General features: G+C 43.5%; 2 protein-coding genes and 1 pseudogene across 6 annotated transcripts; 2 read left to right on the top strand and 1 right to left on the bottom strand.

The window, feature by feature from the left end:
• The first annotated feature begins 53,277 nt into the window (after positions 1-53,277).
• On the top strand, positions 53,278-62,929 carry GTF3C6 (general transcription factor IIIC subunit 6). The gene is made up of 6 exons (XM_039467536.2): positions 53,278-53,651; positions 53,997-54,077; positions 55,578-55,641; positions 55,733-55,777; positions 57,866-57,979; positions 61,349-62,929. The coding sequence occupies exons 1-6, from the start codon at positions 53,598-53,600 to the stop codon at positions 61,627-61,629; spliced, it is 639 nt and encodes a 212-aa protein (XP_039323470.1). The 5' UTR covers positions 53,278-53,597; the 3' UTR covers positions 61,630-62,929.
• Positions 62,930-63,745: 816 nt separating this feature from the next.
• Positions 63,746-124,961, top strand: RPF2 (ribosome production factor 2 homolog). 5 transcript variants are annotated; one of them, XM_074397602.1, is made up of 12 exons: positions 63,746-67,174; positions 68,095-68,205; positions 69,978-70,110; positions 71,007-71,076; positions 74,037-74,074; positions 77,463-77,502; positions 83,493-83,574; positions 89,025-89,101; positions 96,373-96,472; positions 105,101-105,203; positions 113,770-113,914; positions 114,795-117,796. In XM_074397602.1, exons 3-12 carry the CDS (start codon positions 70,106-70,108, stop codon positions 114,972-114,974), a joined length of 840 nt encoding a protein of 279 aa, XP_074253703.1. In that variant the 5' UTR covers positions 63,746-67,174; positions 68,095-68,205; positions 69,978-70,105; the 3' UTR covers positions 114,975-117,796. The 5 variants fall into 5 exon arrangements, 3 of the variants coding, with proteins under 3 accessions (XP_074253703.1, XP_074253704.1, XP_039323421.1); XR_012517221.1 differs by lacking the exons at positions 68,095-68,205; positions 71,007-71,076 and adding an exon at positions 121,133-124,961 and having other exon boundaries at positions 66,662-67,174; positions 114,795-117,600; XR_012517222.1 differs by lacking the exons at positions 68,095-68,205; positions 71,007-71,076 and adding an exon at positions 118,288-118,695 and having other exon boundaries at positions 66,662-67,174; positions 114,795-117,600.
• Positions 96,605-96,703, bottom strand: LOC120363437 (U6 spliceosomal RNA; annotated as a pseudogene).
• Positions 124,962-126,012: the final 1,051 nt, after the last annotated feature.

The following is a 126,012-nucleotide window of genomic DNA, read 5'->3' as shown; positions in this document are numbered from 1 at the left end:
TGACTTGTATTCTGAGACCTTGCTAATAGTGGTTGGTTGGTTGGTCCTTCCCCTATTCCACTGGTTAGGACTTCCAGTACGTGGTGAGTAGAAGAGGTCACAGTAGACTGTGACTAAGATGAGGTATGTAGTAAAATGTAAGGAGGCACTGTCAGGGCAGTGAAGCAGAGTGGGCATCTGAGTGAGAGTACATCCTTGAACCTGCTCCCTCCCTTGCACTTGTACCTTACTTGCTTGTGCTGTTCCTATATTAAGGCCTTACATCATTGCCCTGTTCCCAATTTTAGAAAGAAAGCATTGAATATTCCATCAAGAGTGTTTGCTAGTTTGATTTTTTGAGACAGGGTCTTGTGCTCTCACACAGGCTCGAGTGCAGTGGTGAAATCATAGAGGTGGGTTTTTTTTCTTTCTTTTTTATTACATCAAAGGGCATTTCAGTGCTAGAGGTGGGTTATATTTAAGAGACAGGATCTTGCTCTGTCACCCAGGCTGGAGTGCAGTAGTACAGTCAGCTCACTGCAGCCTCAACTTCTCCAGTTCAAGTGATCTTATCTAAGCATCCTGAGTAGCTGGGACTACAAGCACACACCATCACACCCGGCTAATTTCTGTATTTTAGTAGAGACAAGATTTCGCCATATTGCCCAGGCTGGTCCCCACCTCCTGGGCTCAAGCAGTCTGCCCACTTCAGCTTCCCAAAGTGCTGGGATCACAGCAGTGAGCCACCTCACCTGGCCTCTACTGGTTTTATGTAGATGTCTAGATCAATGCTGCTTATTAGATTGAGGTAGTCCTCCTCTAGTTTGCTGGGTTCTCATGAATGGAAGATGTCACATCCCTACCCCCACTTTTTCTCATCCATTGAGATGATCATGGTTTGTATGCTTTATTCTATTAGATACTGTTTCTGTCCTCAGAATGAAATGAGTTTAGTAGTGGAAACTGATGACTGAAACAGGTCCTCTAACACTGGGGGCAAAAAGCGAAGTGTATGGAGTAGCCATTATTTTATTCATTTACTTTTTTAATAAACTTGTTTTCACTTAAAAAAAAAATTGTAAAGGCACCTGGGTAGTTCACTGTAACTTTGTGGCCGGGTGTGGTGGCTCATGCTTGTAATCCCAGCACTTTGGGAGCCTGAGGCAGGCGATCACGAGGTGAGAAGTTCGAGACCAGCCTAGCCAACATAGTGGAACCCTGACTCTACTAAAAATACAAAAATTAGCCAGGCATGGTGGTGCATGCCTGTAATTCCAGCTACTCGGGAGGCTGAGGCAGGAGAATCAGTTGAACCTGGGAGGTGGAGGTTGCAGTGAGCCAAGATCGCACTATTGCACTCCAGCCTGGGCAACAGAGCGAGACTCCCATCTCAAAATAAAAGTAACTGCCCAAGGTTAGAGAAGCTAGAAATGATAGAGCCTAAATTAAAGCTCTGGCAGTCTAGAGTTCATTGTTTATTCACTGCTATCTCTCAGCTCAATCGTCCTTTTAATCTACTTAAAACTTAAGAATTCAATTATTTCATCTCCTATTTTATTTGCCATTTAAGAATTTCTCATCCTTGGTAGCATGTTTGGTTCTGGTGACTTCAGCCTCACCTTTAGCATTTTATTTTATTTATTTTTATTATTTCTTGAGACGGAGTCTTGCTCTTTCACTCAGGTTGTAATGCAATAGCGTGATCTTGGCTCACTACAGCTTCCATCTCCCAGGTTCAAACAATCCTCCTGCCTCAGCCTCCTGAGTAGCTGGGATTACAGGCACTCACCACCATGCCTTGCTAAATTTTTGTATTTTTAGTAGAGATGGGTTTCACCATGTTGGCCTGGCTGGTCTTGAACTCCTGATCTCAAGTAATCCACCCACCTCGGCCTCCCAAAGTGCTGGGATTTCAGGCATGAGCCACCATGCTGGCCCCCTTTAGCATTTCATATGTAAGAGATACTGAGATGAAGCCTGCATCCTTTCACAAACAGACTCACCAAAGCTCTGAAAAAAAAAAAAAAAGCCTGCAAACATGTAAGATAGATTCTAGTTAATGTGTTCTTAAGTTCTATGCAATTCTATATAATTGTGTGCTGAGGAGGAGGAGGTGGCCTAGAAGCTTCCTTTTCTGGGTAAAGGGGGGAAGTAGTGTTGATTCTTCAGTGTGTACTGATAGCCATGTGTTACTATGCATTCGTTCTTTTTATCTTCACATCTCCTCTTGCATTTTAAAGCATTTTTATAAAATGTAGTTTCGCTTAATAAAGCATTTTCATAGCAAAAAAAAAAAAAAAAAAAAAAAAAACTACATGGGCTGGGCACGGTGGCTCACACTGTAACCCCAGCACTTTAGGAGGCCAAGGTGTGCAGATCACCTGAGGTCAGGAGTTCAAGACCAGTATGGCCAACATGGCGAAATCCCGTCTCTACAAAAATACAAAAATTAGCCTGCGGTGATGGCACACGTCTGTAGTCCCAGCTACTCAGGAGACTGAGGCAGGAGAATCACTTGAACCTGGGAGTCGCAGGTTGTAGTGAGCCGAGATCACGCCACTGAACTCCAGCCTGGATAACAGAGCAAGACTCTGTCTCAAAACAAAAAAAAAACTAAATGGATTTTCAGTTGAAAATAACTGGATGAGTATGAATTAAATGCTGGTCTTACTGGTAGATGCTGAGAATATAAACAGAAATGAGCTGAAGTCTCTGACCCTTGGAGGAGGTTAGTCTAGTCTCTACTTATAGAGGAATTAGATATGTTAACAATATGAGGGGTTACAGAATGTTGGAAATAGAGGCTCGGTCCTGCAAAAAAAAAAAAAAAAAAAAAAAAAAAAAAAAAAAAATTAGCGCTGAGACAAAGGATCTTTCAGCAACGCAACTTTTACTTCCTGGACTGCAGGAAGGGTACTCCCGGTGGCCATGGTGCCATGAGAGTACAAAGAACAAAGGGACATATACAAATTTATTCCTTATGCATTTGAGGTCGTCCTTACTGCTGTCTGATCTCCATTGGCTGGAGTCAGACCTCACAATCTAAACTAAAACCCAGTTGGTTAACATCTTAAAACTTTTCTAAATGGCTAAAGCAATGGAGAACTGGGACATGCCTGTGAGCAGGTCCAGCACAGATAATCTTGGTTAAAGTACAAGGACATAGAATGTACTATGTGCCAATAAGCACAGCATATCTAACAGCTACATAGGATAGGGCTTAACAAAGTTATTAGCACACTTATGATTTAACAAGAAAGGAAACTTTTAAAAGGAACTTTTCTACTTTCCACAAGAAGCATGTACAGACGAGAGCCTCTGCCCAAGGAGTTTAGAAAAGGTTTACAGAAGGGGTCATCTTTGACATGACTAAAAACAAAATCCACAAGATGACAAATAAGGGTGTGGTGTTCTAAGGGAGATCTTTTTTTCTGAAGAAACCAGTAAATTCCTTGCTCTACTAACTGCATGTAATTGGTATGGGGAGGGAGAGGGAGAGTCAAGATGGGGTAGACGCTATGCTGCCACACCAAGATCGCCCCCAGGACTAAGGTGTTCATTCTCGGACTTAACAGGAATATTGGTTACCAGCAGCTCACAGCCAGGTCCCTCTCTAGAAACTTCTCAGCAAAAGGTTTCTGTATAAGAACACAAATACTTGAATAACTTTCAAGTATTTGAAGTAGTTTGGGGAAAATTTAAGAGACCGAAAAAGGTAGTGCTGGTGCAGCTTACAGTGGGATTGCAGGAAGTTAGTTTGGAAGCCAGGAGGCCTGTTAGACTAGAGAGATAAGAAATCTTAGGGCTGATGTGAGAAAGTGGGAGGGGCGGAAAGGGATGAGACAAAGGATGTAAAGGATAGACCTAAAGAGTTTCCTGACCTCATTCCACTGACAACTCCGGAGAGGGAGGAGGATGGGGATAGAAGGAGCTAGACTGGCTTTGAATATGTTGAGTTTAATGAAGCAAAGTGTGCATAAAGAAACCCACATTTGTTATGCTACAACTGCGGGGTTATGAGCACCTTCAAAAAGAATGCTTAATCTTTTCAACATGTAATTTTTATTTTTTTAAAGATGGGGTTTCACCATGTTGGTCAGGCTGGGCTTGAACTCCTGACCCCAGGTGATCCGCCCACCTTGGTCTCCAAAGTGCTTGGATTACAGGTGTGAGCCACCGCGCCCGGCCTAGTAATTTTTTTTTTTAAGATGGAGTCTCGCTCAGCTGCCCAGGCTGGAGTGCAGTGGCTCGATCTCGGCTCATTGCAACCACCATCTCCCAGGTTTAAGCGATTCTCCCGTTTCAGTCTTCTGAGTAGCTGGGATTATAGGCACCTGCCATCATGCCCAGCTAATTTTTGTATTTGAGTAGAGATGAGGTTTCACCATGTTGGCCAGGCTGGTCTTGAACTCCTGACCACAGGTGCTGCCCGCCTCGGCCTCCCAAAATGCTAGGATTACAGGCTTCAGCCACTGCACCTGGCCTCAACATTAATTTTTAAATAATTTTTAAAATTTCACATTGAGATTGGTTGAATAATTATACATTGAAATATGAAGCTATTAAGACTGCATACAGATCTATATTGGCATCATAATTTTTTAAATAACATTAAGGAGGAAAAGTAAGATAGAAAAATGGCCGGGCATAGTGGCTCACACCTGTATTCCCAGCACTTTGAGAGGCTGAGGTGGTTGGATCACTTGAGGCCAGGAGTTGGAGACCAGTCTGACCAACATAGCAAGACACCCCATCTCTACTGAAATACAAAAAAAAAGTAGCTGCGCATGTGGAGCATGCCTATAATTCCAGTTATTTGGGAGGCTGAGGCACGAGAATCACTTGAACCTGGGAGGCAGAGGTTTGCAGTGAGCTGAGATCTATGCCACTGCGCTCCAGCCTGGGAGACAGAGCGAGACCCCATCTCAACAACAACAACAAAAGACTCTGAATAAAACTAACTTAAAAACAAACATAGAGGCCAGGTACTGTGGCTCACACCTGTAATCCCAGCACTTTGGAGGCCAAGGCGAGTGAATCACCTGAGGTCATGAGTTCCAGACCAGCCTGGCCGACGTGGTGAAACCTTGTCTCAAAACACACACACACACACACACATGAAAAAATATCCATTGCCAATCTGGAAGAAAAAAAATGTATTCCTGTAGATATGAGGCAGGCAAATAGCAAATGATCACTGTAAGCTTATTGCTGAGTTTAAAATGAGGAAACTGAGACCAGCATAAGAAAATTAAATGCCAATTTATTTAACTCCCGGGCAAGGTTCCATGGTCTGGGGGAAGGGGCCAGGGAAGTCGCACCAACTTCCTGGGGCTTGGGGTTTTTATGGCTAGGAGGACCGAGCAACAGCTGGGTGCTCTGATTGACTCCAGGGGAGCGGGATTGAGACGGGGCGGGCCACTATTGGTTGGCGGGTTGTTGGGCGGGTTTTCCAGTGGGAGAGCCGGCCAGGAGCCCTGCATCAGCTGGAGCCTTCCAGGAGAGCCATGCGGCAGAGGTAGGTGCCAAGTGCAGAGCCTGGTGCCGGGTGCAGAGGTGGGTGTATCCAACCTCCCGGCGAAGCAACCGGCCTTACAATCACCTTTGTCATTTTAAATAGTGGTACAATAGATACAGGAAATCAAAAGTATCCGGGTGATGGAATTGTGGGTGTGCTTTTGCTTATCTATTTCTATAATCTATGTGGACTGTTTAGTAGCAAATAGAAATATCTTAACAAAAACACTTTCCCGCTGTTGCTCACCCATTCCACCCTAAGCCACCTACCATAAGTCTAGCCCATGCAGGGACTCTATTTTGTGAAGTAGAAGGTTGCTCCTTCAGGGCAGCCACAGACCAGTGGGGTGACGTGGAAAGTGGAGCTGAGAGTGTGCTGGGTTTCAGCCCTGGCCTGAAAACCGACCTTTAGGCAGTGCAAATTATATCACTGTATGTAGCTGCCCTGATTGCAGGAAAAGAATGGAGACCAAGGTTAAGGTAAGACCAGGTAGGGTCAGAGATAGAGGCCAATGGCATATAGGCAATCAAAAAGACAAGGCTTCCATCCTAGTCAGCATAGCTCGATCCCCATCTCTAATGTGGCAGACCCCTGTAGTACCAGTACTTGGGTGGCTTAGATGGGAGGATCACTTGAGTCCAGGAATTTGAGGCTGTAATTCAGAAGAGCTTCTTAAATGTTTGCTGTTGAAGGACCAATTTTTTGTTTTTTGGGGGTTTTTTGTTTTGAGAGGGAGTCTCACTCTGTCACCCAGGTTGGAGTGCAGTGGCACGATCTTGGCTCTCTGCAACCTCCACCTCCAGGTTCAAGCAATGCTCCTCCCTCAGCCTCCTGAGTAGCTGGGACTACAGGCGCATGCCACCATGCCTGGCTAATTTTTTATATTTTTAGTAGATACGGGGTTTCATTGTGTTAGCCAGGATGGCCTCGATTTCCCGATCTTGTGATTACCTGCCTTGGCCTCCCAAACGCTGGGATTACAGGCATAAGCCACCATGCTCGGCCGAAGGACCAGTTTTTATTTCCAATCTGCCACAGACTGATGCTTTTGTAAATGACAGGAAAAGTCAATTGCTATTCAAATGAATTTTTTTAAAATCAAAAATATCCCATTTAGAAAATTAATATAGTCAAAATTGCCAAATATTTATAAAACTAAACATGTATTTTAATTTCTGTGCTTATTTCATTGCAAACTGATAGGATAGGGCTTAACAAAAGATGGTGAAACCCCATCTCCACTAAAAACACTAAAAAAGCTGGGCTTGGTTGTTCACGTCTGTAATCCCAGCTACTCAGGAGACTGAGACAGGGTAATTTTTAGAAGTACGTATTAGACATAAAATATGTTTAAATGCATGTGAAATAAAGTATAATTCACAGTAGAACAAAGTTTTGGTTTCTTAGGGCTGAAATGTAGATCATCCTGTTTGAAGTCATTACTGTTACTACATAGGAGCAAGACTCCTCAAGAACATAGAAATTAACTGAAGCAGTTGATTCACAATTTGACCTTTCTTACAGTAGACACTTAGATCGATAAATCCCTAATCTAGTAACTAACTATTCTTTGCTCTGGCAAGAAATGTGATAAATTTCTGCTTACCAAAATATCCTATATTGACATTGTGAATTATTTCACAATACTGCATTGTGAAATGGGAATACATATTTGTTATGTGCTGTTTGACATAACGTAAGAAATCCAGAGGCCGGGCACGGTGGCTCAAGCCTGTAATCCCAGCACTTTGGGAGGCCAAGGTGGGTGAATCACGAGGTCAAGAGATCGAGACCGCCGGGCACGGTGGCTCAAGCCTGTAATCCCAGCACTTTGGGAGGCCAAGGTGGGTGAATCACGAGGTCAAGAGATCGAGACCATCCTGGTCAACATGTTGAAACCCCGTCTCTACTAAAAAAATACAAAAATTAGCTGGGCATGGTGGCTCATGCCTGTAATCCCAGCTACTCAGGAGGCTGAGGCAGGAGAATTGCCTGAGCCCAGGAGGCAGAGGTTGCGGTGAGCCGAGATCGCGCTATTGCACTCCAGCCTGGGTAACAAGAGCGAAACTTCGTCTCAAAAAAAAGAAAAGAAAAGAAAAGAAAAAAAGAAATCCTCAAGTGTTATCAGTAAACAAAACGAAGCCTCCATTCCATTCAAAAGAATGAGTAATTCAGTGGACTAGAGACTTCAAAATGTCTTTGTAGAGGTGGAGCCTCTGTGTTGCCTAGGCTGGTATCCAACTCCGGGGCCCCAGCGTCCTCTCGCTTTGGCCTCCCAAAGCTCTGAGGTTACAGGAGCGAGCCACCGCGCCTGGCCTAGACTTCTGTTTTTAAGTATTAGAGGCAGTTTATGAAGATAAGAGTTCCAGCTGTAAAAGGTTTGTGTTAAATTACTTCACAGTTTTTCTTTTTTAAAAAATATTGGTGCACTCTTCACCTGGACTTCATATTTTTTCAAAGTATTCTTGTGAACTATCTTAATTCAGTCAGCTCTGATCCAGTTATCCATCTGAGAATATTTGGGATTGTCTGGTCATATATGGGTAATACAATGTCAAGCCCTGATTTTACAAGCTATCACGTCAAATTCATCTTTTTTTTTTTTTTTTTTTTTGAGACGGAGTTTCGCTCTTGTTACCCAGGCTGGAATGCAATGGCGTGATCTCGGCTCACAGCAACCTCCGCCTCCTGGGTTCAGGCAATTCTCCTGCCTCAGCCTCCTGAGTAGCTGGGATTACAGGCACGCACCACCATGCCCAGCTAATTTTTTTTTGTATTTTTAGTAGAGACGGGGTTTCACCATGTTGACCAGGATGGTCTCGATCTCTTGACCTCGTGATCCACCCGCCTCGGCCTCCCAAAGTGCTGGGATTACAGGCTTGAGCCACTGCACCCGGCCAAATTCATCTTTTTCTGTTTCCATGTAGTTGTCTGATTCGCTTGTCCCCAAGGCACGTGATATTTAGCTCTACTCCAATTTTAGCCCTAAAAAAAAATTAAATATGCTTGTGTTTAGGTGGAATGCAAGATTACAACTACATCAGGGCCCAGTGTTTTGACATTGTATTGAAGCGGCCACACTGTAAATATCCTCGTGAGGAGAAGCTTCCATCCTTTTGGAATAAAAGCCTCATTAATTGAATATGTGAAACAGGTGCACCTAGGTTTGTACAATTTTCTTGTTAATTCCCTGTTCAGCCGGGCGTGGTGGCTCAAGCCTGTAATCCCAGCACTTTGGGAGGCTGAGGCGGGTGGATCACGAGGTTGAGAGATTGAGACCATCCTGGTCAACATGGTGAAACCCTGTCTCTACTAAAAGATACAAAAAATTAGCTGGGCATGGTGGCGCATGCCTATAATCCCAGCTACTCAGGAGGCTGAGGCAGGAGAATTGCCTGAACCCAGGAGGCGGAGGTTGCGGTGAGCCGAGATCGCGCCATTGCACTCCAGCCTGGGTAACAAGAGCGAAACTCCGTCTCAAAAAAAAAAAAAAAAGAAAAAAAGAAAAATACTATGTGTGCTTGTTACTCACCACACAGTACCAAGGACCCTAGAACACTGGACATACCACTTTGCATTTTTTCCAGAACTGGAGTGGTGAACTAGCACCATTACCTTCAACCCCTCCCACTTCTGAACTCTGCCAGATGTCCTGGTGCTAGGAATCTTGCCAGCCTGGTCCTTGTCACAGGTGGACAGACTAAATGTGGCAGAGAATGGTAGCTCTCAAACATGCAGCGGACTCACCGGGTCCCCAGGTGACAGCTGCAGTCTCTAGGCCTGAGGTCATCGTCCACTTTCCCATTCTTAGCCCACTTCACCCATCGTGAAGCCTGGTCAGGATTGCCAGAGACTGGAGTGCGCAGGTGCTGATATTTCTGTGTTTGTTTCCTAAATTAAACAAGAAACCTGCTGTGTGCCCACCTTTCGGGTCCCTCCATCTTTCCAGACAAAGGTTTCGTGAGCCAGGGCCCCTGGGTTTGCTCACAAGGCAGCCCCTCACCTAGTAGGTGGGATCCCATCCCAGCTGCACTGTGACTCAGGGGACTGGGGCAAGTCATTCACCCGCAGAGCCTCGGCTTTCTCCTCTGTAAAGTGGGGGTGATAAGGGCCAGAATGACCTTGAGCAGGTGCAGCTCTCAGCACAGGGCGCCTGGCATCTGTGGGCAGTGCCCTCTGGGCGCCTCCTCCCTTGGTGGTGATGGATCAAGATCTTTCAAGGAACAGTGTTGGGAACATGTACATGAGGAATTCCATTTGCTATGACAATGATTACTCAATGGCTTCCCGAGTCTGAGGAATGTAGGTCCTGCCCACACAAGAGGTGGGTCTCCCGTGTGAGCTCCAAGGGTCCCTCCATCTCTGCCCTGCACATGTGGCCAGGAGATCTGAGCAGGGCTTGTTTTTCAGCAGTCCTCCCACCGTTTACTGGAGGCTTCTCCGATATCCACAACTCCTTCCTGAGCACCTACTGCGTCCCAGGCATGGAGAGGCACCAGAACTCCCCCAGAAATGGGCTGGTTTTAAGTTCTCATTTCCACAGTTTTCATTAGTAGACATATTTTCTTTGTAGAATTAAAATTATTTTTGTATTTTTGTTATTTTAGGAAATTTGAAAATTCAAAAAGCATTCAGCAGAAACCAATCACCCTTCATCCATCTTCCTACAATCAAAACAATTAATTCATGGCAATTTGACATTTCTTCTAGTTTTTTCCACCCTATTATCTACTTTAAAAAAAAATTACATCTGGGGCCAGGCACAGTACTTCATGCCTGCAATCCTAGCACTTTGGGAGGCAGGCAGATCGCTTGAGGCCAGGAATTTGAGACCAGCCCGGCCAACATGGTAAAACCCCATCTTTACTAAAAATACAAAAAGATTAGCTCGGCATGGTGGCACGTGCCTATTGTCCCAGCTACTCACGAGGCTGAGACATGAGAATTGCTTGAAGGGCCTTCTCCATAATGTGCATTATATATAGCTCCCTTTTTTGCTCTAGCTCCACCTACTAGAGCATGATGAATTACACTGTACTAGAATGTAAGCTTTCTGCTTCATTTCTATTTCCCAAGCCTGGAGGTCCAAGATAGCCCTAATAATTCCCACTAACTGTGCTGTGTTCACACCCTCTGTAGTCCCTTCCTACACTGCTAGGCCAGTAGGTTGTTGCAGAAATTAGGGAGTATGATTCCAAAGATAAGTCCTCTAGACCCAGTCAAGCCTTTAAATGATCTGGCCAACATCTCTGTATTTTCCATGCAGTCTTTTTCCCCCATTATCTTTAATTTTTTGTTTCCTGAGAGCCATTATAGGTTTACAGCAAAACTGAGCAGAAGGTACAGAGATTTCCCATACATTGCCTTCCCCATACACGCATAACCTCCTTCATTATCAACATCCCCCACCAGAGTGGCACGTTCGTTGCAGTTGATAAGGGGGAGGTTGCACATTGATGGGTTTGGATGAATGTATAATGTCATATATCCACCATTATAGTATCATGCAGAGTATTTTCACTGCACAAAAATCCACTGTGCTCCATCTATTCGTCTTTCCCTCCTCCTCAGAAATATTTGTAAGACTCCAAAAACACAGGACAGGCATTACAACATTTTAACATAGTTAGATAAAATCTCAGCGGACGGGTGCGGTGGCTCATACCTATAATTCCCACACTTTGGGAGGCTGAGGAAGGCAGATCACTTGAGGCCAGGAGCTGGAGACCAGCCTGGCCAACATGGCAAAACCCTGTCTCTACTAAAAATACAAAAATTAGCCAGACGTGGTGGCACATGTCTGTAATCCCAGCTATTTGGGAAGCTGAGGCAGGAGAATTGCTTGAATCTGGGAAGTGGAGGTTGCAGTGAGCTGAGATCATGCCACTGCACTGTAGCCTGGGTGACAAAGTGAGAGGCCGCCTCAAAAAAAAAAAAAACCTTGGCTGGGCTCGGTGGCTCACACCTGTAATCCAAGCACTTTGAAGGCCAAGGCAGGCGGATCACCTGAGGTCAGGAGTTCAAGACCAGCCTGACTAACATGATGAAACCCCATCTTAAAAAACAAAAACAAACAAACAAAAAAAATCAACAATTGGGACGGGCTTGGATCAATCCATGGTTCTGAGGATTATTAGCTGTGTTTCCTCAGGCAAGTTCTCTTAAACTGACTAAACCTCATCTTCCTTGGCAAACCTCATTATCCTTCTGCAAACAGGATAAAATGAATGAAGGCTAAAATGAAGTAAAATGAAGAGGTACTATTCACTGCACCTGCTTTAAACACTGTGAATATTAAATACAATAATTCAAATATAGTGCTTAACAGAGTCACTGGCAGATTATAAGCACTTTATAAATATTAGTTAATACTGTCATTTCGCCAGGCACGGTAGCTCATGCCTGAAATCCCAGCACTTTGGGAGGCGGAGGTGGGTGGATCACCTGGGTTCAGGAGTTCGAGACCAGCCTGGCCAACATAGTGAAACTCTGTCTCTACCGAAAATACAAAAAATTAGCTGGGTGTGGTGGCAGGTGCCTATAATACCAGCTACTAGGGAGGCTGAGGCAGGAGAATCACTTGAACCTGAGAGGGGGAGGTTGCAGTGAGTGGAGATCATGCCATTGCACTCCAGCCTGGGCAACAAGAATGAAACTCCAACTAAAAACAAACAAACAAACAAAAAACCACTGTAATTTCCTTGTAGATTTACTTGCTTTTATTGATTTTGAGATTGAGTTTAAAAAAAAAAAAGAACCACTAGGACATTCAACATATCTAACTAACATGATGGCTCATTTCTAACAAACATTTTTTTTTAAAGACAGAATAAAAAAATAATAAATAAAGAAGGTCTCACTGTAACTCAGGCTGGAGTGCACTGGCATGGTCATGGTTCACTTCAAGATTGAACTCCAGGGCTCAAGGGATCTTCTCGCCTCACTTTCCTAAAGTGCTGGGGTTCAGAAGTGAGCCCCATCTTGCCCTGTCCTTTGTGGTTTGGTTATTATTATGATTTTTTTTAAGACAGCCTTGCTCTGTTGCCCAGGCTAGAGTGAAGAGGTGCAATCATGGCTCACTGCAACCTCAGCCTCCCAGACTCAATCAGTCCTCCCTACCTCAGCCTCCTGACTAGCTGGGACCACAGGCACGTGCCACCACACCACACCTGGCTAATTTTTATTTTTATTTTTTTGTAGAGACAGAGCCTTGCCATGTTGCCCAGGCTAGTCTCGATCTTCTGGGCTCAAGCAATCCTCCCGCCTTGGCCTCTCAAAGTGCTGAGATTACAGGCATGAGCCACTAAGCCCATCCATTAACATAATTCTCTACCCAACAATAATATCTTTCAAAAATCTAAGGAAGTTAAAGGTTTTTTTCAGACATACGGCATCATTAATAATTAGGGAAATACAAACTAAACCACAATGGGATATCACTACAAACCCATTAGAATGGCTACAATTTAAAAGATGGGAGTGGCCGGGCGCGGTGGCTCAAGCCTGTAATCCCAGCACTTTGGGAGGCTGAGGCGGGTGGATCACGAGGTCAAGAGATCGAGACCATCCTGGTCAACATGGTGAAACCCCGTCTCTACTAAAAGATACAAAAAAATTAGCTGGGCATGGTGGCACGTGCCTGTAATCCCAGCTACTCAGGAGGCTGAGGCAGGAGAATTGCTTGAACCCAGGAGGCGGAGGTTGCGGTGAGCCGGGATTGCGCCATTGCACTCCAGCCTGGGTAACAAGAGTGAAACTCCGTCTCAAAAAAAAAAAAAAAAAAGATGGGAGTGTAGAATCAACTCAAATGTCCATCAACTAATGAGTGGATAAACAAAATACCCATTCAATTAAATATTATTCAGGCTGGGTGCAGTGGCTCATGCCTGTAATCCCAGCACTTTGGGAGGCTAAGGTGGGCAGATCACAAGGTCAGGAGTTTGAGACCAGTCTGACCAACATGGTGAAACTCTGTGTCTACTAAAAATGCAAAATTAGCCAGGTGTGGTGGCACACGCCTGTAATCCCAGCTACTCCGGAGGTTGATGCAGAAACATTGCTTGAACCCAAGAGGTGGAGGTTTCAGTGAGCTGAGATCATGCCATTGCACTCCAGCCTGGAGTTTTTTTTGAAACTCCATCTCAAATAATAATAATAATACAGAGAGCTCTTCTGTACCATTTACCCAGTTTCCCACAATGGTAACATCTTACAAAACTATAACCAGGATATTACCCTTGATACAATCTTTTGTAACATCTTACAAAACATTGCAACCAGGATATTCCCTTGATACAATCTACTGATTGTATACTCTTTTTTTTTTTTTTTTTTTGAGACAGAGTCTTGCTTTGTCACCCAGGCTGGAGTGCAGTGGCATGATCTCGGCTCAGTGCAACCTGTGCCTCCCAGGTTCAAGCCATTATCCTGCCTCAGCCTCCTGAGTAGCTGGGATTACAGGCACCTGCCACCACACTTGGCTAATGTTTTTTTTGTTTTTGTTTTTGTTTTTTCTATTTTCAGTAGAGGCTAGCTTTCACCATGTTAGCCAGGATGGTCTTGAACTCCTCACCTCAAATTATCCACCCACTTCGGCCTCCCAAAGCACTGAGACTACAGGCATGAGCCACCACCACACCTGGCCCTTGGATTTTATACTCCTGAATGTTTTCGTTCTATACAGTTTTATCACATGGATTCATGTATACCGCCCGACTTGGCCGCTCAAGCCTGTAATCCCTACACTTTGGAAGGCCAGGAAGATCAATTTCGGCCAGCGGTTTGAGACCAGCCTGGGCAACAGAGCAAGAATCCATCTCTATTTAAAAAAAAAAAAAAAAGGCAGGAGAAAATTTTTAGAGGTGATGGATATGTTCATTATCTTGATTGTGGTGACAACTGTACACATACAAAATTTATTAACTTGTAAACTTTTCATATGTGTGATTTATTGTGTGTCAATTATACCTCAATAATGCCGTTTTAAAACATTCCTGGCTGGGCACAGTGGCTCGCGCCTGTAATCCCATCACGTTCAGAGGCTGAGATCAGGAGTTTGAGACCAGCCTGGCCAACATGGTGAAACCCCATCTCTACTAAAAATACAAAAGTTAGCCGGGCATGGTGGTGGGTGCCTGTAATTCCAGCTACTTGGGAGGCTGAGACAGGAGAACGCTTGAACCCAGGAGGCAAAGGTTGCAGTGAGCTGAGATCCTGCCACTGCACTCCAGCCTGGGCGACAAGAGCAAGACTCTGTATACACATATATTCCAAAAGTGGCTAGGTGTGATGGTTCACACCTGTAATCCCAGCACTTTGGGATGCTGAAGTGGGAGTATAGCTTGAGCCCAGGAGTTTGAGATCAGCCTGGGCAACACAGGGGGACCCTATCCCTACACAAAAGATTAAAAAGTAGCTGGGTTAGTGGTGGTACATGCCTGTAGCTGGGACTGCTTGGGAGGCTAAGCAGGGAGGATCCATTTAGCCCAGGAGTTCAAAGCTTCATTGAGCCATGGTCATGCCACTGCACTCCAGCTTGGGTGACAGAATGAGACCCTGTCTGAAAAAAAAAAAAAAATCCTGAAAGTTAAAATATCTCCAGAAATACAACTAAATGTTCTAATCATGGTTCAACTAAACTGGCCCTCATTCCACAAAAAAGAATAATAGGTTTCATGATCCAAATTTTGTTTGAAACGGAGGGGATCAATTCCGATTTAAAACACAGTACAAACTGTCATGTCAGGATTAATTATTTCAACAAGAAAGCACAAAAACCCTGCAGCCTATGGGTGGAGATTGGCCACCACCTGAACCTGTTTCAACACAGTGTCTATTGTAAGAAGTGAAACTGCCTTAGGTGTTTTTTGAAAACTTATCTAGAGAATTCTAACAGCTGAGGAGTTTTTCCCACATTAGCCAAATGCCAAAATATTTTAGTTCTCTTATTTCCATAAACACCAAAATTTGATTGGTTTCCTTCCACTGCACATGCACACACATACTTTTTCTTTGAATGTTAATTTTGGTAAAAATTATAACTTAAAGAAAAGCACGCTGATATGTAAAATATTTCAAACTTATGAGATTCTTTCTCCATAAACCTCTATTAATTCCTAGGTTTCTGATTGCTATTTTTTTCCCCTTGAGACAAAAGTCTCATTCTGTTGCCCAAGCTGGAGTGCAATGACGTGATCTTGGTTCACCACAACCTCTGCCTCCCAGGTTCAAGTGATTCTCCTGCCTCAGCCTTCCAGAGTAGCTGGGATTACAGATGCACACCACCAGGCCCAGCTAAATTTTTTTTTTTTTTTTTGAGTCAGAGTTTCGTTCTTGCTGCCCAGGCTGGGGTGCAATGGTGTGATCTCGGCTCACCTCAACCTCTGCCTCCTGGGTTGAAGTAATTCTCCTGCCTCAGCTTCCCAAGTAGCTGGGATTACAGGCATGCACCACCATGCCTGGATAATTTTGTATTTTTAGCAGAGACAAGAGTTTCTCCATGTTGGTCAGGCTGGTCTTGAACTCCCGACCTCAGGTGATCTGCCCACCTCGGCCTCCCAAAGTGCTGAGATTATAGGTGTGAGCCACCATGCCTGGCCTAATTTTTGTATTTTTAGTAGACACCAGATTTCACAATGTTAGTCAGGCTGGTCTCGAACTCCTGACCTTGTAATACGCCCACCTCCACCTCCCAAAGTACTGGGATTATAGGGGTGAGCCACCACACCTGGCTGACTCTGATTGCTATTTTTGAAAATCATTTGCTTTTCTTAAGTAATATTTGTACACAGTATATTCAACAATCGAATTCATGAAAACACAAATGATACAAAAGGGTAGAATAAAAAGTCACTCTCTCTCATATCTCTATTCCCACCCAATTCCCTTCCTCAGGGTGTCCAGTTTGCCGGTTTCTTGTCAAAAAGTCTATGAATATACAGGCGTGTGTGTGTATGTGTGACTATACAGAACACAGTCTTAGTATCTCACTTAAAACAGTTTGGAGGCTGGGCGCGGTGGCTCAAGCCTGTAATCCCAGCACTTTGGGAGGCTGAGGCGGGTGGATCACGAGGTCAAGAGATCGAGACCATCCTGGTCAACATGGTGAAACCCCGTCTCTACTAAAAAATCCAAAAAAATTAGCTGGGCATGGTGGCGTGTGCCTGTAATCCCAGCTACTGAGGAGGCTGAGGCAGGAGAATTGCCTGAACCCAGGAGGCAGAGGTTGCGGTGAGCCGAGATCGTGCCATTGCACTCCAGCCTGGGTAACAAGAGCGAAACTCCGTCTCAAAAAAAAAAAAAAACAGTTTGATATACATATATATATTAGCCATTAAAAAAAAAAAAAAAAAAAAAAAACAACTCACACTTGTAATCTCAGCACCCAGCACTTTGGGAGGCTGAGATGGGTGGATTACCTGAACCCAGGAGTTCAAGACCAGCCTGGACAACCCGATGAAACCCCATCTCTACTAAAACTACAAAAATTAGCAGGTAGTGGCGAGTGCCTGTAGTCTCAGCTACTTGGGAGGCTGAGACATGAGAATCACTTGAACCTGGGAGGTAGAGGTTGCAGCCAGCTGAGATCAGACCAGCCTGGGTGACAGAGTGAGACTGTCTCAAAAAACAAATAATCCATACATTTTTTGCACCATGAAATATTATATTTTTTAAACTCTATTTTTAAAACAGTTAACACATTCGTGTGTTAAAATTCAATGTTTCCTTTGTTCCCTCCCTGTCTAGGAGGAGAAAATCCGTTGGACAAATTCTAAAAGAACTGTAAAATTCAAGTTTTCTCTTCTACGTTCTTGCTTCCATCTGGTTCTCCTAAAAAACCAGCGTTTCCAGTTTGTTGTGTTTTCTATGCATATATACAGCTTGTTTTCCACTAATAACACAATCTTGCTCCATAAATGCAGGGACTCTGTCTATCTGGTTCACTGTTTCTTAACTAAATACAGTACCTAACACAGTTCCTGGCACATAGTAAATGTTCAATAAATCTTTTGGGGGGCTGGGAGCAGTGGCTCAGACCTGTAATCCCAGCAATTTGGGAGGCTGAGGCAGGTAGATTGCTGGAGTCCAGGAGTTGGAGGCCAGCCTGGGGAACATAGTCAGATCCCATCTCTGCAAAAAGTAAAAAAATTATCTATCTGTCTTCCGCACAGAAAAAAAAAAAAAAAATTAGCCAGATTTGGTGCTACGCAACTGTTTTCCCAGCTATCTGGGAGGCTGAGGAGGGAGGATTGCTTGAGTCCAGGAGTTCAAGGCTGCAGTGAGCTATGACTGAGCCAGAGAACTCCAGCCTGGGTGACAGAGCAAGACTCTGTCACTAAATAAATAAATAAATCTTTTTGGAATAAAATAATATATTTATCTTCCTATACGTTACCTCCATTTCCAAATATCTCTAGCAAGTCTACTTCTCTCATGTGAATTTTCTCAGCTTCATCCCTTTCTTGCTTTTTCTGTGATTGCAGTCCCAGTTCAGTCTAATCACTACATGCCTTAGACCGTTACTACGTCCTGATGAATCTCCTGTCTGTCTACCACACACATACATAGCTCTGTGGAAAGAGAAGCCATGTCACATGATGGTTAGAAGAGACACCAGGTTTAGATTCAGACAGCCTGAGTTTGTATTCCAGGTCTGCTATTTAGAAGCAGTGGGACATTGGGAAAACAAGTTACCCAGGATCTGTGCCTCAGTTTCCTTGCCTGTACAACAGAGATGACAGCGTCTTCTTTATGGGGCAGTTGTAAGATTAAATGGGCTAATATGTAAGGCACTTACCTATAAGACATATAAGAAGTGTTCAATAAATATTAATTATGGCAAGAATATTCTTCTTCAAACACTGAATACTAAGTCCTTTTTCATGAACCTTTTATTGCTTCTAGCAGCTCTTCATAGAAACTTTATTTAAATTATTTACACTAAAGTTCCTTATCAATTTAGCTCCTTCTCCTACTTACTCAACCAGTTTTTTTCTTTTTTTTTTTTTTTTTTTTTTTTTTTTTGAGACGGAGTTTCGCTCTTGTTACCCAGGCTGGAGTGCAGTGGCAGGATCTCAGCTCACCGCAACCTCCGCCTCCTGGATTCAAGCAATTCTGCCTCAGCCTCCTGAGGAGCTGGGATTACAGGCACGCGCCACCACGCCCAGCTAATTTTTTGTATTTTTAGTAGAGACGGGGTTTCACCATGTTGACCAGGATGGTCTCGATCTCTTGACCTCGTGATCCACCCGCCTCAGCCTCCCAAAGTGCTGGGATTACAGGCTTGAGCCACCGCGCCCGGCCAGTAAATCACTTATTATTGATCATCAGGATCCTCATCAAATATTTATTTAGCAACTTTGTTATGAAGGCACCATGCTTACAGGATACAAGGGAGACATTACATGCTTCTTCCCTGTGCTCAACTAAAAATCTAATGTGCTGAGGTGGGAGGATTGCTTGAGCCTAGGAGCTCTAGTCCAGCTTGGTCAACATAGGAAGACACTGTCTCAGATAAAATAAATAATAAGTAAATAAATAAAAATCTAATGTGGTGATAGAGAACCCACCCAAAATGCTAAGCCACCTGAACGGTACCATAAATAAGAAAATGACATCAATAAGTGCTGCAACAACCAACTGGTACTTCATAGAGAAGAATGACTCTCATGTGACTCCTGAAGAAAGGATCAAATATTTTCTTATTTTTATTTGCTTTATTTTTGAGACAGAGTCTTGCTCTGTCGCCCAGGTTGGAGGTCAGTGTCGCAATCTTGGCTCACTGCAGACTCTGCCTCCCAGGTTCAAGCAATTCTCCTACCTCAGCCTCCTGAGTAGCTGGGATTACAGGTGCATAATCCACAGCTAATTTTACCACACCCAGCTAATTTTTGTATTTTTAGTAGAGAAGGGGCTTCTCCATGTTGGCCAGGATGATCTTGATCTCTTGACCTTGTGATCTGCCCGCTTCGGCCTCCCAAAGCTCTGAGATTACAGGCATGAGCCACCATGCTCAGCCTGAGGATCAAATATTTAATGAGCATAAGGAAAACCAAATATTTTAGGTGATGGGCACTATATAAATATTATATTCTATTAAAAATTATATTATTTAATGTGAAATGCCATTTAAAAACCAAGTTTCTCAATTATTTACTAGACAAAGAGATCATCAAATGACATTTATTGAGTACTCACTATCTGCAAAGTATTAGGCAAGGTACAATGGGGTATACATATGAAGAGGATGTGATCCCTGCCCTCCTGGAGATTACAATATAGTAAAGAATACGAGGGCCGGCCGCGGTGGCTCACGCCTGTAATCCCAGCACCTTGGGAGGCCGAGGCAGGTGGATCACGAGGTCAAGAGATCGAGACCATCCTGGTCAATATGGTGAAACCCCGTCTCTACTAAAAATACAAAAAATTAGCTGGGCATGGTGGCGCATGCCTGTAATCCCAGCTACTCAGGAGGTTGAGGCAGGAGAAGTGCCTGAACCCAGGAGGTGGAGGTTGCGGTGAGCTGAGATCGCGCCATTGCACTCCAGCCTGGGTAACAAGAGCAAAACTCCGTCTCAAAAAAAAAAAAAAAAAAAAGAATACAAACAAACTCCTGCAATGTGTACTATTTTATGCTTGACGTCAAAGAACACAATAAGAAGACTGGTCCTGCACTCTCATGTTGCTTATCAGATAGTGGGCACTGTTTCATGGAACACAATGTTCATGACAGACAAATAGATCCTGTTAGTTTACTGTAATGCAGATTAAAAAAAATTTCTTCTTCCTAAAGTACATCCAAAGTTATCAGGGGCTGGCCAGGTATGGTGGCTCATCCCTGTAATGCCAGCACTTTGGGAGGCCGAGGCCGGTGGATCATAAGGTCAAGAGATAGAGACCATCTTGGTCAACATGGTGAAACCCTGTGTTTACTAAAAATACAAAAATTAGCTGGGCATGGTGGCGCATGCGTTTAGTTCCAGCTACTTGGGAGACTGAGGCAGAGAATTGCTTGAACCCAGGAGGTGGAGGTTGCAGTGAATCGAGATTGCGCCATTGCACTCCAGCCTGGGTAACAAGAGTGAAACTCTGTCTCAAAAAAAAAAAAAAAAAAAAAAATTAGCTGGGCGTGGTGGTTAGTACCTGTAATCCCAGCCACTCAGAAGGCTGAAGCAGGAGAATCACTTGAACCAGGGAGTTGGAGGTTGCAGTCAGCCAAGATCATGCCACTGCACTCCAGCCTGGTGGGGTAACAAGAGTGAAACTCTGTCTCAAAAAAAACAACAACAAAAAAAAAAATTAGCTGGGTGTGGTGGTTAGTACCTGTAATCCCAGCCACTCAGAAGGCTGAAGCAGGAGAATCACTTGAACCAGGGAGTTGGAGGTTGCAGTCAGCCAAGATCATGCCACTGCACTCCAGCCTGGTGACAGAGCAAGACTCCATCTCAAAAAAAAAAAAAAAAAAAAAAAAAAAATTGGGGGGGAATTTAGTTAATTTTGCAATTCACAACATTGCAAGAGACAGAGGTCGTGCTATGTTGCCCAGGATGGTCTCAGACTCCTGGGTTCCAGCAATCCTCTTACCTCAGACTTCTGGGTAGTTGGTATTACAGGCATGTCCACTGTGCCCATCTAAAGCACTTACTCTTTAGTAAATATCTATTGACCTAAAAGACTATATCAATTATTCTTATAGCTAGATTTTCATCTACCATTGTTCATGTTAGAAGATGCTACAATTTGAAAATGATGCTATCAACAATGATGATTATCTGAGTGGGTGTTGCCAAAAAGACCGATACTTAGATTACTCTATAGTTAATTGGGTGTTGTATATTTTTTCCAGTTAAGGATTAAGGTTAGAAGGGCATTATGTCTGCAACTTACTCTTAAGTCACTCAGAAAAAAAAAAAAAAAAAAAAAAAAAGAAAGACATATATATGTAGAGTTTAATCTGTATAAAATCTATAGATGAGATTTTCTACAATAAGATAGGCTTTATAAAGAAATGTAGAGCCGGGCGCGGTGGCTCAAGCCTGTAATCCCAGCACTTTGGGAGGCCGAGGCGGGTGGATCACGAGGTCAAGAGATTGAGACCATCCTGGTCAACGTGGTGAAACCCCGTCTCTACTAAAAACACAAAAAATTAGCTGGGCATGGTGGCACGTGCCTGTAATCCCAGCTACTCAGGAGGCCGAGGCAGGAGAATTGCCTGAACCCAGGAGGCGGAGGTTGCGGTGAGCCGAGATCGCGCCATTGCACTCCAGCCTGGGTAACAAGAGCGAAACTCCGTCTCAAAAAAAAAAAAAAAAAAAAGAAATGTAGACCATGTTATAATGTGAAGACTATGTAGAAATTGATTGTACTGTTCCTGCAATGTTTCTGTTTTTTTTGTTTGTTTGTTTGTTTTTGTTTTTGTTTTTGTTTTGAGACGGAGTTTTTGCCCTTGTTACCCAGGCTGGAGTGCAATGGCGCGATCTTGGCTCACCGCAACCTCCGCCTCCTGGGTTCAGGCAATTCTCCTGCCTCAGCCTCCTGAGTAGCTGGGATTACAGGCACACGCCACCATGCCCAGCTAGTTTTTTGTGTTTTTAGTAGAGACGGGGTTTCACCATGTTGACCAGGATGGTCTCGAGCTCTCGACCTCGTGATCCACCCGCCTCGGCCTCCCAAAGTGCTGGGATTACAGGCTTGAGCCACCGCGCCCGGCCCCGTCTTTTTTTTTTTTTTTTTTTTAAAGATAGATAATTCATATACCATAAGTCATTTTTTTTTTTTTTTTTTTTTTTTTTTTTTTTTTTTTGAGACGGAGTTTCGCTCTTGTTACCCAGGCTGGAGTGCAATGGCGCGATCTCGGCTCACCGCAACCTCCGCCTCCTGGGTTCAGGCAATTCTCCTGCCTCAGCCTCCTGAGTAGCTGGGATTACAGGCACGCGCCACCATGCCCAACTAATTTTTTGTATTTTTAGTAGAGACGGGGTTTCACCATGTTGACCAGATGGTCTCGATCTCTTGACCTTGTGATCCACCCGCCTTGGCCTCCCAGAGTGCTGGGATTACAGGCTTGAGCCACCGCGCCCGGCCCCGTCTTTTCTTTTTTTTTTTTTAAAAAGATAGAGAATTCATATACCATAAGTCATTATTTTTAAAAAGAATCAAGATTCATTAAAACATCAGCAAAAACTGTTATGATCCTGATGGGCATGGTGTGCCCACCTGCAGTCCTAGGTACACAGGAGGCTGAGGGGCGATCTTTCAGCCCAAGAGTTTGAGGCTAGCCTGGGCAAAATAGTAAGACTTAATCTCAGAGAAAATTAATATGATCCAAAATAATTATGAAAAATATTAGATAAGCAGAGTATGTATGGTAAAAGAAAAAAACAAAAAAAATGTATTCACAGGTGCTTTATTAATTCTATATCTTATGTTTAACAGCAAAGCTTCTATTATACTTTCATTAGATAAAACACTAGAGAATTATACTTTGTGGGCTTTTTGTTTTGACTTTTGAGACAGGGTCTGGATCTGTTACCCAGCCTGGAATGCAGTGATGTGATCTTGGATCACTGCAACCTGTGGTTTCCAGGCACATGCGATCCTCCTATCTCAGCCTTCCGGGTAGCTGAGACCACAGGCATATGCCACCATGCTGGCTAATTTTTTGTATTTTTGGTAAAGATGGGGTTTCACCATTTGCCCAGGTTGGTCTCGAACTCCTGAGCTCAAGAAACCCGCCTGCCTCAGCCTCTCAAAGTGCTGGGATTATAGGCATGAGCCACTGCATCCGACCACTTTGTGTTTTTTATTCACTAGCTAGATTGTCAGAAAAATAAGTAATATCAAAAATAAAATATCAATGGCATTTAAATGTTTGGCCTTAAGGCAAAAATTTCAGTAATTCTCCAGTTTCAGCTTCAACTCTGTGAATTGCAAAATTAACTAAATTCCCCAAGTTTTATTCCTGGCCCTATCACTAACAAGCTCTTTGGACCTTGAATAAGTCCCTCAACCTCTCTGGGATCTAGCCTTTATAAAATGCAAGGAGTCATATTAAGTTGGCTTTAAAAGTCCCTTCAGCACTAACATTCTATTGTAAGTTCTTTTTATAAATAGGGAAATAGAAATTCTAATTTTAACTAACTTTGAAGAAGTCACATGATTAGAGGAAAGACGAATTTTAAAAGCGTGAATTATTAGCTTCAAGTCAGTGAAAAGTTAAAAAAAAGAAAAAAAAAAAGATAAAAGAGTCAATTAATCATATCCAGACTGGATTCAGACACCAACAAGGAGCCCATTGCAGAAAAACTGTCTTCAACTTCCCAGGCACACCTGCTCTCAAGGATCCATCCTCGAGTGATCAGTTGCCAAAGCTCATCTCACTCTATAAGGGGTGGGGATGGAAGTGCTAAACCTTCTAGTTTGGTCTTGGGAATGTTTTCCATCTATAAGAGGCTCACAAACCTCCTGGACACAGGAGTAGGAAGGAAGAAGAGGCCGTGGAGTCAACACAGTCTCCACAGAGACTTGGGACAGGGGGTGACTTGGCCAAAGGGTTGTTGCCACAATAGGCTTTGTGTTTCGTTATCCTTTCATTAACCACTCGAAAACTTTCTGGTGAGTGAGAAAACACGTTAGGCTCATTTGAATCCCTGCCCTTTTTATGTGATCTTAATTATGGAGAAGCTGTACAAAGACTGAGTTCTGATCCTCTGGCTCATCAGCATTTGGTAATCATCTTAGCTTTCTTTGTGTAATTTGACTCCACAATAAGGAAATATCATGGTTTGAAGTGTCCACTGCTCTAAAACAGAAAAGGAGAAAAGAAGAAAGGACAAAATCTATAGGTTGAGTTTTCTACAGTAAGATAAGCTTTATAAAGAAATGTACATTTTTTTTTTTTTCTGAGATGGAATCTTGCTCTGTCCCGGCTCACTGCACAATCTTGGCTCACTGCAACCTCCACCTCCCAGTTCAAATGATTCTCCTGCCTCAGCCTCCAGAGTAGCTGGTATTACAGGCATCTGCCACCATGCCCTGATAATTTTGGTATTTTTTTAGTAGAGACGGGGTTTCACCATATTGGCTAGGGTGGTCTTCAACTCCTGACCTCAAATGATCTGCCTGCCTTAGCCTCCCAAAGTACTGGGATTACAGGTGTGAGCCACCATCCCAGGCCTGAGAAATGTACTATTTTGATGGAAAGTGGTTACTTATAATTTTGATTTGCCGGGCGTGGTGGCTCACGCCTGTAATCCCAGCACTTTGGGAGGAGGAGGCGGGCACATCACGAAGTCAAGAGATCAAGACCATCCTGGCCAACATGGTGAAACTCTGTCTTTACTAAAAACACAAAATTTAGCTGGGTGTGGAGGTGCATGCCTGTAGTCCCAGCTACTCCAGAGGCTGAGGCAGGAGAATTGCTTGAACCCAGAAGGCGGAGGTTGCAGTGAGCCGAGATCTGGCTACTGCACTCCAGCGTGGCCCCTGGTGAGACAGTGAGACTCTGTCTCAAAAAGAAAAAAAAAATTCTGATAATGGCAAATATATACATTGAGCTTACACTGTGTCAGGCTCTGTTCCATGCACCTTACATACATTGACTCACTTAATGTTCACAACAACCTCATGAGGTAATTATGCTGTTTTGCCCATTTTGTAGATGAGAAAACTGAGGCACAGGGAGATTAGGGTGATCAGATCATACATTTAGTAAGTGTAAGTTTTTGGTTAGATGAATCTAAGAAGTCTAGCTCCACTGCCTATGCTCTTAACTGCTGAGCGGCTACCCTCCTGAGCCTTATTTATTAGTCTTACCTTATATTTAGGGCAATGGTGCTCAAACTTTAAAAAGCATCATAATTACTTGAAGCATTTGTTTAAAGTGTATATTTCTGGTCCATATACCAGCCCTCCCTCTGCATTCCAATTCTAGTAGGTCTGTGGTGTAACTGAAGAATTCATATTATTTTAATATTTTATTTTATTTATTTATTTATTTTTAAGAGACGAGGTCTCGCTATGTTGCCCAGGCTAGAGTGCAGTGGCTATTCACAGGGACGATCCCACTACTGATCAGCACAGGAGTTTTGGCCTGCTCCATTTCTGACCTGGGCCATTACACCCCTCCTTAGGCAACCTGGTGGTCCCCCACTTCGTCACCATACTGATGCCGAACTTAGTGCGGATACCTGATTGGCATAGCACACTACAGCCCAGAACTCCTGGACTCAAGTGATCCACAAGCCTCAGCCTCCTGAGTAGCTGGGACTACAAACACGCACCACTGCACCCAGCTATTTTTTATTTTTTCGAGACAGGGTCTCACTTTGTCACCCAGGCTGAAGTGCAGTGGTGTGATATTGGTTCACTGTAGCCTCAACTTCCTGGATCCAAGTGATTCTCCTACCTCAGCCTCACAGGTAGCTGGAACTACAGGTGTGCACCAACACACTTGGCTAAGTTTTGTATTTTTTTGTAGAGACAGAGTTGCATCATGTTGCCCAGCTGGTTTTGAACTCCTGAGCTCAAGCAATCCCACCACCTTGGCCTCTCAAAGTGCTAGTATTATAGGCGTAAGCCACCATGCAGGGCTGGATCTCTCTCTCTCTCTCTCTCTCTCTCTCTCTCTCTCTCTCTGTGTGTGTGTGTGTGTGTGTGTGTGTGTGTGTGTGTATTTTTAATTTAAATTTAAATTTAAAATTTTTTTTGAGATAGAGTCTTGCTCTCCAGTCACCCAGGCTGGAGTGCAGTAGGGCAATCTCGATTCACTGCAACCTCCGCCTCCCAGGTTCAAGCAATCCTGCCTCAGCCTCCTGGGTAGCTGGGATCACAGGCATGCACTACCATGCCTGGCTAGTTTTGGTATTTTTAGGAGATAACGGGGTTTCACCATGTTGGTCAGGCTAGTTTCGGACTCCTGACCGCATGATCCACCCATCTTGGCCTCCAAAAGTGCTTGGATTACAGGCATGAGCCACCGGCCAGCCGGGATCTATATTTTTAACAAGCATTTCAGTGATTGTATTACAGGGTGTCTAGTACCACACTGAGAAATACTGACTTAGGCAAAGAGGGTTCTTTCTTGTAAGAGAAAAAAATTTTTTTTTTTTTTTTTTTTTTTTGAGACGGAGTTTCGCTCTTGTTACCCAGGCTGGAGTGCAATGGCGCGATCTCGGCTCGCCGCAACCTCCGCCTCCCGGGTTCAGGCAATTCTCCTGCCTCAGCCTCCTGAGTAGCTGGGATTACAGGCACGCACCACCATGCCCAGCTATTTTTTTTGTATTTTTAGTAGAGACGGGGTTTCACCATGTTGACCAGGATGGTCTCGATCTCTTGACCTTGTGATCCACCCGCCTCGGCCTCCCAAAGTGCTGGGATTACAGGCTTGAGCCACCGCGCCCGGCCACAAAAATTTTTCTTTGTAAACCCACTATAAACTTAAAATTGCATTAATTGTAAAGTTGGTATGTGTAGACTGAAAAGAACTTTTGGACAAAACTGTTGGCAAAATACAAAATAAAGCAGAGTGCACAGTACCTCATGCCTGTAATCCCAGCAATTTGGGAGGACAAGATGGGTGGACTACTTGAGGTTAGAAGTTCGAGGCCAGCCTGGCACACATGATGAGATCCTGTCCATACTAAAAATATAAAAATTAACCAGGGATGGTGTATGTCTGCAGTCCCAGCTACTCGGGAGGCTGAGGCTCAAAAATCGCTTGAACCCAGGAGGAGGAGGTTGCAATGAGCCAAGATCGCGCCACTGCACTCCAGCCTGGGTGACAGAGGGAGACTCCATGTCAAAAATAAAAAAAAAATAAATAAATAAAGCAGATTGTAATCTGAGCCTGGATACCAGGTTGTTTACATCAGTGAGTTAACTAATGAGACAAAGCATCAGAGGAATATAACAAAGCATGCTGGATTTGGAAGAAGAATCTTCAGCATGAAAATCGCTTAGCACCAGCCCTTCCTCTGAGGCAATAATCAAGATGTACATTGAGTTATAGCAGAAAGTTAGCTTTTAGGGTCAGCAAGATCAGGATTAAAATTTAGACCTTTTGGCTGAGTGCAGTGGCCCATGCTTGTAATCCCAACATTTTGGGAGGGCAAGGCCAGAGGATTGTTCGAGGCCAGGAGTTTAAGACCAGCCTGGGCAACATAGTGGGATCCCTGTATCTATAAAAAATTTTAAAAAATTAGCCAGGCATGGAGGCATGCACCTGTAATCCCAGCTACTTGGGAGGCTGAGACAGGAGGACTGCCTAAACTATCATAAACCAGGAGTTCAAGGCTGAGTAAGCTGTGATCCTGCCACTGTACTCCAGCCTGGGCAACAGAGCAAGGATACTGTCTCAAAAAAAAAAAAAAATTAGACTTTGTCATGTATTGCCTATGTAAAGCCTTGGACAAGACATATTTGTCAGCCTCCATTCCTCCATCTGTGAACTGGGGATGATAATAATCTACCCTCAGGCTTCCTGTAAGAACTGCAGAAAAAAATGAACATCAAGGATTTGACAAACTCCCTGGTTTATGACAGTTACTTAATGGTGGTCATTATTATTAGGTGTCTTACTGGGAAAATAATGAAGTAAACCCACACCCCCCAAGATGAATAGGAAGAGACTGGAAGGCCAAGCAAGGTGACTCACCCTGTAATCCCAGAACTTTGGGATCACTTGCATGTGATCCTCCCACCTCAGCCTCCTGAGTAGCTGGGACTACAAGCAAATGCCACCATGCTTGGTTAATTAAAAAAAAAATTTTTTTTTTGTAGAGATGAGGTCATGGCATGTTGCCCAGGATGAGCTCAGACTCACTTGAGCAATCCTCCCACCTCAGCCTCCCAGTGTCCTAGATCACAGGTGTGAGCCACTGTGTCCAGACTGAAAATTTTTTATTTGTAAAGACTGGAGCAGACACTACTAGCTACCTTCCCTCTATTCATTGTCCCTTTATTTATTTATTTATTTATTTATTTTGTAGAGATGAGGTTAGTTATTTTTTTCTTTCTGAGAGAGCAGCAATATTGCTAACTATAGAACTACATTTTCCAACTTCCTTCACAACCCAGTGTTGGTCAACGGGACTTATATGAAAGTCTACTGGATTCTCTTTTTAAAATTTAATTTCTTTTTCATTCTTTTTTTTTTTTTTTGAGACAGAATCTCACTCTGTCTCCCAGGCTGGAGTGCAGTGTTGCAATCTTGGCTCACTGCAACCTCCGCCCCCCAAGGCTCAAGTGATTTTCCTGCCTCAGCCTCCCAAGTAGCTGGGATTACAGGCATGTGCCACCATGCCTGGCTAGTTTTTGTATTTTTAGTAGAGACAGGGTTTCATTGTGTTGGTGAGGCTGGTCTTGAACTCTTGACCTTAAGTGATCTGCCCATTTTAGCCTCCCAAAGTCCTGGGATTACAGGCGTGAGTTACCATGCCTAGCCTCTAATGGACTTTCTTTTCTTTCTTTCTTTCTTTTTTTTTTTTTTTTGCGATTGAGTCTCACTCTGTCTCCCAGGCTGGAGTACAGTGGTACCATCTCGGCTCACTGCAACCTCTGCCTCCCAGGTTCAAGCAAAAGCAATTTTCCTACTTCAGCCTCCCAAGTAGCGGGGATTACAGGCGCATGCCACCACACCCAGCTAATTTTTCTGTTTTTAGTAGAGATGGGGCTTTGCCACGTTGGCCAGGCTGGTCTTGAACTCCTGACTTCAGGTGATCTGCCCTCCTCAGCCTCCCAAAATGCTGGGATTATAGATGTGAGCCAGCATGCCAGGCCTGGACTTTCTATTTCATTTTCTCCTTACAGCTTTCTTCTACGTGCCTGGCACAGGACATGGGCTGGGGTACAGAGGCCATCTTTTGATCAGAAGAGACAATGAGCAGAACAGAAGACAGAAAACATAAGATACAAGAAGAAGAAACCCTGGTGTCATGATGGAGACACTGCCCCTCGAGACTACATACTCCAATTACCTGTGTGAGAAGATTAAACTCACGTGGTGAAAAAAAAGGAAAAGAGAGACACAATCGCCAAAGACTGAGAAGCAAAAGTCAGCCTGGTGAAGAAAATGGCATTAGCAAAGGTTCAGTGGCAAAAAGAATAATAAGGCAGGATGTAAAGTGTCAACAGATCATCTTGGTTGGAACGAAAAGGGCCATTTGGTGGGTGAAAAGGAAGAATGTGAGGTTTGATAAGATGTCGTGGGTTCTGATACAAGTCAAATTGTCCTAACAAATGAAAACACTGGTAACACCCTAAGTACAACAGTTTTGCTCCTGTACTTTTACTTCCTTTCTTGAAATGTGTTGGTAATAAAACATTAACTCTACAAGACCAAGCTATTTATTATTTTTTTATTTTTATTTTTGAGACAAAGTCTTGCTCTGCCACCCAGGCTGGAGGGCAGTGGTGCAAACACAGCTCACTGTAGCCTGGGCTCAAGTGATCCTCCTGCCTCAGCCTCCCGAATAGTTGAGACTACGAGCATATGTCACCATGTTCAGCTAATTTTTAATTTTTTGTAGAGATGGGGTTTCGCCATGCTGCCCAGGCTGGTCTCAAACTCCTGAGCTCAAGCAATCCACTCCCCTTGGCTTCCCAAAGGGCTGGGACTATAGATGACAGCTTTCACGCCCAGCCCTAGACCAAGCTATTTAAATAAGTTTTTTTTGTTTTTTTTTTTTTTTTTTTTGAGACGGAGTTTCGCCCTTGTGACCCAGGCTGGAGTGCAATGGCTCGATCTCGGCTCACCGCAACCTCCGCCTCCTGGGCTCAGGCAATTCTCCTGCCTCAGCCTCCTGAGTAGCTGGGATTACAGGCACACGCCACCATGCCCAGCTAATTTTTTGCACTTTTAGTAGAGACGGGGTTTCACCATGTTGACCAGGATGGTCTCGATCTCTCGACCTCGTGATCCACCCGCCTCGGCCTCCCAAAGTGCTGGGATTACAGGCTTGAGCCACCGCGCCCGGCTTAAGTTATATTTTTTTAAACAGACTAAAGGGCAATGCCATCAAGATGACAAAGCAAATAAAATGGCATAGGCAATGTCAGGGATGGAAGGGAATTTAGAGAGATCTCTTTTAATTCAACCTCTCTTTTACCAGATAAGAGGTTAAGAATCCTGGCAGTATAGGATCCTGTCTGAAGTTTCGACAATGCCAGACAAGGCTGCTGCCTTGTTTACTAACAGTTGATGGTATCTTTATGTTTACAACTCTACCCGAATTGCACAATTCGGGTCAAGAGATCAAGCCCATCCTGGTCAACATGGTGAAACCCTGTCTCTACTAAAAATACAAAAATTAGCTGGGCATGGTGTCACACGCCTGTAGTCCCAGCTACTCCAGAGGCTACGGCAGGAAAATCATTTGAATCTGGAAGGCAGAGGTTGCAGTGAGCCGAGATGATGCCACCACACTCTAATCTGGGCAACAGAGTGAGGCTCTGTCTCAAAAAAAAAAAAAAAAAAAAAAAAGAAAAAAAAAGAAAAAGTAATTATTTTGCAAGATGAAGTAGTTCTGGAGATTGGTTGCACAATGTGGCTATACTTAACATTAATGAACCATGTACTTAAAGTTGGCTAAGATTGTAAACCTTGGCCGGGTGCGGTGGCTCAAGCCTGTAATCCCAGCACTTTGGGAGGCCGAGGCGGGTGGATCACGAGGTCGAGAGCTCGAGACCATCCTGGTCAACATGGTGAAACCCCGTCTCTACTAAAAATACAAAAAATTAGCTGGGCATGGTGGTGCGTGCCTATAATCCCAGCTACTCAGGAGGCTGAGGCAGGAGAATTGCCTGAGCCCAGGAGGCGGAGGTTGCGGTGAGCCGAGATCGAGCCATTGCACTCCAGCCTGGGTAACAAGAGCAAAACTCCGTCTCAAAAAAAAAAAGATTGTAAACCTTATTTTTAAAAAGAACTAAAAAGTGCCCATAATTTTTTTTTTTTTTTTTTTTTTTTAGACAGGATCTCACTCTGCCACCCAGGCTGGAGTGCAGTGGCACCATCTTGGTGCTGGTCTCAAACTCGTGAGCTCAAGTGATCCTCCTGTCTTAGCCTTCTGAGTACCTGGAAAGAAGTCTATTTTGAGGATACACATGACAAGAAAGATGAGAATATCACAAGAACTTAAGGACAGCAATGTTTTAAATGAAAGTTGCCAGGAAATAAAAGAAAAAAAAATGAAGGACAGTAATGTGGTTAGATTGCAGCTGGGAACTAAAATAAACGTGGAAGTGGACACCAAATTCTACACACACGTACAGACTGGGTTAAGTGTTACTCTCAGCTGTAGCAGTCATGCAGTGCTCCCCAGCCCCGAGGGTGTGTACCACCATTTCTCTCTGTCTCTATGACTATGATATGACTAAGCTTCTGCTTAGTCATAATTCCAGTTTACTCATATCATAGTCTTTCTATAACCACTTAAAACCACTTTCAGCTTCTCTCCCCACATTCCACAGACTGATTCTATCTGTATATTCAACTTCAAATTCCTTTTTTCCTTTCTTTCCTTCTTTTTTTGAGACAGAGTCTTACTCTGTCACCCAGGCTGGAGTGCAGCGGCATGATCACAGCTCACAGAATCCTTGACCTCCCAGGCTTAAGCAATCCTCCCACTTCAGCCGCTTGAGTAGCTGGGACTACAAGTGTGCCACCATGCCTGACTAATCTTTTAATTTTTTTGTAGAGACAGTGTCTCACTATGTTGCCCAGGCTAGTCTTGAACTGGTGGGCTCAAGCAATCCTCCTGCCTCTGCCTCCCAAAGCGCGGGATCACAGGCATGAACCACCATACCCAGCCCAAATTATTGAAAGAAAAAAAAAACCTGGCTGGCCTTGGTGGCTCATGCCTATAATCCCAGCACTTTGAGAGGCTGAAGTGGGCAAATAACTTGAGATCAGGAGTTTGAGATCAGCCTGGCCAACGTGGTGAAACCCCGTCTCTACTAAAAATACAAAAAGGCTAGGCACGGTGGCTCAAGCCAGGCATCCCCCAATTTTTTACACAAGGGGCTAGTTCACTGTCCCTCAGACCGTTGGAGGGCCGCCACATACTGTGCTCCTCTCACTGACCACCAATGAAAGAGGTGCTCCTTCCTGAAGTGTGGCAGGGGGCCGGATAAATGGCCTCAGGGGGCCGCATGCGGCCCGCGGGCCGGGCCGTAGTTTGGGGACGCCTGCAAGCCAAGCCTGTAATCCCAGCACTTTGGGAGGCCGAGGTGGGTGGATCACGAGGTCAAGAGATCGAGACCATCCTGGTCAACATGGTGAAACCCCGTCTCCACTAAAAATACAAAAAATTACCTGGGCATGGTGGCACGTGCCTGTAATCCCAGCTACTCAGGAGGCTGAGGCAGGAGAATTGCCTGAACCCAGGAGGCGGAGGTTGTGGTGAGCCGAGATCACGCCATTGCACTCCAGCCTGGGTAACAAGAGCGAAACTCCGTCTCAGAAAACAAACAACAAACAACAAACAACAACAAAAAAAATCAGCTGAGTGTAGTGGTACGTGCCTGTAATCCCAGTTACCCGGGAGGCTGAGGTAGGAGAATCACTTGAACCTGGAAGGTGATGGTTGCAGTAAACCGAGATCCTGTCATTTCACTCCAGCCTGGATGACAGAGCGAGACTCTGTCCTTCCCCGCCAAAAAAAAAAAGAAAAGAAAAAAGAACAAAATTTGTCTGGCTTAGTTCAGTTTTCAAAAAAAAATTTTTCTTTTCCTGAGACAGAGACTTGCTCTGTTGCCAGGCTGAAGCGCAGTGGTGCAATCTTGGCTCATTGCAACCTCCTACTCCCTGGTTCAAGCAATTCTCCTGCCTCAGCCTCCTGAGTAGCTGGGACTACAGGCATGCACCTCCACACCCAGCTAATTTTTGTATTTTTAGTAGAAATGGGGTTTCACCATGTCAGCCAGGATGGTCTCGATTTCCTGACCTCGTGGTTCTCCCGCCTTGGCCTCCCAAAGTGCTGGGATTACAGGCGTGAGCCATTGCACCCAACCTCAGTTTTCAAAATTCTATATGCATCAGAACCTGGCCAACATGGCAAAACCCGTCTCTACTAAAAATACAAAAACTAGGTGGGCATGGTGGTACGTGTCTGTAGTTCCAGCTACTTGAGAGGCTGAGGTGGGAGAATCACTTGAACACAGGAGGTCAAGGGTGCATGCAGTATGCTGTGATTACACCACTGCACACCAGCCTGGGTGACAGAGCACGACCCTGTGTCAAAAAAAAAAAAAAAAAAAGTGCAACAGAATCATCTGGAGAATGTAAATCATAAGTTGCAGAGACCCTTCCTAGCGTTTCTGATTTAGTCATCTGGGGTACAGCTTGTGAATTTACATTTCTAACTAATCCCATGTAACTCTGACTACACTGATCTGGGGACCACACCTGAGAACCACTGGTCTGGTTAATCATCATTTTATGTGTTTGGACAGAGCAACTGGGGCAAGCTACCTCATGTTGTCAGTACCATATTTCTGAACTGACTCTCAGGCTCATAACTGGAGATTTTCTTCCTCCTCATTTAGGCAGTCACTCAAGTTTTATTGTTTATAACTGGAATGTCTCTGACTTCTCTATCTTCCTCAGTCACTGGCCTCATCCAGGGTCTCATTTCCCCATACCTGGATCACAAAAAAAGCTTCCTGTTCTAAGCTTCCCCAGACACACCGCTTCCAAATTACCTTCCCACTAACAGTCCTCAAAGGCTTATGGTTTCCCTGAAATACATCCATCAGCCACTTTTGGGGATCACGTTAAGTCAAATTGTGGAACACCTCTAAACTTTTGCTTTTGAGTCAATAACATGTATTTATTTTATTTTTATTTTTTGAGACAGAGTCTTGCTCTGTTGCCCAGGCTGGAGTGCAGTGGCACAGGCATGGCTCACTGCAGACTCAGCCTCCCGGGTTCAAGTCATTCCCCTGCCTCAGCCTCTCAAGTAGCTGGAATTACAGGTGCATGCCACCACGCTCAGCTAATTTTCGTATTTTTAGTAGAGATGGGGTTTTGCCACGTAGGACAGCCTGGTCTTGAACTCCTGGCCTCAGGTAATCCTCCTGCCTCAGCCACCCAAAGTGCCGGGATTACAGGCATGAGCCACCATGCCCCGGCCTTAAGTCAATAATATTTAAATGTTTGAATTTGTTTTTCCATGTTGACATTTTTTTTTTCTTTTTTCTCTTTTTTTGGAGACAAGGTCTTGCTCTGTCACCAAGGCTGGAGTGCATGGGTGACATCACAGCTCACTGCAGCCTCGACATCCCAGGCTCTAACGATCCTCCTGCTTCAACCTTCCAAGTATTTGGGACCGCAGGTGTGCGCCATCACATCCAGCTAATTTTAAAATTTTTTGTAGAGATGGAGGGGGAGTTTCACTATGCTGCCCAGGCTGGTTTTGAACTCCTGGGCTCAAGTGATCCTTCCACTTGGCCTCCCAAAGTGCTGTGATTACAGGCATTAGCCACCACACCCAGCCTTATATTTCCTTTCTACCATGACCTTCTACCCTTTCCCTTAAGGAACCCTATCTGAAATTCAAAACCATGTTTTAGGAAAAAGCTTCGACTTTTTTTTTTTTTTAAATATAGGTGACTCTGGAACTGAAACAAACAAACAAAAAATTTTTGGCCAGGTGCAGTGGCTCACACTATAATCCCAGCACTTTGGGAGGCCAAGGCAAGCAGATCACCTGAGGTCAGGAGCTCGAGACAAGTCTGGTCAACATGGTGAAACTGTCTTTACTAAAACTACAAAAATTAGCTGGGCGTGGTGGTGCGCGCTTGTAGTCCCAGCTACTTGGGAGGCTGAGGCAGAAGAATTACTTGAAACCAGGAGGTGGAGGTTGCAGTGAGCAGAGATTGAGCCACTGCACTCCAGCCTGGTGCCTGGCAACAGAGTGAGACCCTGTCTCAAAAAAAGAAAAAGAAAAAGAAAAAGGTTATGCAGATTTTGCAATCTTCTCCATCTATTTTTGCTTTAATATAAAATGTTAATGGGTGCAGTGGCTCATGCCTGTAGTCTCAGTACTTTGGGAGGCTGAGGCGAGTGGATCACTTGAGGTCAGGAGTTCAAGACCAGTCTGGCCAACATGGTGAAACCCCTTCTCTACTAAAAATACAAAAATTAGCTAGGTGTGGTGGTGGGGCCTGTACTTCCAGCTACTTAGGAGGCTGGGGAAGGAGAATCACTTAAACCCAGGAGACAGAGGTTGCAGTGAGCTGAGATTACGCCATTGTACTCCAGCCTGGGCAACAAGAGCAAAACTTTATCTCAAAACAACAAAAACAAAAACAAAAAAACTCCACTCACTGCAACCTCCACCTCCAGAATTCAAGCAATTCTCCTGCTTCCGCCTCCCACGTAGATGGGATTACAGGCATGTGCCACCACACCCAGCAAAGTTTGTAGTTTAGTAGAGATAGGGTTTCACCATGTTGGTCACACTGGTCTCAAACTCCAGACCTCAGCTGATCTGCCTCCCTCGGCCTCCTAAAGTGCTAGGATTACAGGCGTGAGCCATTGTGCCAGCCAAGTGCTTTCTTTTGAATTCAAGGCCTTCAAAGACGGTAATTCTCGTCTGATTTCTAACACTATGTTACTTTCTAGCAAACTGGAATATTTTAATTGGAGTTTTCTCCATATTTAATTGAATCAGATTATTGGCAACTGGTGTTTACTTCTACTATTATCTAGTACAGTGGTTCTCAAAGTGTGTTCCCTAGACCAGAGCATCAGAATCACCTAAGAACTTGTTAGAAAGGCATATTTTCCACAGTGGCTCATGCTTGTAATCCCAGCACTTTGGAAGGCTGAGGCAGGCGGATTGCTTGGGCAACATAGTGAGACCCCTGTCTGGGCAACATAGTGAGACCTGAGCAACATAGTGAGACCCCTGTCTCTATTAAAAATACACACACAAGGCGGGGAGTGGTGGCTCATGCCTGTAATCCCAGCACTTTGGGAGGCCGAGGCGGGCGGATCATGAGGTCAGGAGATTGAGACCATCCTGGCCAACATGGTGAAATCCTGTCTCTACTAAAAAATACAAAAATTAGCTGGGCATGGTGGTGCGCGCTTGTAGTCCCAGCTACTTGGGAGGCTGAGGCAGAAGAATTACTTGAAACCAGGAGGTGGAGGTTGCAGTGAGCAGAGATTGAGCCACTGCACTCCAGCCTGGTGCCTGGCAACAGAGCGAGACTCTGTCTCAAAAAAAAAAAAAAAAAAAAAAAAAAAATACACACACACACAAATAGCCAGGTATCGGCCAGGCATGGTGGCTCACACCTGTAATCCAAGCACTTTGGAGACCAAGGTGTGCGGATCACCTGAGGTCGGGAGTTCAAGACCAGCCTGGTCAACATGGTGAAACCGTCTTAAAAAATAAATAAATAAATAAATAAAAATAAAAAATAGCCAGGTATGGTGATACATGGCTAGTTGGGAGGCTGAGGTGGGAGGATCACTTGAACCCAGGGGATGGAGGTTGCAGTGAGCAGAGATTGCACCACTGTACTATAGCCTGGGTGACAGAGCGAGACCCGGTCTCAAACACAAAACATATTTTCTGTCCTATATCAGACCTGTTGGGACTCCATGAGCCCCACACGGGGTGCTAGAATGTAGGGATCCATGAGCCCCACATTGGGCACCAGAATGTAGGGAGCCAGCCCTACATCACCTGTGGGTACCCCGAGCTCGGTGACGACGAAGGAATGAGAAAAAGAGATTAAGAGAGACAGTGGGACCAGAGGGCCATCACTTATTACTTTGGAGGAAACAGTGAAGGCCCCAAACTCTGATCATCGACACTATTTATTGATTACAATCACTTTGATCTGTAGGGTACAGGTGGAGTGATGGTGGAGTGAATCAGTGAGCCAGAACTGGTGTGTCATTCTAACAACTGATAACAGTGGCAGTTTGGGAGTTTCACCAAATAAGAACCTTTAGCCTATTATCTATGTGCAGCTGATGGAACTTGGGCCTTCCAAGAACCCTACAAACCTGGCTACGTCATAGTGCTATGAAGGGGTTTTATGTCCTTGAGCACAATGTTTCTGGTAACAGAGTTGAGGTCACCCTGCACCAGAACATGAGGCATGGAGAGGCCTTCTTCCTCAGAGGCCTCCTGTGGCCTTCTGAAGTTTGTTGTTCCTTGTTTATATGTTACTCATAAACAGTTTATGTAGGCACTCTGTAAGTCCTTTCTCCTTTGCTGTGTTTCCCAACAAGATCTGCTCAATCAGAAACTCTGGGGATGGGGCTTGACCAGTCTACATTTTAATGAGCCCTCCAGATGATTCTGATGTAGGTAAAATTTGAGAACCACTGGATTAGCGTTTAGTTTTCAATCTAAAACAGAATAAGATAAATTTAAAAGCCCTTATTGCCCTTAAATTGACTATAAACTACTACATAAGTGTAAATTGTTGATTTTTCTTTTCTTTTTTTTTTTTTAAAGATGGGATTTCACCCTGATGGCCAGGCTGGTCTTGAACTCCTGACCTCAGGTGATCCACCCACCTTGGCCTCCCAAAGTGTTAGGATTACAGGCGTGAGCCACCACGCCTGGCCAAAATGTTGCCTTTTTTTCTTTTTTAAAAATTGTTTTTTTGTCTTTATTTATCAGCCCTGCAGAAAAACAAAATGTTGATTTTTTTAAGACCAAATGTTGGATTGGGCAAGATGGCTCACTCTTGTAATCCCAGTGCTTTGGGAGGCTGAGGCAGGAGGATTGCTGGATCACAGGAGCTCAAGACCAGCTTGGGCAGCATAGTGAGACTCCATCTCTATAAAAAATTTTTTAAAAAGTAGCTGGGCATGGTGGCATGAGCCTGTAGTCCCAGCGGAGCCTGTGGCAGGAAGATCGCTTGAGCCCAGGACATCAAGGCTTCAGTGAACTATGATTGTGTCTCTGTAGCAACACCCTGTCTCTGGAAAAAAAAAAAAGAAAACTCAAAAACAAGGCTGAGGCAAGAGAATCACTTGAACCCACGAGGCAAAGTCTGCAGTGGGTCGAGATGGTGCCACTGCACTCCAGCTTGGGCAACAGAGCAAGGCTCTCTCAAAAAACAAAGAAAGAAAGACAATGTATTCTAAAAGAACAGACTAAACAATTTTTAATTCATTTGTCTCCTCCTAGTGGCAGGCTTTTAAATATAGAGCACAACACTGTGCTTTATTTCTCATAAATTATGTTTCTAAAATATTTTTGTGATTCCTGTTTTTATTTGTTTGGTTTTTGTTTTTTCTTTTCTTTTCTTTCTTTCTTTCTTTTTTTTTTTTGAGACGGAGTTTCACTCTTGTTACCCAGGCTGGAGTGTAATGGCGCGATCTCGGCTCACCGCAACCTCCGCCTCCTGGGCTCAGGCAATTCTCCTGTCTCAGCCTGAGTAGCTGGGATTACAGGCACGCGCCACCATTCCCAGGTAATTTTTTGTATTTTTAGTAGAGACAGGGTTTCACTATGTTGACCAGGATGGTTTCGATCTCTTGACCTCGTGATCCACCTGCCTCGGCCTCCCAAAGTACTGGGATTACAGGCTTGAGCCACCACGCCTGGTGCTGGTTTTTGTTTTCTCTTTTGAGACAGAGTCTTGCTTGTTGCCAGGCTGGTGTACAGTGCCGCCATCTTGGCTCATTGCAACCTCTGGCTCCCTAGTTCAGGGGATTCTCCTGCCTCAGCCTCCGGAGTAGCTGAGATTACAGGCCCACACCACCACACCCAGCTAATTTTTGTATTTTTAGTAGAGACAGGGTTTCACCATGTTAGGCTGATCTTGAACTCCTGAACTCAGGTGATCCGCCTGCCTTGGCCTCCCAAAGTGCTGGGATTACAGGTGTGAGCCCGCCCAGCCCCTTACAGGATTTTGACACCACCCAAGCATTTGTCTTTTACACACTCACTGCCACTCCCTTTCTTGTGATACCCCAGGAACCACATAAGATCTCCAGGATACAATAGCCCACTCTGCCACCAAATCTCATTTTTTTTTTTCTCTCTCTTTGATATAGGGGCTCTGTGATCCAGGCTGGAGTTAAGTGGTGCAATCACAGGTCACTGCAGCCTCAACCTCCCGGGCCCAAGTGATCCTCTCAGCTCAGCCTCCCAAGTACCTAGGACTACAGGCATGCACCACCATGCCCAGCTAATCTTTTGTAGAGGCAAGGTTTTGCCATGTTGCCCAGGCTAAACTCCAGGGCTCAAGTGATCTGCCTGCCTCAGCCTTCCAAAGTGTTAGGATTACAGGCATGAACTTCTGCACCCAGCTCCAGATCTCTTTTCAATGAGCACTTTGAGGCCTCAAGCTTACAGGTGAGAACAAATCTTTTTGACTCTTTGGTTTTAGTTTTTAAGACACAGGGTCTCACTCTGTCACCCAGGCTAGAATACCATGGTGGGATCATGGCTTACTGCAGCCTTGAATTTCTAGGCCCAAGCGATCCTCCCACCTCAGCCTCTCTAAATAGCTGGGATTACAGGTGGGCGCCACTTCTCCTGGTTACCTTTGACTTTTCTTTACTTTTTTTTTTTTTTTTTTTTTTTAAAAAGAGTCTTGCTCTGTTGCCCAGGGAGTGCAGTGGCATGATCTTGGCTCACTACAACCTCCATCTTCAAGGTTCAAGCAATTCTCCTGCCTCAGTCTCCAGAGTAGCTGGAATTACAGATGCATGCCACCACACCCAGCTAATTTTTGTATTTCTTTAGTAGAGACGAGGTTTCACCATGTTGGCCAGGATGTTCTGGAACTCCTGACCTTGTGATCCACCTGCCTCAGCCTCCCAAAGTGCTGGGACGGCAGGTGTGACCACCACACCTGGCCACCTTAGACTCTTAAAACCAATATGATTTTTTAAAAACCCAACATGATAAAGGCTGGGCATGGTGGCTCATGCCTGTAATACCAGCACTTTGGGAGGCTGAGGCGGGCAGATCACTTGAGGCCAGGAGTTCAAGACCAGCCTGGCCAACCTCTACTAAAAATACAAAAATTAGCTGGGCATGGTGGTGCATGCTTGTAATCCCAGCCACTTGGGAGGCTGAGGCAGAACAGCTTGAACGCGGGTGGTGGAGGTTGGCAGTGAGCCAAGATTAAGCCGCTGCACTCCAGCCTGGGTGACAGAGTGAGATTCCATCTCAAAACAAACAAACAAAAAACCCAACATGATAAGGTTTAAATTTTTAAAAGGCTTTTAGTGATCCGGCAGGATAATTTAAGGAGACACAAATGTCCTATATTTTCCCCTTTATCCCTTCCAGGCAGGTAGGTAAGCAATTTGTATTCCTTGATCTGGACTATTTAAAGAATAGAATGCTAGGCTAGTGCGGCGGCTCACGCCTGTAATTCCAGCATGTAGGGGAGGCCAAGGTGGGTGGATTATGAGGTCAGGAGTTTTGCCAATATGGTGAAACCCCATCTCTACTAAAAATACAAAAATTAGCCGGGCATGATGGCAGGTGCCTATAATCCCAGCTACTCGGGAGGCTGAGGCAGAAGAATCGCTTGAACCTGGAAATGGAGGTTGCAGTGAGCCGAGATCTCACCATTGTACTCCATCCTGGGTGACAGACAAGACTCAAAACAAAACAAAACAAAGAAAGAATGAAAAGCAGTGGTTCATGCCTGTAATACCAGCACTTTGGGAGGCTGATGCAGGCGGATACTTGAGGTCAGGAGTTCGAGATCAGCCTGGCCAACATGGTGAAACACCGTCTCTACTAAAAATACAAAAATTCGCTGAGCGTGGTGGCTCATGCCTGTAATTCCAAGTACTTGGGAGGCTAAGGGAGGAGAATCACTTGATTCCAGGAGGCAGAGGTTGCAGTGAGTTGAGATTGCGCCACTGCACTCCAGCCTGGGTGACAGAGCAAGACTCTGTCTCAAAGAAAATAAATAAATACAATTAAAAGGCCGGGCACGGTGGCTCACGCCTGTAATCCCAGCACTTTGGGAGGCCAAGGCGGGTGGATCATGAGGTCAAGAGATCGAGATCATTCCAGTCAACATGGTGAAACCCTGTCTCTACTAAAAATACAAAAATTAGCTGGGCATGGTGGTGTATGCCTGTAGTCCCAGCTACTCCGGAGGCTGAGGCAGGAGAATTGCTTGAACCCAGGAGGCGGAGGTTGCGGTGAGCTGAGATTGCACCATTGCACTCCAGCCTGGGTAACAAGAGCGAAACTCCATCTCAAAAATAAAAAAATAATAAAGTAATAACAAAATAAAAGTTGAAGAACTAACCAGGCATGGTGATACATGCCTTTAGCCTCAGCTATCAGGGAATCTGAGGCAGGAGGACTGCTTGAGCTCAGGAGTTCAGTGAACTGTGATCACCCCACAGCGCTACAGCTTGGGCAACAGAGCAAGACCCTGTATCTAAAACAAAAAATAAAAACTGCAGAAGGAAATGGAGATTTCCACAGCGCTACAGCTTGGACAACAGAGCGAGACCCTGTATCTAAAACAAAAAATAAAAACTGCAGAAGGAAATGGAGATTTCCACAGCGCTACAGCTTGGGCAACAGAGCGAGACCCTGTATCTAAAACAAAAAATAAAAACTGCAGAAGGAAATGGAGATTTCCACAGCGCTACAGCTTGGGCAACAGAGCGAGACCCTGTATCTAAAACAAAAAATAAAAACTGCAGAAGGAAATGGAAATTTCCTTAGGCTAGGAAAGAACTGATATGTCTCTTCTCTCCCAGCAGTGCCCTGAAGTAGTGCCAACACCTAACCTAAGAGTCTAACCTCAGAAAGGCCAGACCTGTAAACGTCAGGGTTTCCAAACACAGCAGGGATTCCCACACTTTACTGAAACATAATGTCTGAAATTGAAGGGTTTGTGTGGCTTCAAGAACCATGGGAATCTCACTAGCAACCAATATGGATTAAAGACTGGAGAGGCCTCTTCAAATACTATGCCTGATCTGGTGGCATAAAGGAGAGGAAATTGACTGAGATTAAATTTTCCTGCCAGCTTGATGTGATAGGGGCTCAGAGTCAAGCTTAATTTAAGGAAAGTAAGGAAACATGGTTTTTCTTAAATATCCAAGTTTGTGGTTGCAATTCACACCCCAGGAAATACAGTGAAAAACAAAGACAAAAGAGATGAAGAACATAGCAATGGACACATTTACAGAACCAGGGTTATTGATCCTAATGTCATGAAAGTCTTACCATAGGATGATGTGGCTGAGCCAGTTTTATCAGGTGTGTGGCTCCCTAGCTCTTTAACTCCTCTTCAACTCTCTTAAGGCTGAATGCTAGATCCCATTCTGTTGACTCTAACTAGCCTGATACAGAGGTTGGCATCTCTACCAAGTCAGTTAAGATTCTCCTGCTTTCCCAGAAAAGACAACAGAGTATAGTAAGTCAGGTAAGTTTCCTAATTTTCTAAGTGTCAGTTTTCTGAAGTGTAAAATGGAAGTTAGACTAATGAGGGCTGATATTTAGCTTGTATGCACTGGTAAAAAACATACCAGTTGTTAAATTAGAGACATTTTTCCACATCAGTCAGTAAAAAGAAACCACTGCAAGCCTTTAGCTCACTCCAGGCCTCCCCAAGATCCAAGTTTCCTAGGACCCTACCCCAGCGTGGCTGAGTAGTTGTGCCCTGCTAGTTAATTGTTAAATAATATTCTTGATAATTCATTAAACGCCATTCCTGATAATAATTACCATTTGAGACTGTCATGAGGCTGATTACCTACTTGTCACATTTTGTAGTTTACTTTTAAAGTTAACAGGCTTCCAGATTAACTTGCCTTGGGGAGGTCCTGTGATTCATGGCAACATCCTGTCCCTGAGTCAAGAATCTGTGAGCTCTTCAAATTGTTGACATACTGATTAATGCATAACCTACTGACACTGAAAAGGACACTGACTTCTGATCATAAAGTTTTTGTGTGTGTGTGTGTTTGAGACGGAATTTCGCTCTTGTTACCCAGGCTGGAGTGCAATGGCACGATCTCAGCTCACCGCAACCTCCGCCTCCTGGGTTCAAGCAATTCTCCTGCCTCAGCCTCCTGAGTAGCTGGGACTACAGGTGTGTGTCAGCTAATTTTTGTATTTTTAGTGAAGACGGGGTTTCACCATGTTGACCAGGATGGTCTCGATCTCTTGACCTCGTGATCCACCCACCTCTGCCTCCCAAAGTGCTGGGATTACAGGCGTGAGCCACCGCGCCCAGCTTGATCATAAAGTTTTACTGATTGTCTTGCACATAGACATTTTATCCTGCATGTTGTAATCTGTAGCCAGTGACTGTAACTTCTGTATTACTTGTACTCTCCAACAACTTTGGTATAAAGAGTACTCTTCAGTTTTCTTTCCCTCCCTCTCCTTCTTCCTTCTCCTAAAAAGGCCGTCCTTTGAAAAGCCTGTTCCAGTAACTAACTTGTAACAGCCTTCAGAACACTCCTAACTCTGTAGGTGTGTCTTCCCAGTTTAATCCTCACAATCTGGCTTCCAATAAACGTTTATCAAATTATTTCTGCCTCAGCAGCCTTAGTTTCAGTAGACAAGGCTTAAAGTGGGTTCAGATAAAGAAAGCTAGTAACACTTGACCCTTACTAACTTTTCTTCCTCTCAGACATAGGTCCTTAAGCCATCTTTTTTTTTTTTTAATTGTTTTTTTCTTTTTCTTTTCTTTTCTTTAAGCCATCTTTTTTGAGTCCAGAGCCAAAGTACATTTCTATGCAGCCACTGTGGTTCTAGCCCTGATCTAGTTTTCAAAGAGTTTTCCTTGATCACTCCAAGCTAATTTTCTCTTCTCTGTTCAGTTTAAAACTATTTCTATTCTTCTTTAAAAAAAAAAAAAAAAAAAAAAGTCTGGGCTCAGTGGCTCATGCCTGTTATCCCAGGATTTTGGGAAGCCGGGGCTGGTGGATCACGAGGTCAGGAGTTCAGGACCAGCCTGGCCAACATGGCGAAATCCTGTCTCTACTAAAAATACAAAAATTATCCGGGCGTGGTAGTGCATGCCTATAGTCTCAGCTACTCGGGAGGCTGAGGCCGGAGAATCACTTGAACCCAGAAGGTGGAGGTTATAATGAGCCAAGACCACACCATTGTACTCCAGCCTGGGTGACAGAGTGAGATTCCGTCTCAAAAAAAAAGGCCAAGATACATTCATATACCATAAAAATCACCCTTTAAAAATATACATTTGTGTTTTTTTGGTACATTAACAGAGCTGTGCAACTATTGTCATTAATTTCAGAACATTTTCATCACCCAAAAAGAACTCCAGGTTGCTCTACCTATGGAGTAGCCCTTCTTTATTCCTTTACTTTCTTAATAAACTTGCTTTCACTTTACTCTACGGACTCTCCCCAAATTTTTTCTTGTGTGAGGTCCAAGAACCCTCTCTTAGGGTCTGGATCAGGACCTCCTTCCAGTATTGTGTTCCTGGTGAACCACGAAGGGACTAAACTGAGGAGACCCCCCAACCCAAAGGAGATAGACTGAAGCACCAATTGGCTGACTTTGGAATCAAGAATTCCTTTGAGCTTTACAGCTTTTAAAAATTGAGTAAAGTCTACTCCTGTGAACTAACTTTGGAGCATTTGTTTCTCTCTACCTGTTTTCTCCAGAATTGGAAACTATAATCACCTTTTGTCAGAGTTAAGAGTGGCCCTCGTCATACTGATGCTTTCTGACTCAGCTCCTCTCTACCCTGAATACAAGAGACCCTAACAGGCAGAAATATAATTGTCCCTATTCAGCCTGAAAAAGTTACAGAAAATGGATCTTCATCCTTCTACAACCCTTAGCATTAAGGGTTCCCTTATGAAAGAGAGGGGTGAAATTTGTCAGAGGCATTTGAACTAGAGCAACTCCATCTTGTACAGGGCTGGTAAAATAAGACAGACCTACTGGGCTGCATTCCCAGGAGGTTAGGTATTCTAAGTCACGGGGTGAGATAGGAGGTCATAAAGACCTTGCAGATAAAACAGGGTGAAGTAAAGAAGCCAGCCAAAACCCACCAAAACTAAGATGATGAGGAGGTTGACCTCTGGTCCTCCTCATTGCTCGTTATATGCTAATTATAATGTATTAGCATGCTAAAAGACACTCCCACTGGCACCTTGACAGTTTACAGATCCCATGACAACTTCCAGAAATTACCCTATATGATCTAAATGGAGGAGGAACCCTCAGTTCTGGGAATTGTCCACCCTTTTCCTGGAAAACTCATAAATAATAAGCCATCCCTTGTTTAGCATATAATCAAAAAGTAACTGTAACTATTATCAGTAGAGCAGCCCAGGCTGCTGCTCTGCCTATGGAGTAGCCATTCCTTTATTCATTTACTTTCTTTTTTTTTCTTTTTGTCTTGAGATGGAGTTTCACTCTTGTTACCCAGGCTGGAGTGCAATGGTGTGATCTTGGCTCACCGCAACCTCTGCCTCCTGAGTTCAGGCAATTCTCCTGCCTCAGTCTCCTGAGTAGCTGGGATTACAGGCATGCGCCACCATGCCCAGCTAATTTTTTGTATTAGTAGAGACGGGGTTTCACCATGTTGACCAGGATGGTCTCGATCTTTTGACCTCATGATCCACTCACCTCGGCCTCCCAAAGTGCTGGGATTATAGGCATGAGCCACTGTGCCCGGCCTCATTTACTTTCTTAATAAACTTTCTTTTACTTAAAAAGAAAGAAAGAAAGAAAGAAACTCCATATCCAGTAGCAGTCACTCTTCATTTTGCCATCCTCCCAAGCCCTGGTAACCACTAATCTTCTCTCTCTCTCTCTTTAAAGATACAGATGAGATCTCCCTATGTTGCCCAGGCTGGTGTTAAACTCCTGGCCTCAAGGGACTCTCCTACCTTTGACTCCCAAAGTGCTGGGATTATAGGTGTAAGCTACCAGGCCCAACCAACTATTTCTCTTTACAGGCTTACCTATTCTGGAGAGTTCATGTAAATGGAACCATTCAGTATGTGGTCCTCTGTGTCTGACTTCTTTCACTTAGCACACCGTTGTTTTTTTTTTCTTCTTTTGGTAGGGTCTTACTCTATCAGCCAGGTTGGAGTGAAGTACTAGGCATAATTGCAGCTCCTTCTAGCCTCGAGCTCCTGGGCTCAGATGATCCTCCCACCTCAGCCCCTCAAGAACCTGGTACTACACGCATGCGAATTTTAAAATTTTTCTGTAGCGATAAGGCCTCACTATATGGCCCAAGCTAGTCTCAAACTCCTGGGCTCAAGCAGCCTCCCAAAGTTTTGGGATTACAGGCATGAGCCACTGCACCTGGCTCCTTTTAATCTTTTTAAGAATTCTGTCATTGAGAGTAGATTGTATTAAGAATGGAGTCCCACTGTTATATTGTGGAAATTCCTCCCAATCACCAAAAGGCTTCTTTGTCTCCCTCTTTCAAAGCTAATGCTAATGGGTTGTTGTGCCTAATAAACTCCTGTTGAGTCTGAGAGAGGTTTCAAACTTTTAGCTTATTTTCACAGGGTTCAAGCTCTAGACCATGAAGTCATTACTATGATGTCTTCCTTCCTTCCAAAAGAATGGTTTTCCAGTCTACGTGCCACATTATAATATTAAAATTATTGGCTGGGCGCAGTGGCTCATGCTTGTAATCCCATCACTTTGGGAGGCTGAGGCAGGTGGATCACCTGAGGTCAGGAGTTCAAGACCAGCCTGGTCAACATGGTGAAACCCTGTCTCTACTAAAAATATAAAAATTGGCTGGGCATGGTGGCAGGTGCCTGTAGTCCCAACTACTTAGGAGACTGAGGCAAGAAAATCACTTGAACCCAGGAGGCAGAGGTTGCAGTGAGCAGGGATGGTGCCACTGCACTCCAGCCTGGGTGATAGAGTAAGCCTGTCTCAAAAAAAAAAAAAAAATTATTTCACAGATTTTATATGCACATGTTTTTGTAAACACACAGAATATCTTTGAAAGGATACACAAGAAACTAGTACAAATGGTTGGGGATGGAGTAAAAGGTGTACTTTTTGGCCAGACGCGGTAGCTCATGCCTGTAATCCCAGCACTTTGGGAGGCCGAGGCGGGTGGATCACTTGAGGTCAGGAGTTTGAGGCCAGCCTGGCCAACATGGTGAAACCCTGTCTCTAATAAAAATACAAAAATGAGCTGGGCATGGTATCGTACACCTGTAATCCCAGCTACTCAGGAGGCTGAGGCACGAGAATTGCTTGAACCCAGTGGCAGAGGGGCAGAGGTTGCAGTGGGCCGATATTGTGCCACTGCAATCCAGTCTGGGTGACAGAGCAAGACTCCATCTAAAAAAAAAGAAGGCTCGAGGGATGCGGGAGGTTGTTGCAAAAACATCCGCCCCTTTGCTTCTCTCTTTAAAAAAAAAAAAGTTAAACCAGGTGCGGTGGCTCAAGCCTGTAATCCCAGCACTTTGGGAGGCCGAGGCAGGTGGATCACGAGGTCAAGAGATTGAGACCATCCTGGTCAACATGGTGAAACCCCATCTCTACTAAAAATACAAAACATTAGCTGGGCATGGTGGCGCGTGTCTGCAATCCCAGCTACTCAGGAGGTTGAGGCAGGAGAATTGCCTGAACCCAGGAGGCGGAGGTTGCGGTGAGCCGAGATCGCGCCATTGCACTCCATCCTGGGTAACAAGAGTAAAACTCGGGGCCGGGCACGGTGGCTCAAGCCTGTAATCCCAGCACTTTGGGAGGCTGAGGCGGGTGGATCACGAGGTTGAGAGATCGAGACCATCCTGGTCAACATGGTGAAACCCCGTCTCTACTAAAAATACAAAAAACTAGCTGGGCATGGTGGCACGTGCCTGTAATCCCAGCTACTCAGGAGGCTGAGGCAGGAGAATTGCTTGAATCCAGGAAGTGGAGGTTGCGGTGAGCCGAGATAGTGCCATTGCACTCCAGCCTGGGTAACAAGAGCGAAACTCCGTCTCGAAAAAAAAAAAAAAAAGTAAAACTCTGTCTCAAAAAAAAAAAAAAAGTTAAAAAAAAAAAAGGCTCACTTTTAACTGTGTATTCTTGTGTATTCTTTTGTAACCCATTAAAAGTAAATAAAAAATAATAATTACTTCGTAAATATCGAACAATAATAACCTTTGCTAGAAGTATGAGGCTTGTTTATTTTAAAGGGGCATCTTGAGTTATAACACACTAATCTTCCAAAATGCACGTATTTTTATTCCTCTGTAGCAGGACAAGCTGCAGAACCTCCCCGACACCAGAGTTAAAGAAGGAAGTGGCTTTTATTCGGCCGGGAGAGTATTGGCAGACTTGCGATTAAAGAAATGAGCTCCCTGACAAAGAAAATCCCAGCCCTTTTAAAGGCTGTTAATTCTAGACAGTACATGTGAGAGGGTTGTGATGGATGAAGTAGGCTTGGGGTATCTGACCAGGTGGGGGTTTGAGCAAGATTGAGCAAGAACAATGGAGGGAGTTTCTCCATACTATGCCTTCAGTGTTTAGATCCAGTGTGATTAAGGGTGGTGCCCGGTCTGCTAGCCTTTACTTCTTTCTAAATACAGTTTACAACCTAGCCTAGAATGCAAGATAAACTTGCACTAGGGCGGGATTACTTAAATTTCTTAGCCTCTGTACAACTCTTTTTTTTTTTTTTTTTTGAGACAGAGTCTCACTCTGTCGCACAGGCCGCAGTGCAATGGCATGATCTCAGTTCACTGCAACCTCCACCTCCTGGGTTCAAGCGATTCTCCTGCCTCAGTCTCCTGAGTAGCTGGGATTACAAGCCCTTGCTACCACACCTAGCTAATTTTTGTATTTCTAGTAGATAAGGGGTTTCACCATGTTGGTCAGGCTGGTCTTGAACTCCTAAGCTCGTGATCCACCCGACTCAGCCTCCCAAAGTGCTGGGATTACAGGCATGAGCCACCACGACTGGCTGCCTCTGTACAATTCTAACATGGCCTTTACTTTTAGTTAACTAGTACTTATGTTATGCTTATTTTTTTATTTTTTATTTTTTGAAACGGAGTTTCGCTCTTGTTACCCAGGCTGGAGTGCAATGGCGGGATCTCAGCTCACCGCAACCTCCCCCTCCTGGGCTCAGGCAATTCTCCTGCCTCAGCCTCCTAAGTAGCTGGGATTACAGGCATGCGCCACCACGCCCAGCTAGTTTTTTTGTATTTTTAGTAGAGACGGGGTTTCACCATGTTGACCAGGATGGTCTTGATCTTTCGACCTCGTGATCCACCCGCCTCCGCCTCCCAAAGTGCTGGGATTACAGGCTTGAGCCACCGCGACGGCCTATGTTATGCTTATTATTTAAACTACTCTGTTCATTTTATTTTCCTTCGACATTTAAGCCTTTGCTTCTGCTGTTCCCCCAGCTTGGATTGTCCACTCCTCCTTATCCTACCCATATTTTGGGGGAGCCAAAATCTGACAATTTATGTAATTTTTCAATTTACTAGGCATTTTTAGATATATGATTGAGTTTTTGCTTTCCAAGCAAAAAAGACACGGTAAATATAAATATTTTCTTTCTTTTTCTTTTTTTTTTTTTGATACAGAGTCTTGCTCTGTCTTGGATGGTCCATTCCTCCCTATCCTCCCCATATTTTGGGGAGCCAAAAATCTGACAATTTATGTAATTTTTCAATTTACTAAGCATTTTTAGATATACGATTTTTTGCTTTCCAAGCAAAAAAGACACGATAAATATAATTTTCTTTCTTTCTTTTTCTTTTTTTTTTTTTAGACGGAGTTTCGCTCTCGTTACCCAGGCTGGAGTGCAATGGCGCGATCTCGGCTCACCGTAACCTCCGCCTCCTGGGTTCAGGCAATTCTCCTGAACCTTACGGCACCCAGCCTTCTTTCTTTTTTTTGATATGGAGTGTTGCTCTGTCACCAGGCGCAATCTCGGCTCACTGCAGCCTCCGCCTCCTGGGTTCAAGCAATTCTTCCGCCTCAGCCTACCAAGTAGTTGGGACTACAGGCGTGCGCCACCACGCTCGGCTAATTTTTGTATTTTTAGTGGAGACGGGGTTTCACCATGTTGGCCAGGATGGTTTCGATCTCTTGACCTTGTGATCCACCCGCCTCAGCCTCCCAAAGTACAGGCGTGAGCCACTGCGCCCAGCCTAAGTATAAATATTTTCATCCTCATATAATAAGAAAACTGAGGTTGGAAAAGTTCACAATTATTAAGTTTCAGAGCTAGAATTCAAATATACTTCTCACAGGTCCAGTGTTCTTTCTACTTTTTTAAGCTATGAAATTCTATACATTTAATTAGGTAACTGGACAAAAAAACACAGAAGAGTGTTTACTACAGTGTTATTTACAATATCCACAAATTGTAAATAACCTATGTGTTAAAAAATTGAGGATCAAGTTATGGCACACTCATACAACAACCATTATGTAAAGACAGGCACTGTGGCATGTACCTGTAGTCCCAGTTAGAAAGCAGAGGTAGGAGGCCCCCTTTGAGCCCAGGAGTTTGAGGGTACAGGGAGCTACAATGGCACCACTGCACTCTAGGCTGAGTGACAGAGCCAGACCCTATCACAAAAAAGAAGGGAAAGAAAAGACAGAGAGGAAGAGAGAAAGAGATAAAGAAAGAAAAAGAGAAAGAAAGAGCATTATACTAAAATGAAGAGGGAGACCTAAGCATCTAAGCCCACCTCCCCGCTGACTTCCACATTTCATTTCAATAGGAGAGGTAAAGGCTGGCAGACCGGTGCCACCTTAATCACCCTCCTATAAATCTCAGGCATGGCATGGAGGAATCTTTCAGGAAGGAAATTGTTTTTACTTAAACAGGATAAAATCCCCACCCCATGCCTACTCCATGGACCAAGACCCTTTCACATGTAATTTCTAAAGTTGTAAACCCAAGACCCTTTCACGGGTAATCTCTAGAGCTGTAAACCTTTATAAGTGCAGGGTCTTTCTTTGTTAGATGAGCTTGGCTGTGAGGCATTGAGGCAGCTATGCCACCTTGCTCATGGCTGAATAAATCACCCCTTCCTTCCCAGTTCCGAGTTTTGTTTCTTGCGGCTGTTCCTGCTTTAAAAACATTTATTTTAGGTCAGGCGTAGTGGCTCACACCTGCAATCCCAGCATTTTGGGAGGCCAAGACAGGTGATCACAAGGTCAGGAGTTCAAGACCAGACTGGCCAATATGGTGAAACCCTGTCTCTATACTAAAAAAAAAACCAAACATTTATACATTACTACTAATAATAATGCACTTTTTTTTTTAGATGGAGTCTCGCCGTTGCCTAGGCTGGAGTGCAGTGGTGCGATCTCGGCTCACTGCAACCTCTGCCTCCTGGGTTCAAGTGATTCTCTTGCCTCAGCCTCCCGAGTGGGATTAGAGGTGCGCCCCACCACACCCAACTAATTTTTTGTATTTTTAGTAGAAACAAGGTTTCACCATGTTAGCCAGGCTGGTCTCGAACCCTTGACCTAGTGATCTGCCCACCTTGGCCTCCCAAAGTACTGATTACAGGCGTGAGCCACCGCGCCCAAACTAAATGCACTTTAAATGCTTACCATGTGCTGAATACTGGGTTAAATTTATTTTACATGTATTATCTCATTTTTTTTTTTTTTTTTTTGAGACGGAGTTTTCGCTCTTGTTACCCAGGCTGGAGTGCAATAGCGTGATCTTGGCTCACCGCAACCTCCGCCTCCTGGGTTCAGGCAATTCTCCTGCCTCAGCCTCCTGAGTAGCTGGGATTACAGGCACACGCCACCATGCCCAGCTAATTTTTTGTATTTTTAGTAGAGACGGGGTTTCACCATGTTGACCAGGATGGTCTTGATCTCTTGACCTCGTGATCCACCCGCCTCGGCCTCCCAAAGTGCTGGGATTACAGGCTTGAGCCACCGCGCCCGGCTGTATTATCTCATTTAATCCTCACGATAACCAATCTGCCCAAAGCCTTGCTGTTAATAATGCCGCAGAACCTGACAGGTATTAAAATCCAGAGCTCACGATCTTAACCACTAGATCACGCTATCGTTAAGTACGAAGACCATTTCTTTGATAATCAGAAACATCTGTGGGATACTTTAAGAAAATTCTGTTCAAACTTCTCTTGCCCTGGTCTCTGTATTTCTGTAACAAACTGTACCTCTTACAGCACCTGCCTGAGTTCACTTATACACCTCTAACAGATCCTATGCTCCTGCAGGCCTTAAATGTAAGCCCACTTTCTATTTTTCATAGCTCCTGGTGTAGTGCTTTTTACTCTGCAGGCGCTCATTACTTGTTAAACTGCATGTGCCTTTTACTGGGCCTGGGGGACGTTGACTAGAAGATCAGCGCTCACACAGTATTAAGAATTTCTTGGCCGGGCACGGTGGCTCAAGCCTGTAATCCTAGCACTTTGGGAGGCCGAGGCGGGTGGATCACGAGGTCGAGAGATCGAGACCATCCTAGTCAACATGGTGAAACCCCGTCTCTACTAAAACCACAAAAAATTAGCTGGGCATGGTGGCGCGTGCCTGTAATCCCAGCTACTGAGGAGGCTGAGGCAGGAGAATTGCCTGAACCCAGGAGGCGGAGGTTGCGGTGAGCCGAGATCGCGCTATTGCACTCCAGCCTGGGTAACAAGTGAAACTCCGTCTCAAAAAAAAAAGAATTTCTTTCCAAGAAATGTACTCGAAAACAAAACAAAACAAACAAACAAACAAAACAAACAAAAAGAAAGAAATGTACTCGCGCCCACACAAGGTCTCCCGGTCCATAATCCCCCGAAACCATGGTTTCCTTCCTCCCACCCGGATCCCCGCTGCCCTGCCAGTCCTCCCCACCAGCGGGGCCCGGAGCCCGGCGACTCCCCAGGTCGCAGGTCCGCCCTTGCGTGCCCGAGCGGCTTCCGCGGCCCACGGCAGTCCACTCCCGCCTTCGCTCTCAGGCACCGAGCAAGGAAGCGGCCGCGGCGGCTCTCCGCCGCCCCGGACGCCCGCAGCCACCCGCCCGCCGGAAGCCGACATCTCGGGTCCGGGCAGGAGCGGTCCGCGCGGCGAGGAGCAGAGCGGCCGGAACCCAGAGAGCAGCTCCGCAGAGGAGCTGCTGCCCGTACTCAAGATGGCGATTCCGGGCGGGCGTGGCCAGTGACTGGGAGGCGAAGCGGCGAGGGACCATGGCGGCTGTCGACGAGCGGAGTCTGGAGGACGAAGAAGAGGAGGAAGAGGAGGTAGTAAGGGCTACGCCGAAAGCCGGCAGCGCGGTGGCGGTGATGCCTGTGCCGGCCGTGTGTGGGGAAGGGCGTCGGCGCGCTGCCGGCGGGAGGCAGGCCCCGCCGCGCCTCTGCGGGTTCTTGCTCCTGGGCGCGGGGGACCGGGCAGCGTGGGACCTCAGCCCTGATCGTCAGCCCGTACTTGGGATGGGAAGTACTGGGAAGTTACCTTAGGTAGCGTCGCTTCCTCTTGTTGAAAACACGGTCCGGTTTTCACAAAGGTGGGATTTTTGGCCGCTTTTGCTCATTGCCTCCTCCTGCCCGCTCGCGTGCTACCATGTTAACCCCTCTTTCTTTCACCAGGAGCAGTTGGTTCTGGTGGAATTATCAGGAATCATTGATTCAGACTTTCTCTCAAAATGTGAAAACAAATGTAAGATTTTGGTGAGTTTTCTAGACTTGGGGGATTGTTCCAGAGTTTCTTAAATGTAAAACAAGAATGCATGGTGAAATACCTCTCCACAAGTATTGATATATTTATTTCACCTTACAAAGCAGTGAACTCTAAGAATAAGACGTACACTAAGTATAATTAATTCATATATAATTAAGTATAATGTAGAAGTCCAGGGGGACTATGGGAGCAGATAGGAGAAAATGTCTAACTTTGCTTGCCAGTCTCAATGTGTGGCTGAAGAGAAAGTTAAAGATTTGGAGGAGGTAGCATTTTGGTATGGAACAGTACGTGTATTCCTGTCATCTCAGCACTTTGGGAGGCCGAGGTGGGAGGATCACTTGAGCCAGGAGTTGGAGACCAGCCTGGCCAACATAGGGAGACCCCCTCTCTACAATAATAATAAAAAATTAGCTGGGCATAGTGGCATGTGCCTGTGGTCCCTGCTGCTCAGGATGCTGGGGTGGGAGGACTGCCCAAACCCTCGTGGTCAAGGCTGCAGTGAGCCATGACCATGCCACTGCATTACAGCCTGGGCAACAGAGCAAGACACTGTCTCAAAAAATAGATAGATGATACATAGATTAGATAGATTTTTTGCACTGTTGACAAAACTTCCTCTGTTCTTAGCTTACTCTTGAAGAGGTTATTGACTGAAATAGACCTTGTTACTTTACTATGAATTAAGGAGTCTTCAGGTTGCAGCTGCTGTGATCAGAGCAGTTGTAATTTACCCTGTACTTGGTAGGACAAGATGCTCTAGAGGTTCCCCGGTTTTGGAGATTAGTTTCCTTGGTAGCAAGGTTACAATGTTGAAGCCTTTTTCTTTTTCTTTCTTTTTTTTTTTTGAGACGGAGTTTCGCTCTTGTTACCCAGGCTGGAGTGCAATGGCGCGATCTCGGCTCACCGCAACCTCCACCTCCTGGGTTCAGGCAATTCTCCTGCCTCAGCCTCCTGAGTGGCTGGGATTACAGGCACACGCCACCATGCCCAGCTAATTTTTTTGTATTTTTAGTAGAGACGGGGTTTCACCATGTTGACCAGGATGGTCTCGATCTCTTGACCTCGTGATCCACCTGCCTCGGCCTCCCAAAGTGCTGGGATTACAGGCTTGAGCCACCGCGCCCGGCCAGCCTTTTTCTAATGATGTTTTCTTTTTTTTTTTTTTTTTGAGACGGAGTTTCGCTCTTGTTACCCAGGCTGGAGTGCAATGGCGCGATCTCGGCTCACCGCAACCTCCGCCTCCTGGGTTCAGGCAATTCTCCTGCCTCAGCCTCCTGAGTAGCTGGGATTACAGGCACGTGCCACCATGCCCAGCTAATTTTTTGTATTTTTAGTAGAGACGGGGTTTCACCATGTTGACCAGGATGGTCTCGATCTCTCGACCGCGTGATCCACCCGCCTCAGCCTCCCAAAGTGCTGGGATTACAGGCTTGAGCCACCGCGCCCGGCTTAATGATGTTTTTTAATGATCTTTTATTCTGTTGTAGGGCATTGACACTGAGAGGCCCATTCTGCAAGTGGACAGTTGTGTCTTTGCTGGGGAGTATGAAGGTAGGAGGATGTCAGATTGGTGGAACTCTTGTTATGGGCCTTTCAGAGATGGTAGCTCTTCTCAATAATTTGCCTTCATATTTTTCTGCAGACACTCTTGGGACCTGTGTTATATTTGAAGAAAATGTTGAACATGGTAAGTGATTGCTAGCCCCGTCCTTTTTAATATGAACGATTTCACTCATACTTAAGCACAATAAACACTAAATATCTCATGCATCCATTTTCTAGCTATAGCATGTCCTACCATTTTGCCAAACGTGACTCAGATTATAGTTAAAAAAGACATTCCAGACTGGGTGAGCGAGCTGAATCCTGTAATCCCAGCACTTTGGGAGGCTGAGGCAGGCAGATCACTTGAGGCCAGGAGTTCAAGACCAGCCTGGCCAATGTGGCAAAACCCCATTTCTACTAAAAATACAAAAATTAGGTGGGTATTGTGGTGTGTACCCATAGCCCTAGCTACTCGGGAGACAGGTATAGGAATTGCTTGAACCCGGGAGGTGGAGGTTGCAGTTAGCCAAGATCACACCAGCGCACTCCAGCCTGGGCAACAGAGCTAGACTGTGTCTCAAAAACAAACAAACTCCATTCCAGATATATTTGAAGTCCTGTATCCCTTTCCAAACTTATTTCTTTCCCTCTGTCGTCAGAGATGATCACTCTCCTGAATTTATCTTTTTTTTTGAGACGGAGTTTCGCTCTTGTTACTCAGGCTGGAGTGCAATGGTGTGATCTCGGCTCACCGCAACCTCCGCCTCCTGGGTTCAGGCAATTCTCCTGTCTCAGCCTCCTGAGTAGCTGGGATTACAGGCACGCGCCACCACGCCCAGCTAACTTTTTGTATTTTTAATAGAGACGGGGTTTCACCTTGTTGACCAGGATGGTCTCGATCTCTTGACCTCGTGATCCACCCACCTCGGCCTCCCAAAGTGCTGGGATTACAGGCTTGAGCCACCGCGCCCGGCCCTATCTTTTTTCTTTTTTTGAGACGGGGTCTCGCTCTGTAGCCCAGGCTAGGGTGCAGTGACACAATCTTGGCTCACTGCAACCTCTGCCTCCCAAGTTAAGGCAGTTTTCCTAACTCAGCCTCCCGAGTAGCTGTGATTACAGGCACCTGCCACCATGCCTGGCTAATTTTTATGTTTTTGGTAGACACAGGGTTTCACCATGTTGGCCAGGCTGGGCCCAAACTCCTGACCTCAAGTGATTCACCCACCTCGGCCTCTCAAAGTGCTGGGATTACAGGTGTGAGCCACCACTCCTGGCCAAGGAATAAAAAAAGGGCTACTTCATAGGCGGAGCAGCAGCCTACTTTCTAAAGTGTGGTATCAGTTTACACTCATAGAAGCAATATATGGAAGTAGGTGCTTCATCTCCTTGGCACAAGGGCCTCATCCTCCCTCCTGCCTAGACATACAGTTTTCTGAAAGTTTCAACTCCAGGCAGCAGGTTGGCAGCAATTTTTTTTTTCTCAGCCTTTCATGATTGAGAATGTCCCTACTCCATACTTTGGCTTCAAGTAGTAAATCTGACTTTAGTCCTTCATTCTGAGTGGTAGAATTTTAGATCCCAATACCCTATGGGGTACAATTCCTGGCCCCAATTTCCCACTTCAGGGATGAAGCCTGTTAGACCTATGGATTTAATCTCACTCATAAATCTGTGTTTCTGTCCCGTGGAGATGTTTGTTAGTTACTTTTGAATCCAGTAGTGCTTTCAACTGTTAATGTTTTTTGTTTTTTTGTTTCTTTTTTTTGAGATGGAATTTTGCTCTTACTGCCCAGGCTGGAGTGCAGTGGTGCGATCTTGGCTCACTGCAACCTCCACCTCCCAGGTTCAAGCGATTCTCCTGCCTCAGCCTCCTGAGTAGCTGGAATTATAGGCATATGCCACCACACCTAGCTAATTTTGTATTTTTAGTAGAGACAGAGTTTTTCCATGTTGGTCAGGCTGGTCTCGAACTCCTGACCTCAGATGATCTGCCCACCTCAGCCTCCCAAAGTGCTGGCATTACAGGTGTGAGACACTGTGCCCATCTCTGTTAATGTATTTTATCTGTCATTTTTCTGTGCTTGGAGCAGGAGGTATTAGTTATACCTTGAATTTACTACACTATCTTGACAGGAAGTAGTTTAGTCTGACTCCCTGGAATTATTAAGGCTTCATCATTGTTTTATTTGATGTCATAAGCAGTATATAATAGAGTTCATTTCTGTTCTAGCTGATACAGAAGGCAGTAATAAAACAGTGCTAAAATATGCATGCCATACCATGAAGAAGCTCAGCATGACAAGAACTCTTCTGACGGAGAAGAAGGAAGGAGAAGAAAACATAGGTTAGTTTCTTATTCTCTGAAAATAGGTGATCCAGTATTGTCTTTAACAGTGATACATTGATGCCAGGACAGTCCTTGTACTTTGTAGTAATAACTATACATAATGTTTTCTTTTTTTTTAAGACAGAATCTTGCTCTGTTGTCCAGGCTGGAGTGCACTGGGACACTCTCAGCTCACTGCAACCTCCTCCTGAGCAGCCCCATCATGCCCAGCTATTTTTTTTTTTTCCAGCAACTGCATCTGTAATAATTTTATATTTTTTAGTAGAGATGGGGTTTCACTGTGTTGGCCAGGCTGGTCTCAAACTCCTGACCTCAAGTGATCCACCTACCTCGGCCTATAGAGTGCTGGGATTATAGGTGTGAGCCACTGTGGCTGGCCTTATAATTATGTTTAATATATTAAAATTGAGGGTTCTCCATGTGAAGTACCAAGTGTAGAGTTAAAATTCAGTTGAACTCAGATATAATTGAGAGCACTGGGGACATAAAAATCTTCATCTGCCTTGCATTGGAAAGAACTGAGGAGTTTTTTTTTTTTTGAGATGGAGTTTCGCTCTTGTTACCCAGGCTGGAGTGCAATGGCACAATCTTGGCCCACCGAAACCTGTGCCTCCCGAGTTGAAGCAGTTGTCCTGCCTCAGCCTTTCAAGTAGCTAGGATTACAGGCAGGCGCCACTGTGCCCAGCTAATTTTGTATTTTTAGTAGAGACAGGGTTACTCCATGTTGGTCAGGCTGGTCTCAAACTCCCAACCTCAGATGATCTGCCTGCCTCAGCCTCCTAAAGTGTGAGCCACTGCACCTGGCCTGTTTTTAAAAATAGAGACAGAATACTATGTTGCCCAGCTGGTCTTGAATTCCTGGGCTCAAGCAGTCCTTCCACCTCAGCCTCCCAAAGTGTTGGGATTACAGGCATGAGCCACTGCACCTCGACTTTTAGTCCAGTTCTCAGTTCTTTTTCTTTCTTTTTTTTTTTTTTAAATAGACATGGGGTTTCACCATGTTGGCCAGGCTGGTCTTGAGTTCCTGACCTCAGGTGGTCCACCTGCCTCGGCCTCCCAAAGTGCTGGAATTACAGGTGTGAGCCACTGTGCCCGGCCTGAGTCCAGTTCTTAATTTGCATCCACTTATTCTTCTTCACTCGCTGGTCACCACATACTCGAGACTTTTAGACTAGTACTTTTTGCACGTGAAGCAGACCCATGTTTGTGGAGCTGAACAAATAATCATTTGATGGTTTAAAGGTTCACTGCTCAACAACATATTTGAAATTCTAGTAAATAAGATTTTCATGATGAGTATAGCTTAACAAGGAATAAACACTTCTGAAGGTACATTGATCTTATGGAATTAATTACATGACCTATATACAACTATATAATAATACTTTGTTCTTATCGTGTGTATCCCCAAACTATGCCCTCTTTTAGGAACCTTGTAATAATTGTAGGAAGAAAGAAGTACTAGGTTCTAGAATAAACTTGAAAGGCTGACATGTATCACAAGCTTAGGTATTGTTGAGATATTCTTATTAAAGGAAGTTATGAGTTTCCTCCTCCTAGTTTTTAAAAATGTGACAGATCTTTGGGAACGTTTGGGTGTTTTGCATAGTCAAATAAATGAGCAACCAACAATTCAAGTCTGCATTAGTTGTTATCTACTGCTGCATAACCAATTACCCCTAAATGTAACAGCTTTAAATGACAGCAAAACAAGTATCTTACAGTTTCTTTGAATTAGGAATTTGGGAACAGTTTAGGTAGGTGGTTCTGGCTCTAGGTCTCTGATGAAGTTGCAGTCAAAATGTTATCTGGGTTGCAGTCATCTGAAGGCTTAAGGAGTAATGCTGGAAATCTGATTATAAAACGGCTCATTCATATGGTTTATAAATTTGTTTTGGTTGCTGGCAGGTGGCCTCAGTTCCTCCTTGTAGGACTGTTGTCCTCCTCACAGGACTGTTTGAATGTCCTCCTGATATGGCAGCTGGCTTCTCTGAGATAAAGTATTCCACGAAAACAAGGTAGAAGCCACAATGTCTTTTATGAACTAGGCTTAGAAGTTCTTGGCCACAGTCTTGGCCAGGCACGGTGGCTCATGCCTGTAATCCCAGCACTTTTGGAGGCTGAGGTGGGTGGATGACCTGAGGTCAGGAGTTCAACATTAGCCTGACCAACATGGTGAAACCATATCTCTGCTAAAAAATACAAAAAATTAGCAGGGCATGGTGGTGGGCACCTGTAATCCCAGCTACTCAGGAGGCTGAGGAAGGAGAATTGCTTGAACCCAGGAGATGGAGGTTGCAGTGAACCGAGATCATACCATTGCACTCCAGCCTGGGTGACAAGAGCAAAAAACTCTGTCTCAACAACAACAATAACAACAAAAAGTCTGGCCGGGCGCGGTGGCTCAAGCCTGTAATCCCAGCACTTTGGGAGGCCGAGGCGGGTGGATCACGAGGTCAAGAGATCGAGACCATCCTGGTCAACATGGTGAAACCCCGTCTCTACTAAAAATACAAAAAAAAAATTAGCTGGGCATGGTGGCACATGCCTGTAATCCTAGCTACTCAGGAGGCTGAGGCAGGAGAATTGCCTGAACCCAGGAGGCGGAGGTTGCGGTGAGCCGAGATCGCGCCATTGCACTCCAGCCTGGGTAACAAGAGCGAAACTCCGTCTCAAAAAAAAAAAAAAAAAAACAACAACAACAAAAAGTCACAGTCTTAGTTGGGCACAGTGGCTCTTGCCTGTGATCCCAGCACTTTGGGAGGCCAAAGCAGGCAAATCACTTGAGGTCAGGAGTTCCAGACCAGCCTGGCCAACATGGTGAGACCCCGTCTCTACTAAAAATACAAAAAATTAGCCGGGTGTGGTGGCAGGCACCTGTAATCCCAGCTGCTCAGGAGGCTGTGGTGGGAGAATTGCTTGGACCTGGGAGGCAGAGGTTGCAGTGAGCTGAGATTGTGCCACTGCACTCCAGCCTGGGTGACAGAGCAAGACTCTGTCTCAAAAAAAAAAAAAAAAAAAAGTTGTAGGGAAGTAGTAAGTTTCCTTAAAGGCATGAGATGGCAGAAAGTGCTCAAATTGTTTCTCAGAATGAGCTGAGAACTGAACTCTGGAAAAAGGCATGGAATGGTCATTGAATTTGGTAATTTATAGTGATTTTGATGGTACCTACCCAATAGGCATTCCAAGGCCTCCAGATAAGATGGAAATTATATTTCATCAGTGGTTACAGATACCATGTTCCTTGGTGTATGTTGGGCTTTCAGTTTGATATGTATTCATAGGATAGAAATTTAAATTAAAGAATATACTTTATAATATTTTTTATGTGTCTTTTTTGGTTTATTCCTCACCCCTCCAAATTAGGTGGGGTGGAATGGCTGCAAATAAAGGATAATGATTTCTCCTACCGACCCAACATGATCTGTAGCTTTCTTCATGAAAATGAAGACGAAGAAGTGGTAGCTTCAGCCCCAGATAAACCTTTGGAATTGGAAGAGGAAGATATTCAAATGAAAGACAGTTCAAACCTGAGTTGTGAGCAAGAGAAACCACTGCACTTGGAAATAGAAGATTCTGGTACTCTTATTGATATACCTTCTGAGACAGAAGGTTCTATTTTTATGGAAACTCAAATGCTGCCTTAGAAATCAGTCCTAGATGAAATGTTTCTCATAATAACTTGTCAAGTACTTTTTAGAGTTCTTACATAAAAATAATTGCTGTGTAGCTTTCAGTCTTTTAATATTTTATTGCATTTTATTGGCTATTCACACATATCCAGTCATCGCACAACTTATTTTACCAGAACCATTTGGGACCAGACATGAACTGGATTTTTAAAATACAGTTTAGGCCAGGTGCAGTGGCTCACACCTGTAATCCCAGCACTTGGGGAGGCCAAGGTGGGAGGATCACTTGAGCCTAGGAGTTTGAAACCCACCCAGGTAACATAGGGAGGCACTGTCTCTACAAAAAAAAAATTTTTTTTTTTTTTTGAGAGACAAGAGTCTGACTCTGTCACCAGGCTGGAGTGCAATGGTGCGATCTCGGGTCACTACAACCTCCGCCTCCCAGGTTCAAGTGATTCTCCTGCTTCAGCCTCCTGAGTAGCTGGGATTACAGACATGCATCACCACATCCAGTTAATTTTGTATTTTCTGTAGAGATGGAGATGGGCTTTCTCCATGTTGGTCAGGCTGGTCTTGAATTCCTGACCTCAGGTGATCTGTCCACCTTGGCCTCCCAAAGTGCTGGAATTACAGGCGGGAGCCACCGTGCCCAGCAAAATGAAATATTTTTAAATGACTTTAGGGACCCTTCTGAGTCCTTTAAATTCAAGGTTTTATTAAGGTAAGTATATAAGTTTTCCTTTGCGGCTGTTGCAAATACTACTACAAACTCAGTGACTTAACACAAATGTATCGTCTTATAGTTTTTGTAGTTCAGAGGGGTGACATGATCTTGAACTCCTGGGCTTTAGTGATTCTCCTGTCTTGGCCTCTCAACGTGCTGGGATTACAGGTGTGAACCACTGCGCCCTGACAAAGGAGTCTAACATTAATTCCATCTGCAAAGTCTCTTTTGCTAGGTCATTTAACATACACAGGCATAATACTAGGGATTAGGGCATGGAACTCTTTGGTGACTATTTTTTGTCTACCACAGTAAGTATTTAATCTAGGAACAGAAAAAGAATTTTGAAGTGCTTAAGGATAAAGCAACAATTCCAAATATTCCAGATGTAATTTTGCTCCTTTCCCATTTGAGAAAAATTACTGGAATTCAGCTGTATTGGTCATTTTACTATGGCAGTAAACTAAATCTGCTAGTTTATATTTTTTAAGTAAATTATTCACACCCTTTGATACTGTCTTACAGGTTGAGCTGTGTAAATTGCCAATATTTGATTCTGACAATAAAAAACAGGAATTTCCTATAGTGTAACCTACTGCTAGTAAGTTAAGACATACCTGACATTAATTACGTCTCACAATTGATGATTTAACTATTTTACTTTCTTTTTTTTTCTTTCTTTTTCTCTGGAAGTCTTGGCTCTTCAGGGTGATTTAACTATTTTAATAGATTAGAGAGCTAATGTTCTGGGATGAAGAATTTTGTTGTTGTTTTTGAGACAGAGTCTTTCTCTGTTGCCAGGCTGGAGTGCAGTGGTGCGATCTCAGCTCACTGCAACCTCCGCCTCCTGGGTTCAAGCAATTCTGCCTCAGCTGTTCGAGTAGCTGGGACTACAGGTGCGTGCCACCATATCCAGCTAATTTTGTATTTTTAGTAGAGAGAGGGTTTCACCTTGTTGGCCAGGATTGTCTGAATCTCTTGACCTCATGATCTACCCACCTCTGCCTCCTGAGGTGCTGGGATTAGAAGGCGTGAGCCACTGTTCCTGGTCCAGTGTTTTTTTTTTTTAAACAAGTTCTGGCTCTGTTACCCATGCTGTAGTGCAGTGGCACAATCTGGGCTCACTGTAACCTCTGCCTCCTGGGCTCAAGCCATTATTGCACCTCAGCCTCCCAAAGTGCTGGGATTACAGGCGTGAGCCACCATGCCCAGCCAAAGCATTTTCAAATCATAAGCAGATATATTATGTCTTCCCAATTTCTATATGACTTTTTTCTTTTCTTTTTTTTTTTTTTTGAGATGGAATTTCGCTCTTGTTACCCAGGCTGGAGTGCAATGGCACGATCTCGGCTCACCGCAACCTCCGCCTCCTGGGTTCAAGCAATTCTCCTGCCTCAGCCTCCTGAGTAGCTGGGATTACAGGCAAGCGCCACCATGCCCAGCTAATTTTTTGTATTTTTAGTAGAGACGGGGTTTCACCATGTTGACCAGGATGGTCTCTATCTCTCGACCTCGTGATCCACCCGCCTCAGCCTCCCAAAGTGCTGGGATTACAAGCTTGAGCCACCGCGCCTGGCCTGACTTTTTTATTTTCTTATTTTCACTCTTGTCCAGGCTGAAGTGCAGTGGCACTATCTCAGCTTACTGCAACCTCAACCTCCCAGGTTCAAGTGATTCTTATGCCTCAGTTTCCCAAGTAGCTGAGATTACAGGCACATGTGACCATACCCAGCTAATTTATGAGACTTTTTTTAAAGTTTCAGCTTTTAATAAAAAGCTTATTGTTCCCCCCATATGTATATTTAGGAGAGAATGCTAATTGCCTGACCCAATTATCTGTTCTCCCTTTTTGGCTTTGTGTCAAAATCCCAGAATTGACTCAGGTTAGCAGTGTGCTTAGCTTTCCTTGCAGATACGTGTGGTCATATGACTAAGTTCTGGCATTGACATGGAATAAGAAATGCTGAGTTGTGGGGAAAAAAGAGGCAGAAAAAAACAAGTGCTGAGTGGTGCTTCTGGGAAGTTTCCTTAAGCTTAAAGGCTTAAGAGGAAGCAGGTGGGCTTATCTGTTCCTGCCGAAACATAGATGTGGTAGCTAGAGCTACAGCAGGATTCTTAGACTTCAAAGTAACCTTGGAAACAGAAACCATGAATGGCAGAGCAGCAATAGAGAAGACTGGATCCTGATATGTGAGATTACCCTGGACTACTATGAGTAAAGGGTTAATAAAACCCTTTTTCTTTCTCCCTGGTGAAATGACCTCGAATTTGCCTTTCAGCACTGTTTCTCTGGAAACCTACTAGGCAAGGTAATAATGGAATGTCAGCTATAATTTTACGCAGTATTGTTTATGATGAAAAATGAGCCCTTAGCTGGGTGCCACAGCTCATGCTTGTAATTCCAGCACTTTGGGAGGCCAAGATGGGTGGATCACTTGAATCCAGGAGTTTGAGACCAACCTGAGTGGCATGGCAAAACCCTGTCTCTATAAAAACACAAAATTAGCTGGGCATGGTGGTGTGTGCCTGTAGTCCCAGCTACTTAAGAGGCGGAGGCAGGAAGATTGCTTGAGCCTAGGAGGTGGAGATTGCAGTGAGCCGAGATGACACCATGCCACTATACTACAGGGAAAGACCCTGTCTCAAAAAAATAAAATAAAAAAATTTGTGGTAATTTGTTACTACAGAATTAGGAAATTAATACCAAAGCCTGTTACATTGCTCATGGGAATGTAAGTGGTACAGGTGCTTTGGAAAACAGTTTAGCAGTGCCTCAAAACGTTACACAAGAGTTAGCAGGCTGGGCACAGTGTGGCTCAGGCCTGTAATCCCATCAACCCAGTCTCGACTAAAAATATAAAATTAGCCAGGCGTGGTGGCACATGCCTGTAATCCCTGCTACTTGGGAGGCTGAGGCAGGAGAATCATTTGAACTCTGAAGGTGGAGGTTGCAGTGAGCCGAGATCACGTTACACTCCAGCCTGGGCAATGAGCAAAAAACTCCGTCTCAAAAAAAAGAGTTGGCATATGACCCCACAATTTTACTCCTAGAGAATTGAAAACATATGTCCACACAAAAACTTGTACACCAGTATTCAAAGCAGTTGGCCAGGTGTGGTGGCATGGGCTTGTGGTCCCAGCTACTCAGTAGGCTGAAACACTAGAATTGCTTGAACCTGGGAGGTGGAGGTTACAGTGAGCTGAGATTGTGCTACTGCATTTCAGTCTGTGTGACAGAATTAGACTGTCTCAGAAACAAAACAAAACAAAAAGCCAAAGCAGCATAATCCATAGTAGCCAAAAAATGTGAATCACTTAAAGTACCTAAGTTGGCCAGGCATGGTGGCTCACACCTGTAATCCTAGCACTTTGGGAGGCCGAGGCGGGTGGACTGCCTGAGCTCAAGAGTTCAAGACCAGCCTGGCAAACATGGTGAAACCCTGTCTCTACTAAAAAATATGACTATTAGCCAGGTGTGGTGGTACATGCCTGTAATCCCAGCTACTTGGGAGGTTTAGGCACAAGAACTGCTTGAACCTAGGAGGTGTTGAGGGTGCAATGAGCCTAGATCACACCACTGCATTTCAGCCTGGACGACAGAACAAGACTATGTCTTAAAAAATACCTAAGTTGATGAATGGATAAACGAAATGTATATCCATACAAAGGAATATTATTCAGTCCTAACAAAATGGAATTACTGATCCATGCTACAATACGTATGAACCTTAAAAACAGTAAGTGAAATAAGTCAGACACAAAAGGCCACACATTGCATGAATCCATTTATATATGTTCAGAATAGGCAAATCCATTGAACATAAAGTAGTGCCAGGAGGGGGCAGTGGGGTAGATGTGTGTGTGTGTGTGTGTTTCTTTTTGAGGTGATTAATGTTTGCACATCTCTGTGAATACGCCAAAAACCACGGTATGTAAATTATGTGGTAAGTTAAAAATTGAAGAAAAATCACGATTAGCAGTATATTATATTATTTTTTATTCAAAGCAACCACAGGAGAAAGCAGTATATTTTAAGTGCATCGGAGAAAGCAGTGTATTTTAAGTGCATCTTTTATGTGCTAGGCAACTGTTAACACTGATGGCACAGCTGTCAACAGTGCCCATTTCACATTAATGTTTTTAGTAATTATGTGAGTACCTACCATGCAATCAATCTTTCTAACGCCCTGGGAGTCCCTGAAGAATAAAATCTAGTTTCTGAATACCTGATTCTAGGTATACACACTAGCGTATACATGAAACTGCGAGAGTCTGTTCCTTTTTTTTTGACACGGAGTCTCGCTCCGTCGCCCAGGCTGGAGTGCAGTGGCGTGATCTCGGCTCACTGCAACCTCCGCCATGTCGGTTCAAGCAATTCTTCCTGCTTCAGCCTCCTGAGTAGCTGGGATTACAGGCGCCCGCCACCACGCCCCGCTAATGTTTGTATTTTTAGGAGAGACGGGGTTTCGCCATGTTGGCAAGGCTGGTTTCGAACTCCTGACCTCAGGTGATCCGGCCGTCTCGGCCTCCCAAAATCCTGGGATTACAGGAGTAAGCCACCACGTTCGGCCAGTGTTACTTAAAAGTATTACCTCGCAACTGTAATCCCCGGGAAAGAGCCGGGGCAAACATCCGTAACCAAGGGAACAGGGCGCGATTCCAATCAAAATGGCCGCCAGCGCCTCTAGGCGCCCTCGGCGCGGCGTCCCTGGAAGTGGCGTCACGCGCAGCTTCCGGTTTCGCCTGTTCCGGCGCACGTAATCGCTAGGGGCACGTGCATTCACCCAGTTAAGAATTGCCGGTAGCGGTAGCGATGGATGCTCTGGATCGAGTAGTGTGAGTGCGCTGAGTCTCCGCCCCGGAGAACGTTGGGTTGGGGTAAAAGGGTCCCGTGATGGAGTGGTATTGCTTCGGCCTCTCACCCTTCCTGGGCACCCCTCTTCTTGCCTGGTTGGGGTCCAGTCGATCACCAGTCAGGGTCTTCCTCAGCGCGACCTGCTTGCCAAGAAACTGGGGAAGCTTTCAAGTGGGGGCCGCGGGATGGGAGGTGCGATAGAAGCGTTGGCCGCTTTTATCCTAGCCAGTTGAGAAATGTCTGGCTTCCGAAGTGTGAGACAGATGGTAGAGTGAGGGCTTAAAAGCACAGCCCTCGGAATCCGACAGATCTGGGTGACAGTCGGCGCGTCCATTTAAAGCTCTGTGACTTTGAGTCATTAAATATCTCTAAATCTCAGTTTACTCTGTAAAAGAGCTCTCAGTTGTGAGGGTTAGTTTGGAGATTGTATGTAGCGCTTTTGCTGCAGCACACATAGAAATGTTCACTGGTTTTCTTCTTTTCTTTCCAACCTTGTACACTTCTCTTGAGTTATCCTTGAATGATACCTGTTTTAAATTTGTTCAAGAATATTTATTGCGCTAAACAGCCTTTCTGTTATTTGCCGTGGTTTTCTTGATGTTTACCTAGGTCAACATATATCCAAAACGACAACTGTAGCCATTCATTCAGAGAAAGAAAACTAGTTTACTAGGTATTGGGACTAGTTTACACTTTAATTTGGGGCTAGACAACTTATAAAATGTTAATTACTATTTGCATTTGTTGCTGTTAAATGAGATACAAAAGATAGAAATCGTTTGTATCTTTATCAACCCGTAAATGTTTAGAAACTTTATATGTGACATTATATCTGGAGGAAGATTTTTAGAATCTACATGGGAAACTAAAGTGTGTGTATTTTCTCTTTTTCTTCCCAAAGTGTTCATGGGACTGGACGAGGGAGGGTCATAATTATTTGAGAGGAGGAATTCTTCCAGTAGATGGCGGAGACTGTCTGAAAAGCAAGGTGCTCATTGTAGAGGAAGCAGAGGTGAAGCCCATTTTTTGAACAGAAGTGTATAAAAACATGCCACTCCTACTGTCGTATCATAAAGACAGAATAATGAATTTATTTTCCCTTCATATTTTACATGAATTTTTAAATCTAGCTTTTTTTTTTATTTTTATTAAATTTTTGAAACAGGGCATCTCTCTGTTACCGAGGCTGGAGTGCAGTGGCCTGATCATAGCTTACTTCAGCCTTGGCCTTCCTGGGATCAAGCAATCCTCCTACCTCAGCCTGCCAAGTAGCTCAGACTATAGGCATACACCATCACAGCTAGTTATTGTATTTTTTGTAGAGACAGGGTTTTGCGATGTTGCCCAGGCTGGTCTCGAATTTATGGGCTCAAGTGATCTGCCCACCTTGGCCTCCTAAAGTGTTCGGATTACAGGCTGTGAACCACCACCCACCCCTAGCTCCTTTTAAAGATTGGCCTGTTTACTTGCTCTGTGATCTTGGGCACATTACCTGTCTATTCAATTGCCTCATCTGTAAAGTGAAGATAAGAATTGTAACTCTTATGATTGTGGTGAAGATTAAGCCTTAATAGAGTGACTCCACGTAAACATCAACTTTATTATTCCCTATTGTTGGCAATGTTGACATTCTCAGCCATGATGCTGGAGTGTAACCCGTGTATACTTCCTGGCAGGCATTGTGGTCTTAAGCCTAAAAGAAGGCTAAGCGGTCATTAGTCTTCTGTTTAGTAAATGCCCACAGGTTGATCAGCAGTTTTTGCTCAATTCTTTGTATTAGGGTACAGGATGCGGTTAATTTCAAGAAGAAAGAAGAGTACAAATAGCGACAGTATTTACTTGAGTCCTTTATTTTTTCTTAAAAAAGATTTGAAAAAGAACAGTAATAAAAGAATGGGAATAGAAAAATGAAAGCTTTTTTTTGTTTAAAGTAACAAAACACTTATTTAACAGTAATAATGACATATCTTTTACTAATATCTCCCAAAAAAGTGAGCTTTTGGTCTGGCATTGTGGCTCACGCCTGTAATTCCAGCACTTTGGGAGGCTCAGGCAAGTGGATCACGTGAAGTCAGTAGTTTGAGACCAGCCTGGCCAACATGGCGAAATCCTGTCTCTACTAAAACTACAAAAATTACCTAGGTATGGTGGTATGTGCCTGTAATCCCAGCTATTTGGGAGGCCAAGGAAGGAGAATTGCTTGAACCTGGGAGGTAGAGGTTGCAGTGAACAGAGATTGTGCCATCGCTCTCCAGCCTGGGCAATAGAATGAGACTCTGTCTTTTTTTTTTTTTTTTTTTTTTTTGAGACGGAGTTTCGCTCTTGTTACCCAGGCTGGAGTGCAATGGCGCGATCTTGGCTCACCGCAACCTCCGCCTCCTGGGCTCAGGCAATTCTCCTGCCTCAGCCTCCTAAGTAGCTGGGATTACAGGCACGCGTCACCATGCCCAGCTAATTTTTTGTATTTTTAGTAGAGACGGGGTTTCACCATGTTGACCAGGATGGTCTCGATCTCTCGACCTCGTGATCCACCCGCCTCGGCCTCCCAAAGTGCTGGGATTACAGGCTTGAGCCACCGCGCCCAGCCGAGAGACTCTGTCTTTTTAAAAAAAAAAAAAAAAAGAGAGATTTTGTTTAAGGGTGGAATCCTAAATGACAAATATGTTAATGTCTCAGTTAAAAAAAAAAAGCCTCAGTTTTTAAGAATTTGGATATTCATTAAGTCATGGCTTTGCTATGTGAGGAAAATGTTTAAATAGTTATGAATTGTGCTTTTCTAAACAGAAAGCCCAAAACAAAAAGAGCCAAGAGATTCCTTGAGAAGAGAGAACCGAAACTCAATGAAAACATTAAAAATGCCATGCTGATTAAAGGGGGAAATGCAAATGCAACAGTGACACAAGTACTTAAAGATGTGGTAAGTATATATACTTAATCTTTAAAAGACATTGAAGTCATTTTAGAATTTTCAGCATGCTGGGTTGGGCTGCCAGAGCAATACATAGATAAACTTGTCTTAAGAACAACTAGTCTTAGAGAAGAGCTAAAGTTGAGGAGTTATATTTACCTTTCGAGGCACCGACTACTAGTTTTTCTTAAAGCAGCTCGTTTTCTTAGTAAATTTTATTGTATTTTATTTAGTAACACAGGTGAGTCTGTTAGGGTGAAGGTCTCCCTTAATAAATATAAACTGTAGCTGGGCGCGGTGGCTCAAGCCTGTAATCCCAGCACTTTGGGAGGCCGAGGTGGGTGGATCACAAGGTCAAGAGATCGAGACCATCCTGGTCAACATGGTGAAACCCCGTCTCTACTAAAAATACAAAAAATTAGCTGAGCATGGTGGCGCGTGCCTGTAATCCCAGCTACTCAGGAGGCTGAGGCAGGAGAATTGCCTGAACCCAGGAGGCGGAGGTTGCAGTGAGCCGAGATCGCGCCATTGCACTCCAGCCTGGGTAACAAGAGCGAAACTCCGTCTCAAAAAAAAAAAAAAATAAATAAATAAATATAAACTGTTTTCAGTTGCTAGAATTTGGCTTACATTTTAGGAAAAAAATTAACTTGTAAAGCGAAATAACTGCATATTGCTGTATATTTAGTCATTCAAAAACACCAGTTACTGTGCCAGTGCTGCAAATTAATAGGTGAGACACAGTGCCTTCAGTGAGCTTAGAGAGATAGACGTGTGAAAAGTTTTCGCATCATGCTCTACTGGAAGCATGGACAGGGTAGGATGGGAAACAGTTAAAAATCACCTGGGGGACCTCCGCCCAGGGAAGGTTCTCCCAGGGATAACACTTCAGCTTCATTTTGAAGGGGAAGTTGGAGCAAAAAGTGGGAGAGAAAGAGAAGACCCTCTGAGGCTGAGAAAGCAGTTTATGCAAAAGTGAGTATGAAGGAGCATTGATGCATTTGGAGAACAATAAATAATTGAGCATGGTTAAAGGATAGTGTGCTAGGTGAGGCTAGAAGAGGAGGCATGGGTCATACAATAACCTGGAGTTTGAATCTTAATCTGAAAGCTCTACGTAGTCATTGAAAGATATTAAGCAACAGATACCATCAGTCCTTTTCATTGGCTTGGTTAGAGAGGGTTGAGAGCAAATGTAGGAAACTAAGCCATTGCTGCCAGCCAGGTGAAGAGCATCTGGAGTTCAGTGGTGGCAATGAAAATGAGAAATGACCAGAAAGAATAGATGTTGAGGGTAGAAGAGTTGGGAACTAATGAGCAGTGTGACTTCCAGGTTTTTGGAATGAGTGCCTGATGGGCAATAATGCCAATTAGAAAATGTATCAAGTGGGGCAGGTTTGGATGGAAAGATGAAATGTTCAGTTTGGGACATGTAATTTAAGTAATGAAAATAAAAGCTTTGTTTCTTTCTACCTCTGTAGCCTAGTGTCTAGCCCAGTGTCTGGACCTAGTAGGTCCTCGATAAATATGTAATCAATGAATGAAAGGCAGAGTGTGTGGAGACATCTAGTAGGTTATTTGACTATTTAGGCCTTGAGTACAGCCAATAGATCTTTGAATTAAATCAGTAAATCAAGTAATTGAATACATTTTTGTTGTTGTTAATGAGATGGAGTCTCTCTCTGTTCCCCAGGCCGAAGTGCAATGGTGCCATCTTGGCACCGTAACCTCTGGGCATCTTGGCACTATAACCTCTGCCTCCTGGGTTCAGGTGATTCTCCTGCCTCTGCCTCCCGAGTAGCTGGGACTACAGGCTCACGCCACCATGCCCAGCTAATTTCTGTGTTGTTTTTTTTTTTAGTAGAGATGGGGTTTCACCATATTGGCCAGGCTGGTCACGAACTCCTGACCTGAAGTGATCCACCTGCCTCGTCCTCCCAAAGTCCTGGGATTACAGGCGTGAGCCACCACGCCTGGCCTTGAATTATTTTTAAACTTGGCTAAACTCTATGCCTGATAAGCATAGTCAGTTCAGATGTCTGAATGTCTTATATATGCCCATCCCTTTTTTGAAATGTTTGTCTGAGTGTCACTGTGTTGATGGGACACTGCCCCTCTCCTTTCAGAATCTGTCAGCAAAATGACCCTACATCTTTAAGTAAGCTTTAAAAGCAGCACAATATTACAGATTACCACGGTCATTAAAATTCATCATGATGACTCTGAGTTATCAAGAAGAGGTAGCAATGTTTATTACACAGAAATAGGGAAATAGTTGGCCAAGAATCATGGAAAGTTTTAGTACTTGAAAAGGTAGATTTACTGTTGCATTTCCTTTGTTCACCAACTCTGATAGTTAATGAATGATCTCTGTACCTTATTTTTCATTGTTTCCCTCATTTACTCATTTCTCTAATGCAAGGTAGTACCTGATGATATCTTTGTTATTCTCTGTGGTAAAGCAGTACTGACATACAAGTAGTAAATGATTATAGGACAGGTGTGGTGGCTCACACCTGTAATCCCAGCACTTTGAGAGGCTGAGGTAGGAGGATTACTTAAACCCAGGGCAACAGACTGGACAACAAAGTGAGACCCTATCTCTATAGATTAATTTTTTTTTTTTTTTTTTAGACGGAGTTTCGCTCTTGTTACCCAGGCTGGAGTGCAATGGTGCGATCTCGGCTCACCACAACCTCCGCCTCCTGGGTTCAGGCAATTCTCCTGCCTCAGCCTCCTGAGTAGCTGGGATTACAGGCACCTGCCACCATGCCCAGCTAATTTTTTGTATTTTTATTAGAGACAGGGTTTCACCATGTTTACCAGTATGGTCTCGATCTCTTGACCTTGTGATCCACCCGCCTTGGCCTCCCAAAGTGTTGGGATTACAGGCGTGAGCCACTGCGCCCAGCCCCTAAATTTTTAAAAATAATAAAATACAGCCTGGACAACGTAATGAAACCCCATCGCCACTCAAAATACAAAAATTAGCTGGGTGTGGTGTATGTGTCTGTACATGAGAGGTTGAGATTGGAGGATCACCTGAGCCCGGGAGTTTGAGGCTGCATTAATCTTTAATCATGCCATTCAGCTCCAGCCTGGGCGGCGGAGTGAGAGCCCTGTCTCAAGGAAAAAAAAAAAAGAATGATTATTAGTGGATGGTTAGGAGTAGGAAGTTAAACAGAAGAATGTTGGAATAATGGGCGTTTTTTAAAGTGCTGTGTTTAAACCCTGGCTAGTATTCTGATTGTCATCATTGTGACTGTTTCTAAGTTTTCTTATCTCCACACAACGTTGTTTAAATCTATCAGCCTTTCCTGATAGAATTTAGTTTTTGTGGTTTTGTCTACTTTTTTTTTTTTCCGAGACAGGGTCTCACTCTTTCAGCAGGGCAGGAGTGCAGTGGTGTGGTCACGGCTCACCACAGCCTCGACTTCCTGGCTCAGGTGGTCCTCCTGCCTCAGCTTCCCAAATATCTGGGACTACCGGCATGTACCACCATATCTGGCTAATTTTTGCAGTTTTTTGTAGAGACAGGGTTTTGCCGTGTTTCCCAGGCTGGTCTCAAACTCCTGGGCTCAAACGATCTGCCTCGTCCTCGCACAGTGTTGGGATTACAGGCGTGAGCCACTGCACCTGACATTGTTTCCCTACAGAGAGAATGGACTAAGTCAAGTTTAAAGAAATGAAGGAAATTGTTTAAGTTTGATAGACTATGGAAAGGGCATAGAAACTTTTATATTGAAAGTCTAATACGGGAATGCTAAGCTTATGTCACAAGTGATTGTAAGTGGTCAGAAGGGAGCCAAGCAGAAGGCATCAGAACAAGATTCAGGGCCCAGAGCAATCTTGTAGAGTGACTGTTATGATGCTTAATTTTATTTCTGCTTTTCAGTATGTATTTTGTTTTGAAAGCTATGAACTTTGTTTTACAGTATGCACTGAAAAAACCGTACAGTGTACTGTATAAAAAGTAAGTCATGATTTCTTTTACTGTATTTTAAATGTTTTGTTTCATTATAAAAGTAACCATTTATAGAAGATTTGGAAAACATTTTTTTTAAAGTTACTAAAATTCCTTATAGTTTTTAATATTATAATTTTTTCTTTTGGTCCTTTTTTTTCATTTGTATTGAATGTCCTTGCATAGTTGTAACCATAGCATATATATTGTATTTTGAAATAATTATAAATTTACAGAAAGGTACAAAAATAATGCAGAATTTCCATATACCCTTCACCTGGCTTCCCTTAATGTTGCATCTTGCATAAACATATGCAGTGATCAAAACTAAGAAATTAACACTGATTCACTCATGTTAATCAAATTACAGACATATGGTTAGCACCAGTTTTTCCTTTTTTTTTTGAGATGGAGTTCTGTTGTCGCCCAGCTGGAGTGCAGTGGCATGATCTTGGCTCACTGCAGCCGTCATCTCCCGGGTTCAAGTGATTCTTCTGCCTTGGTCTCCCATGTAGCTGTGATTATAGGCGTGGGCAGTCATGCCTGGCTAATTTTTGTAATTTTTAAATTTGAGACGGAGTCTTGCTCTGTCGCCAGGCTGGAGTGCAGTGGCCTGATCTCAGCTCACCGAAACCTCCAACTCCCTGGTTCAAGCAATTCTCCTGCCTCAGCCTCCTGAGTAGCTGGGTTTACAGCCACCAAATCCAGCTAATTTTTGTCTTTTTGGTAGAGATGGGATTTCACCATATTGGCCAGGATAGTCTCCATCTCCTGACCTCGTGATCTGCCTGCCCTGTCCTCCCAACGTGCTGGGATTACAAGCGTGAGCCACCACATCCGGCCCAGTTTCTCTTCTTTTCAAACCGTCGCCTGGGCTGGAGTTGGCGTGATCTTGGCTCACTGCAACCTCCACCTCCCAGTTCACTCAATTCTCCTGCCTCAGCATCCCGAGTAGCTAGGATTATAGGCACACACCACCACACCTGGCTAATCTTTTATATTTTTAGTAGAGATGGGGTTTCAATATGTTGGCCAGACTGGTCTCAAACTCCTAACCTCATGAACTGTCCGCCTCAGCCTCCCAAAGTTCTGGGATCATAGGTGTGAGCCACTGTGCCCGACCAGTTTTTCTTTTAATATTCTTTTCTCTTCCAGGATCCCATGTTGCATTTAGTTTTCATGCCTCCTTAGCCTTCTCTAGTTTGTGACAGTTCCTTAGTCTTCCCTTGTATTCGATGACCTTGACATTTTTGACAAAGTACTTGTCAGTTATTTTGTAAATTATCCCTCAGTTTGGGTTTAACTTTTCTCATGAATTGATTGAGGTTATGCATGTTGTCAAGAACATTACAGAAATTTTGCACTTTCCTCGTATATTCATCTGGATTATAATCCCATTTCTTAATTTTGTTGCTTAAATTTTTTTACCTTTGGCAATTGGGAACTCTTTTTTTTGAGACAGAGTCCAACACAGGCTGGAGTGCAGTGGCGCAATCTCAGCTCACTGCAACCTCCGCCTCTTGGGTTTAAGTGGTTATCCTGCCTCAGCTGGTCTCGAACTCTGACCTCAGGTGATCCACTGGCCTTGGCCTTCCAAAGTGTTGGGATTACAGGTGTGAGCCACCACACCCAGCTGGGAATGCTTTTAGATTGGTTCCTATGACCTTTCAACATGCCCCCTGTTTTTGAGTACTTCCTTACTTTCGGACACCACAAAATACTGTCTTTCTCCTTACCACAGCCCTGGAATAAGCTAGTCATCCCTCAGTATCTGTGGGTGATGGGTTCCAGAAACCTCCCCTTAGATACTAAAATCTGGGAATGCACGTCTCTTACGTAAAATGGCCTAGTATTTGCATATAACCCATGCACATCCTCCTGTATACTTGTTTTAAAAATGTGCTTCCCATAAAAGTAAGTCACGTATACTTTAAATTCTCTCTCGATTACTTGTAATATCTAATATAATGTAAATGCTTTGTAAATAGTTATAATGCTGTATTATCTGGTTTTTCTTGCTTTTATTTTCTTTTTATTTGTTCCTTTTCAAGGGTACTAGAAGACTATCTTTTTATTTCTTAGTTAACTTTTTTTTTTAGAGACAGGGTCTCACTGTTGCCCAAGGTGGAGTGCAGTGGCATGATCGTAGCTCACTGCAGCCTTAACCTCATGAGCTCTAAGTGATACTCTTGTCTCAAGCTCCCAAGTAGCTGGGACTACATGTGCATGCCACCACACCTGGCTAATTTTTCTTTTTTCTTTTTCTTTTTTTTTTTTTTGAGACAGAGTTTCGCTCTTGTTACCCAGGCTGGAGTGCAATGGCGCAATCTCGGCTCACCGCAACCTCCGCCTCCTGGGTTCAGGCAATTCTCCTGCTTCAGCCTCCTGAGTAGCTGGGATTATAGGCATATGCCACCATGCCCAGCTAGTTTTTTGTATTTTTAGTAGAGACGGGGTTTCACCATGTTGACCAGGATGGTCTCGATCTCTTGACCTCGTGATCCACCCGCCTCGGCCTCCCAAAGTGCTGGGATTACAGGCTTGAGCCACCGCGCCCGGCCTAATTTTTCTTTTTTGTCTTTGGTAAAGATGGGATCTGGCTTTGTTGCTCAGGCTGGTGTTGAACTCTTGGCCTAAAGTAATTCTCCTACCTCAACCTCTGAAAATGCTGGGATTATAAACATGAGCCACTGTGCCTGGCTAATCTTTCTTTGACCACTATCTGTTTTTTTTTTTTTTTTTTTTGAGACAGTGTCTTGCTCTGTTGCCCAGGCTGGAGTGCAGTGGCGCCATCTCAGCTCACTACAACCTCTGCCTCCCGGGTTCAAGTGATTCTCCTGTCTCAGCTCCCAAGTAGCTGGGACTACAGGCGCCCACCACCATGCCCAGTGGTATATACAAAACAAATAAAAATTTTTGGTTTTTTTAGTAGAGACTGAGTTTCATCGTATTGGTCAGGCTGGTCTCAAACTCCTGACCGTGTGATTTGCCTGCTTCAGCCTCCTGAGGTGCTGGGATTACAGGTGGCTCACACCTGTAATCCCGCACTTCCTTTGTCTATGAAATACTGTCAGTCTGTGGTTGTTCGAATCCATGGATGCAGTAGGATGAAGAATCCATATGGACAGAGGACTGTATTTTTCCACTAGAGTATAAACTCCATGAAAGCCAGCATCTTATTTCATGTAGTAGTATAAGATCACTAGTTACTAGAATGGTGCCTGGCATATAATAGGCACTGAATAAATATTTGAATTTGTTTTGAATTGAATGAATATTTTTTAATTGAGTGAATATTTTTTTCAGTTTTTTTAATCTGAATACAAAATTACCTTAATATATTAATTGTGTATACTTGAGGTTATTAAAATTACGGTCACTTTTTTTATATTCTTAGGAAAAATATTACAAGACCTTTTGAGGATCAGACATCACTGGTAAGTAAAAGAATATGATTTAAGAGAGCATATAAATAGTAATTATCTAGACTAATTCATTTGTACTCCAAATTTGTGATTTTTTAAAATTAAAAGTCATCCTGTGTGAGGAAATTTTGATGTAAAATGGAGAGGGAAATACTTTAAAAAATTTCCCTATAGATCTTTCATTTCACTATGGCTGGGAAATGTGTTATTCATTGCCTGCACCGATAGCGTTTTTTATTGATAAAAGTTTTAAAAATTGAATTGCATTTAGGCCAGTCAGGTTGGCTGACAGCTGTAATCCCAACACTTTGGGAGGCCGAGGCGGGCAGATCATGAGGTCACGAGTTCAAGACCAGCCTGACCAACATGATAAAATCCTGTCTGTACTTAAAAAATTTGCTGGGTGTGGTGGTGTCTGCCTGTAATCTCAGTTACTCAGGAGGCTGAGTCAGCAGAGTCGCCTGAACCTGGGAGGTGGAGGTTGCAGTGAGCCAAGATAGCACCACTGCATTCCAGCCTGGGTGACAGAGCGAGAATCTGTCTCAAAAAAAAAAAAAAAAAAATTGAATTTCATTTAAAGAACATAATGAATTTTTAAAAGAAGTTTGCTATAAATCTATTTTCATAGAGCAACTTTGAGTTTTAAAAAGTATGACTCTTCCTTCAGATATTTTTGCCTTTTTTTTTTTAAGACTGGGTCTTGCTGGGCTCGGTGGCTCGCGCCTGTAATCCCAGCACTTTGGGAGGCCGAGGCGGGTGGATCACGAGGTCAAGAGATCGAAACCATCCTGGTCAACATGGTGAAACCCCATCTCTACTAAAAATACAAAAAAATTAGCTGGGCATGGTGGCGTGTGTCTGTAATCCCAGCTCCTCAGGAGGCTGAGGCAGGAGAATTGCCTGAACCCAGGAGGCGGAGGTTGCGGTGAGCCAAGATCGCGCCATTGCACTCACTCCAGCCTGGGTAACAAGAGCGAAACTTCGTCTCAAAAAAAAAAAAAAAAAAAAAAAAAAAAGGACTGGATCTTGCTATGTTGCCTAGGCTGGTCTCAAACTTCTGGGCTCAAGCAGTGCCTGTCTCCCAAGTAGATGGAATTACAGGTGTCTACCACACCCAGCTTGGATACTTTTAAAACAAAGAACACTACCTGAATTACTGCTAACAGATGTCACTTGCTTTGCTAGAGTTAATTAAATCCTTGTTTGAGTGTGTAATCAACCAAAACTAAATGAAAAAGACTAGGAAGTGAAATGAAAGGTTGTTTATAGTAAATGAGGAATGATGAATGGACTTTCAGTGTGTGATGATATTGGTTTCTTCTTTAAGAAAATTATCAGGGGCTGGACACAGTATCTCACACCTGTAATCCCAGCACTTTGGGAGGCCAAGACAGGAGGTGGCTTAAGCCCAGGAGTTCGAGACAAGCCTGGATAACATATCGAGACCCCATCTCTATTTTAAAAATAAATAAATAAATAAATAAAAATATGATTACGTTTTCTTGATAGGAGCCCATTATTTATTTTGAAATAAGGTCTGGCTCTGTCAACTAGGCTGGAGTACATTGGAATGACCTCGGCTCATTGCAGTTTCCACCTCCCAGGCTAAAGCCATTCTCCCACCTCAGAAACAGGAACTGCAGGTAGACAGCATGATGCCTGGCTGATTTTTGTAGAGACAGGGCTTTGCCATGTTGTTGCCCAATCTGGTCTTAAACTCCCGAGTTCAAGTGATCTGCCTGCCTTGACCTCCTAAAGTGCTGGGCTTACGGCTGTAATTATACCCAACCGGGAACCCGTTATTTGTTGTTTCTTTTTTTCCCTTTTTCTTTTTTTGAGATGGAGTTTCACTCTGTCGCCCAGGCTGGAGTGCAATGGTGTGATCTCAACTCACTGCAACCTCCGCTTCCCAGGTTCAAGTCATTCTCCTGCTTCAGCCTCATGAGTAGCTGGGATCACAGGCATGTGCCACCATGCCCGGCTAATTTTTTATTTTTGGTAGAGATGGGGTTTCACTGTGTTAGCCAGGATGGTCTCAATCTCCTGACCTCATGATCTGCCCACCTGACCTTTTTAATGTTCTTTTTCCTTTTAGTTAGCGATTTTAAAAGAAAGAACTTTTGCTTACAATCTCAATGATTAATTTGGTTAAATCAAATATCTTATTGTAACTAACTGCAGTGAAAATTAAGAAAAGTATTGATAAAATACATTTCACTCAGTTTTTTCAAATTACTTTGTTTCATGTTTTTTTATAATCATTTGTTGAAGAGATCATGAAAGTAAAAATATAAGATTTATCTCAAGATTCTGTCTTTCATATACCACTTAATCAACGCCTGGTTTTGTCTTTTGATACCATAATGCTTTTAGTTGCACGACCACTATGTGGTAGTGTTATGTAGTGAATTCTCCAGCACTTTGAACTTTTTTAGTCTAGTGTTGATACAACAGCTTTTCCTGTACTTGAGGTTGTGGCATTCCCTCTCTTTGATCTCCTACCTCCAGATACAGGATATATTTATTAGCTCTATGAATCCCAGACCTACAGAGCTAAAAATGGCTAGGGAAAGAGTGGTTGTGTTAGAAACAGTGGTCAATTGTCTTTTTCCGAGCCTCTCCACACATTTCTTTCACTACAGTCTTGGAGAAATGAGCTTTGCTGTTTTAGAACAAGGGTTGGCAAAAATACACTTCTTACAGACCAAATTCCTCTTTATGTGAGGCTCATAAGCTAAGAATGGTTTTTAAATTTTTAAAGAGTTGGTTAGGCCAGGCTCAGTGGTTCACACCTCTAATCCCAAGCTTTGGTAGAATGAAGTAGGAGGATTGCTTGAGGCCAGGAGTTCTAGACCAGCCTAACACAACATATTGAGATCCCATCTCTTAAAAAAATAAAAAGATTGGCAGGGCATGGTGGTGGGAGCCCAAGTACTAACTACCTGGGAGACTGAGGCAGGAGGATCACCTGAGCAAAGGAGTGTGAGATTATAGTGAGCTATGACTGCACCACTGCACTTTAGCATGGGCAACAGCGTGAGAACCTGTCTCAACAAAAAAAAGAAGAGTTGGTTAACAACTAAAGGATGAGCCTGAAATATTTATTATATGGCTTTTTGCAGATAGTTTGACTACCCCTGCTCAAGAATTTTAAGAAATAAAAAGCAGATTTTGTGGAGAACGAGATAAGTTTATACACACACACACACACACACACACATTCACACGTGTGTATGTATTTAAAACACTCTATATCTGAAGGGCGTTTTATGGAAAGCTTTGGGATGTTAGTCGTAACATGAGAAAGTTTTTTTAAAATTTTAAGAATGTTTTTAAAATTTTAAGAAAGTAATTCCATTGATTTAGACATACAAAAAAAGATATATAGGCCGGGCTCGGTGGCTCAAGCCTGTAATCCCAGCACTTTGGGAAGCTGAGGTGGGTGGATCACGAGGTCAAGAGATCGAGACCATCCTGGTCAACATGGTGAAACCCCGTCTCTACTAAAAATACAAAAACTTAGCTGGGCATGGTGGTGTGTGCCTGTAATCCCAGCTACTTAGGAGGCTGGAGCAGGAGAATTGCTTGAACCCAGGAGGCGGAGGTTGCAGTGAGCCGAGGTCGTGCCATTGCACTCCAGCCTGGGTAACAAGAGTGAAACTCCGTCTCAAAAAAAAAAAAAAAAAAAAAAATATATATATATATATATATATTTTTTTTTTTTTTAAATTGAGACAGGGTCTGTGTCATACAGGCTTGAGTGCTATGGCGCCATCTCAGCTCACTGCAACCTCCACCTCCCTGGTTCAAGTGATCCTCCCACCTCAGTCTCTCGAGTAGCTGGGATCATAGGTGCATACCACCACACCCAGCTATTTTTTTCTATGTTTAGTAGAGACAGGATTTTGCCATGTTGCTCGGGCTGGTCTCTAACTTCTGAGCTCAAGTGATCCACCCACCTTAGCCTCCCAAAGTGCTGGGATGACAGTCATGAGCCATCACACCTGGCCATAAAAAATATTTTTTGAACACCTGCTTTGTTCGAGACATTCTACAACATTGTACAAGGTATTCACATATGACATCTCATGTGGCCTTTGCAGGTTTTTGCGAGAGGTGGTATTATCCTTAAGGATACAGTTAATTCTCAGAAAAGATTATTTGTCCAGATACTTAGTGGCAGAGCCTGAATTCTTGGACTCTCTGACTCTGCATCCCTCACGCTGGTTGTGGACAGGTCAGATGGGGAGTTGTTTGCCCTTTATGCTTCTGTTTAGAGACTAGAATGAATGGTAAACTAAGGGCCCATACCTCAGAGAGTCCTTTAAGCAGTAAAGAAAAATTGAGGGTTATGACTCTTTCATCTGTTCTTTTTTTTAAATGTATATATTAATCTAAGAGGCTTTCCAATTGACTTTTGGACTAAAACATGTTTATTCCGATTTTCTGGCTAAGAGTGGTGATCTCAGTAAAGTGTCTGAGATGTGGAGACTATAGGCATGTAAAAAGAGCTGCCTAGGATTGGAACTCCACACTTACATTTTTTACTACTCTTAAATCTGTAAAGGAAGTCCATACTTCTGAGAGCCAAATGGATAAAATCTCTCTCTCTCTCTTTTTTTTTTTTCCCCCCAAGATGGTGCCGCTCTGTCACCCAGGCTGGAATGCAGTGGTGCCATCATGGCACACTGCATGTAGCTTCCATCTCCTGGGCTCAAGCAATCCTTCCTCCCCGCTCAGCCAAGTAGCTGGGACTATAGGTGCTCACTACCATACCTAGTTAATTTTTTGTAGTTTTTGTAGAGATGGGGTTTTACTATATTGCTCAGGCTGGTCTCAAACTCCTGATCTCAAACTCCTGATCTCAGGCCATCCACCTACCTCAGCCTTCGAAAGTGTTGGGATTATAGGCATGAGCCACTGCACCCAGCCAGGTATATATATATATATATATATATATATATATTTTTTTTTTTTTTTTTCTGAAATGGAGTCTAACTCTTGTTTCCCAGGCTGGAGTGCAATGGCATGATCTCGGCTCACTGAAACCTCTGCCTCCCAAGTTCAAGCAGTTCTCCTGCTTCAGCCTCCTGAGTAGCTGGGATTACAGCCATGCGCCAACACACCCGGCTAATTTTTCCATTTTTAGTGGAGACAGGGTTTCACCATGTTGGCCAGGCTGGTCTCAAGCTCCTGACATCAGATAACCTCAGGTGATCTGCTTGCCTCAGCCTCCCAAAGTGCTGGGATTATAGGGATGAGCCACCTTGCCCAGCCTCATGTGTATTTTAAATGTATGCAATGATAGTAATGCTATCCTGTGAATAAAAGAGATTTGTTCAGCAAATGAAACACCTGGTGTGCTATTCCAAAATGACAGCATAGCAAAATAAATGGTCTTATTTTGTTTATTAACCTAATAGTTTTCATGTATTCTTAGTCTTGAAATGCACATCTTTTCCCTATGTATCCCAAATCAGAAAACTTGAAGTAAAAAGCTAGAAATACTTTGCCTCTGTATTCTCCTTTCTGATTCATTAAGTCTTCATTAAATTCCACTGGAAAAAAAAACTGGTACAGTTGTTTTTTTGAGACAGAGTCTTACTCTGTCCCCCAGGCTGGAGTGTATTGTCACGTTCACGGCTCACTGCAACCTCTCCCTCCTGGGTTCAAGCAATTCTCATGCCTCAGCCACTAGAGTAGCTGGGATTATAGGCGTGCACTATCATACAGAGCTGCCTTTTATATTTTTAGTGAAGATGGGGTCTTACCATGTTGGCCAGGCTGGTCTCAAACTCCTGACCTCAAGTAGTCCACCCGCCTTGGCTTCCCAAGTGCTGGGATTACAGGTGTGAGCCACTGACTCAGGCCTGAGTTTAAAGATAAGATTCTTTTTTTTTTCTGTGTATTTTTTTGTTGTTGTTTCTGAAAAGCTGTAAAGGTAAGATTCTTAAAGTTCTTAAATGGATGCATTGACTAAATGGGATTATTTTGCTTTATAGGAATTCTTTGCAAAGAAGTCAGATTGTTCTTTATTCATGTTTGGCTCCCATAATAAGAAGCGGCCAAATAATCTAGTCATAGGTAAGTATAATTCACTTTTTAATGTTTTCATTAAAAGTCAACTGGTTAGTAGCCGTGAATTTGTACGGGTCTGCCGAAGCTTGGTTCTTGCCTCTTCAGAGAAAGAACTCATCCAACGGGCATAGGCAGAGTGAGAGACTGAGGCAAGTTTTTTTTTTTTTTTTTTTGAGACAGAGTCTCACTCTGTCACCCAGGCTGGAGTGCAGTGGCGTGATCTTGGCTTACTGCAACTTCCGTGAGGCAAGTATTTGAACAGGAGTGAAAGTTTATTAAAATGTTTTAGAGCAGGGGCTGGGCATGGTGGCTCACGCCTGTAATCCCAGCACTTTGGGAGGCTGAGGCCAGGAGTTTGGGACCATCCTGGCCATTGTGGCAAAACCCCACCTCAACTAAAAATACAAAAATTAGCCAGGCATGGTAATGCATGCCTGTAGTCCCAGCTACTCAAGAGGCTAAGGCATGAGAATCGCTTGAACCTCGGAGGCAGAGGTTGCAGTGAGCCAAGATCCCACCTCTGTACTCCAGCCTGGGTGACAGAGTGAGACCCTGTCTCAAGGAAAAGAAAAATTATAGAGCAGGAACAAAAGGAAGAGCGCCAAGCAGGCAACTCGAGAGATTCAAGTGTGCTATTTGGCCTTTGTGCTGTTTGCCATTATATGTTGGTATGCTTCAGGGGTTTGGTGTCTCTCCTCCCTTGACTTTTCTTTTTTTTTTTTTTTCTTTTCTTCTGAGACAGAGTCTTGCTCTGCTCTGTTGCCCAGACTGGAGTGCAATGGCTCAATCTCAGCTCACTGCAACCTCTACATCCTGAGTTTAAGCAGTTCTCCTGCCTCAGCCTCCTGAGTAGCTGGGACCACAGGGGCCCACCACCACACCCAACTACTTTTTGTATTTTTAGTAGAGACAGGGTTTCACCATGTTGCTCAGGGTACTCTCGAACTCCTAACCTCAAGTGACCCCTCACCTTGGCCTCCCAAAGTGCTGAGATTACAGGTGTGAACCCGCGTGCCTGGCCTCCTCCCTTGATTTTTCCTTGGGATGAGCTGTCTGCCTGCACAGTGGCCTGTCAGCACTTGGGAGGGGCCACATGCACAGTGTGTTACTGGAGTAGTATGGCTGCTCATATGATGCATAGAGCAAGGTCATATACCTGTTAAAGTCTGCCATTTTGCCTCCTAGTTTGCATGTTTGAGCCCACTCACTCAACTCCTGAGATCTTAACTGGGAAATTGCTAATCACTAGCCTCAGGTGTTTTCTATTTCTTGGGAGCCTACCTTTCCCTGCACTGGCTGCAACCAATTACTATTTTAGAGTTTAGTAATTGATCATCACCTGATGGTTGCCTATCACATGATGGTTGCCTGACATTCCTGGTTGGGGTGAGTGGGCAGCCTCTCTTGTCTTGCACATGTCTGCCTATCTGTTGTAACAAGATCTGTGACTCAGATTAACTGATGGTGTTGAGGAATCAGGAATAATCAATAAGCTGTAAACTAGTTTGGTGGGGTCTTTTTGCTTTCACCTTGCGACATTAAAAAAAATTTTTAGTGATGGCTGATCACTAGCAGCTCGGGATTGTAGCTCCCAGTGAAAGCGCAGAGAACGAGAGGACGCCACACTTGCAGACGAATTTTTGTTGCTCATGCACCAGGAGATTCCAAGTGGAGGAGCCCCATGGGTCGCCAGCGCGACTCCTGTGGCCTTCGAAGCAGTTTTGCCTTGTTTCGGAGGTTCTTGGTGCAGAGTCAGAAAAGCACCATCAATCCTAACGCTGTTTTAGCCAGCGCAGTGGGTTGCTCGGATTCTGATACTGGGAATCAACAAGTTGGACGTCCACTCAGAAAACCAGTTATAAAGACGGGGATCACAGTTCCTCATCATCAACAGAACAAGACCTTATGGAGAACGAGTGTGTTCCATTAACAGAAGCAGGCTTCAAAAGGTGGATGATAAGAAACTTCTGTGAGTTAAAAGAACTTGTTCTTTTTTTTTTTTTTAATGAGACGGAGTTTCGCTCTTGTTACCCAGGCTGGAGTGCAATGGCGCGATCTCGGCTCACCGCAACCTCCGCCTCCTGGGTTCAGGCAATTCTCCTGCCTCAGCCTCCTGAGTAGCTGGGATTACAGGCACGCGCCACCATGCCCAGCTAATTTTTTTTGTATTTTTGGTAGAGACGGGGTTTCACCATGTTGACCAGGATGGTCTCGATCTCTTGACCTCGTGATCCACCCGCCTCGGCCTCCCAAAGTGCTGGGATTACAGGCTTGAGCCACCGCGCCCGGCCAAGAGCTTGTTCTAACCCAGTGCAAAGAAACTGAGAACTTTGAAAAAAGGTTTGATGAAATGCTAACAAGAATACACAATTTAGAGAGGAATATAAGTGAATTAATGGAGCTGAAAAACACAACACGAGAACTTCCCGAAGTATGCACAAGTTTTAACAGCTGAATTGATGAAGCAGAAGAAAGGATATCAGAGGTCGAAGACCAACTTAATGAAGTAAAACGAGAAGACAAGATTAGAGAAAAAAGGATAAAAAGGAACGAGCAAAGTCTCCAAGAAATATGGTTCTATGTGAAAAGACCTAATCTACGTTTGATAGGTGTACCTGAATGTGACGAAGAGAATCAATCCAAGCTGGAAAATACGCTTCAGAATATTATTCAGGAAAACCTTCCCAACCTAGCAAGGCAGGACAATATTCAACTCCAGGTAATACAGAGAACACCATAAAGATATTCCTCAAGAGACCAACCTGAAGGCACATAATCGTCAGATTCACCAGGGTTGAAATGAAGGAGAAAATACTAAGGGCAGCCAGAGAGAAAGGTCAGGTTACCCACAAAGGGAAGCCTATCAGACTCACAGCAGATCTCTCATCAGAAACCCTATAAGCCAGAAGAGAGTGGGGGTCAATATTCAATATCCTTAAAGGAAAGAACTTTCAACCCAGAATTTCACATCCAGCCAAACTAAGCTTCATAAGCGAAGGAAAAATAAAATCTTTTGTGAACAAGCAAGCACTCAGAGATTTCATCACCACCAGGCCTGCTTTACAAGAGCTTCTGAAAGAACCGCTACACATAGAAAGGAACAACCAGTATTAGCCTTTCTAAAAAATACCAAAAAATAAAGAGCATCAATATAATGAAGAATTTACATCAACTAATGGACAAAACAGCCAGTTTATATTAAATGGCAGTATTAAACTCACATATATTATTATTAATTCTAAATTTAAATTGACTAAATCCTCCAATCCAAAGACGCAGACAGGCAAATTGGATAAAAAGCCAAAACCCATCAGTATGTTGCATCCAGACCCATCTCACATGCAAGGATACACAAAGACTCAAAACAAAGGGATGGAGAAAGATTTACCAGCCAGCCGGGCGCGGTGGCTCAAGCCTGTAATCCCAGCACTTTGGGAGGCCGAGGCGGGTGGATCACGGGGTCAAGAGATCGAGACCATCCTGGTCAACATGGTGAAACCCCGTCTCTACTAAAAATACAAAAAATTAGCTGGGCATGGTGGCACGTGCCTGTAATCCCAGCTACTCGGGAGGCTGAGGCAGGAGAATTGCCTGAACCCAGGAGGCGGAGGATGCGGTGAGCCGAGATCGCGCCATTGCACTCCAGCCTGGGTAACAAGAGCGAAACTCCGTCTCAAAAAAAAAAAAAAAGATTTACCAACCAAATGGAGAGCAAAAATAAATAAATAAATGAAAAGCAGGAGTTGCAATTTTTGCCTCTGATAAAATAAACTTTAAAGCAACAAAGATCAAAAGAAGCAAAGAAGGACATTACATAATGATAAAAGGATCAATGCAACAAGAAGAGCTAAAGATCCTAAATATATACGCACCCAATACAGGAATAGCCAGATATATAAGACTTATAAGGAGACTTAGACTCCCACACAATAATAGTGGGAGACTTCAACATCAATATTAGACAGATCAATGAGACAGAAATTTAACAACAATATCCAGGACTTGAACTCAGATCTGGAACAAGTAAACTTAATATTTATAGAACTCTCCACTTTAAATACACAAAATACACACTCTTATCAGTACCACATCACACCTACTTACAGGTTTAAATGAAATATTGGTTGGCTGCTTGTTAGTTATTTTCTTCCCTCATTTTTTACGTGTCTCCATTATTAAGCACAATTATAGGCTAACCCATTTTTAGACTGCATTCTAGCCCAGGCAATAAAGCAACACCCCCGTTCTCTCTCCCACTTCCTCTTCCTTCCTCTCCTTCATTCTTTTTTTTATTATTCTCTTTTTTCTTTTTTTTGTTTTTAAAAAAAAGAAAAAAAAAGTATAAAGTTGGAACACTTTATAAAAAAATTTTTTTTTAGATCAGGCTGGGCATGGCTGGGCACAGTGGCTCATGCTTGTAATCCCAGCACTTTGGGAGGCCGAGGCCGACAGATCACCTGAGGTTGGGAGTTCAAGACCAGCCTGACCAACGTGGAGAAACCCTGTCTCTGTTAAAAATATAAATTAGCCAGGCATGTTAGTGCACACCTGTAATCCCAGTTACATGGGAGGCTGAGACAGGAGAATTGTTTGAACCTGGGAGGTGGAGGTTGTGGTGAGCCTATATCATGCCATTGCATTCTATCCTGGGTGACAGGGCGAGACTTCATCTCAAAAACAAACAAACAAACAAAAAACCAAATTCTATATCAGTCTGCAAGTAAAACATGGGGCATATAAATAAGACCTTGCCAATACAGTGAAGTGCCACAGGTAAGAAAGAATAATGAAAAGATTCCTTGGTAATTCATGTTTTAGAATGCCGTTTGCCTCTGTCTCTGTCAGAATTGAATTCTGGTTTGAACAGGAAGTGTAGCCTCTTTGGGCTCTCAGCATCCCTGCCTATTTAGTTGTAGATGCAGCACCATTACCTTGTGCTTGCATTGAATGTCTCTGATCTCCCACACAGCATGGATCCACTGGAATTGGTGGAAAAAATGACCCTAAGTTGTAGTTTTTTTTTAATATGAAATGTATATGTACTAAATCAATATTAGAGTTAGAAAAAAAAGTGTATTGACCCACAAAAATTAACCCTTCTGTAATATCTATTGCATAAATAGATTTGAAAAAGAACCTTTCCCTTGGTATATTGAGATTGAGCCTGGCATGCTCACTGGCTTAGGCAAGCCCTTTACCTTCTGTGGGCTGTCATTGATTCTTCTATAAAATAAAGGGGTTGGGCTAAGTAATATCTAAGATCCTTTCCATGACTAATATCGTACAATCAATAAGTAGAGTTGAAAATGTAAGAAAGTGGGATATGTTTGGGGGGATGTAGGGAGAAAGAAAAGAGGCAGATAGTGGGACATTTTGAACACACAGATCCTGTGGGTACATGTAAGGTGTTTCTTTGGGAAAAAAAAAACATGCATAAAAATACATTTTCTTTCCAGGTCGTATGTATGACTACCATGTGCTGGATATGATTGAATTAGGTATTGAGAATTTTGTCTCTCTAAAAGACATTAAGGTAAGATACTGATCATAGAAATGAAAATATTTTGTAATGCTTCTCTTGGCCAGTAGTGACATCTTGTGGTGAAGAGTACTGATAGAGTGTTGTAGATCAAGAGCTTTGTGTTTTTGTTTTTTTGCTTGTTAGTGTTTTTTTTCTTTTGAAACGGAGTGTCGCCCAGGCTGGCATGCAATGGTGTGATCTCAGCTAACTGCAGCCTCCACCTCCCGGGTTAAAGCAATTCTCCTGCCTTAGCCTCCCGACTAGCTGAGATTACAGGTGCCTCTTACCATACCCGGCTAATTTTTTTTTTTTTACAGTAGAGACAGGGTTTCACCATGTTGGCCAGACTGGTCTCGAACTCCTGATGTTGTAATCTGTCCACCATGGCCTCCCAAAGTGCTGGGATTACAGACATGAGCCACCACGCCTGGCCAAATTCTGTGTTTTTATTTTGATATGCTCTAGGATAAAAATACAATTTTAGACTGTGTGTGGTGGCTCACGCCTATAATCCCAGCACTCTTTGGGAGGCTGAGGTGGGAGGATCACGAGGTCAAGAGATCGATACCATCCTGGCCAACATGGTGAAACCCCACCTCTACTGAAAATCCAAAAATTAGCTGGGTGCAGTGGTGCACACCTGTAGTCCCCAGCTACTTGGGCGGCTAAGGTGGAAGAATCGCTTGAACCCGGGAGATGGAGGATGCAGTAAGCCGAGATTGCACCACTGTGCTCCAGCCTGGCGACAGAGCAAGATTCCATCTCCAAAAAAAAAAAAAAAAATGCAATTTTATTTTACGTTTCTTTTAAAAAGAGGAATATATGTGTGGTGCATAGCAACATATGTTGACCTTGTGGCTGTTAGACTTCAGATTGTGGTTACTAATTCTTGTCTAGGCCATGGTTTAAAGTCTTTTTTTTTTTTTTTTGCTTTTTTCATAGTTTGATTTTTATTTATTTATTTTTTTAGACGGGGTCTCACTTTGTCTCCCAGGCTGGAGAGCAATGACATGAACATGGCTTATTTCAGCCTCAACCTCCTGGGCTCAAGCAATCCTCTCCCACCTCAGCCTCCCAAGTAGCTGGAACTATAGCTACATGCCAGCACGTGTAGCTAATTTTTTTGTATTTTTGTTGTAGAGACAACGTTTTGCCATGTTGCCCAGGCTGGTCTCAAATTCCTGAGCTCAAGGGATCTTTCTGCCTGGTGTGAGCCAAAGCATCCATGGGCCTATAGTTTAAATGCTGTCTTCTTCCTCTGAATTATCACAGCACCTATTTTACGGAACCTGAGGAAAACCTGCAGAATTTTCAAATTGAGCCCTGTTCTAAACCCAGGAAAATCTTTACTGATACTATAGTATTTTGGTTACTAACCACCAAATGGCAGCTCAGTTCACCCTTGGGGAGTTGCGTCTTTGTTTTAATGGTATTATGAAATAGTAAGTAGTAAATAGTAGTAAAAATACTCTTAGGAAGGTGGGAAGAGTGTTCTAACTCAGCTCCCAGGTACAAACTGCTTCTAACTCAGCTCCTAGGTACAAACTCAGAACTCAGCTTCAGGCTTAATCTGTCCCATCAAATACATTATTTCACCTAGACCTCACAGCCATTTGGATAAGGCCTAAATAATTTTCTTTTTTGTAAAGATTTGGAGATTGAGGCCCGTATACGAGAATCACACATATGGTCAGTGTAACCAAGATTAGGACTCTAGGGCTTTGAGAGAAGGGGTATTTTTGTTTGTAGTAGAAAGTTATGTAACTGCTCTCAGTTTATGGGTTTTTGAGGCTCATAGTCTAGTAGAAAGAATTACGGCAAAAATATGTAATCACTCTTTTCCCAGCCTGACTTTAAGAAGGAGACGTGCTTTCCAGGTTGGGTAGAATTCCTCCACTAAGTAACTTTATCCTGTGAGTTTGGAATAAAAGGTGTTTACCCAATCCCCATTTAGTGAGTCACTGCAGTGTCCTGCTCTACAGGCAGAGCAGTGGTCTGAAATTGGATTTAGAGGCAGAACACTTGGATTGAGGCCTTTCTTGGCTATTCAAGTGACATCTGGTGCTGTGACATGTCAGTGGCTTCCTTGACCTTCAATTGCAATCACATATAAAATAAGTATAACAACACCAAATGAGATAATATATGTGAAAATGTTTATCAGTAAAGATAATGTATTATATTTTGTAGAGTACATAAACTGTGATGCTTGATTACAATGGAAACCTTCATATTATTTTTCTTTCTTTCTTTCTTCTTTTTTTTTTTTGAGACAGGGTCTCACTCTGTCACCCTGGCTGGGAAACAGTAGTACAGTCTCAGTTCAGTATAGCCTTGACCTCCTGGGCTCACGCAATCCTCCTACCTCAGCCTCCCGGATAGCTGGGACTATAGGTGCATACCACCTCGCCTGGCTAATTTTTTTGGTAAAGATAAGCTCTCACTATGTTGCCCAGACTGGTCTCAAACTCCTGAGCTCAAGAGGTCCTCCTGCCTCAGCCTCCCAAAGTGCTGGGGTACCCAGCTGTCATATTATTGTAGTGTCTCTTTGGGGCCATCCAGAAATCCCTGGAGATGACCAGCAAAACTCCATTTCACCTTTACCACTGCCACTGGCTCATCGTCAGCTTAGTGGCAGTGGGAGGGAGTGCTAGCTGATGAGCACACGCCAGCCCCTCTACTTTGTCCATTTCACTTTCAAATACCAGTCACTGTGCGCTTCTGAACTGGTCCCTAGGCCGGGCCCTCACAGCCTCACCTCTCCAAAAACCTTTTTTCTTTGAGACAGAGTTTTCCTCTTGTTGCCCAGGTCGGAGTGCAGTGGTGCAATCTCAGCTCACTGCACCCTCTGCCTCCCAGATTCAGGCGATTCTCCTGCCTCAGCCTCCTGAGTACCTGGGACTGCAGGTGTGCATCACCACGCCAGCTAATTTTTGTATTTTTAGTAGAGACAGGGTTTCACCATGATAGTGAGGCTGGTCTTGAACTCCTGACCTCAGGTGATCCTCATGCCCCCAAAGTGTGGGGATTACAGGCATGAGCCACTGTGCCCTGTCGAGGCCTCATTTCTTAATAAAAAGAAGTTTTTGGAATATTGTATGATTAAAAAAAATTTTTTATTTGTTATGAGACAGAGCCTTGCTCTGTTGCCCAGGGCAGAGTGCAGTGGCATCACAGCTCAGTGTAGCCTTGATCCCCTGAACTCAAACAGTCCTCCTACCTCAGCCCCCTGAGTAGCTGGGACCATGGGTATGCACCACCACAGCTGGCTAATTTATAAATTTTTTGTAGAAATGGGGGTCTCACTATGTTGTCTAGCTGGTTTCAAACTCCTGGGGTCAAATGATCCTCCCAGCTTAGCCTTCCAAAGTGTTGGGATTATAGGTGTGAGCCACTGTGCCCAACCAGGTCATCTGTTGTAGTCTCCTACCTAGTTCAGGGTTTTCATGATGTGCACGAGACTAGTATTTTTAAAAAATGGAATAGATTAAAAAATACAGCTGTATGTATTAAGTATTGGAGTTTTTCTCTGGAGACAGTATCTTGCTTTGTTGCTAGACTGGAGTGCAGTGGTGCTATCTTGGCTCACTGCAACCTCCACCAGCAGGCTTCAAGTGATTCTTTTGCCTCAGCCTCCCAAGTAGCTGGGATTACAGGCATGTGCCACCACAGCTGGCTAATTTTTATATTTTTAGTAGAGACGGGGTTTTACCATGTTGGCCAATTTGGTCTTGAACTCCTCACCTAAAATTATCTACCCACCTCAGCCTCTCAAAGTGCTGGGATTACAGGTGTGAGCCACTGTGCCCACCCAACTATTATTTCACATAACTTGTGTTTATTTGTATTTTTGTGTTGTGTACGTATACTGGGTGACAACTTCAGAATTTTTTCAAAATTACTATACATTATGGTCAGGATGGTTTGAAAGCCAAAAGTTGTTGATGATGCTTTTTGTTCCCTTCTGTACACCTAAGTAGACCCCATAGACTGAGGGTCAGAATGGCGTGGCTGGAAGCATGGAAGAGTTGTTAGATCTGGAAGGTCCTTTCAACTTCTCTGACAGACAGATGTTAAGCACATCTCCATCTCCTAAGTATAGACAGTTAAGGTTCAAGGTTTGGAAGCAGAGAATGTCAACAAGAGTGGTCATAGTGAGCAGCAAAGCAACAGATGACCTGTGGTCCTAGGGTGGAGGGTATTTGGTTTTTGTACTGTTTTGTTGCTGAATTTTGGATAGTCCTTGATTTTTTGTCAGAACAGAGAATTAATAGGAAGCTCAGACCAAAGGTGATTCACCTTCCTCTGTAAATTACTCCTTCAGTTAAAGAATTTTTACTATTTCATTTATTCCTCTTTGGTGGCTTCTAAATCATCTTTTTAATCACATCACATTGTATTTGATATAGAAAATCTAGAACTGGGGAAAACACTTTTTCTTTTTTTTTTTGAGACTGAGTTTCGTTTCGCTTGTTACCCAGGCTGGAGTGCAATGGTGTGATCTTGGCTCAGCGCAACCTCTACCGCCTGGGTTCAAGCAAGTCTCCTGCCTCAGCCTCCTGAGTAGCTGGGACTACAGGTGTGTGCCACCATGCCCAGCTAATTTTTGTATTTTTAGTACAGATGGGATTTCACCATGTTGACCAGGATGGTCTCGATCTCTTGACCTCGTGATCCACCTGCCTCATCCTCCCAAAGTGCTGGGATTATAGGCGTGAGCCACTGTGCCCGGCCTGGGAAAATACTTTTTATAGTAAGAATCTCAACCCTGCCGATGAGAATTGACCTATACTTTCTATAGCTTATGTAAAATTATATTGTTTCTCATGTGAGTGTCTAGTTGGTAGTTTAACATTCATTTTATTTTTATTTTTTTGAGGGTCTCACTGTATCCCAGGCTGGAGTGTAGTGGCGTGAGCATGGCTCACAGCAGCCTCGACTTCCCTGGGCTCAGGTGATGCTTCCACATCAGCCTCCCAAGTAGCTGGGACCATAGGTGTACACCCACCATGCCTGGCTTTTTGTGTTTTTTTTGTTGTTGTTGTTTGTTGCTGTTTTGTTTTTTGTGTGTTTTTTTGAGACAGTCTCACTCTGTTGCCAGGCGCTAGGCTGGAGTGCAGTGGCACAATCTTGGCTCACTGCAACCTCCACCTCCTGCGTTCAAGCAATTCTCCTGCCTCAACCTCCCGAGTAGCTGGGACTACAGGCGCACGCCACCACGCCCAGCTAATTTTTGTATTTTTAGTGGAAACGGGGTTTTACCATGTTGGCCAGGATGGTCTCGATCTCTTGACCTTGTGATCTGCCCGCCTCGGCCTCCCAAAGTGCTGGGATTACAGGCTTGAGCCACCGCGCCCTGCCTGTTTGTCGTTTTTTTGAGACAAGAGTCTCGCTCTGCCACCCAGGCTGAAGTGCAGTGGTGCAATCTCAATACATTGCAACCTCCACCTCCCAGTTCAAGCCATTCTCCTGTCTCAACCTCCTGAGTAGTGGGGACTACAGGCAGACGCCAGCACGCCTGGCTAATTTTTGTAATTTTTAGTAGAAACAGGGTTTCACCATGTTGGCCAGGCCGGTCTTGAACTCCTGACCTCAAGTGATCAGGAGTTCTGCCTCTGAAAGTGCTGGGATTACAGGTGTGAGCCACCGTGCCCAGCCCATAGCCTTCATTTAAAAATACTTTTTATAGGATATAGTGGTTTCTTAGTATAGAAGTCTAGAAGCTTAAAAACATCATTTTATTTGTACCAATGTGCCTTTCATATATAAAAGGTGTTTTTCTATAAAATAGGTATTTTCCTTTTATAGGAAAGGCACAGTGGTAGAAATAAATTATAATTTTATTTATTTATTTATTCGCTGAGACAAGGTTCCGCCCTGTCACCCAGGCTAGAGTACAGTGGCATGATCATGGCTCACTACAGCCTCCACTTACTGGGCTCAGGAGATCCTCCCACCTCAAGTTCTAAGTGGCTGGGACCATGGGCACTCACCAACATGCCCAGCTAATTTTTAGAAGTATTTTTTTGGCCAGGCGTGGTGGCTCACGCCTGTAATCCCAACACATTGGGAGGCTGAGGTGGGCAGATTACCTGAGGTTGAGAGTTCAAGACCAGCCTGACCAACATGGAGAAACCCCGTCTCTACTACAAATACAAAATTAGCTGGGTGTGGTGGTGCATGCCTGTAGTCCCAGCTACTCAGGCAGCTGAGGCAGGAGAATCACTTAAACCCAGCAGGTGGAGGTTGCAGTGAGCCGAGATCACACCATTGCACTCCAACCTGGGCAACAAGAGCAAAACTTCGTCTCAAAAAAAAAAAAAAAAGTTGTTTTGGAGAGGTGAGGTCTCACTATGTTGCCCAGGCTGGTCTTGAACTCACTCCTGGCTTCAAGCTGTCTTCCCTCTTTGGCCTTCCAAAGTGCTAGGATTATAGACATAAGCCATCACACCTGGCCTTAAATTTATTTTGATTGGGATGCTGGCCATCAGAAGGCTATTTTTGATTTGTTGGTTGGTCCTGTTTTGGTTTTGCAAGTATAATGTTTAATATTATTATTTGCATAGACTAATGTTAAAAAAAAGCATTTATATGATTCTTTTGCCATCTTTTATTTGATAATGTAAATGAGTGGAACAAAGAATGGCTTTTTTAGTATAGAAGTCTAGAAGCTTAAAAATGTCATCTTAGCAAGACCCGCAGCTGTAGTCCCAGCTACTTGGAGCATGGCTTGGGTCCAGGAGTTTGAGTCTAGCCTAGGCAACACAGCGAGACCCTGACTCTTAAAAAAAAAAATTTCCCACCTCTGTTTTTACCTCTAATATCAGTATTCACAGACAGTTTTAGGACAGTTAATAGAATGTGAAAATAAGTAAGTATTGACTGCTTTGAAATCAGTATAGGCCAGGCACAGTGGCTCACACCTGTAATCCCAGCACTTTGGGAGGCTGAGGCAGGTGGATCATTTGAGGTCAGGAATTTGAGACCAGCCTTACTAGCATGGTAAAACCCAGTCTCTGCAAAAAAATACAAAAAAAATTAGCGGGGCATGGTGGCGTGCACCTGTAGTGCCAGTTACTTGGGAGGCTGAGGCAGGAGAATTGCTTGAACCTGGGATGCGGAGGTTGTAGTGAGCCGAGATTGTGCCACTGCAGTCTAGCCTGGGTGACAGAGTGAGACTCTGCCTCAAAATATAAATAAAATAAAATAAAATAAGTATATAAATAGTTTAGACTTTGGTAATTATATAATTGCTTTTTTTTTTTTTTTTTTTTTTTTTTTAGAACAGTAAATGCCCTGAGGGAACAAAACCCATGTTAATATTTGCTGGTGATGATTTTGATGTAACAGAAGATTATAGAAGACTAAAAAGTCTTCTTATTGGTAAGTATTTTAGTATTTGTTATCTACAGGATAGCTCAAGAAGGCAGTCTCAGACTGTCACTGGTGGCACTTTGCCATTTGAGGTTTCTAACTTCTTTATTCTCTTATTTTTAAAATAATATTTATATACTTAAAATAATGGAGTGCTTCACAAATTTGCATGACATCCTTGTGCAGGGGCTAATCTCTATATGGTTCCAGTTTTAGTTTATGTGCTGCCAAAGCGAGCACAACTTCTTTTTTCTCCTTTTCTTTTTTTTTTTTTTTTTTTTTGAGACGGAGTTTCACTCTTGTTACCCAGGCTGGAGTGCAATGGCGCGATCTCGGCTCACCGCAACCTCCGCCTCCCGGGTTCAGGCAATTCTCCTGCCTCAGCCTCCTGAGTAGCTGGGATTACAGGCACGTGCCACCACGCCCAGCTAATTTTTTTGTATTCTTAGTAGAGACAGGGTTTCACCATGTTGACCAGGATGGTCTCAATCTCTTGACCTCGTGATCCACCCGCCTCGGCCTCCCAAAGTGCTGGGATTACAGGCTTGAGCCACCGCGCCCGGCCTTTTTTCTCCTTTTCTTGGACCTCTCTTTCTTTTTCCCCTTATCAGCAACAGGAAAGTACCTAATTATCTCAGGAGAATTAAAGGGGCTGTGTAGATAATTATTTCTGGATGTAAATTAGTAACTGCGGTATTATTTATATAGTGTCTTATAAAATTCCTGCACCTGTCTCCTGTCATTCCTAGCATGATTTCAAATTAAATTTAGAAGGTTGAGGGATTAAAATTTTAAGATTGTATGTATCACCGACTTCCAACTCAAAAATCTTTGTTAGTTTTTCCGACTTGAATATACAAGGACTTCACAGTATATAACCAATGTGACTTGCCTTCTTGATCTCCTATTTCCTTTTTTTTTCCCCATTAAAAAAAGGGTTTATTGCCAATATGTTATTAACATTTCTGTTGTCTATTCTGGTATCATTCTTATTTATCCAGTTTCTACCATTCATTTAAGTGTCAGATCAAGTTTCTTTTCCAGGAAGGCCTGAGTGACCTCTGCTCTGTTGCCTAGGCTGGAGTGCAATGGCTTGATCTCAGCTCACTGCAACCTTCACCTCCCAGGTTCAAGCTATTCTCCTGCCTCAGTCTCCCAAGTAGCTGGGATTACAGGTGCCCACCACCATGCCTGGCTTATATTTTATATATATATATATATATATATTTTTTTTTTTTTTAGTAGAGACGGGGTTTCACCATGTTGGCCAGGTTGGTCTTGAAGTCCTGACCTCAGGTGATTCACCCGCCTCGGCCTCCCAAAGTGCTGGGATTATAGGCATGAGCCACAGCACCAGGCCCCGGCTTCTTTTTACTTCCTTACCATCATCATCCTAAGTGCCAAGCATATAGTAGGCACTTCATATACACTGCTTCATTCTAACAAGAACCGTGTGAGGCAGGCATGGGTTATCTGTAGGACAGTGATGGTAATGAAGTAAAAAGGAGCCATTCTTGGGATTATAATTTTTAGAATTTATTTCCCTTGTTAGTAATTACTACTTTTGACAAAAAGAAACTAAGAACCACTATTATCTGTTTGATCTTTACAAAAGTTCTTGAGTTCAGTGACATTCCCATTTTACAGATGGGAAAACAAACAAGGGCTCTGAGAGGTTAAATAAGAACTATTAAGCTTTGAGTTGAAACCCAAAGCTTCCAAAGCCTGAGCTTTTCTTTCCCTGCTGTCTATCTTGCCTGTGGTGAGCATATTCCCATGATCCCTTCTAGAGTCTTTTTCTCTAGGTTCTTATCCATATTTTCCGTGAATTAAATTCACACATGAAAGACAGTGACCAATATTTCCTTCTCTCAATGTTATATATCCCAAAGTATCAAAGGTATTTTTCTTTTTCTTTTTCTTTCTTTGAGATGAAGTGTCACTCTGTTGCCCTGGCATGATCTCAGCTCACTGCAACCTCCACCTCCCAGGTTCAAGTAATTCTCCTGCCTCAGCCTCCTTAGTACCTGGGACCGCAGGTGGATGCCATCACACCCTGCTAAGTTTTTATATTTTATTAAAGACTGGATTTCACCATGTTGGCCAGACTGGGCTCGAACTCCTGACCTCAAGTGATCTGCCTGCCTCGGCCTGCCGAAGTGCTGAGATTATAGGCGTGAACCACCATGACTGACCAGGGTATTTTTTCAGCAAAAATGTCAGCCAGATTTTCAACTAAGATTTCCATTACTTGCACTCCATTGACTTAGGTTTTCTGTCTTTTTCTCTTTCCCCCAGGTCTTCCATATAATTGTTTGTTGTCAGTGAAGCAGATACTTAAAATTTGTTGTAATAGAGAGAGCTTTTGTTTGCATTTGTTTAAATGCTTTTTGTGTTTTAATAAGCTCTGCCGGCTACCTCCTCATTATTTTGTGCTTCCACTAGATGGCAGGAATGATCACATAATTCAGTGATGAGGGGAAGAGAATGAAAACCAAAAAGGAATCTGGACAGAAGCAGAAAGGTAGAAGAGGAATAGATTCAGATTGTAGGGCACCAAGGGACCAAGGGAAGTTGGGCTTTCAGTATAAATATGAAGTAAGACAACTGCTCCTTAGTTTATGTTGTGTGTTTCAAATGAAATATCAGTAGAGAGCAAGAAATATATGAAGGACTTTTGTTTAGGAAGTTCCTTTTTTTTTTTTTTTTGGTGTGAATAATTGACCCAAAGGAAAAATTGGCTTTGTTTTTTTTTTTTGAGATGGAGTTTCATTCTTGTTGCCCAGGCTGGATACAATGGCACAATCTCGGTTCACTGCAACCTCTGCCTTCTGGGTTCAGGCAATTCCCCTGCCTCAGCCTCAAGTAGCTGGGATTACAGGCATGTGCCACCACACCTGGCTAATTTTGTTTCTGGTTTTTTTTTTTTGAGATGGAGTTTCGCTCTTGTTACCCAGGCTAGAGTGCAATGGAGTGATCTCGGCTCACCGCAACGTCTGCCTCCTGGCTTGAGGCAATTCTCCTACCTCAGCCTCCCAAGTAGCTGGGATTACAGGCATGCCCCACCATGCCCAGCTAATTTTTTGTATTTTTAGTAGAGATGGGGTTTTACCATGATGACTAGGATGGTCTTGATCTCTTGACCCTGTGATCCACCCGCCTCTGCCTCCCAAAGTGCTGGGATTACAAGGCTTGAGCCACCGTGCCCGACCCTAATTTTGTGTTTTTAGTAGAGACAGGGTTTCTCCATATTGGTCAGGATGGTCTCAAACTCCCAACCTCAGGTGATCTGCCTGCCTCAGCCTCCCAAAGTGCTGGGTTTACAGGGGTGAGCCACCGTGCTTGGCAGACTTTTTTCTTTTTCTTTTTTTCCATGTAAGATACCCATTTTACTCATTCAGAATTTCGTTTCCATCTGGTTTTTTTGTTTTTGTTTTTTTGACTCAGGATCTCATTCTGTTGATCAGGCTGGAGTATAGTGACATGATCATGGCTCATTGTAGCCTCAACTTCATGGTCTCAAATGATCCTCCTACCTCGTTCCCCTCAGTAGCTGGGACCACAGGTACATGTCACCATGCCCAGCTAATTCTTTTTATTTTTTGTAGATATGAGGTCTTGCTACATTGCTCAAGCAGTTCTCCAGCTTCAGTGTCCCAAAGTTGGAGGTGTGAGCCAATGTGCCTGGCCTATTCCCTTTTTTTTTTCTTTTTTTTGAGATGGAGTCTCGCTATGTCACCAGGTTGGAGTACAGTGGTGCGATCTCAGCTCACCACAACCTCTGACTCCCTCGTTCAAGTGATTCTCCTGCCTCAGCCTCCTGAGTAGCTGGAATTACAGGCATGCGCCACTACGTCCAGCTGATTTTTGTCTTTGCAGTAGCGATAGGTTTTCACCATGTTGGCCAAGATGGTCTCTATCTCCTGACCTCATGATCTGCCTGCATCGGCCTCCCAAAATGCCGGGATTACAGGTGTGAGCCACTGCACCCAGCCCCTTTACTGCTTAGGTAGCATACTATATATGTAGTTTGTTTTCTTTTTAATTTGGAGTAGAGAAATTTTTAATTCTGATTTTCATTACACGATGGAGAAAACTGAGGCCTGGACAGGTGAGTCCCTTTGCTAAGGTCATGCATTTACCAAGTGGCATATTAAAGTTTTGAACTTAGGTATCTCCAAAATACATGCTTTTATTTATTTATTATTATTATTTTTTAAATTTCTTCTCCTTAATGCCACTACTAAGCCAACATGCTTTTATTTTTTATGTATTTGTTTATTTTTTGAAATGGAGTCTCGCTCTGTCGCCCAGGCTGGAGTGCAGTGGTGCAATCTCGGCTCACTGCAATCTCCGTGTCAGCAGTGCAAGCAATTTGTCTGCCCTAGCCTCCTGAGTAGCCGGGATTACAGGCATACTACACCACCATGCCTGGTTACTTTCTGTATTTTTTGTAGAGATGGGGTTTTGTGGTGTTGGCCAGGTTGGTCTTGAACTCCTGGTCTTGGGTGATCCACCCACCCTGGCCTCCCAAAGTGCTGGGGTTACAGGCGTGAGCCACTGCATTCCGCCATGCTTTTATTTATACAGCGTTATTATACTTTAGGTTCTCAGGGTCATAAAGAGTTATTTATCATACTTATTTCGTGTTCGAAATCGTAACTGTGTATACCACTTGGTATGAGATCTTTCCCAACTAGAAATGATCTCTCCCTCCTCAGAACTTGCAGAACAGTTTATACTGTTCTCCTTTTAATGTGCTACTTTAAATTGCAGTTGTTTGTATATATTCATATCTACCTAGAATGTGTGGGGCCCCTGGTAGAAAGATGCTGTATGTCATTTATCATTACGCATAAGAGGTGCTCTGGTACAATTTGTTAAGTGAATGGATTCTTTCCAATGGTATTCATGTGTAAACAATACTCTCTTGTTTTCTAGCCAGAAAATATCACGCTATTAGACATACTTGCTTTTCAGTTACTAAGCACTACCATTTATGCCCTCCCATTTTCATTCATTACTTGTTTGTGTTACCTTGATGCATTTCGATCTTTAGTGAGATTTCAGTTCGAACTTTAGTAAGATTTCAGTTTGGCGGTTAAGAGAAAATGTTGTAATAAAAGGATGACTACTTACAACTATTGGATACAGACTGAAAATTCTTTTATATTCATAGTCTTAGAAATTTTTACTTAATAAAGAGTACTTTTTTGTGTGCTTATTGTGTTCCTAAAGTTTTCTCCCTTTGTATCATTCTTTTTTTTTTTGAGACAGGGTTTCGCTCTCGTTACCCAGACTGGAGTGCAGTGGCGCGATCTCGGCTTACCGCAACCTCCGCCTCCTGGGTTCAGGCAATTTACAGGCACACACCACCATGCCCAGCTAATTTTTGTATTTTTAGTAGCACGGGGTTTCACCATGTTGACCAGGATAATCTTGATCTCTTGACCTCGTAATCCACCCGCCTCGGCCTCCCAAAGTGCTGGGCTTACAGGCGTGAGCCACCGCACCCGGCCCTCGCTTTGTATCATTCTTAAAAGCTTACTGAAAAAGCACAGATGCCTTGAAAATTTTGCCTTATCAAAGTTGTTTTGCTGGGTGTGGTGGCTCACTCCTGTAATCCCAGCACTTTGGGAGGCCAAGGCGGATGGATCCCGAGGTCAGGAATTCGAGACCAGTCTGGTCAACATAGTGAAACTCCGTCTCTACTAAAAGTACAAAAACTTAGCTGGACTTGGTGGCGGGCACCTGTAATCCCAGCTACTCAAGAGACTGAGGCAGGAGAATTGCTTGAACCCAGGAGGCGGAGGTTGTAGTGAGCTGAGATTGTGCCATTGCATTCTAGCCCAGGGGACAGTGGGAGACCCTGTCTCAAAAAAAAAAAAAAAAAGTTATTTCAGAGCAGACTGGAATGTATATATTTTGTTCCCCAGAACTACTATAATTTCAGTAATGCCATACCAATGAGTGGGCTTCATTAACTTGGCCACTGAAGGAGAGTCAGCTTTGGCAAAATCATGCGAAAGCCCTTTATTGTGATATTTAGATTACAATATCTTGAAAAGTATAAACTTGTTTTATAAAAATTTCTCAGGCCAGGAAGGGTAACTCATGTCTGTAATCCCAGCACTTTGGGAGGCCAAGGCAAGGAGGATTGCTTGAGCCTAGAAGTTTGAAACCAGCCTGGGCAACATAGTGAGACCCCCATCTTTATATATGTATAAATATATGTACATTTTTTAAAAATTAAAAATGTCCATTGGGGTTTTTTTGGTTTGGGGGAATAGAGAAGGGTGGTGTAAAAATGTGCTTGTACACGTTTGTTTTGTACACATTAATGCTGTGATTTTCTTTTGGTTAACTACAAGAAAGGAAAAGCAGATGACAAAAGATGTGTACATTTGTGCACATGCAGATAGTCTTCATTTTATGGGCTAATGGGAAGAGGGAAGGAAAATGCTAGGTGGCTACAGAATGGGACCAGAGAGAATTTCCTGCTTGCTATATCACCTGCCTTGGGTAGCGCTTCCTAATCAAACTTGGATAAACTTTTATATAGAACTTTATCTTAGTCAAATGTTATTCATGAATTCACATTTAGCCTTTGGGAGGTTCGATTTTCTCAGCTGTAAAATTAAGATACTGCGTTTGTTTTCCAAACTTCTTTCATAGCCAAGTCTGTATAGTATCTGTAGCGTACTGTTCATTGGAGATTTTCTTTTAATTGACTCCTCTTTTTATTTTATTTTTTGAGACAGGGTTTTGCTCTGTTGCCCTCGCTGGAGTGCAGTGGTGGGATCAGTGATCCTCCCACCTGAGCCTCTCCAGTAGCTGGGAATATAGCCTGCCTGATTTTTTTGTACTTTGAGTAGAGATGGGGTTTCACCATGTTGCCCAGGCTGGCCTCGAACTCCTGAGGTTAAGTGATTCACCTACCTCAGTCTCCCAAAGTTCTGGGATTACAGGTATGAGCCACTGTGCCCAGCTGACTACTCTTTTATTTATTTATTTATTTTTAGACAGAGTTTTGCTCTTGTTGCCCAGGCCGAGTGCGATGGCGCAATCTCAGCTTACCACAAGCTCTACCTCCCCAGTTCAACTGATTCTCCTGCCTCAGCCACCTGAGTAGCTGGGATTACAGACGTGTGCCACCACACCTGGCTAATTTTGTATTTTTAGTAGAGATGTGGTTTCTCCATGTTGATCAGGCTGGTCTCAAACTCCCTGCCTCAGGCAATCCCCGCGCCTTGGACTCCCAAAGTGCTGGGATTACAGGTGTGAGCCACCGCGCTCAGCCAACTACTCTTTTTAAAGGGAAACCTTATGTCCCTATCGTAAATGGAGAATGGTACAGGATAAAAGAAATACATAGTAAATTGTATCTGGCTTTGTGCCACCAGTGGTATGATTACTGCTTTGTGAGAAAAGAGCCTATCACCGATCTCCAAGGTTCTTTTCTGGCATTAACAGTTGATAAAGTTTCTTAGCCTTTGCTCATATAATTGATATTTCTTGCTGGGCGCGGTGGCTCACGCCTGTAATCCCAGCACTTTGGGAGGCCGAGGCGGGTGGATCACGAGGTCAAGAGATCGAGACCATCTTGGTCAACATGGTGAAACCCTTTAGTCTCTACTAAAAAAAATACAAAACATTAGCTGGGCATGGTGGCATGTGCCTGTAATCCCAACTACTCAGGAGGCTGAGGCAGGAGAATTGCCTGAACCCAGGAGGCAGAGGTTGCGGTGAGCCGAGATCACGCCATTGCACTCCAGCCTGGGTAACAAGAGTGAAACTCCGTCTCAAAAAAAAAAAAAAATCATAATAATAAAAATAAAAAAATTTTTAAAAATTGATATTTCAGCCGGGCGCGGTGGCTCAAGCCTGTAATCCCAGCACTTTGGGAGGCTGAGGCAGGTGGATCACGAGGTCAAGAGATCAAGACCAACCTGGTCAACATGGTGAAACCCCGTCTCTACTAAAAATACAAAAAATTAGCTGGGCATGGTGGTACATGCCTGTAATCCCAGCTACTCAGGAGGCTGAGGCAGGAGAATTGCCTGAACCCAGGAGGCGGAGGTTGTGGTGAGCCGAGATTGCGCCATTGCACTCCAGCCTGGGTAACAAGAGCGAAACTCCGTCTCAAAAAAAAAACAACAACAAAAAAAAAAACAACAAAACACAAAAATTGATATTTCTTATTAGAATTTTTTTTCTTCTTGGCATCCCTCATAGAAAAAAAAAAATCAAGGCTAATTTGATTTCAATAGTCAGTTTGAACAGCCATTTTTATAGAAATTTGCTATCTTCATCTACCAGTAGATTAAAATTTTATGCTTTGATATACATTTTTTAAAGGTTAATATCTGTAATGGATATGACTTTTTGATGCTGAGCTGACTCAAAGGGAGAACTTCAAAACTGAGAACACTGAATGTCTCAGTGAACCGAACACAGAGTCATGAGATTAAATGGTTAAGGGGTGAGACCTTCAGACATTTTTCAGGAATCATTTTTTGTGCTATCTTTTTTAGATAAGTACTGGAGCAAAACTGTTTAGAATGTAGTTCTTCATAACTGAATTTTGCAAGTATGTTTTTTTTTGTTTTGTTTTAACAATTTAATATGTGTTTTTAGATTTCTTCAGAGGCCCCACAGTATCAAATATCCGCCTGGCTGGATTAGAGTATGTTCTGCACTTCACTGCACTGAATGGGAAGATTTACTTTAGAAGCTATAAGTAAGTGCATTTCTTAGCATATTTTCTTGATCCTCAAGGTTAGTGTTTAAAACAGTGTGACTGTTTTATAGAGCCCACACTTAGAATTGGTATCTGGCCAAAAGGATTTTGGAGAGCTGGCAGGATAGCAGTGGCAGCAGCTCTGTGCTGATCCTCAGTCCTTTAACTCTGAAGCCCTACTTTTCCAGGGCCCCAGAGCATCTAATGCTGCATTGTCTCTGAGCCAGGTGCACTAACCCTTCCTAGCTTTATGCAGTATCTCTTTATTGTTCTGGTTGGGTTTACAGCACTAAGCCACAAATCCTTGGCCAAAGTAGCTCTCAGAACCCTAAGTCTAAGAAACTGAGTCTAAAAGGAGTAAGAAGACTCAGTGGCTAGATTCATTTTATCCTCTCTCTGTAGCCTAGGCCTTCTACCCCTACCACAATATAAATATAAATCTTAACAAGCAGGCCGAGCACGGTGGCTCACACCTGTAATCCCAGGACTTCGGGAGGCTGAGGCAGGCAGATCACTTGAGGCCAGGAGTTCAAGACCAGCCTGGCCAACATGGTGAAACCCCTTCTCTACTGAAAAAAATACAAAAAATTAGCCCAGCTTGGTGGCACCTGCCTGCAGTTGCCACTGTTCAGAGGCTGAGGTGCAAAAGTCGCTTGAACCTGGGAGGTGGAAGTTGCAGTAAGCCATGATTGTGCCACTGCACTCCAGCCTGAGCAACAGAGTGAGACCCTGTCTCACAAAAATGATCTTAAGTAGATTCTATGTTTATTAAAGAGTTATTAACATGCTTATAAATGTGCTTCTTGAGTTAAGTGTGTGACTTCTCTTTTTTAAGGTGTTGGCACTAGCTGACAGAGCCCACAGTTTCCTAGAGAATACACTGACTCCCACACATTTCCTTTCTCTGTACATTGAGTTCAGATTTTGCTGTAAATTTTGAGCTATGGTGTGGCTGGTGTTGCAGTCTGAGAGCTGATAGCATGGTGTTGACAGTGTCTTCTGTACAGTAGTGCTGTTGTGCAGCTGTTTGCATCTAACATTTCATGCCTTTCATTTCATATTTTGTTTTCCTTCACAATGAAATACGTGACTCAAGGGCTTTATGTCCAGTGAATGTCCAACTGAAACTTAAATATTCACCTCTTATCAGTTAATAATTTCCATCTTGGGCTCAACTGTGTTAAGTTAGAGACACTTAGTTCTTTTTCTCCATATGATTAATATCACTGCTTCTGTTTTTCTCTTTTCCCCTCATTAAAAATAAAATAAGGCAAAATGCAATAAAATATCTAATGATTGTAAGATATAATTAGAGACTTTATAGTCATTTTAAGCTAGTTAAGATAGAAAGCCCTTTAAGTCCCCTGTTTGAGTTTCTGTATATGATTGGGGGCTTCTAAGTATGTATTATACTACGGAGTAGAAGACTTTTATTTAGAGAACAAGAAATGAAAAATGAAAAATCACTAACAAAAATGTTTTTAGGCTGGGCATGGTGGCTCATGTCTGTAATCCCAGCACTTTGGGAGGCTGAGGTGGGTGGATTGCTTGAGGCCAGGAGTTCACAACCAGCCTGGCCAACATAGTGAAATCAGTCTCTAATAAAAATTCAAAAATTAGCTGGACATGGTGGCACACATCTGTTGTCCTAGATACTGAGGAGGCTGAAGCAGGACAATTGATTGAGCCCAGGATGCAGAGGTTGCAGAGAGCAGGCAGATCACTTGAGGTCAGGAGTTCGAGATGAGCCTGGCCAACATGAAGAAACCTCATCTCTACTAAAAAATAAAAAAATTGCTGGGCACAGTGGCTCAAGCCTGTAATCCCAGCACTTTGGGAGGCTGAGGTGGGTGGATCACGAGGTCAAGAGATCAAGACCATCCTGGTCAACAAGGTGAAACCCCGTCTCTACTAAAAATACAAAAAAAAAAAAAAAACTAGCTGGGCGTGGTGGCGTGTGCCTGTAATCCCAGCTACTTAGGAGGCTGAGACAGGAGAATTGCCTGAGCCCAGGAGGCGGAGGTTGCGGTGAGCCGAGATCGCGCCATTGCACTCCAGCCTGGGTAACAAGAGCAAAACTCCGTCTCAAAAAAAAAATAAAATAAAAAATAAAAAAAAATAAAAAAATTATCTGGGTGTGGTGGTGCACAACTGTAATCCCAGCTACTCAGGAGTCTGAGGCATGAGAGTTGCTTGAGCCTGGGAGGCAGAGGTTGCAGTGAGCTGAGATCATGCCACTGCATTCCAGCCTGGGCTATAGGGTGAGACTGTGTCTCAAAAAAACAAAAAAAAACAACAAAACTTACATTGGCTGGACACCTGTAATCCCAGCACTTTGAGAGGTCAAGGTGAGTGGATTGCTTGAGGCCAGGAGTTTGAGACCAGTCTGGCCAACATAGTAAAGCCCCATCTCTACTAAAAATACAAAAATTAGCTGGGTGTGGTGGTGCATACCTGTAATCCCAGCTACTAAGGTGTCTGAGGCATGAGACTTGCTTAAACCCGAAAGGTGGAGGTTGCAGTGAGCCAAGTTCATGCTTGAGGTCAGGAGTTCAAGACCAGCCTGTCTAACATGGTGAAACCTCATCTCTACTAAGAATACAAAAAATTAGCCAGATGTATTGGCACGTGCCTTTAGTCCCAGCTGCTTGGTAGGCTGAGGCAGGAGAATCGCTTGAACCCTGGAGGTGGAGGTTGTGGTGAGCTGAGTTCACACCACTGCACTCCAGCCTGGGTGACAGAGCAAGACTCCTCAAAAAAACCAAAAACCAAAAAAAAAAAAAAAATCCCACTTATGTTAAACTTAGAGAGGATACAACAGAGATAAAAATATAATAAATTGTTGAGAGTGATAAATGAATAATAGCAATCGTCTAAAACTCTTCTGTGTTGAATATTTTCACAGAAAGTATTCACTTGTATCAGAACTTATGTTTAGTGAAAAGGATTTATTTGTAAAGAAAGATACAGAGCAAATAAAACGAAATAGAGGATTAACAAGTCAGACTTTTTAGAACAAGAATAAACTGGCCTGGTGTGGTGGTAGCACACGCCTGTAATCCCAGCACTTTGGGAGGCCGAGGCGGGTTTATCACCTGAGGTCAGGAGTTTGAAACAAGCCTGGCCAACATGGTGAATCCCCATCTGTACTAAAAGTACAAAAATTAGCTGGGCATGGTGGTGGGCGCCTGTAATCCCAGCTACTCTGGAGGCTGAGGCAGGAGAACCCAGGAGGCGGAGGTTGCAGTGAGCAGAGATTGCACCACTGCCCTCCAGCCTGGGTGACAGCAAACACACACACACACACACACACACACACACACACACACACACAAAACAATAAACTAGCAGTGTGAATATAATACATAGATCCACCAAAAATCTGATTACTAGAATCACCTTTACACTAGCATAACATCTTTCACAACGAAAAAAAGTTTGAATTTAAAATCAGAGACCCTAGTACATGCTTTTCCATATGTGCCTTGTAATACTGGTTAGCTATTGATTTGAAGTAAAAGTGGCCAGTGTGATTGAGGGTAAGCTACTACTTGAAAGAATCGCTAAACATGTGTATCAGGTTAGCTTCCAGAGGCTGTGCCACACCTGGGGAGCATTGAGAATAGGAGGAACGGGTGGTCCTGGGATTCAGCATCACCTCTCAGCCTACTGACCTGGCTCTGAGCTGGGCTTAGCTACCTGACATGGACAGGTCACCACTTCTCAGGGTCTTCATTCTTTCCTCTGCAAACTGCAACAATAACATTTAGATGATTCTGAGGTCCCCCTGAGATTGACAGTACTTCTTTATAAGGGTGAAGAGGTATTCATAGATGGGGATATGGCAGAAAGTATGTCTGACTTAACTCAGCTCCCCAGGCATTCTTTGGGCTGTACTGTGGAACCCTTTGCCTCTCTTTTCTTGCAAATTAGCCCTTAAGCAGTTTGCAAATAATAATAGTTAATATTCACACACATTATTTATGAAGATTAATGAGGCTTATAAAAATGGTTTTGAGCTTTTTGGATAAAAGGAACTCTAAACAGGAAATTATATTAATATAACATTTAACATGATCTTTTGGGGGAGTAAATCATAGTGTTATGACCATTGTTCTATATATTCTATAATTCCTCATATTCTATAATTCCTTGACTATTTATATCCCTTAGGACAGGTGTCCCCAGACTGCGGGCCGCATTTGGCCCCCTGAGGCCATTTATCCGGCCCCCCGCCGCACTTCAGGAAGGGGCACCTGTTTCATTGGTGGTCAGTGAGAGGAGCACAGTATGTGGCGGCCCTCCAACGGTCTGAGGGACAGTGAACTGGCCCCCTGTGTAAAAAGTTTGGGGATGCCTGCCTTAGGAAATTGTATTCACTATAGGGTCAGAGCCATTAATGTGAAACAAAATCATTAGTAATGCCACGTGTGCCTTTACACAATGGTTAGGGCTTTATGGGGGAAAATAAGTAAAACAAACAAAGTGTTAGCATACTTTAAAAAGCAAACACAACATTCTAGTAAAGGAGTTTACTTAATGAAAACAGACTTTCAGCCAAAGAGAAGTGTATAAGAGGGAGGAAAATGAGGAAATTACAGTTTGAACAGTAGTAGTAATGTCACTCTTCCTCAAGAAATAGGCAAATAATATTTAAAAATATGTAGAAACTACCAGTTAGCATATCTACCAGCTTGAGCCCATCTGAGAGAGAAGGAATTGGATTCTGTTTGCAGATAACTAAAAGCTAGAAAATGTTTCCTTTAATCAGTTTGATCTGCCAGTAAACACACTCACTGAAATGATTAAAATAAGATCATCTACACAGACAAGTATGGCATTGAAACTTAATTCTTTAATAAAATAGTGACATAGGTAGTTGTACGTAGTTATTTAGAAATCTTAATTTTATGTACCACTGAAAAAATTATTCATTAGGACACTTGTGTAATTAATTAATGTGTAAATTATTACATGCACCCTGAAACTGTGTACATCTATTATGCATCAATTTTAAAAATTATTTTTAGGGGCCGGGCGCGGTGGCTCAAGCCTGTAATCCCAGCACTTTGGGAGGCCGAGGCGGGTGGATCACGAGGTCGAGAGATCGAGACCATCCCGGTCAACATGGTGAAACCCCGTCTCTACTAAAAATACAAAAAATTAGCTGGGCATGGTGGCTCGTGCCTGTAATCCCAGCTACTCAGGAGGCTGAGGCAGGAGAATTGCCTGAACCCAGGAGGTGGAGGTTGCGGTGAGCCGAGATCGCGCCATTGCACTCCAGCCTGGGTAACAAGAGTGAAACTCCGTCTCAAAAAAAAAAAAAAAAAAATTATTTTTAGTTAATTAAAAGGTGCTTTAGAGGAGTTTTGATAGTGTATAGTGGTACTTGGGTGATCTGAATCTATCAGACATGCCATGAGCTGTTTTGAATTGACAAGTTTTCTAACTAGCTGAAAATTAGCACTTTAAGTGGAAGAAAAAATTTTAGTTGAAAATTTAAATACAAAAAAAAAAAAGAAAAAATTTAAATAAATTTCCTTGATTTCTTTTTTCTTTCTTTCTTTTTTTTTTTTTTTTTTGAGACAGCATCTCACTCTGTTGCCCAGACTCAAATGCAGTGGCCCAATTTCAGCTCACTGCAACCTCCGTCTCCCAGATTCAATTGATTCTCCTGCCTCACCCTGCCCAGTAGCTGGGACTACAGGCGTGTACCACCACGCCTGGCTAATTTTTTGTAACTTTAGTAGAGATGGTGTTTCACCATGTTGGCCAGGCTGGTCTCGAACTCCTGACCTCGTGATCCACCTGCCTTAGCCTCCCAAAGTGCTGGGATTACAGGTGTGAGCCACTGTACCTGGCCCGATTTCTTAACCGATATACCAAACACATCTTTGTTTGATGACCTCTTTTAGTTCACTATTACACATATAATTTATTTGGAGACACTAAAAGTGTAGATGCAAATGCAGAAGTTCATGTGATATGACAGAATCAAATGGTCACTACCTCCATATACTTTTTTTTTTTTCTTTCTTTGTTTCTTTCTTTCTTTTTTTTGAGATGGTCTTGCTCTGTCACCAAGGCCAGAGTGCGGAGTGCAGAGTGCAGTGGTGTGATCGGGCTCCTGGGCTCAAGCCGTCCTCCCACCTCAGCCTCCTGAGTAGCTGGGACCACAGGCACACACTACTACTCCTGGCTAATTTTTTGTAGAGACAAGGTTTCTCCTTGTTGCCCAGTCTGGTCTCAAACTCCCGGGCCCAAGTAATTTCCCCACTTGGCCTCCCAAAATGTTGAGATTACAGGCATGAGCCATCACACCCAGCTTCTCATATACTTTGAATTAGCTTCTAGAGAGGATGCCCTAATAACAGCCAACTTTAGCTTCTAAAAACACTTTCCCACACCATGGGTCTGACGTGGATACTCTGTCAGGTGTCATTTCCTGGAATCTCTATGAAGAGAGAAGCAAAAGGGCTCTCCTGTGGGCTGTCCTTTCCCTGTGCTTGTCCCCTTTAAGTGTCATACTAATATTCATTTTATGACTGGGCCTGGTGGCTCATGCCTGTAAGCTCAGCACTTTGGGAGGCTGAGGCATTGGATTGCTTGAGGTCAAGAGTTTGAGACCAGCCTGGCCAGCATGGTGAAACCCTGTCTACCCAAAATACAAAACTTAGCTGTGTGTGGTGGTGCATTCCTGTAATCCCAGCTACTCAGGAGGCTGAGGAGGGAGAATCGTTTGAACCTGGGAGGTGGAGGTTGTACTAAACCAAGATCACGCCATAGCACTCCAGCATGGGCAACAGAATGAGACTCCATCTAAACAAATATACATTCATTTTATCTTGTAGTGTTACTAGAACTTTTTGTTGTTTAACGCTTCTGCTCTTCGTATACCCTAGGCTGAGTTTGTTTTTTTGTTGTTGTTTTGCTTTATTTAATTTGGTGTAAATTACAGGTTGAGCATCCCTAATCTGAACATCTGAAGTCCGAACTGTTCCAAAATCTGAACCTTTTTGAGTGTCAACATGACACTCAAAGGAAATTCTCCAAAGCATTTCCAATTTTGGAGTTTCAGATTAGGGATGCTCAAGTGGTATAATGCAAATATTCCAAAACTCAAAAAAATCTGGAACACTTCTAGTCCTGAGCATTTTGGGTAAGTTACTCAACTTGTTCTGTGTTTAATATAGCGTATCTGTTAGTATAACTCTTCCTGTAGCCAGCACATGTGCTTCTCCTGGGTGATCTGGGCCCTAAGCTGCCTGCCTGAGATATGCTTAGGGCCCTGAGGGCTGTTAACGGGCTTTTGCACACTCATTTCTGCTTTCTCTTATTGTTTGTTCTCTTGGGTATTCCTTAACAGTGCTTTCCTCTTCTGTTCATTTCTTCTGTCGTGTCACCTGTTGCCTTTCTGGCACTCCAGCTTTCGTGTGAAAAGGCTCATCTCTTATAAACATTGTCATTCAGTCAACCCTGTAGAGACTTGGCTATGGTAACAAATTGAATATACTCTTCAGCTCATTTAGCTGTTCTTGTGGTACCATTCACAAAAGGAATTTGCAAGTCACCTTCTTCCTCACTCTACCATCACTTTTCTTTTTTTGGAAGATGGAGTCTTGCTCTGTCACCCAGGCTGGAGTGTAGTGGCACGATCTTGGCTCACTACAACCTCCATCTCCTGGGTTCAAGCAGTTCTCCTGCCTCAATCTCCTGAGTAAGCTAGTATTACAGGTCCAGCTAATTTTTGCATTTTTGGTAGAGACAGGGTTTCACCATGTTGGCCAGGTGGCCAGGCTGGTCTTGAACTCCTGACCTCAGGTGATCTGTCTGCCTCAGCCTCCGAAAGTGCTGGGATTACAGGCGTGAGCCACTGCACCCGGCCACTCCACCATCACTTTATCCTGCCTGTACTCCCCAGTTCCCCTCCACCAGTGTTTGCAGATCCAGAGCTGTTTAGACATAGGGTATACAGAGAGTTGTGGTTTTGTTATTTTAAGATTTTAGAGCTCACTTCAATGTAAGGAAGTTAGTAAATGTCTGTGCTATGAGGAAAAGTTGATTCTGATTGGGTTGGTTTAACTCCTGCAGTCTTAAGATAAGAACTTGTTACTTATACTCATATAAACATACAGTTTCAAAGAAAAAGCCGATTAAAACTATTTATACTTACATAAATCTATGAGTAAGATGCAGTCAAATGAAAGGATTTCATTTCATTTCTGAGAAGAGTTTTATGTCTCACTTGCTGTTTCTCAACAATATTGTATAATTTTATTTCTAATTTTTAAAAATAAGCAAACTGTTCTTTAACTCAATGGGAAAACAATTTCTTAAAATTTGTTTAATATTTGTGTGACCCTTTAGCTCAGAAAGGGATAAAAGATTTATAAAAATGAGTGAACCAAAGGATACACTTGGCTTGAATGTATGAAGTGTTTAAGTAAGTCTTTCTAAACATTTTATGTCATTTGATGGAATTGTAAATTCCCCGAACAAAAAATGTTTGGTGGGGAGGACTTTTATGAAACTCAAAGCAACATTTCTTTTTTCCTGTTTCCTAAAGGCTGCTGTTGAAAAAATCTGGTTGCCGGACACCACGGATTGAATTGGAAGAGATGGGACCCTCATTGGATCTGGTTCTGAGGAGGACACACCTGGCATCGGATGACCTTTATAAATTATCTATGAAAATGCCAAAAGCTCTCAAGGTATATGACTTAGAGCTTGGTGCCGTATTTATTTGTTTATTCTACTTTAATCCTTTTTCTTTCCAAAAAGGATTTGTGGCATATTATACTAAAAGGCAAGGACATACATAAAGAAATCAACAAAATAGATTAAACTAGGACTCTCAGAGCCAGGGAAAGGAGAGAGAACTAAATAAGCCAACAATAAGGGATAATAAAAAAGAGTTGCAAAACCCAGGCATGAGGTTTGGCTGAGTGCTTTCTGATAGTCAAGACTGCTGTTTTCAGCAAAAAAAAAAAAAAAAAAGAGTTGTTTGGGACACTGTGAAGACTAGGGATTTAGAGCACAGGGTGTATAAACAATATGTGTATAAAATGTGTTCTGACTTTTTAAGTAGTTTTAAGAGATAAGTAGAAATGTAATCTCTAAAATGCCAGTAAAAATTGAAATCATAGTCACAACTCCTTAAGCTAAATACAGGATATTCTCTTGATGTGTGGCAGTGGTTAGTGTAGTCTATAGTTTTATTTTTTGAAGTGTGACCTGGCAGTTTACCTGGGAATTGTCAGAATATCAGGCCTTACCCTAGACCTACTGAATTAGGATCTGTATTTTAGCAAGATCCCAAGTGATTTGTAGGCACACTTAAGGTTTTTTTAAAATTTATTTATTTTTATTTTTTTGGCTGGCATAACAATATGCACACTTAAGTTTGAGAAGAAAGGTGTACAAGGCTCTACATTCTGTGTCATTGAAGGGGTAGGCACTAGTAGAAATTGCTACTAAGATAGTTGTTACAGACTAGGTTTTTACTGGCTCATTATAGTAGAATTTACTGGCTCATATTAAATAAATACATATTTAATATGTATTGAATATATACATATTCTTTTATCATAGGCAAAGAAGAAGAAAAATATCTCCCATGATACTTTTGGTACAACTTACGGAAGGATTCATATGCAGAAGCAAGACCTAAGCAAACTACAAACCAGGAAAATGAAGGGGTTGAAGAAGCGACCTGCAGAAAGGATAGCAGAAGACCAGGAGAAAAAGTCAAAAAGAATTAAAAAAAATTGATGGAACTTAGCCAACCACAACTGTTTCATTGTGTTCTCCTTGAGAATTGCCAAGTGCCAATCCATTCAGTTTCTTACAAGATCTTCTTAACATATTTTAATAACATAATTTTTCTATGCATTATTATGAAAATAATATGCTAGTATTAAGTGTAAAGTAAGCCTCTTACTTGAGACATAACACCCTGTTGTGCCATTTTCTCTTGTGATATCCCCTGCCCTCCACAAATTCTTCTGTCTCACTGGGTGGATAGGTGGGTGAGGAAGCTCTCCAACCATTGGGATTTTTTTGAATTTCTGTCCTTAGCTAAAGAAAGCCACAGAAAGCAGAAATGACCCATAGGAGCTGTGTACACACTCTTAATATGAACTACCTAGAAAATTAACCTTCTCTCCCAACATCTACAACCCCATTTTTATTTTTTACTTTTCTGTTATTTTGCTTGAAATCCTGCCAGTTGACATTTGAGATTTTAAACTTTCTGTCTGAAAATACAGATCTCTGAGAGGGGTGTTTACTATCTAATTATTGATATGTTACCCGGATTGTTTTAAGAGACTCTTCTACTAAGTAGAGCCCCACCCTGCTTCTCTGAGAGGAAGCCTGTGTTTTTTTTTTGTTTGTTTGTTTTTTTGTTTTTAAGAGATGGGGTCTTGTTCTGTCACCTAGGGTGGAGTGTGGTGGCACAATCAGCTAATGGCTGCCTCGAATTTCTGGGCTCAGGTGATCCTCCCGCCTCACGAACCACAGAAACCACAGATGTTAGTCCACTGTGCCTGGCTTGGTACAAAGGTCGTTTTTGTTTTTTGGTTTTTTGGTTTTTTTTGAGATGGAGTCTTGCTCTTGTCGCCCAGGCTGGAAGGTTTTGTTTTTTTTTTTTTTTGAGGTGGAGTTTTGCTCTTGTCGCCCAAGTGCAGTGGCACGATCTCAGCTCACTGCAACTTCTGCCTCCTGGATTCAAGCGATTCTCCTGCCTCAGCCTCCTGAGTAGCTGGGACTGCAGGCACTTGCCATCATGCCTGGCTAACTTTTTGTATTTTTTACATAGAGATGGGGTTTCACTGTGTTAGCCAGGGTGATCTTTATATCCTGACCTTCTGATCCACCCGCCACGGCCTCCTAAAGTGCTGGGATTATAGGCATGAGAAACTACCCAACCAGAGAGGTAGTTTTTATAGGGGTAAAAATGAAAAAGGAGGAAATAGGTTAGTTTTAAGGCTCAGGGCACTTTAGGGTACTGGGTATCCCTAGGTAGCTAAAAGTTGCATGAAAAGCCTGGGTGTTTGCAGTTGGTGTAGAAGCCAGCCAAAGCCTGACTACCTGTTTTGAAAGTTTTTTGAAGATAGGCTCTGTGCCTAGGAAAATAGGTTTCTTCTTCCTCCTACTAGTATTGCATACTTGTTTTTCCACAATAGGGTGTTAAGTTCCTTGATTCGGTCCCTGACAAAAAATCTCCTTTATACAAGTGCCAGTTAATGTTGTAAAAGTACAGACATGCAAATCATAAATTGTTACATGAAGTAGCAATGCTTTTATTTTTGTTGTTTTTTGAGACAAAGTCTTGCTCTGTGGCTCAGGCTGGAGTGCAGTGGCATGATCTCAGTTCACTACAACCTCCACCTCCCAGGTTCAAATGATTCTGTATCAAGCCTCCCCAGTAGCTGGGATTACAGGTGCCCACCACCATGCCTGGCTAATTTTTTGGTTTTTTTTTTTTTAGTAGAGACAGGGTTTCACTTCAATTCCATGTCAGAGAGCTCCTCCATGCGTGTGTGTGCATGCATTTATTTAAGCTTGCTTGGCTACAGAACAACAATGCTGGCAGTAAGCAAAAATTCAAGCCTCAGCTTTACCTCTACTCTTCCCCGTCTCTTGTGAATCCGTCTCTTGTGAATCCGTTCCTTAGCTTTCCCTAGTCCTCTCCAGATGGCTGTTATCTCTTGCCGAAAAAATGAGGGAGCTGGTAGCTTTTATACTTTTTGTTTGATTATACTTTTTTTAAAAAAATTATACTTAAATTATACTTTGATTTAGGGTACATGTGCAGAATGTGCAGGTTTGTTACATAGGTATACACATGCCATGGAGGTTTGCTGCATCTATCACCCCGTCATCTACATTAGATATTTCTCCTAATGTTATCCTTCCCCACCCCCTGCTATCCCTCCTCTGGCCTCCTGCCCCTTGATGGGCCCCAGTGTGTGATGTTCCCCTTCCTGTGTCCATGTGTTCTCATTGTTCAATACCCAATTATAAGTAAGAACATGTGGTGTTTGGTTTTTGTTTGATTATACATTTAATCAAAGACCATACAGTCTTGTATCTGAATCAGGCATTTGCACTTTATATCTAAATGAGAAGAAAGGGCTAAAATAATTTATTTGCTGCCATCTGCAGGTAGATAGACAATAGCTGAGGAGAAGCGGAGCCATGAAAAGAACATCAGGAGTGATGGATGCATAGTCCTTCCCCAAAGCCTCACTCCTTACTGGTAGGAGACAAAGCAGTGGGTTCTCCTCACCAGCGGCTTACAGGACCCTGCCATGCCTGGACCCCTCTATCAGGAAGACCTACCGCAGCACTTCTGGAAAATCAGCCAATCAACCCAGAGACGGCCATGTTTTCTGTATGTGAGATATCAAGGGTGTTTTTAGCTGTTTTAATCAGTAACCCTTTGTTTGAGATATAGCAATACATCTATTTTCTAGGTCATTTCTGTGTCTGATGATAGAGAATCTAATAAGTATTGGAATGCTTTTGCTTTGCTAATAGACGTACTGTATCTATTACTGAAGTTTAACAAAGACTTTTTGTTGAGAAGACTTGTGTTGAACCATCTGTTAACTCTTGAGCCACCATTTATATCACTTTTTATGGCAAGCACATCTTAATTTTCAGTTGTCCTTAATTTAGAATACAACATACATAAATTAGAGACCATGTATTCATTTCAATGGAGGTGGTAAATTGCCTATTTTAAGTTTTGCTTAATGTTGTATTTTGGTAGATGAGGAAAGCAGTTTGGTTTTTTTGTTTTGTTTTAAATACCAAACTTCTTATTTTTTTTCCTTGAATATTAATGCTATTACTAAGCTATTTATTATTTCATGGAATTTGGGTTTTTTTTTTAAACTTAGGTGTTGGTTTATTTTTTTTTAATTTTTGTTATTGAACATAATCCAAAGTAGAGACGTTATTAGGTAATTCAAGAAAAGAAAGGGGAAATAAAACTTTTAGTCAGTTTTTTAAGTCAGTTTTCATTTATCTGATTAGCTACTTACGATCTCTTTCTTTTATATTTTTGCTATTTCAGGCTAAGAAAGGAAGGCTTTAAAAATTCAAACTACTAAAGCCATTGCTAAGATCTGAACAACAAAGGAAGGTTTGCTTTTATTGAATTTCAGAAGTTGGTGCTTTGTCCACCATAAAATTAAGAGACAGTGCAAAAAATACAGGCTTCATTATGTTCTCAATGCACTTTTACTTGGAAATAGTCAAAACGTAACTGCACTTAAGACAAATTCATCCTAGTATACATGCATTATGAAATTATTTAGAAATGTCCCATATTCATTGAAAGAAGCTATTCTGAACAAGAAGATAAAATGGGCTTGTTGACTTAAGGTGCATGCTAGCTGTGAGAAGAAAATTAGCTTGCTTGCATTTAGATGTTAATTGTTTGCTTCTCATACCAACAATTCGAGCTGCTTATTTAAAAACAGCAAGGATGTCATTGTGTTTCCTGTATCATCCAGAGTGTGCCAGTTAGACTATGTTAGAAATTTTTATTTTGCCATCATTGAATTGAAGCTATTCTGCACTCTTTTTCCATTTCAGAGCTCTTTGGGAAAAAGTTTTTATTTCATTATTATTTTTTTGGAGACAGAGTCTCACTCTGTCACCCAGGCTGGAGTGCAGTGATGTGATCCTCGGCTCACTGCAACCTCCGCCTCCTGAGTTCAGGTGATTCTTGTGCCTCGGCCTCCCAAGTAGCTGGGATTACAGGCATGTGTACCACGCTTAGCTAATTTTTGTATTTTTAGTAGAGACAGCGTTTCACCATGTTGGCCAGTCTGGTCTCAAAGTCCTGACCTCAGGCTATCCGCCTGCCTCAGCCTCCCAGAGTGCTGGGATTACAGACGTGTGCCACTGCGCCCAGCTGAGAAAAGGTTTTTAAATATAGCATAAATACATTTTATTTTATTTATTAGAAACCAGGTGTCATTCTGTTGCACAGGCTAGGGTGCGGTGGTACAGTCATAGCTCACTGCAGCTGGGCTCAAACGATCCCTTTGCCTCAGCTTCCCAAGTACTTGGGACCACAGGCAGGTGCCACCACAGCTGGGCTAGTTTTTTCGTTTGTATTTTTTTGTAGAGACAGTGTTTCACTATGTTGCTCAGGCTGGTCTTGAACTCCTGGCCTCAAGCAGTCCTCCCACCACAGCTTTCCAAAGCATTGAAATTACAGGTGTGAGCCACAGTATCCAGCCCATAAATACGTTTTGATTCTGTTCTTGTTCTTCCATTAAACTTCTGTCCTTCCTTCCCCAACCCATCTCACTCCCACCCCCATTCCTCTCACACACACTCAAGGAATGAGAAAGTGGGTTCCAAACAGGGAGAAAATTCTAGTTCTGGTTTCATACAAGCTGAGCTTGTATGAAAGAAGGCAGATAAGGGAGAAATGGCAAAGTATCTAGAACTTAGCAGTTAGGGCTTTTGCCAAGCAAAGACCAACGCCCTGAGCTGTAAGTGCTTGACTGGATTGGGATTGATTCCTTAAACTGAAAACCAGGCTTCTGAGGGCTCAGACAGAAGCAGAGTGGCAGATGTTGGCTCTGTAAAGCATGCCCTCCCACCCTGCTGGAAATGGCTGCACAGGCACCATCTGTGGACACTAGGTCATCATTGATAGGAGAAGGCAGCTGCAAGCAGGGCTAAAGTCGAGCGTGTGTTCTGGTAACTCCCTCTGTCCCTCTTACACACTGCAGATGAGCTCTGAAAGAGGTTCCTGAAAGGCAAAGCACAGCCTATATAATTTCTGCATTTGAAATAGAGTTTGAAGATTCATGTGTATCAGCTTGAGCAAACAGTTGATTTTCCCACTCTCCTACCTGATTTCCCGAGTCACTTAACTGACAAAGCAAATGGCATAGCAACTTGACCGATTAGAGAGAGTTTAGATGATACCACCTGCAACAGCACCTCCGGTTCAGACTTTCAGGGGTAGCTCTGGGTTTATGGCACTGAGAGAAAGTGCATGAGATACTGTCCCCATGAGGCCCCATTTCTTCCATTTGGATTCCCCAGTCAAAGCTAGTCAACGCCACAAATATGTTTTGAATTTTACCCCCAGCACCTTCCTCCATTAAAGGGGACCTTGGGGAAGGATCAGAATCTTGAAAAATCCATCAACAGAGCTCAAGGGGCAGCATCACCATATGGGCAGGAGAGCATGTGGAAGTGGCAGACAGGGCAGTGCTGTGGAAAGGAGTGCGGCATTAAAAGAAGCCACACACAAGCCGGGCGCGGTGGCTCAAGCCTGTAATCCCAGCACTTTGGGAGGCTGAGGGGGTGGATCACGAGGTCAAGAGATCGAGACCATCCTGGTCAACATGGTGAAACCCCGTCTCTACTAAAAATACAAAAAATTAGCTGGGCATGGTGGCGTGTGCCTGTAATCCCAGCTACTCAGGAGGCTGAGGCAGGAGAATTGCCTGAACCCAGGAGGCGGAGGTTGCGGTGAGCCGAGATCGCGCCATTGCACTCCAGCCTGGGTAACAAGAGCGAAACTCTGTCTCAAAAAAAAAAAAAAAAAAAAAAAAGCCACACATGGGGAAGCACAACACCCCCCACCCCACCCCCCAAAAAAAACACAAAACGACACAACCCTCTCCTGCTATTCTCCGAGAGCTCAGCTGAGATTTAAAAGGACAATTAAAAGATACATAAAACCATGGGCAATACCAATTAGTAATATGATTCTCTAAGGGGAGTAGGAAAATGTTTGCAGACTCAAGAAAGGCAAAGGGCAATCAGTATGGCTTTGTTTTGTGTTAGCAGCAGTAGCAGTACGACAAAGAACTTCAAAAGGGAACCTGATAAGTCAACTGGTGTAATACTGACTGATGAAATTCCCATGTTATCTCCATTCTTAGAAAATGAGAGAAGTAGCCATCACGAGTGAGAAGTGGGGCTCCCGAAAGTCATTTCATCCTAACCTCAAGGTGGGTGACATATGGCATGGAAAGTTCCTGGCCGCTTGAAATAACTTTGAGTCTCCATCCCCAACATGCGCATTCAGTTCATCTTGAAGGAACTGTGGGGACATAGAATGAGGCAGAGAACTGGTGACAAATATCTTCTACTTTTGACTCTGGCAAAATTATAGGAAGAATCATTAGATAGGTAATAAGAGCTCATGAGCTCTTACTCAGAATTGGAAATAGTTATTGCTAGGAGCCAGCCTGGGATCCCTTAAAGCTAAGAGTGTTAACCCATTTCCTTTTTTAAAACGTGCTTTCCTGGTAGCTAAAGCGTTGAAGTCAAATCTAGATTCTAGGTGAATCTCTAAATTTGTTTTACTTGGAAGAAAGAATTGTAACCATAATGAATTTGTGCCTGAGGCACCTAGCAAGTCAATAAGCTGAGACACTAGGTTGCAGCAGAGAAAGAAGAATCATAGAAATTTGAACCAGGAAGCCGGGCATGGTGGCTCACTCCTGTAACCCCAGCACTTTGAGAGGCCTAGGTGGACGGATCACTTAAGCTCAGAAGTTCGATAACAGCCTCCTCCACATGGCAAAATCCTGTCTCTGCTAAAAATACAAAAGTTAGCCAGGCACAATAGTGCAGCTACTCAGGAGGCTGAGGTAGGAGAATTGCTCCAACTCAGAAGGTGAAGGTTGCAGTGAGCTGAGATTGCACCACTGCACTCCAGCCTGGACAACAGAGTGAGATCCTGTCTCAAGAGAGAAAAAGAGAAAAGAAAGAAATCTGAACAAGGAGTTGGGAAGAAACCTCAGATACAATTCAGGAATTTGAGGGTAGGAGTTTTCAGGGTTTTGGAGATTGTTAATTGATCAGAGTACAGGGTGAAGTCATAGGACAGGGAGATGAAGAAAATATTTTCATGCTGATCTCCTTCCTCTGGTGAGATCTTTAAACTGGTTGGCATCAGTTGTTTTGTTGCAATTCAGGGTCTGAAAAACATCTGTTTTTGTTTTTTGAGATAGGGCTTGCTCTGTCACCCAGTGTGATTATAGCTCACTGCAACCTCGAATTCCTTGAGCTCAAGCAGTCCTCCAAACTCAGCCTCCCAAATAGCTAGAAAACTACAGGTGGACACCACCAAAGCCAGCTAATTTTTAAAATATTTTCGTAGGTAGATATGGAGTCTTGCTATGTTACCCAAGCTGACTGAACTCTTTGCCTCAAGCAGTCCTCTCTCCTTGGCCTCCCAAAGTGCTGGGATTTTAGGCTCTCACCACCACACCTGGCCCTGAAAAACATTTTAAGTGATCCTTAAACAAAAGTGTTACGATTCCAGATCCTATCTGAAGGAACAATGGGCATGCAAGTCAATTCTTAGACTTATGATCCTGATGTCAGGGATGCAGATGGTCAGTATCTCTTGCTATGTGACTTAGCAACAAGGAAGTGGGCCAAAATGCAGCCTGATTTATGCTAAATTATATACATTTCTGGTCAGAACTTGGCATGCAATTCTTGTTAACCCTATGGGAGCGGTTTCAGAATTATAAGTTGGGGCATACATGCAGACTGAGTGGTCTTCGGAATGTCTGAAGAACAAAGAAAAGGCCAGAGGTTTTATTAAATGGGAGAAATGTTATATATTGCTCTTTGAGAAAGTTTGTTGGCACGAGTATGGGTTTGGGGAGCTGGCAAGCTCTGATTGGTGAGTGACAGCAGAGGGCAAAATGAGTCCTAGAATTGCAAGTTATCTCAGAAGCTATAGATAAAACTGGTTTCAGCTTACAACAAGCAGTTTCAGCAGCCAGGCTTACAAATAAATGATATTCTTATATCATGATCATCTTATAGCAATGTTTTGTACCCTGAGTGCTTTTTCCTCCTGGCTTCTCGCCTCTGTTTTAGTTGGATCTGACAAGAATGACCCAGTACTTTTTTTTTTTTTTTTTTTTTTTTGAGACAGAGTCTTGCTGTGTCGCCAGGCACCAGGCTGAAGTGCAATGGCATAATCTTGGCTCACTGCAATCTCCGTCCCCTGGGTTCAAGCAATTCTCCTGCCTCAGCCTCCCGAATAGCTGGGACTACAGGTGTGCACCATTGCACCCAGCTAATTTTTGTATTTTTTTAATAGAGACGGGGTTTCACCATGTTGGCCAGGATGGTCTCGATCTCTTGACCTCGTGATCTGCCTGCCTTGGCCTCCCAAAGTGCTGGGATTACAGGTGTGAGCTACCATGCCCAGCTGACCCAGTTCTTATTGATCAACTTTCACAGGGCAATAATCATTCACTCCACATTTATCAAGCATTATTATGTTTCAGGCATTGGGATAGAATAGCAACTGGCACTGTATGTGTTTACAATTAAGAAAGCATTTTCTCTTTTTTTTTTTTTTTTTTTTTTTGAGTCAGAGTCCTGCTCTGTCGCTCCAGGCTGGAGTGCAGTGGTTCAGATCTCCCCTCACTGCAACCTCTGCCTCCTGGGTTCAAGTGATTCTCCTGCCTTAGCCTCCTGAGTAGCTAGGATTACAGGCACCCGTCACCACGCCCAGCTAATTTTTGTATTTTTAGTAGAGACGGGATTTCGCCATGTTGGCCAGGAGCTCCTGACCTCAGGTGATCTGCCCGCCTCAGCCTCCCAAAGTGCTGGAATTACAGGCCTGAGCCACCATGGCACGCCAAGCATTTTTTTTCAAATACAAGGAATATTGTTTCTTATTAAAATGAACAAACACAAAAACAATTTTTTCTGATAATCAATGGGAAAGTTGCAAAGATAAAAATAAAAGTCACCTGTAACCTCACTACCCAGAGATACCATTATTAACATTTTGCTGTATTTCTTACTACTTTAAAAAAAATACCCATTTTTAAGCTGGGTGGGGTGCTGCACCTATAGTCCCAGTGTAACTGTCCCACGGGTTCACTGTGCCGGCTACTTAGAGCCGATTTATCAGTAGGAGAATTGCAGAGGAAGACTAATTCACGCAGATGTGGCTGTGCAGGAGACCAGAGTTTTATTATTACCCAAATCAGTCTCCCTGAGCATTTGGGGATCAGAGTTTTTAAAGATAATTTGGCAGGTAGGTGCTTAGGAAGCGGGGAGTGTTGACTGCTCAGGTTGGAGGTGGACTCCTGGGGGTCCAAGTGAGTTTTTCTCACTCTCTTCTGTTCCTGGGTGGGATGGCAGAACTGATTGAACCAGATTACTGGTCTTGTGGTGTCAGCCGATCCATCCAGTGCAGGGTCTGCAAAATATCTCAAGTACTGATCTTAGGTTTTACAATAGTGATGTTAGCCCCAGGAGCAATTTGGGGAGGCTTAGACCAATTTCTAATCTTGTAGCTAATTTGTTAGTCTCACAATGGCAGGCTGGTCCCCAGGCAAGAAGGGGGTCCCCAGGTAAGGAGGGGGTCCCCAGGCAAGAAGAGGGTCCCCAGGTAAGAAGGGGATCCTCAGGCAAGAAGGGAGCTAATACCAATTTTGTTTTAGAGTCAAACCATGAACTGAATTCCTTCCCAAAGTTAGTTCAGCCTACACCCAGGGATGAACAAGGACAGCTTAAAGGTTAGAAGCAAGATGGAGTCAGGTGCGATTTCTTTCACTGTCATAATTTCCTCAGTTACAACTTTTGCAAAGTTGATTTTGCCAGCTACTCAGGAGACTGGAGCAGGAGGGTCCCTTAAGCCCAGGTGGCTATAATCATGCCTGTGAATAGCCACTGTACTCTAGCCTGTGTAACATAGCAAGATCCTGTCTCTAAAAAAAATAAAAATAGGACCAGGCACAGCAGCTCACGCCTGTAATTTCAGGATTATTGCTTGCGGCCAGAAGTTCAGGACTAGCCCTGGCAACATACAACTGAGGGGTGTACAATATGCCATTTATGTTTTTTAAAAGACAGGTTCTCACTCTCACCCCAGGCTGGAGTACAGTGGCATGATCACAGCACACTGCAGCCTCAATCTCCCAGGCTTAGGTGATCCTCCCACCTCAGCATTCCTAGTAGCTGGCACTGCAGGCATGTGTCACTGCCTGGCTAATTTTTTACAACAGAGGTCTTGCCATGCTGCCCAGGCTCGTCTTGAACCCCTGAGCCTCCTCCATTGCAATTCCCCTGTCTTGATAAATTGGCTCTGTCTAGGCAGCTGGCAAGGTGAACTTGTTGGGCGCCTGGAACTACAGGCGCACCACAACACCCAGCTTAAAACTATGCATTTTTTTAAGTGGTAAGAAATATAGCAAAATGTTAATAATGGTATCCTGTCTTTACAAAAAATTTAGGAAGTTAGCCAGTCACAGCGGTACATGCCTATATTCCTAGGTACTCTGGAGACTGAGGCAGAGGATCATTGGAGTGCAGGAGTCTGAGGCTGCAGTAAACTATGATTTTACCACTGCACTCCAGCCTAGGTGACAGAGCAATACACTGTCTCTGAAAAATATTTAAAATATATATCTTTTTTTTTTTTTTTTTTTTTTTTTGAGACGGAGTTTCGCTCTTGTTACCCAGGCTGGAGTGCAATGACGCAATCTCAGCTCACCGCAACCTCCGCCTCCTGGGTTCAGGCAATTCTCCTGCCTCAGCCTCCTAAGTAGCTGGGATTACAGGCACGCGCCACCACGCCCAGCTAGTTTTTTTTGTATTTTTAGTAGAGACGGGGTTTCACCATGTTGACCAGGATGGTCTCGATCTCTTGACCTCGTGATCCACCCGCCTCGGCCTCCCAAAGTGCTGGGATTACAGGCTTGAGCCACCGCGCCCGTCCTAAAATATATATCTTAAAAAACCCAGAATTAAAAAATAAAACTATGGGTTCAGGCAC

This window comes from Saimiri boliviensis, chromosome 4 (genome assembly GCF_048565385.1).
Source record: "Saimiri boliviensis isolate mSaiBol1 chromosome 4, mSaiBol1.pri, whole genome shotgun sequence".
Lineage (NCBI taxonomy): Eukaryota > Metazoa > Chordata > Mammalia > Primates > Cebidae > Saimiri > Saimiri boliviensis.
The sequence above is the reverse complement of the archived record's forward strand: the minus strand, read 5'-3'. Positions and strand labels throughout refer to the sequence as shown.

Excerpts from the sequence above, each read along its gene's own strand:
- GTF3C6 (XM_039467536.2), top strand. The coding sequence starts at position 53,598 with ATGGCGGCTGTCGACGAGCGGAGTCTGGAGGACGAAGAAGAGGAGGAA. Across the intron at positions 53,652-53,996 it reads AAGAAGAGGAGGAAGAGGAG|GAGCAGTTGGTTCTGGTGGA; the intron begins GTAGTAAGGGCT and ends TTCTTTCACCAG. Across the intron at positions 54,078-55,577 it reads AAAACAAATGTAAGATTTTG|GGCATTGACACTGAGAGGCC; the intron begins GTGAGTTTTCTA and ends ATTCTGTTGTAG.
- RPF2 (XM_039467487.2), top strand. The coding sequence starts at position 67,152 with ATGGATGCTCTGGATCGAGTAGT. Across the intron at positions 83,575-89,024 it reads GCCAAATAATCTAGTCATAG|GTCGTATGTATGACTACCAT; the intron begins GTAAGTATAATT and ends TTTTCTTTCCAG. Across the intron at positions 96,473-105,100 it reads ACTAAAAAGTCTTCTTATTG|ATTTCTTCAGAGGCCCCACA; the intron begins GTAAGTATTTTA and ends ATGTGTTTTTAG.